The sequence below is a fragment of the Hibiscus syriacus genome, unplaced genomic scaffold (genome assembly GCF_006381635.1).
Source record: "Hibiscus syriacus cultivar Baekdansim isolate YM2019G1 unplaced genomic scaffold, ASM638163v2 tig00110556_pilon, whole genome shotgun sequence".
Classification (NCBI taxonomy): domain Eukaryota; kingdom Viridiplantae; phylum Streptophyta; class Magnoliopsida; order Malvales; family Malvaceae; genus Hibiscus; species Hibiscus syriacus.
The window spans coordinates 3,465,148-3,609,326 of NW_024062779.1; the positions used below are offsets into that span (position 1 = coordinate 3,465,148).

At 33.7% G+C, this 144,179-nt stretch overlaps 9 protein-coding genes, 1 long non-coding RNA gene, 1 other non-coding gene and 4 pseudogenes across 12 annotated transcripts in view; 8 read left to right on the plus strand and 7 right to left on the minus strand.

The window, feature by feature from the left end:
• The window catches only part of LOC120131743 (GDSL esterase/lipase APG-like), a 1,661-nt gene extending 1,056 nt beyond the window's left edge, over positions 1-605 (minus strand). The window contains exons 1-2 of the mRNA XM_039148668.1: positions 372-605; positions 14-269 (exon numbers count right to left, since the gene is read on the minus strand). Coding sequence (XP_039004599.1) covers positions 14-269; positions 372-452 — 337 coding nt within the window. The 5' untranslated portion in view covers positions 453-605. The remainder of the gene's footprint in view (positions 1-13; positions 270-371) is intronic.
• Positions 606-9,033: 8,428 nt separating this feature from the next.
• LOC120131413 (inositol oxygenase 1-like) lies at positions 9,034-11,441 on the minus strand. Its single transcript, XM_039148408.1, has 11 exons — positions 11,411-11,441; positions 10,993-11,095; positions 10,632-10,713; positions 10,323-10,527; positions 10,180-10,239; positions 10,042-10,094; positions 9,787-9,909; positions 9,614-9,683; positions 9,423-9,501; positions 9,244-9,325; positions 9,034-9,145 (listed from the first exon to the last, which is right to left on the minus strand). The coding sequence occupies exons 1-11, from the start codon at positions 11,439-11,441 to the stop codon at positions 9,119-9,121; spliced, it is 915 nt and encodes a 304-aa protein (XP_039004339.1). The 3' UTR covers positions 9,034-9,118.
• Positions 11,442-27,566: 16,125 nt separating this feature from the next.
• On the plus strand, positions 27,567-39,273 carry LOC120131860 (putative leucine-rich repeat receptor-like protein kinase At2g19210). The gene is made up of 8 exons (XM_039148744.1): positions 27,567-27,657; positions 28,747-28,976; positions 29,093-29,283; positions 29,366-29,572; positions 38,340-38,411; positions 38,513-38,584; positions 38,666-38,746; positions 39,045-39,273. Exons 1-8 carry the CDS (start codon positions 27,567-27,569, stop codon positions 39,271-39,273), a joined length of 1,173 nt encoding a protein of 390 aa, XP_039004675.1.
• Positions 39,274-41,604: 2,331 nt separating this feature from the next.
• On the minus strand, positions 41,605-45,284 carry LOC120131861. The gene is made up of 5 exons (XM_039148745.1): positions 45,215-45,284; positions 44,224-45,061; positions 42,607-44,072; positions 42,202-42,515; positions 41,605-42,000 (listed from the first exon to the last, which is right to left on the minus strand). Exons 1-5 carry the CDS (start codon positions 45,282-45,284, stop codon positions 41,605-41,607), a joined length of 3,084 nt encoding a protein of 1,027 aa, XP_039004676.1.
• A 954-nt stretch (positions 45,285-46,238) lies between these two features.
• Positions 46,239-50,027, plus strand: LOC120131456 (annotated as a pseudogene).
• Positions 50,028-58,917: 8,890 nt separating this feature from the next.
• LOC120131862 lies at positions 58,918-60,055 on the plus strand (annotated as a pseudogene).
• Positions 60,056-61,308: 1,253 nt separating this feature from the next.
• LOC120131338 lies at positions 61,309-63,031 on the minus strand (annotated as a pseudogene).
• LOC120131908 lies at positions 61,825-61,913 on the minus strand. The gene has a single exon (XR_005516961.1). It is a non-coding gene; the product is annotated as a small nucleolar RNA R24 (small nucleolar RNA).
• Positions 63,032-63,748: 717 nt separating the features above from the next.
• LOC120131479 (uncharacterized protein At1g51745-like) lies at positions 63,749-68,763 on the minus strand. The gene is made up of 4 exons (XM_039148467.1): positions 68,551-68,763; positions 67,970-68,319; positions 65,906-66,990; positions 63,749-65,108 (listed from the first exon to the last, which is right to left on the minus strand). The coding sequence occupies exons 2-4, from the start codon at positions 68,158-68,160 to the stop codon at positions 64,054-64,056; spliced, it is 2,331 nt and encodes a 776-aa protein (XP_039004398.1). The 5' UTR covers positions 68,161-68,319; positions 68,551-68,763; the 3' UTR covers positions 63,749-64,053.
• Positions 68,764-71,857: 3,094 nt separating this feature from the next.
• LOC120131747 lies at positions 71,858-72,389 on the plus strand. Its single transcript, XR_005516951.1, has 3 exons — positions 71,858-71,912; positions 72,000-72,067; positions 72,362-72,389. It is a non-coding gene; the product is annotated as an uncharacterized LOC120131747 (long non-coding RNA).
• Positions 72,390-76,004: 3,615 nt separating this feature from the next.
• LOC120131863 lies at positions 76,005-77,839 on the plus strand (annotated as a pseudogene).
• Positions 77,840-78,246: 407 nt separating this feature from the next.
• Positions 78,247-94,405, minus strand: LOC120131744. Of its 2 annotated transcripts, XM_039148669.1 has the most exons (12): positions 93,845-94,405; positions 91,953-92,177; positions 90,804-90,871; positions 89,303-89,371; positions 88,747-89,102; positions 88,541-88,609; positions 88,372-88,460; positions 85,765-87,798; positions 85,573-85,650; positions 85,365-85,476; positions 78,751-78,801; positions 78,247-78,664 (listed from the first exon to the last, which is right to left on the minus strand). In XM_039148669.1, the coding sequence occupies exons 2-12, from the start codon at positions 91,991-91,993 to the stop codon at positions 78,614-78,616; spliced, it is 3,018 nt and encodes a 1,005-aa protein (XP_039004600.1). In that variant the 5' UTR covers positions 91,994-92,177; positions 93,845-94,405; the 3' UTR covers positions 78,247-78,613. The 2 variants fall into 2 exon arrangements, with proteins under 2 accessions (XP_039004600.1, XP_039004601.1); XM_039148670.1 differs by lacking the exon at positions 93,845-94,405 and having other exon boundaries at positions 91,953-92,183.
• Positions 94,406-99,091: 4,686 nt separating this feature from the next.
• LOC120131746 (inorganic pyrophosphatase 1-like) lies at positions 99,092-100,237 on the plus strand. Its single transcript, XM_039148672.1, has 4 exons — positions 99,092-99,229; positions 99,332-99,453; positions 99,560-99,767; positions 99,872-100,237. Exons 1-4 carry the CDS (start codon positions 99,092-99,094, stop codon positions 100,211-100,213), a joined length of 810 nt encoding a protein of 269 aa, XP_039004603.1. The 3' UTR covers positions 100,214-100,237.
• An 8,605-nt stretch (positions 100,238-108,842) lies between these two features.
• LOC120131864 (inorganic pyrophosphatase 2-like) lies at positions 108,843-110,056 on the plus strand. Its single transcript, XM_039148746.1, has 4 exons — positions 108,843-108,986; positions 109,105-109,226; positions 109,351-109,558; positions 109,631-110,056. Exons 1-4 carry the CDS (start codon positions 108,843-108,845, stop codon positions 110,054-110,056), a joined length of 900 nt encoding a protein of 299 aa, XP_039004677.1.
• Positions 110,057-119,659: 9,603 nt separating this feature from the next.
• On the plus strand, positions 119,660-136,721 carry LOC120131865 (inactive protein kinase SELMODRAFT_444075-like; the record flags this gene model as incomplete). Its single annotated transcript, XM_039148747.1, has 9 exons — positions 119,660-119,773; positions 119,859-119,953; positions 120,047-121,080; positions 121,478-121,638; positions 121,974-122,050; positions 122,138-122,285; positions 122,497-122,545; positions 136,193-136,293; positions 136,509-136,721. Coding segments are annotated over 9 exons (1,992 nt in total), but the record flags the coding sequence as incomplete, so codon positions are not given.
• Positions 136,722-144,179: the final 7,458 nt, after the last annotated feature.

Sequence of the window (144,179 nt, forward strand, 5' to 3'; positions counted from 1 at the left end):
TTTAGTTCCTTACCATAGTTCGAAGGAGATTTAACGATGTGGAAAAGCGCCTTGAAGATGTCGAGAACCACAATCCTAAGATCAGAATGTTGTTTCTGGAGATTAGCTGCTGCAGAGTTGAGCTTTTTGTTGAACTGCTGAGCGTCGGTATTGAACCTGGAGATGCATCCTTTCTCGTGGTAACCAAACAATGTTCTTGCTAATGGAACGCAACCCAACGGTGGAAGAGACGTGACCCCAATTTTCCTAGCTCCCAGCCCATACATGTTCTGTTTGTCAATCATGGCAACCTAATTTTCTATCAATGGATTCGGCGGTTGAGAGTGAAAGCATTAACTATTATTGTTTTAATAGTTCATATATACTGATACCTTGACGAAGCTTGTGAAGGCATCGATGAGGAATGAGTCGTACTGGTCCGGAGTATGCATGGTTAAGTAAAGGGTTGACATAGTAGTTCTGGAGGAAATCACCACTTCCAGCACTCAATACATACAGTGCATCCTTGATAATGGATGCTGATTTACTACTACCGGCTACTTTTGCTAGCTTTGCTTGGTATTCTTTGAAATACTATACTTGTTGGGTCAATGTGATAGCATGCTGCAAACACACAGGAAATCAGGAACTTCATAGTTATGAGGCAATTTGATGTCAATCTTACGTTCATCATGGCATCTTTGTCATCGTATCCAGATCCGGCTGAAGCGAAGTTCGCTCTAATGAGAAGGTTCTTCCCTGATGCTTCCGGGCTAAGGTATGTGGGTGGATAAGCTGTAAACCCCCGAGTTTCAGCTGCAATAAACCATTTCAGTAAAACTGATCTGCAACATATCAATTCTAAACTCGGACTTTGGTGCATTACTTGTACTTACCAGAGATGTCAGTGGCTAATTTTCCATTGCAAAACCTGCCGGTAGGCTAGTGGTTGGCGAAGTCCCGGCCGTAAGGAGGGTAATTAGCCTTGAAGATGGTGGGGAGATAGTCATTGTTGCCGATATCCACCACGGAATCACCGAATGTCGTGATTGCAGGGACAAGAGTGGTTGATTCCTGTGCATACCCTCTTCTTATCGATGTAAATGCAAACACCAAAAACAAACTTACCTTTCTGCAATAGTAAGCATCCATTTTCCTTTGCCAGGGAGGGGTTACTGCATTGAATCTTTGAGCACTGAGTTGGCCCTTATAAGCTGCCCGCAAATGGCAAGGATGTGGTTTGTCTTGAAAGAGGAGGATGGCGGTTGAGAAGACTCAATAAATGATGGTAACCAATTTTCATGTCGTAGGCCTCAGATTTTATTTTATTTTTCCAGGATTTCCTTCATGTATAGCATATGCAGAAAGATTACATTTATGAAATTTTCTGTCCATCTTAACTCCCCCCAAAAAGGGAGGTAGTTGGATGATAATAAATAGGGGCGTTTTTGGCAAGTAGAAAACTGCAAGTGCAGGAGATCTTGGCCAATCGCTGAAGAAATTTAGTATGTGGTACCTGTTGGTTTTTTGGCAAAGTCTCACATTGGTTGTGTATAAGGAGGAGGATAAATTCTTTTGTTATAAATAGAGCAATCCTCCTCCTTAGTTAAGCATCCCACAAATATAAGCTTTCTTCACTATTAAAGGCTATTTGTACTCTTTCTCTCTTTGTAATATTTCCTCTACTAGTGAAAAATTATTTTAGTAGTGTTCGAGGAGGTAGGCATAATTTTGGCCTAACCTCGTTAAATTTTGGTGTTCTCTTTATGTCTATTTAATAGCTATTGTCGGGTATAGTTGTTGTTAATTATTGTCCTATTAAAATTACTTGTCTTGGTAGTTCTGTCTAAGGAAAGTAGGTTTTAAGAGGGACCATTGTGACCCCTCCTCTTTCCTGGGAATCTATCTTGGTGTGATTTTTAGTACAATCATTTTCACATTAGTCACCTAGATAATAGTTTTCAAGGTGAATTTGTTATTATTGGTGGAAATTAACCCGAATTCCACAATAATTGGTATCAGCGCTCTTGGTTTATTTTAGTATGATCTGTGGTTGCGGCTTAGGCTGATCTTCCACATTAGAAAAAATTTCCTTGGGATAATTGGCATTCCACATTGACAGCTATTAAATAGAATTTGTAGCAGAAATGACAGACGCAACAAAAACATCCACATCGTCGTCAACAACTGTGATAAATGTTAGATTTGCAGTGGAGATTTTTTATGGCGTCGGTCATTTTGGCATGTGGCAAAGTGAGGTTCTAGATGCTCTATTTCAGCAGGGTCTAAACATTGTTATTGAAGGAGAGAAACTAGATGATGTCGAGGAGAAAGAATGGAAGAGGATCAATAGATTGACATGTGGTACTATTCGATCGTGTCTTTCTAGAGAGTAGAAGTATGCATTTTCTAAGGAAACTTCTGCAAGTAAATTGTGGAAGGCACTGGAGGAGAAATTTTTAAAGAAAAGCGGGCAGAACAAGCTCTACATGAAAAAGAGATTGTTCTGCTTCAACTATGTACCAAGTACCACTATGAATGATCACATTACTAGCTTTAATCAGCTGGTAACTGATCTGATGAATATGGTCGTGACTTTTGAAGACGAAGATCTGGCTCTGATGTTGATGGGATCACTTCCTGATGAGTTTGAGTATCTTGAAACTACTCTACTTCATGGGAAAGTTGATGTGTCTCTCAGTGAAGTAACTACTGCCTTGTATAGTTATGAATTGAGAAAGAAAGACAAACAAGAAAACACAAGTGTCGAAGCAGAAACTCTTGTTGTTAGAGGCCGTTCGAAGAGTCAGAATAAACGAAGGAGAGGGAGATCGAAGTCAAAGTCTAGATTGAGCAAAGATGAATGTGTCTTTTGCCGAGAAAAATGGCACTGGAAGAAAGAATGTCTCAGGCTAAAAAACAAAGGCAAACCTGAAAGGGGAAAGGTTGTCTCAGAATCAAATGTGGTCGAGTATGATGATGCAGATTCAGATTTCGCATTCGCTGCTACACCATCAACCAGCTGTTCTAGTTCATGGCTGTTAGATTCAGCTTGTAGCCACCATATGACCCCCAATAGAGAATGGTTCTTTGATTTTAAAGAACTAAAAGGTGGAATTGTCTACACAATAAATAATTCCCCTCTTGACACACTTGGGATTGGTTCAATTCGCTTGAGAAATCAGGATGGATCAATCAGAACCTTAACAGGTGTCCATTATATACCATATTAATGAGAAATCTCATCTTTGTGGGAACCTTAGAGTTAAAAGGTTTAGAAGTGAGGGCAAAAGATGGGATTATGAGGGTTATCTCTGGTGCACTGGTGATAATGAAGGGAATCCGGAAAAGAAACAATGTGTATTACTTTTTGGGTAGTACAATGGTTGGGACGACAGCAGTGACAGCTTCTACTGATGAAAAGGAGTCAGAAGCAACCAGGTTATGGCATATGCGCTTGGAGTATGCTGGTGAAAAATCCTTGAAATTACTGATAGATCAAGGATTATTGAAGGGTGCTCGAGCTTGTAAATTAGCTTGTTGTGAGCATTGCATCAAAGGGAAGAAGACGAGGGTGAAATTTGGAACAACAATCCATGATACTAAAGGTATTTTGGATTATGTTCATTCATATGTATGGGGGCCTTCCAAGACAACTTCATTGGGAGGAACACACTATTATGTCACCTTTGTTGATGATTTTTCCCGGAGAGTTTGGGTGTATACAATGAAGACAAAGGATGAGGTGCTAGGATTTTTCCTTAAATGGAAAAAGATGGTGGAGACTCAAACAGGCAGAAAAATCAAACGTCTCCGTACAGAGAATAGTGGAGAGTACAAAAATGATCCATTTCTAAAAGTCTGTGAAGAAGAAGGTATTGTCACACACTTCACTGTCAGATCTACACCACAACAAAATGGGGTGGTAGAGCGAATGAACCGGACATTAGTGGAGAAGGTTCGGTGTATGTTGTCTAATACTGGGTTAGACAAAGAATTTTGGGCTGAGGCTTTGGTCTATGCTTGTCATCTTGTCAACCGCTTACCATCTACTGCTATTGGTGGTAAAACACCATTAGAGAAATGGTTTAGAGAACCTTCTAGAGATTATGATTCCTTACATGTGTTTGGTTCCACTGCTTACTACCATGTTAAGGAGTCAAAGCTGGATCTAAGAGCAAAGAAGGCGATCTTTATGGGGATCACCTCTGGTGTGAAAGGCTATCGTTTTTGGTGTCCAGAAACAAAGAAAATAATCTTCAGCAGGGATGTTACCTTTGATGAATCTACCATGCTGAGAAAGGTGACTTCAGAAAAATTAGAGCAGACAGATGGAACTCCCAAACAGGTAGAGTTTGAAGGAAGCAGAATTCACCCAGCCAGAAAAGAAACTGATATTGACTCTCCTATGATAGAAGAATAGTCAGATAAAGAAGAGGTTCAGACCCAAGAACCTCTACAGCAACATGAATCAATTGCACTCAGAAAGGGAAATAGAACCATTAGACAACCTACTCGTTATGCTGATATGGTCTCTTTTGCATCACCAATTTCAATGGATGACGTTCCTGCCACTTTTAATGAAGCAGTCCAAAGTTCAGAACATAAAAAGTGGAGGATCGCCATGAATGAAGAAATGCAATCCCTTTAAAAGAATCAGACGTGGAAACTAGCTAGTCTTCCGAAGGGACATAAGGCAATTGGGTGCAAGTGGGTATATGCAAAGAAAGATGGATTTCCTGACAAGAATAACATCCGCTACAAAGCAAGATTGGTGGCTAAAGGCTACGCTCAAACGGAGGGAGTTGATTATAATGAAGTATTTTCTCCAGTTGTAAAAAATTCTTCCATCAGAATTTTGTTGGCTTTGGTAGCACAGTTGGATTTGGAACTAGTTCAGATGGATGTAAAAACTGCATTTTTACATGGAGACTTGGATGAGGAAATCTACATGACTTAGCCAGATGGATTCAAAGTTGCTGAAAAAGAAGAGATGGTGTGCAAATTAGAAAAATCGATATACGGATTGAAGCAATCTCCAAGGCAGTGGTACAAGCGATTTGACAAGTTTATGATAGGGTAGAAGTACACAAGAAGCAAATATGATCATTGTGTGTATTTACGCAAGCTACAAGACGGATCCTATATATATCTTATTCTTTATATTGATGACAAACTGATAGCTTCCAGGAGTCAGACAGAAATTACGAAACTAAAGACTCAATTGAATAGGGAGTTTGAGATGAAGGATCTTGGTGAAGAAAAGAAGATTCTAGGCATGGAGATATCAAGGGATAAGAAATTGGGGAGGCTTTGTTTGTCTCAGAAAGAATATCTGATGAATGTACTAAAACGTTTTGGCATGAATGAGAAGTCAAAACCAGTTAGTACACCTCTTGTTCCTCATTTCAAGCTCGATGCATCCATGCCACCTAAGGATGATGCATAACGGGAATACATGTCAAAGGTTTCGTATGCAAGTGTTGTTGGTAGCTTGATGTATGAAATGGTGTGTACGAGACCCGATATTTCACAGGCAGTTGGGGTTATGAGCAGGTATATGCATGATCCTAGAAAGGAACATTGGCAAGCTGTGAAATGGATTCTGCGGTATATTCTGAACACCGTAAATATTGGTTTGGTCTTTTAGCAGGACAAATAAGATGGTAAGTGTGTAGTTGGGTATTGTGATTCAGACTATGCAGGTGATTTGGACAAGCGTCGATCAACTACTGGTTATGTGTTTACATTTGCAAAGGCACCAGCCAGTTGGAAGTCCACCTTACAGTCAACAGTGGCTTTGTCTACTACAGAGGCAGAGTATATGGCAGTTACAAAGGCTGTGAAGGAGGCAATTTGGCTTCAAGGGTTGTTTGGTGAATTGGGAATGGAACAGAAGCACATCAAAGTGCATTGTGACAGTCAGAGTGCTATTCATTTAGCAAAGAACTAGGTTTACCATGCAAGGACGAAGCACATCGATGTTCGATATCACTTTGTACGAGAGATTCTAGAAGAAGGTGGAGTCATAATCCAGAAGATTCGGACCACTGAGAATCCTGCTGATATGTTGACAAAAGTAGTAACTGCGGTCAAGTTTAAACATTGTTTAGACTTGGTCAATATTGTTACAAATTGAAAGATGAATTTGCAGACACTACTGAAGATCAGATTTTTGAGAGATGTGTGTGGAATTTGCCTGGTGGAGATTTGTTGGTTTTTTGGCAAAGTCCCACATTGGTTGTGTATAAGGAGGAGGGGAAATTCTTTTGTTATAAATAGAGCCATCCTCCTCCTTAGTTAAGCATCCCACAAATATAAGCCTTCTTCACTATTAAAGGCTATTTGTACTCTTTCTCTCTTTGTAATATTTCCTCTACTAGTGAAAAATTATTTTAGTAGTGTTCGAGGAGGTAGGCATAATTTTGGCCTAACCTCGTTAAATTTTGGTGTTCTCTTTATATCTATTTAATAGCTATTGTCGGGTATAGTTGTTGTTAATTATTATCCTATTAAAATTAGTTGTATTGGTAGTTCTGTCTAAGGAAAGTGGGTTTTAAGAGGGACCATTGTGACCCCTCCTCTTTACTGGAAATCTACCTTGGTGTGATTTTTAGTACAATCGTTTTCACACTAGTCACCTAGATAATAGTTTTCAAGGTGAATTTGTTATTATTGGTGGAAATTAACCCGAATTCCACAACAATACCTCTGTCTGTGTTACTAATACTATTACTTTAATATGATACCAAAATTCTCTAAGTTTAAATTAAACTTAGTGGTATGTGAGCTTTTTCAACTTTTGGAAAAAATTATGTGTTCTTCAAAAAAAGATATTAACAAAATAATGTGGTATATTCAATTTATTTTGCATATAACGTGACCTAATTTAGATAACAAAATAAATTATTAAAAACCTAAAAATATACTTAAAATTAAAATATTTACAAACTGATAATGGTAAATTATAGTAAAAATATTTACAAGTATTAAAATGTTCAAAAGCTCCGTAAAAGTGAGTGTGCTTTATATGCTTAATGTGCGATGTATTAGGGCTTGAGAATAGCCTTTGAATTATTTGAAAAATGTGGTTAGTCGAATGCATAATTATTCAAATTACTTAATATATTTCATAACTATGTTCAAATGTAAAATTCTTATTTATCAATTAATTTAGTAAAAATATTGTATAAATATGTATGATATGAATGCATAATGAAAACATGTTTAATATATATATATATATATATATATATATATATATATATATATATATGTATATAAAAGTAAAAGCATGCTACCTTTGCTAGTTTGACTGTATGAATAGATTTAATTTGTCTTTGTGTATATATAATACATACATATATTATATATAACAGGTTGATTATGTTATCATATGATATCCTAGTAAATAACATATTTCAAACATTATTTATGTGAAAGTAATTTATTACAGAGACTATATGTATATTTGTGACATGCTTAAATGTCTAAATGAATTAGATAGATTAAATCATAAATATAAAAGGATTTTAAAATGATTCGGTTACAGAAATGATGGAATATATTTCTCTTATTTTATAGGATAAATAATATAAATTGTACCATTATATGATAAATTATAGTATTATATGCCAAAAAAGTATATATAAAATACTAAAAAGTAACAATATAGAGATAATATTATATTTTTGACTAAAAATATATTAACTAAATAATAATAGATTAAAGTTAATTAGAGACAATAAACTTTTTTTTCAATAAAAAAATTTATGCGGCCAGCTCTATACAAATCGAGAGGTGAACCCTATATTTAGGAGGTTGGATAAATGTTGTAACCAATTACGTAAGTAGTTTGGACATTGATTTGGAATCGGGATCTGAAAAGTTGCAATAGGGTGCGGCATTGTGACGTTGGATTGTCACCCTCCCAACTATATCTTAATAAAAGGTTGCATCATCTGATTCCACTGTTATAAATATGCTAATAGAACTAGTAAATCATCTTCTTCATCATCCTAAATTTTATGTTAAGGTATCTGAACAAAAGGGGTACATTTATATAAATATATAAGTGATATTAATCATTTTTAATAACATCATTACTATATGATAATATTAAAAACATCATAGTTATAACATGTCACAATCTTAAAATGTGACATATCACAAATTAATGATAAAATTATCAACTTAGAAGAATGTGTAAAGGATAGAACTAATTTAGCAAGTAAGACCTTTATCAACTCGGAACAATGGTCAATGTCCTATTACGGAACTTGATATCAAAATCCACAAGTGTGTGATTTCCACAGGGTCTAAAAGAGTGATTTCCTTCTTTTGAAGAAGAAGAAGAAGACTGAAAATTTGTTAAGGAAGGAGATGGTTTTCAGAACATTTAAAAGTAGTTTGAAGTATCCCCCACCCATTCCGTTACAGAACTCCAATTTATTACTGAATTTATGAATGGAACTTGGAATTAATGAAAAAAAGCTACATATATATGAATTGACAGTGTGGTCCTTAGTGATAAGGTAGTTGATTGTAGGCTGGGGAATATAAATGAAAATTGCAGGGAGGGGAGGCCGAATGGTGAATAATTTGGGCTCAAATTAGGCAGTACAAAGATGGATTTAAGACAGCTTCACAGGCAACACATGCAATAACCGGGACTAGCCTGCCCTGGAATCTCAACTCTATTAAAAGCTTTCACCCGCTAACTTAAATGCCTTTCTGCCATCCTCCAAACCTTAACTTCTCTTCGGAAATTCGGGTACCTGTCTTATCGGATCTAAATTGTCGGATTCCCATGCAACCAAAAGCAAGTTTGAGAAATTTGAGTTTTGAAACATACTCATTGTCATGTAAATGAAAGTTTAAAAAGGAATGCTATTACAAGACAATAGCATGGAATAATTCTGAAACAGAAACAGCAAACATAATTTTAATGGTATAGATAAATTCTGAAACCCAGCCGGCAAAACACAATTATTGATACAAGCTCTTTATAACATCTTACAATTGCAAAAATCATATGTGATGACTTCTCTATGAGGAAGTCACCAGGGTGAACTCTACAATCCATATAATAAGCTTGAAGCTGAGGCATTCAACTGGGGGAGACAGACAGAACCCGGATTCACCATCTTAACTTTGCTGGGAAGTACTGCAGAAAAAAAAATTGCAGGATGTTTAAGGTCGAAAACTGTGTTGGACATGACAAGGATTAGTATCTAAAACAAAGCTCTAGTTTGCAGCGCTCACCTTCTCAATGAGAGAGAGATAATATGGCTTGACCTTCCCAACATCCACCCGGACTTTGCTCTTGCTGTAAAGATCATACTTGCTGCAGAATTGTAAGTGGAAAAAGCTTGTTTAGTATTAGATAAGAATCAGGGCAAATATAAGATTCCAAAGTACAGAAGGAAAGCAAAATTCAGTACTTGAATATATGGAGCCACTTCAGATTCTCATCATCCTCCTCATTCATTAGGTGCTTGTATGCTCCTGACTTATGCAATGCTGCAACAACATAACATGCCTCGGTTTGGCATATAAGTTGGAATTGAAATCAAGTCTTTGCAGAGTTGGAATAATAAAAAAAATGAAGCCGGCTTTTATTTCTTTTTCATACCGTAGAACGAATGGTATCGAATGATGAAAAGAGCTGCCGGTGGCAGAGTTGTATTGTTCTCCTTAGCCACCTGAATATAGATAACAAAACCTGTTAGTATCATTGCACTTTCTACATGTCTAAAACGGTATTTTTTAAGGTAAAAAATTCGGACACAAATGTCAGATATATACCAGATACATGTAGTCATCATGCCCCCATGACATCATCACATTGTTGAGTCCACATCCCTCTGAGTACAACCCACACTTAGTGTTGTAATCAGGGTTATGATGGTCGGGATTTTCCTCGAAATACTGTTCCAACAAAGTGCATAACTTCAGAAATCTTTAGATACAATGACTTTATTCAAAAGAAATGCTTTGTTTTTCAAACTTTTTTTTTCTTGTTTGATAGATATAGAGATTCAGAATCTGAAAAGGAATTACCTTGTAGTGAACAACTGACTTGTCGAAAGCACAACCAACAGGAAATGTGTCACCTATAACACCAACGATCACGTTTCAAGTTCAAACATAAGATTGTTCAATTGGAGTTTGACATTATTCTACAATAATGAGACTCACCTACAACAGCCCACTGAGAAAGCTCTCCAAATCCAGGATGAAGAAGCACCTTTCCAAGGTCTATACCCAAAGGAAACAAAGCATATAGTTATTAAAATTCCGAAGAATACGAAACCAAACGAGTCAGGATCACTCAAGCATACCATGGATAAGGCCTGTCAGGTGCAGCCAATCCTCATCAGGATAGTCCTTTCGGATAGCCTCGGCCGTTTGCAGCAAGTGTTCGACCTGAGGTTCATCCAAGTCAGGGTCACTCTCGTCGATTACATCGTTAAGAAGTTCGCAGCATTCCCATATGCCCATCTCCATCTTGTTCAGCTTACCATACTCTTCTCTCATTCTCTTGACCTGCAATTGAATAGATTCATCAGTCCACTAATTTACAATGTATGAATAATATATATAGCAGTGTGCATCAACTAATTGCACATAGAAAAGCACAGGTTGCTTACAAAGTCATAAGTCTGGCTAATATGATTGATTCGGTAGAAGTTCTCGACACCCTGTTGCCTCTCACTTTCGACATCATAATCTCTGTTTTCATATATAAAGCAGATTAATCAATCAACCATTCAGTGTAAAAGTCTATGCAAGATGACATTCGTGGTTTAGATACATATTTATAATCATCTAGTCTTAAGACTCTCCCAGCTCTAAATAAAAACAAGTATACTACTCTACACCTTGTATTGTTTATGCTATTTTGACCATAATTACATACTATTATTAGAATTATTGTCGTATACCCATTGCCCTTTGTTTCACTCTCAAGAAAACAAAAAAGGCATGATATAGCTAGGTAAAAAGAGCTACCTAAAAGTGTGACCAAAAGAGTTGGTCTGTGGTACCAAAAATCCCCCATCCAACACCAGTTCAATCTCAGCATTGTCGACCTTGCTAAACCCTGATTCAACACCTGAGAAAAAAACAAAGGAATTACTAAAATGATCTTGTATACAGGTCATCATTGATTATCGAACTTCAATAAATTATATCTTTGTACAGATCAATGATAATATATAGTATTACTAGTAGATCGACTTATTAACAAAATCACACTACTGCCGAAACAGATTTGTGTTTAAAAAAAATTATGAGCTACAAGACGATGTTATATAATACCCGAAAATATTTTGATTCAAGAACATGTAAATCTATCAGAACAACATTGAAGAATTAACTTTTCTTAGGGGGGGAAAAAGAGGAAGCAACAGAAATCATAAGGAATTACCACCCTCGGGATGATCAATGAGGATAGTCATCTTGATCAAGAGAGAAGCTTAATGTCTCAGAAACTGAGAGGATTTAGTGAAGTTGAATGCAAGGTTTGTTGCGGATTCGGCCATAAAAAGTGGTTGGTATTTATAGCCAGTCGGAAGACATTTATTCTGACAATTCCAACAATCATTTGGCGTTTACCGAAAAATCTAAACTTTCTTTCTTTGCTACAGGTTTAATATGACAAAAATACCTAACTATTTTTGTTTTGTCAAAAAGTTCCTTCGAGCTAATAATATATATTCAACATTACAAACGTGGTTATTATTTTAAGATTAAATTACAAATTTTATAATTGAACTTTCATCCGATTCCTATTGTTTTGTTTACATTACAAATTTTTAATTTGCTCATTCAACTTTAAAGATTGAATTTTTTAATCATTGTACCATTAAAAGTCTGACGTCGTGTTGACGTGGAATATTTTAATGGTTAATATGCCACAGTGGATTTCCACATAATAAAATTAAATTAAAAATAGAAATATTTTTTAATTATTCTTTGGTTATTTTTAAACCTTATAAACAAAATCCTTAACCTTAGAAAATTATCATGAAAAGGGAAAAACTGGGTGAAGAAGAAGATGGAATCAATGGGTGAGTCAGTCAATTTCGATTTGTAGGTGTGGAATTTCGACGGCGTTGAAGACGGCATGGTCGGATGAAAACCCTGGAATGCGATTTTTCGACTGTAGCAACTATGGCAGTAGATGGCGCAAATCGTGCAATTATTTTCAATGGTATGAGCCACCAATGATTCCTCGTGCGAAGATCCTTATGCTTGTTGTTTTAAGAAGAATACGAGCAGTTGAACAAGAAAGAAAAAATGAGAGACTTATTTGGGTTTTTGCTGTGATTTTCACCGTTTTCTCACCTATATTTTGTCAAGGTGATTGGCATTTTGTTATGGGTTTTGAAATGTTGAAGACGATTTGATGGTGTTTAGGTTAAGGATATTTTGTTAAGGGTCATCAAGCTTAGGTTAAGGGACATTGGCATTTTGATGAGGTTTTGTGAATTGGGTAGTGGAAGATGTAAGGGTGTTCAAATGTTAAGGATGCTTTGCTAAGTATTTTAAATTGTGAAGGATATATTGTTAAGTACTTTGAATTGTTAAGACAAGTTTGGATGAAAGTAATGTGTGAAATGTGCGTCACGACCGTCTTTTGGTTGAGTCCGAAATTGAGTTTCGACTTAAAATAATGAGTTAGAGTCGCCACCGATCATTTTAAAAAACATTTAGGTGGATCAGACACCATCTTACATGATCTGCGTTTTACCAGAAATGTGTCGGGTTCGAGAGTCAGTTACAGTCAATGAAGGATTAGCACCCTTGTACTGCCCTTTCGATACCAATTAATTTGTCGGTTGTCTTAACCGCGAAAATTAAAAAAAATTAAATTAAAATTTAAAAACCCGATTCGAATTGCTTACCTTTGATAGATTGGAATTATAACTGAAAAAATATGTTAGAAAAAAAATTAAAAAAAATATGAAAAAGAAGAAAGGAAAAAAAGTTAATATAATAATAATAAAAAAAGAAAATAGATAAATAAAAATAAATAAAATTTAGTAAAAAGAAAAATAATAAAATTGAAAAAATTGAAAAATAAATAAAATAATAAAACAAAATAATAATAATAATAATAATAATAATAAATAAAAAAACAAAAAAAAGTGAGGAAAAAAAAGAAATAATAACAAAAGGTTAAATTCTAAAAAAATGAAAAAAAATGTTAAAGGATCCCCTAGTAATTAAAAAAAATATCAAATGCACAAAATTAGTGATTAAAATGTAATTATTATAAATTAAGAGATCGAAAATAAATAAATAAAAAAATTAAATTTCATTAGTGACCAAAATAAAGCATGCATAAAATTGGAAATCAAAATTAAAAATACTGAAAATAAACTTCAGTGACTAAAATGTAAAAATTATAAATTGTAGGGACTGCAGATGGGGTTTACCACTTTCAAAATTAAGCATAGATCTTTCCCCAAACGACGTAGTTTTGAGAGGATATTTATACCCCTTCAACGGGCCATTAAGGCAAAAAATCCTCATTTGTTCATTTTTTATTCTCTCTCTAGGAGAGAGAAACTCTCACTTCTCTCTAGCTTTCCCTCATCGGAGAGAAATCGGCCAACGACCGGTCGTCACTGTCAGCGGCCGGAAAAACCAAAATCTCCTAAAATGTTCCCTTCAACATCAACCCGAAGCCCAAATCTCCCCTCTTCGGTTTTGGTGCTTGGCTTCTCTTGATATTTTATGTGTGGTTGGGTATTTTGTGTTTGTGTGGTTTTCGTAGTTTATGTCTCTGTACTGATCCTTGTGGTTCGATTGATTTGTGTTATGTTTCTCTGTTTGGTTTCATTGTATTTCGATGTTTTTATGGTCGGTTCTCGATCTTGATTGTTGATCTTGTTGATGGTCCCTTTGTTGCTCTCAGTCGAGGCTTTTATAACCCCCATGGCCGACTGTTTTGAGCCCCGAAATGAGGGGGTTCGTGGTTATTATTTGTTGTTGGTTGACCGAACACCCCAGGATGGTTCAGTCCCGGGGATCTCGGCCGGAGACTGCTGGTCGTTTGGGCGCGTGGTCGCCATGCGCGTAACCTGTTTCACCATGTGGTGCCCTTGCTTTGCATGACTAGGGTTTTGCAAACCCTAAACTACACTGGGCTAGATCAAACACAAACCCGATTGGATTTTTGTTGGACCCGAACCTTGGACCTATTGGACCCTGAAAAAATAAGTAAATAAATAAAATTAAATAAATAATAATTAAAAATATTAATATAATATATAATAATAAAAATAAATTTTTAAAATTATATATCATATATGCGTTTTTAAAATAATTATTTTCAAAACCATATAATATAATATGTTTTCAAAATGTTTTAAAAACTATATATTATATATATTTTTAAAATGTTTTAAAAACTATATATTATATATTTATTTTCAAAATGTTTTAAAAACTATATATTATATATATTTTTTCAAAATGTTTTAAAAACTATATATTATATAAGTTTTTGAAATGTTTTAAAAACTATATATTATATAAGTATTTTCAAAATATTTTAAAAACTATATATTATATAAGTTTTCAAAAGGTTTTAAAAACTATATATTATATAAGTATTTTCAAAATGTTTTAAAAACTATATATTATATAAGTTTCAAAATGTTTTAAAAACTATATATTATATAAGTTTTCAAAATGTTTTAAAAACTATATATATATATATATATATATATATATATATATATATATATATATATATATATATATTTCAAAAACTAGAAAAATTATACGGTGTTAAAAAAAACCCAGACGAAAATGAGTGTCTACAATGTGTAACGTATTTTGTAACAACTAATGAACAAAATCCAAAACAGTTTCATACATAAGCAATAAAATGGAACATTAGTTGAAAAAAAAAAACCAACAATTGAACAAGATCAAAATAGTTAAAATAAAAGAACAAAGTGAAATATTTATAAAATGAATTTAAATACATATAAAACAATAATTGAACAAAATAAACTATTGTTTGTATAGATTAATTTGAGCATTTGTTCATACATATCTAAGTAATCTTTTTTTTAAAAAAAATCTTCACCGGTAATTTGTAGCATTTCTACTAATAACTTTGTGAAATAAAACTCAAAAAGACCAATCATTTTGTTTTACAAAAAGTAATATTCACCAGCATGATATTACCCTAAATCCCAAAAAATTACATCAAATGACAATTGTTTGACATATTGGTTATCACAAATCACAAAAGTTGTTTCACAAAAAAATCTTGGTTCATTTTCATGTCCACCTGGGCCTCTTTGAAGTAGGATCACCTGTTTGAGGTTGGATGATAGAACTTTGTTGAGAAAGCATCATCCATCTAACTGTCATGCCTGAGCCTTGTGTGTTCTGGCTCCCTTGATGAGGTTGGCTTGGACATTCTAGATTGGATCTTATTGGTCTCCTAATCTACAAATTAAAAAAAATGCATACATTATAATACCAAAAAATGACAAACCATAGACATAAATAAATACTTATGTAAACCTTACAAGTAATTTGGCAGTTTTATTCACTTGTGCTTGAGGTTGTGTAGCAGAAGGCATCATCCACCTGACTATGTGATCAAGTCTTGTGTGTTTTAGCTCCTTTGTTGTTGGTGGTTTGGACCTATTGGATTCAACCCTGTTGGTCTCATAACTTACAAACAATTAATTTAGTATATATTTAAATTATTATTCCAACACAATTAAAACAATTTATAGAAATATTTATTAAAAACTTACATGATTGATGACTAGTTGTAAACACTCATTTTCGTCCGAATTTATTTTATTTTATTTTATTATATATATATATATATATATATATATTATAGTTTGCAAATGATTTTTGAAAATATATATAATATATAGTTTTGAAAACAATTTTTGAAAATGTATATATATTATAGAGTTTTTTAAAACATTTTGAAAATTATATAACATATGGTTTTTTAAAAAATATTTTAAAAATATATTAAAAATATATATAATATATAGTTTTTGAAAACCTTTTAAAAACTTATATAATATGTAGTTTTGAAATCATTTTGAAAACTTATATAATATATAGTTTTAAAAAAACATTTTGAAAATATATATAATATATGATTTTTAAAACATTTTGAAAACTATATAATATATAGTTTGAAAACTTTTAAAAAAAGTATATATATATAATATATAGTTTGAAAACTTTTAAAAAAAGTATATATATATATAATATATAGTTTGAACACTTTTTTTAAAAATTTATATATATAATATATAGTTTTATTTTTTTGAAAATATATATTATTATTATTATTGTTATTATTATTATTATTTATTTTTATTTAATTTAATTTAATTTTATTTTTGTCCAAGGTCCAATGCGTTCAAAGTGGGCAAGAGCCCAAGTCAAGGTTCGTGTCTAGAACAAGGCTTGATCCAGCCCAAAAGGAAACTAGGGTTTCCAGTAATATTCAACGGCGCCGCACAGGGGGAGCCATGCAGTCAAAGCAGAACCGGTCGGCCGAGAAAATCAGGATTGCACCATCCTGGGATTCCCGGCCACGTGAACGACGGTAAGCCTGAAACGAGGGGAACGACCCCTTCTAGATCGACAACCGACCCCGAAGGAGTGGTATAAATAACCACAGTGAACACATGTCGAAAAAAATAGACCCATCGAACACAAAGAACATAACCAACAGAGGAATTGAAACCAAAAACCACAATAACAGGGAAGATCAGGGAATCACAAACACAAATCAACCAAACACGAGAAATAAAAAAAACCAACAAGCAAACACATCAAGGAAAGTCAGTCGAAACCCACAAATAAGCAAAAAAATCATTCCGTTTGAAACCGAGAGAACTCACCAAAATCGAAGAGCCATCGGAAGTCGAAAAGCTCGTCGAAAAAGGTAAAAATCGAAGGGGTTTTTGTTAGATCTATGGCGTTTGGGGTTCTTTTAGAGGAATCAAGTTTTGGATTTATGTTTGGGGTTCTTTTATGGTTTAATTATTATTTAGTCCCCCAACCTTTATTTTTTTTCATTTTTCATTTTTTTCACCTTTTTATTTCATTTCTGTTTTTTTTAATTATTATTTGGTTTATATTTTTTTAGTTCTTATTTTCTTCATTACTTTTATAATTTAACATTTTTTATTTTTTCTTTGATTTATTTAATATTTTTTCTATTTTTAAATTTATTTTATTTATTTTATTTTTTCTCTTGATTTATTTATTTATTTATTTTTATGTTTTTATTTTCAACTTTTTAGAGTGATTTCAACTGATCAAAGGTAAGTAATTCGAATCGGGTTTTTTAATTTTTAATTTTTCGCAATTAAGATAACCGACAAATTAATTGGTACCGAAAGGGCAGTACAAGGGTGCTAATCCTTCCTTGACTGTAACCGACTCCCGAACCCGACACATTTCTAGTAAAACGCAGATCAGGTGAGATGGTGTCCGATCAACCTAAAATTTGTTTTTAAATGATCTCCTCTACACCCCAAACATAAATCTAAAGCCAAATTCCTCTAAAGAACCCCAAACACCATAGATCTAACAAAAACCCCTTCGGGTTTTACCTTTTCTAACGAGCTTTTCGACTTCCGATGACTCTTCGGTTTTGGTGACTTCTCTCGGTTTCAAATGGAATGATTTTTTTTGCTTCTTTGTGGGTTTCGACTAACTTTCCTTGATGTGTTTGCTTGTTGGTTTTTTTTATTTCTAGTGTTTGGTTGATTTGTGTTTGTGGTTCCTCAATCTTCCCCGTTATTATGGTTTTTGGTTTCGATTCCTCTATTTGTTCTATTCGTTATGTTCGATGGATATGCTTTTTTCGATATGTGTTCACTGTGGTTATTTATACCACTCCTTCGGGGTTGGTTGCCAATCTTGAAGGGGTCATTCCCCTCGTTTCAGGCTTACCGTCGTTCACGTGGCCGGGAATCCCGGGATGGTGCAGTACTGATTATATCGGTCGGCCGGTTCTGCTTTGACTGCATGGCTCCCCCTGTGCGGCGCCGTTGAATATTACTGGAAACCCTAGTTTCCTTTTGGGCTGGGTCAAGCCCTGTTCTAAACCCGAACCTTGACTTGGGCTCTTTTCCACTTTGGATGCATTAGACCCGGGAAAAAATAAAATAAAATAAATAAAATAAAATAAAATAAAATAAAATAAAATAATAATAATAATAACAATAATATATATTTTCCAAAAAAAATTAAAACTATATATTATATATATAACTTTTTTTAAAAAAAGTTTTCAAACTATATATTATATAGTTTTCAAAATGTTTTAAAAATCATATATTATATATATTTTCAAAATACTTCTTTAAAAACTATATATTCTATAAGTTTTCAAAATGATTTCAAAACTACATATTATATAAATTTTTAAAAGGTTTTCAAAAGCTATATATTATATATATTTTCAAAATGTTTTAAAAAAACCATATATTATATCATTTTCAAAATGTTTTCAAAAAACTATATAATATATATACATTTTCAAAAATCATTTTCAAAACTATATATTATATATATATTCAAAAATCATTTGCATACTAATATATATATATAATAAAATAAATCCGGACGAAAATGAGTATTTACAACATTAAAACTAAATTTAACTATTTTTTTTAAATAATTCGATACACTTGACCCTTATAGAGGCTTAATGCACCAGTTTTGATCACCACCGTTATTCTACATCTGTAGTCGTTGGGTTCGTCAACGATGACAACGAGAGAAAAATAACGACAATGATGACGGGTGGTGCCAGAGTTTTTGGAATTAAAGTTTTTAGTGTTTTGAGATTTTTTAGATTTGAGGAAAATTAAGATTTTTTAAAAGATATAATTTTAAATATTTATTTTAAATAAAAAATTAAAATTTTATAAACACGATATATAATACTTAATAAATTTTTAAATATATATTACAGACAAGATACTTAAAGTAATAACTTAAAAATATTAAACATATAAATTAATAAAAAAGATTTAAACATAAATAGAAAAAATACAATAAAATTTACAATCTTTTTGGTCCCACAAAACATATTTGCAATTTTTTATTAGAGATATAAATCAATAATTATGATAGTATTTGAATCAACTTGACTCTAGTTGGAGTCGGTAAGTGTTCCTCATATGGTAAATTATTTGAATGAACTTTAGACGCTAGAAGTTGGAGTCGGTAAGTGTTCTAATATTATAAATTATTGGATTAATACTAAAATAAGTGTATAAATATATAGTTTTTTTTAAATAGGTGTCTAAATTATTTTTTGACTCATTCATGTATCTAACATTACAAACATTACCCTCGGGCCGTTAACGACGTCAGTTTCTCCCGTTAAGTGACAAGTGTCACAATCTGATAATTTTAAAATGTATTTTTTAAAATATTAAAAATATTATGATATATATATATAAAAGCCCTAATTTTTCTTATATTATAAAACAATCCCAAAATTTTAAATCCTAACCTTAAACCTTCGCCACCACCCTTTTCGACCGTGACCACCGCCACCGATGTAGTCTCCGTCATCCTCTACTCAATTGCTATCATACTTTTCATCGATTGGTTGTCGGAATCGCATGAGATCGTAATTTTAATCCTAGGGTTCATAAGATATAAAACGTTCATTCATCGTATATAGGCCGTCGATCAATCACGATTTTATGGGGCTTTTGGTTGGCGGGGGAGGGGAGGTTGGTTGGAGCTTCGTCGATTGCAAAAGGCGGTGGTCGTCGTGGGTTTAGGGGTTGAAATGAATGTTTTCAAAATTTTGGGTTTATTTCAAAATTTGTGTTTTTTGTTTTTTAAAAATATATACTTTTAATTTTTTTAATTTTAAATAATTTTTTAAAAATGTCCCGATTATGAAACGTGTCTCTTAACGGGAAAATTAATACAATTGACTGCCTGGACACCTAAATGGGTAACGTTTGTAATATTATGCACCAAGATGAGTCAAATAAAAAAATGGACAATATAAATAATACGTAGGGAGTATATATTTTTAAAAATATAATATTTTTCTTAAATGGATTCAACTCTTATTTGAATTAAAAGACCATACTTTCACTTTACGCTCCTAATTCTCTAATAATAAAATGAAAGTTGATTGAATTATGGTTTTAATTTGCACGATTTTCTTGTGATAAAAAAAATCTTCATGTAATGACTGAGTCAGCATGAGGTTTTTGCTGTCATTTGTCCGAGTTGATTCGTACTACTTTACCATACGATATCCTTTTCATTACCACAAAAACAGAGGGAGCTAATTGGCGAAACTGGAACCCCAAAGGATCGTATAAAACGAGGTAAATAAATCAAATTCTGTTTTATTTTTTATTAATATAAAAAATATTTTAAAGTGAAAATTAATTGTTTATGATTACTTCAAATTTTAATTATTTAGGTTTTGATGAGGTGAAAGGAGTGGGAGGAATTAGCCACAAAATCATCTTTGAATCGGAAATAATCTCACTCGTTTATCAACCACGAGTTGACGATGGAGCTTCTTCTTGTCCCCCACTGGCTCACCTCTTGATTACTCTCACGATACGTTAACTTGTTAAGCCACAAAACATTGGAAATAGTTTGTTGGTCATATGTGTATTGTACATATTGTTAGATTTGTCTAGAAATTAAGTTGACAAGTTGGAAATTTCATCTTGGTTGGTGGTCAAACTTTGAACATGTGAATTTCATATTTAGTGGCTAACTTGTACACATTGGAAAATTCTTTAGTAGGTGGCCAAACTTTGAACATATTGTTCTTGAAACTCAACTATAAATAGGTATAAGTATTTCCATTAGAAATCATCCAAAAAACAAGTTATCTCTTCCTCTTGTATTCTTCATTCTCTCACTTTGGGAATTCTAAAGAATTTCATTTGTTGTAATATTGGCGATATAGTGAAGTTATCATCCGGTGTGGTGCCCGAGAAGTAGAAGATATTCTCGTCGAACCTCGTAAATTTGGTGTGTTCTCTCCTTTATTGTTTTTTATTCGGTTATTTTCCATTGTGTTTCAATATTCAATAGTTTGACAGGTTTATCCGCTGTGCAACCTTTGGTGGTTTTAATCTTGACATTTTAGGTCAATTTTAAAACTACGTTCGTGTGGGAAATAACTCGTTTTCCCCAACAATTGGTATCAGAGCTTCGGTTGAGGTTATCCTGGTGGTTTCGTTGCTGAAAAGATACAGTTCGTGATATTGAATATTGTTCGTTAGAATTAAAATGCCAAAATATGGATCAGTTGAGACATCAAGCTCTTCATCTGGACCGGTGAGGAGGGTGATGTCAAATGCAAATTTCTCGGTGGAGTTGTTCGATGGATCCGATCATTTTGGCATGTGGCAAGGCGAGGTGTTAGACGCTTTATTCCAACAAGGTCTAAACATCGCCATTGAGGAAGAAAAGCCCGAATATATGGAGGAGAAAGAATGGGGAACAATTAATCGTTTGGCGTGCAGCACGATTCGATCTTGTCTTTCCAGGGAGCAGAAGTATGGCTACAAGAACGAGACTTCTGCAAGTAAGATGTGGAAAGCTTTGGAGGAAAAATTCCTGAAGAAAAGCTCTCAGAATCGTCTCCACATGAAGAAAAGATTATTCAGATTTGATTATCAACCAGGCACCAGTATGAATGAACACATCACTGCGTTCAATGAGCTAGTGGAAGACTTATTGGGCATGGATGAAACCTTCAAAGATGAAGATTTGACTTTGATGTTGTTGTCATCTCTTTCAGATGAATTTGAGCACCTTGAGACAACGTTACTTCATGGTAAGGATAATGTTACCCTTAAAGATGTAACTGCTGCTTTGTATAGTTATGAACTCAGAAAGAAAATTAAGAAGGAGAGCAAGTACGAAGCAGCAGAGGCCATGGTGGCAAGAGGTCGCTCGAAAAGTCAAAAGCCAAAGTGGAGAGGGAGATCAAAGTCGAAGTCCAGACTGGGAAAAGATGAATGTGCCTTTTGTCATGAGAAAGACCATTGGAAGAAAGATTGTCCGAAGCTGAAGAAGAAAGGAAAAGCTGCTCCATATGCATGTGTTGCAGAGCATGATGCACATGACTCTGACATATCATTGGTTGCTTCATCAACAACATTCCATTCCGATGAGTGGATATTATATTCGGGTTGCACCTATCATATGTCCCCTAATCGGGAGTGATTCTCCGATTTAGTGGAACTAAATGCATGAGTTGTTTATATGGGCAATGACAATGCCTGTAAAACTGTTGGGATAGGTTTAATTCGATTGAAGAATCAAGATGGATCAACCAGAATTCTGATAGATGTCTGATACGTGCCCAGTTTGAAGAAAAATCTCATCTCGTTGGGAGCTTTAGAATCTAAAGGCTCAGTAGTCACTATGAGAGATGGAGTTTTAAAAGTCACATATGGCGCACTTGTGATGATGAAGAGCATCAGAAAAAATAATTTGTATTACTACCAAGGTAGTACAATTATTGGAGCAGTTGCAGCAGCTTCCGGAGGTGATGATTTGGACGCAACCCAGTTGTGGCATATGCGGTTGGGACATGCTGGAGAGAAATCCTTGCAAATTCTGGCAAAGAAAGGATTGTTGAAAGGTGCAAAGGCTTGCAAATTGAACTTTTGCGAGCATTGTGTTCTGGGAAAGCAGAAGAGAGTGAAGTTTGGCACCACTATACATAATACAAAAGGTATTGTAGATTATATTCACTCAGATGTATGTGGTCCTTCAAAGACATCGTCTTTGGGAGGAAACCATTATTTTGTAACTTTTGTAGATGACTTTTCCAGAAGAGTTTGGGTGTATACGATGAAGTCTAAAGATGAAGTGCTTCAAATTTTCCTGAAATGGAAAAATATGATCGAGAACCAGACTGGTAGAAAGATCAAACGTCTTAGGACGGACAATGGAGGGGAATATAAAAGTGACCCATTCTTTGATGTTTGCCATGAGTATGGTATTGTTCGACACTTCACTGTTAGACATACACCACAACAGAATGGGGTGGCAGAGCGTATGAATCGAACACTATTGAAGAAAGTTCGATGTATGTTGTCTAATGTTGGGTTAGGCAAAGCATTTTGGGCTGAGGCTCTGACATATGCTGGCCATCTCATTAATCGTCTGCCGTCATCAGCGATAGGAGGAAAAACCCCATTGGAGGTATGGTCTGGAAAACACCATTGGAGGTATGGTCTGGAAAACCTGCTACTGATTATGATTCCTTACATGTATTTGGATCCACTGCTTATTATCATGTGAATGAATCCAAGCTTGATACGAGAGCAAAGAAGGCTCTCTTTATGGGAATCACCCATGGAGTGAAGGGATTCCGCCTTTGGTGTTTAGACACCAATAAGATAATTTGTAGCAGAGATGTTACCTTTGATGAATCTGCCCTAGTAAAGAAGGTAACAAGTGAAGCTGTCCAGACAAGTAGTACTCCGCAGCAGGTGGAGCATACTCCAAAACAGGTGGAGTTTCAGCAGATGATGATCCCAGAAGTTGATGCAGCTGATTCTTCAACTCCAATAGAAGAATCAGAAGATAAAGAGGTTCAAACCCAAGAACCATTGGAGACACCAGAAACACTTGCAGTTACAAGGCCAAGGAGAGAAATTCGTAGACCTGCTCGATTTGTTGATATGGTGGCCTATGCTCTTCCAGTTGTTGATGATGATATCCCTATCACTTACCAAGAAGCAATACAAAGCTTGGAAAATGATAAGTGGAAAAGTGTCATGGATGAAGAAATGCAATCTCTCCAAAAGAACGACACTTGGAAACTGGCACAATTACCGAAAGGTAAAAGAGCCATTAGATGCAAGTGGGTATTTGAAAAGAAAGATGGATCTTATAACAAGAAAGATGTTCGCTACAAGGCACGGTTGGTAGCTAAAGGCTACGCTCAAAAGGAGGGAATCGACTATAATGAAGTATTTTCCCCTGTTGTGAAGCATTCCTCCATTAGAATATTGTTGGCCTTGGTAGCACAGTTGAATTTGGAGCTAGCTCAACTTGATGTAAAGACGGCTTTCTTGCTCGGTGATTTAGAAGAGGAGATCTATATGACACAGCCAGAAGGATACAAAGATGGTGGTTGTGATAAATGGGTTTGTAAGCTGAACAAATCACTATAGTGATTGAAGCAATCTCTGAGGCAGTGGTACAGGCGATTTGATAGCTTTATGAGGAGGCAAAAGTATACTAGAAGCAAATATGATCATTGTGTGTATTTGTAAAAGCTCAAAGATGGATCTTTCATTTATCTTCTCTTGTACGTTGACGATATGTTGATCGCTTCGAAGAGTCAAAAGGAGATAGACAAATTAAAGGCTCAGTTAAATCAAGAGTTTGAGATGAAAGATCTAGGTGAGGCCAAGAAGATTCTTGGTATGGAGATAAGCAGAGATAGACAGAGAGGGAAGCTTTGTTTAACACAGAAGCAGTATCTGAGAAAGGTATTACAATGTTTTGGCATGAATGAAATTACCAAACATGTAAGTATCCCATTGGCTTCTCATTTGAAACTTAGTTCTCAATTATCTCCTAAAACTAATGAAGAACGAGTGTATATGGCAAAAGTTCCATATGCTAATGCAGTTGGGAGCTTGATGTATGCAATGGTGTGTACGCGTCTTGACATTTCACAAGCAGTTGGAGTTGTGAGCAGGTACATGCATGACCCTGGAGAAGGACATTGGCAAGCTGTGAAATGGATTCTACGCTATCTCCAACAAACTGTGGATGTTGGTTTAGTTTTTGAACAGGATGAAGCACTTGGTCAGTGTATGGTTGGATATGTTGATTCCGATTATGCTGGTGATCTGGATAAGCGTCGATCAACTACTAGGTATTTGTTTACTCTTGCTAAAGCTCCAGTAAGTTGGAAGTCTACATTGCAATCTACGGTGGCCTTGTCTACTACAGAGGCAGAATACATGGCAGTTTCAGAGGCTGTAAAGGAAGAAATTTGGCTTAACAGGTTGATGGAAGACTTGGGAGTTGTTCAAAGTCACATTAGTCTCTATTATGACAGTCATAGCGCTATTCACTTAGCGAAAAATCAAGTCTACCATTCAAGGACTAAGCATATCGACGTGAGGTATTACTTTGTGCGGGAGATCTTTGAAGAAGGAAAGATTCTACTTCAGAAAATTGCGACATCAGAAAATCCTGCAGATATGATGACCAAGGTGGTAACAGTAATCAAGTTCAATCATTGTTTGAACTTGATTAACATCCTGAAAGTATGAACACCTTCGGGTGTATGGCGCTTGTGAGCGCAATTAGAGGCACTACAAATTTGGGGAGTTGAAGAAGTTGAGTAGGCTTGGTAATTTCAAGCCAAGGTGGAGATTTGTTAGATTTGTCTAGAAATTAAGTTGACAAGTTGGAAATTTCATCTTGGTTGGTGGCCAACTTATTGGAAATTTCATCTTGGCTGGTGGCCAAACTTTGAACATGTGAATTTCATATTTGGTGGCTAACTTGTACACATTGGAAAATTCTTTGGTAGGTGGCCAAACTTTGAACATATTGTTCTTGAAACTCAACTATAAATAGGCCTAAGTATTTCCATTAGAAATCATCCCAAAAACAAGTTCTCTCTTCCTCTTGTATTCTTCATTCTCCCACTTTGGGAATTCCAAAGAATTTTATTTGTTGTAATATTGGCGATATAGTGAAGTTATCATCCGGTATGGTGCCCGAGGAGTAGACGATATTCTCGTCGAACCTCGTAAATTTGGTGTGTTCTCTCATTTATTGTTTTTTTATTCGGTTCTTTTCCATTGTGTTTCAATATTCAATAGTTTGACAGGTTTATCCGCTGTGCAACCTTTGGTGGTTTTAATCTTGACATTTTAAGTCAATTTTAAAACTACGTTCGTGTGGGAAATAACTCATTTTCCCCAACACATATTACATGTCATTCATGAAAATATCAATTATTATAGTATTATAGACATTTTATATTTGTTATTATGGTTCAACATTTTAATTATTTTTTAATTAAAATGCACAAATCAACTTATCTCAGTAGTTAAAGGAATCGTCGTTGTTTTTAGAGGTCATGGGTTCGAGCACAAACGATTGCAGCAATGTGATTGAACGTTTATTGTCAAATGGCTAAGAGTATATTTAAGACAAATACTACTTCTAATCACCTTAGCTTAATAAAAAAATAAAAAAAAAATTAATTAATACGATTGTTATTACAATACATGTAAATATAAATTTAAATACATTATTTTATTTATAAATGAAAATTTTATTTAATTTGAACTTTATATAATAAAAATAAAATATATAAATAATTCAATCAAAATAAAATCAATCATGCAATTGAGTGGTTATCTTTGTACTTCACTCTTAGTTTTTTTTGTTATTTATTTATTTCTATTAAATATATTTTTATTCATTTATAGATAAAATCAATGCATCTTCCTTTTCATTTGTGTGCATTTTAAATAACAAATTTAATAATTCATCATATATATTATTCATCTTGCACACATTTAAAATTAAAAACGGAGATACCCAGACCAATACATCTTCCATACTTAAAAGCTGACATTTTCTCCTTTTTTTTAAAAAAAAAAAGGTACATAAACGGAAAAAATAAGAAGAGTTGATCAAGATTTTTTCTTGATAATTGAGAAAAGGGATTAAAATTAGAAAAGAATATCAATATCATCCAATCACAGTGACAATTGTTTTTGTTTTTTTAAATAATAATGATATTTTATTTATCAAAAGCCGTATTAACAAATGTTTTGTCAATTACAGATTGAACAAATACACTTAAGACTATCGACAATAAAATATAACAATGATCGTTTATTGATAGCTGATAAACAAAACCATTAACAAGTGGAGCAACTACGTTCATAAACTGAACACATCAACGGTTTCGAGCAACAAAACAATAGGATAACTTAAAATTTATTCAGTACAATAGGGTAACTTAAAAATTATTTTTAGTTCACATCTACTTTCTTCAGACATGCTCTGGCAAAAACATTAAGTAATCTAGAATTTCATTGCAACAAATTTTAACTTGCCCTAACAGTTTTTTTTTCAATACAAAAGAAGAAATTATAAATGTTGGAATTCAAATTTAAATGGAATAGATATCATTTCTGAAGGATAATAGCATAACCAAATTATATTAAACGAAGGATGTTGGCTTCAGTTACTGATTTTGTTCTTATTGTACTTGTACTTAATTTGATATATTATTTTATCAATAAATAATTTATAATTGGCTTTATACATTACAATAGGGTAACTTAAAAATTATTTGTAAAATTTTAAAAGGGTTGACCGAAAATTTAAGTAACAATTTTTTTTATTTGGCTAATGGGCAATTTGATGGAACTGTTTATTTAATTTATTCGTTATATGATATTACAAAATACGCCACTGTACTCTATCGTTGTACTTAATTAAGATATCGTAGTCGCTTCTTCAATATCCCAACGAGAAATTATACTTGGTAATTAACTATGGAGATCATGTGGAGATATTCCCTCTTTCACTCGCTGCTAATTGTAAGCTTTGCTCTTTCATTTCTAATCCATGCTCAAGACCAATCAGGTAACTTGCCTACAAAAATCTTCCAATGCATAAGTACGTATATATAATATTCAGCAACCTTAATAAGCTCTTTTTTGAAAATCGGACTGGACTGGTCGGTTTAACCGGGAACCGTTGCTTAGTCCGATTTAATCTAAACCGGTTGAACCTCTATTAGTGAACCGGCCAGAACCGTTGAACCGTTCGAATCGGACCGGCTGAAAACCGGAAAAAATCGAGAAAAACCGAGATTTTTTGATTTTTTTTTAAAAAAATTAAACAAAACAACGTCGTTTGTTAAACGAGCCAAGTCAAACTTGAGTATTGCTGAGCTCGACTCGAACTTGAAAACTTTAAAAGTAAGCTCAACTCAACTCAAACTCACAAGCTAAAAATTATCAAGTTCAACTCAAACTCGAAATATAATATTGAAACTTGAACTCAAAAAGGCTTGAACTCAAAAAAAAAATTAGAAGCTCGATTGAAGCCTAAAATTCGAGCTTGATTGAAGTGAAAGAATAGTTCACTCAATGCTCACCAAAATGCTCCATGATTTTGAATGTCAAATTACCTCTATTATTTATAGAAGTTAGTTGTGATGCGCTTCTATGTTTCTTAGCAATGTGAGATTGTTTTGTTCTCATATTTTTACTCTTTAGACTTTTAGGATGCTCTTCTATGTTTCTTAGCCATGTGAGATTGTTTTTAAAAAAAAAATTAAACCAAACAATATCATTTTGTTATAATTTTTTTAACCCCAAATTTATTTTTTAATTATAGTTATATAATTATATTTATTATTTAATATGTTTTACCTTAAATATTATGTTGTAGTTAATTTGAATCATTTTGTTTCATTTGTTTTTATGGTTTTTAACTTATATATGTTATGACATGCTTTGAATATGACTTGTGATATAAAAAATTATTTTTTATTAAATATTTTTTGTATTTTTATTTAATTTTTTAAATAATTATGACGTCGTCCGGTTCTTCCGACCGGTCAGACGGGTTCAACCGGTTGAACCAGTGAACCGATAGTATGACCGGTTCGCTAACCGGTCCGGTTCTGAAAACCATGTTAATAAGGATAAATCTCAATATTTTTAGGTTTGATTAGCTTAGACTGCGGGTTGTCAGAGGATTCAAGCTATACCGATTCCACGACAGGCATCAATTACATTTCGGATGAACCTTATATTCAAACCGGAATAACTAAGCGTATATCATCGAAATATTCGGTGTACCAGCAGAAGTACTGGACAATTCGAAGTTTTCCGCAAGGAGATCAAAACTGTTATAACTTTACCTTGAGAAAAGGAGATAAGTACATAATCAGAGTAAGTTTCTTGTATGGAAACTATGATGGGAAAAACACAGTGCCAGTTTGATATCCGTTTAGGACCTAATTTATGGGCAACGGTTTTATTTAGATAACACTTCTTGTTCCTGGGAGATCATTCATGTTCTTCAATCAAAATATTTGTATGTTTGTTTCGTGAACACTGGGAAAGGGGTGCCTTTCGTATCGGTATTAGAGTTGAGGCTTTTGCCAAATACTACACTTTATACAACCCAGTTTCAAACTGAATCACTTTCACTTTGGAAAAGACATGATGTTGATCTGATATCCAATGGTTTCTTCAGGTTAGTGACACCATTAAATTTCCTTAGCTAAAATGTACCTTTTTTTTTTACATTATGATCATGAGAACTGTCGTCAGTACAGGTTTAAAGAAGATGGTTATGATCGAATGTGGTGGCCTGATCAAAGAGATGATTGGAGGGTTTCATTCAACATGGAAACTGCCGGTACACCAGCAGATGTTGGTCAGCCGATGAATATCAGTATTCCAATTGACCGGTTTTACGGGTACATGCACTTTGCAGAAGTTGAAGTTCTCAATAACAGCATTGAATCCAGAGAGTTCGACGTGTATATAAAATTATAAATGGACATAAATTTTATGAAGCTTTTCGTCCTGCATATTTGCAAGTATTCACCTTATACAGAGACTCAGCCCTAAGTAGTGGGAGATTTTAATCCAATGAACCAGTAATTCAACCCTTCCGCCCATCCTTAACGCCATTGAAATTTATGAAGTGAAAAACTTCTTACAGTCTCAAACAAATGAAACAGATGATAACTTACTCTAAAACTAACATCATACATTTGCACACAAAATTCTCTATTATATCTTATAGCTGATGCTATTGCGAATATAAAATTAATCCGTGTATGAAATAAAGAGAAACTGGAAGGGAGATCCATGTGCGCCTCAAAAATTCTTGTGGGGAGGACTTAATTGCAGCTACGATATTACCAATCCTCCAAGAATCGTATCTTTGAAAATTTTGCATGTGCCTGCCATTTATGTTTTAGGTTAGCAATGTTGGAAGTCAAACTCAACATGTTAAAGAAGAGCGTAGAATCAATCACATGTGGCAAAGATATTTTGGAAATAATTGAAATTTAGGTGGCAGCAACTTTTATTAGTTTTTGGCAGCATGCTAATGAAGCATTTCAACGTGAGAAGCAACTAGAGCTGAAATATGTCGGCTTGGAATTATTTGAAACGTGGAACTTTTGTGAGCAACAAAACAATTGGAAATTGGAAGCTAATCAAAGTACAACAAGCAAATGATGCGGCTAGAAGATTTTAGAAGCAATTTAAGTCGGTTTAAGTCTCCTATAAATATGTGTGTTTTAGGTCCAAGTTATGTGTGTAGTGAGGAAAAGAGTGAATAACGAGTGAGAGGAAAAAATAGAGAGAATTGTGAGAAAGCTTAGCAAAGCTATAAGGTGTTTGTAAACTAGCCGCAGCTAGTGTCCTAGTATTGTAATATTGAGGTAGTGTCATTGTAAAATATTTTGTTTCGTATCAACAAAAAGTTAGAGTGATAAATTATAGTGACCCCATCTACGCTTCCAATAAGTGGCCTCAGAGCTTGGTTCGAGTTCAACGTGGTGGAGAAGATGGCCAACATGATTCAACCACAAATTCCGAGATTGACAAAGACGAATTATGGAAATTGGAGCATTCAAATGAAGGCGTTACTAGGCTCCCAAGATTGTTGGGATATCATCGAGGATGGTTACACCGAGCCTGGAAATGCAGCAGCAGAAGCAGCCCTGGCCAATGAAGAAAAGAAAGTATTGAAGGAATCCCGGAGAAAAGATAAAAGAGCATTGTTCTTTATTTTTCAAGGAGTAGACGAATCTACCTTTGAAAAAATTTCTGATGCGAAGACCGCAAAACAAGCGTGTGAGATTTTGCAAAAATCTCTACAAGGTGCCGAAAAAGCAAAAAAGGTACGCTTACAAACTCTCAGAGCTGAGTTCGAGTTGTTAAAATGAAAAATATAGAATCCATCGATGATTATATTAGCCGTGTGAAAGCGGTCGTGAATGAAATGAAAAGAAATGGTGAATCACTTGACGATGTTAGAGTGATGGAAAAAATTTTGCGGTCATTAACAAGAAAATTTGATTACGTGGTGGTGGAAATCGAAGAATTGAAAGATTTATCTCAGATATCGATTGATGAGCTTGTGGGTTCACTTCAAGCCCATGAGCAGAAAATGAAACAAAATGAAGATTCATAAAATTTGGAGCAAGCTCTACAAAGCAAGATGAGTGTCAACGAAGGAGAAGCTAGCAACAGCTACACACGAGGTCGAGGAAATCGTGGAAGATACAGAGGAGGACAAGGAACTCGTGGATGTGGTGGTCGATCATATAGCACCGATCAAATGAGTGAAAACAATCCAATATCAGGTCGTGGAAGAGGATTCAGAGGTAGAGGTAGAAGCAGATATCAACAAGGAAGTAAATTCCAGGTACAATGTTATAATTGCAATAAGTATGGTCATTATAGTTATGAGTGTAGATCTGCTCCTAAACAAGAAGAAATAAATAATGTAGCAGCAGCTGAAGAAGAAAAAAAATAAAAAATCTCATGTATTCCTCACTTACAAAGGAAATGAAGAATTCAAGAAAAATATTTGGTATCTTGATAATTGTGTCAGTAACCATATGTGTGGTCAAAGGGAATTATTTGTGAAATTAGATGAAACAGTCCATGGGCGAGTAACGTTCGGAGATGACTCGCACACAGAACTAAAAAGAAAAGACGAAGTAATGATTACTCAGAGAAATGGAGAAAAGAAATATATTTCATATGTTTATTATGTACATACCTGCTTTGAAAAGCAATATCATCAGTCTTGGTCAACTCCTGGAAAAAGGATATGAAGTGCAGATGAAGAACCGCTCGTTTTCCATCAAAAATAAAGAAGGAGAATTGTAGCCCAAACTTATATGACTCGAAATCGTCTCTTTACAATTGATATCGAGTCGGGAGAAGTCAAGTGCATGAAGACCGCGATCAAAGATGATTCATAGTTGTGGCATCTAAGATATGGACATCTTGGATTTTCTGGTTTGAAGTTGTTATAAAAAACAAACATGGTGAAATGACTACCAGAGATCAACCCTCCAAATCAATTATGTGAGGCTTGCATCAAAGGAAAGAAACATAGACAAAGCTTTGAAGTTGGTAGATTTTGGCGTGCCCGAAGACCGCTGGAGATACTATACACAGATATAGCTGGTCCTTTTGACATACCATCGCTCGACGGTAACAGGCACTATCTAACTTTTATTGATGATTTTAGTAGAAAATGTTGGATTTACATCTTGAAAGAAAAGTCAGAAGCGTTGGAAAAATTGAAAGAATTTAAAGCAATGGTGGAAAAACAAAGCGGCCAATATTTGAAGATACTCAGATCAGATAGAGGAGGCGAATATACATCAAAGTTATTTGAAGAATTCTATAAAGAGCATGACATCATTCATCAGCTGACAGCCAGATACACGCCACAACAAAATGAAGTTGCAGAAAAAAAGAATCGCACAATTCTTGACATGGCGAGAAACATGATAAAAGGCAATCAACTACTGAGAAATTTCTGGGCTGAAGCAGTTCAATGTGCAGTTTACCTATTAAACAGATGTCCAACAAAAAGTGTGAAGTATATGACGCCAAACGAAGCATGGAGTGGTCAGAAACTAGGAGTTGGACACCTTTAGTGTAACACCCCAATTTAGGGGTTAAATTTAAGAAATTATAAAGTGGTGGATTTAATTTGTATTTTTGAAAGAAACAGTGGATTAAATTGTAAAATTTCAAAGTTGGCAAACCATTTTAAGAAGTACATGAAATTCAGTGGCTAAACTCATAGTTTACCCATTTTTCTTTTGGAATGAATTATAACCCCTCCCGTATGTTTTTCTGCAGATTATCATTTTTCTCTTCTCCAACAACCCTTCTTCCAACTCCGATCTATTCGTCGTCCGACCTCCGATCGACGAGCCGAAACCACCATCGTGTTCGTTGTCGACCGAGGAACAAAACCCCTCAAACCTTTCGTCATGAATCGTCACAGTTCGTCGTTAATTTCAGTCGGAAGTATCATCGCTAATAACTCGATTTCAGTTGGTTTTTCATCGATTCACGAAGATCCAATAATTCGTTTTCGACACCTCTCATACCATAGTGTTCCTTGCATCGTTCCGAGTCCTCCGGTGTTCTCTGTTTCTCCGTCGTCGCCAGCGCGTGGAGGGGTGAGACCGTCAAAGTTTCCGACATTTTGGAATCGAGCTCTCCACCGTTCAAAATTGTGAACCGAGCTTTCTAAGTGCCTCAAAATCACTTAAAATAATTTTTAGGAATTTTTCGATAATTTTCTGACACCGTAACACTGTTCACGCGCCACTCCCGAGAGTGGGCATCGTCTGGGTTATAATTTAATAATTAATTTATGTTTGAGTGTTATTTGTGTAAAATCTGGGTGTTAGATTGGTAAATATTTGTAGAATGTGGCTAATTTGGTAATTAATTTTTCTTAGGGTGATATTTGTGTAAAATGGTCGACTGTTGACCGTTGACCACAGTTGACCAGAACTTTGATTGGCTTTGACCGGGCATTAAACGAGCTTTGACGTTGACCGAGTATACCTAACTTGACATTTTTCGACGTTCCAAATCCAATTCCGCAGTCCGTTTTTCGAAATTCGGACCCAAAGGCCTCAAAATTTCCAGTCAAACCCGTTGAATTTGATTTTGACCGAAAATTCCAAATTTTTGAAAAGTCATATTTTATGCTTTCGACGTCCTGAATCCGAATCCGAAGTCCGTTTCGCCAAATTTGAACCCGGTAAATTGTTTTTGACTGATTTATCACCCGATTCGATTCGTTTATCGCAATTAAGCTCTGTTTTTATGTAATATATGTTGATATGGATCCGAGGAAATATTGGAAGATGATTTCAAGATTGAGGACGTTTTAATGGAATTTAATGGTCGATTAGTATTGCACGGAAATCGAGGTAATACTTTACTACCTCTTTATGTTTTATGGTAAATGCATGAATAAGATAATGTTGATCATATTTGTGGAGTTGATTAATTTATACACTCAATATGAATGTGGTAGAAATTCGATAACTGAATTCGGATCGAACGATTAATATAAGAGATTGAGGGAATGTTAGAATTAAATTACAAGTTGTGTGATTTGTGATAAAGAAATCAGCCATGGATTTGTAACTTATATTTTAAAGGTTAAATGTTAAAGGTACTTGGATGAGAAATTATGAGAATACTTCGGTAGGATAAAATTACGAAAATACCCTTATCTTTGAGGATGACAAGAATTGTCCCTGGAAGTTGGTTAATAACTCTGAAAAAACATATTGATCCGATATAATTACAGATGTGCATAAGAAATGCTAGTTTTGCTTAAAAATTTGGATAATTGGTTTTTAACCCTAAAAGGGTTTGTATAAGATACTATAAGTCTGTTAAGGAATCATTTCGAGATCAAAAAATGTTCGGGAAAGCAATTAACCATTGGATCTCTAAAGTATAATTATTTTCGTTAAGAGTTAATATCGGAATTATCTGATTAAGAAATTACGAAAATGCCCTTGAGAGGTAAAAATAGTCCAAGTTGACTCTGAATGAGGAAGTAACATGAGAATTTGTTTTTAAACCGATAAATTACTGATTTGATTGTTGAGATCCTATTTTTGTATGGAAAATTCTGATAATCCGTTAGTAACATCTGAGAAGGCATTTAACTTGGAAATCTCCGACTTGAGTAAGTATGTGAAGAATAATAATTTATCGATGGTGATATTTTGTCAGAATAGTTCAAAGGGACTGACATAAATGATAAGTTTGAATTAAATAATAAGATCGAACGGAAGGAAATGATTGAAATATTCTAGATTTGTAAAATGACCAAAATACCCATGGAATGGAAATGACTCAAGAATGTCACCAAGCTCAGGCATGAATGGATATACTCAAGCTTTGAAATGAATAGAAAAACGTTGAGCACCAAAATGACCAAAATGCCCTTATGACCTAGAATAAGTAAATGTCTTGGATTAATTAAGAAATATAAATAAACATAGATGTTGTGCTACCAGTAAAAGTTATGGAACACAACTTAAGTGATCAACCAACGTTAGTGCTATATCATTACCTGAATGATATAAGTACCACTTGAATGTTTGTTCATCTTCTTAAATTTGGATCGATGATAATTCTGGAAGTACTTGGCTCAGCTCAACTCTATAGCGCATACAGTACTAATAAATGGGTATTCGTGAGTCAAATCAACCACGAATACCAGAATGACTTTATTATATGAATAAATTGAACTGAAATGAAGTACAACGTGTATTTGAAATTCAAAAACGTCTGAATTATTCTGGAAAACTTTAAAGTAATCGGGATAGACTTGCTTACTAAACAAACTAAGTAACATCAATGACTGAGGATTAAATAGGTGATTGGATGAGTTTGGAAACACTGTTGAACTTACATGATGAATTGTCCTTATGGGTTATGAGCCATGGATCAAGTACGTCCGTATTTCCTGATATTGTTGAAACGTGGAAATAAAATAAAGACCGTTGGAAGATTTATTCAGTGATGATTATGGGGATGATCTATGGATCTGTATTATGGTATTAAAGAGTGAATACACTGGAAGGATAATGAATTGACTTGTTGACATGCATCAGTTTGGGAGTTGTGTAACTCGAGTTGTTTGATAATATGATCGATAGTCATAGATTGTAAATGACTTGAATCTTTGATTCTATAGTTTCATCTAAAATCACTTTAGTCATGTTGGAAAACGCAAGTAACGCAGAAGGAAAAGATTCTGAATACCTCATTTGGTTCAATTAGGCTGAAAACCTATGAATTCAAAGTATATTCCTGAATACCCCTGATTGTTTGGGTAATAGAATCACTCGCAGTAAATCTGAATTTAGAATTATTATGTATAAAGGTTCCTGAACGTTTTCCTGATGCATATAGAAACTTAGTGGAATTCTAAAAGTATCAATCTGAAATGTCTGATTAGATCGGTTAGAAATCAATTCTCTTCAATAAGATCTTATTATTGGAATCCGATCAAATTGCACAAGTTCATGTTATCCATATTGATAACTACAAAATGCATCTGAAAAATAATTTGATTCTCTAGTGTGTTCCTTATATTTTGAAAAATTGTTTTATTGTTTTAACATGTGGTACACTGAAATCTATGGTTACTGTTTTATGGATGCACCGACTTAACGGTGATGTCTTATGGATTTGTATCATTGTATAAACTGTATCTTGGAGATACATATTTGTAAAGTACAGCTCTGATCAAGTTGGAAAATTTTTATGGACCTAATGTGACTCTTAGGTAGGCTCTGCGGCCCTGAGATCATTCTCGGGTAGGCCCTGTGGCCCTAAAATGTGTTCTTAGGTAGGCCCCACAGCCCCGAAATCTATCTTGGGTAGGCTCTCAGGCCCTAAAATGTTCCCTTAGGTTAACTCTTTGTAAGATGGTTTAAAATACAAGTTTAAAATGCTCCACTACAGTATGGTTTATGGGATTTTACTGAACTATCATTTGATTAGTGTACCTATTATGATTTTATCGTACTGATGGGACACACTAGATATCCTATTCGACCTCATGAAAACGTGACTGTATGAAAGGTTTCTTATAAACTGAGATTCATGGATTCTACTCGATGAACTACTAATGGAACCCCAGATTATTCCGCAACTGGTATACGTTTGATTCAATAAGGAAATTATGGCTTCCCATTTATCTGCATGTCATGTAGCATCATCTGGTAGTTCTGTATTACTGAGCTTTCCGAAGCTCACTCTATTACTCATCTTTTTAGGCTAAAAGAATTGTACGAGTACAGCTATCAACATCAGTAAGGGAGTTCTTCCGGCGTTGCTTGCAGAGTATGGTACATGTGACTAGGGGGCATGTGGATTGTATTTTGTTTTATATTTGAGTTTGAAAAACCTATTTTATTTCTGAATAATAATAAATCATTTATGATTTTACATGTTTTAAGAAAAGTTTTAAATTTTTTGCTATTTATACAGTGGGTCACTCCAGTGGCCCTAATGTGACACTCCAGATCGGATCGGGCTATCCACATCGGTTTGAGGGGGTTACATTAAGATTTTTGGATGCATCGCATATGCCCACGTTTCTGAACAGACCAGAAAAAATCTTGATGATAGAGGAGAAAAATGTATTTTCATTGGCTATGATGAAATAAGCAAAGCTTACAGATTATATAATCCTCTTACCAAGAAAGTAATAATTTCAAGAGATGTTGAATTCGATGAAACAGACTATTGGAGATGGAGCAAAGAGGAAAAGAAAGTTGAAGGACTATTTTTTAATGAAGATAAAGATGACGATCTTATCAATCAAGATGAACAAGCTGATGATCAAGGTCCTCAACAAACTGTACCATCGTCGTCAAGCAGCAGCAGCGATGCCAGCAACATAATAGAAGATCCTGAAGCACCTCCCACAGAAGTTCGAAGATCCACAAGAGAAAGAAGAATACCATAAAGGTACAACGATTGTGAATTAAATAATATTTCACTATTCAGTCTTTTTGTAAAGAGTGATCTCATAATAAATGAAGAATCGATTGGAGAAGACAAGTGGAGAAAAACTTGGAATGGAAAGTCGAGTTTGAGGGGGAGTGTTGGAAGTCAAACTCAACATGTTAAAGAAGAGTGTAGAATCAATCACATGTGACAAAGATATTTTGGAAATAATTGAAAGTTAGGTGGCAACAACTTTTATTAGTTTTTGGCAGCATGCTAATGAAGCATTTCAATGTGAGAAGCAACTAGAGCTGAAATATGTCGGCTTGGAATTATTTAAAACGTGGAACTTTTGTGAGCAACAAAACAATTGGAAATTGGAAGCTAATCAAAGTACAACAAGTAAATGACGCGGCTAGAAGATTTGAGAAGCAATTTAAGTCGGTTTAAGTCTCCTATAAATATGTGTGTTTTAGGTCCAAGTTATGTGTGTGTAGTGAGGAAAAGAGTGAATAACGAGTGAGAGGAAAAAATAGAGAGAATTGTGAGAAAGCTTAGCAAAGCTATACGGTGTTTGTAAACTAGCCGCAGCTAGTGTCCTAGTATTGTAATATTGAGGTAGTGTCATTGTAAAATATTTTGTTTCGTATCAATAAAAAGTTAGAGTGATAAATTATAGTGAGCCCATCTACGCTTCCAACAAGCATGGATCTTTTTTGATTGTTGTTAAATTGCAAAACTTTTTGGCCACGAAATCAGGAATTTATCATCTAGCAACTTGAATGGAGAGATACCTAATGTCATACCCAATCTCTCTCAGTTACAGCACTTGTAAGTGTCTCCAATCTCCATGTTCAAGAGTTAATTTCGAGTTCTCGTATTAATGGTGACGAAGGAATATATCGGACTCACTTATTGCTATATATTATCAGGGACTTATCAAACAACCGTTTGACTGGACCCGTGCCTGAATTTCTGGCTAACCTGCAATTCTTGACTGCGCTGTAAGCTATTAGGAAATTTAAGACTCCTTGGAAAATAACGATAACGGATCACGTACACGTTCATCCATTTTGTTGTTGCAGAAATTTGAGTAGAAACACGTTTAATGGTTCGGTTCCTGCAAAACTCAGGCAAAGGGCAAACCAGGATCTGCTAGATTTAATGTATGATTTTCTTCTCCTTTCTTTACATTTTTTAATGTCGATATGCTTATGTGGTAATAGAGACATCAAATATTTAAATTGCGGTAAACACATCAAACAAAGTCGAAGTTCAATTACTTGTTTCTGAAACCATCCGTGTTTAACTTTTTTAGTACCTTTCTTCGCAAACATGGAATCAACAAACTAATCCACAATTATTTAGCAGTAACTAGAATTCTATTCCAATCCTTTCTTTTTCTTACATGATTTTTGTTCCAAACTTTATTCATTTTTGTTGTTCAATTGGAATTGGTTGAAGCATGGATGAAGACATAAGTCCTATTTGTATATCCGACTCATGCAACAACAACAACAATGACGACGATAAGATTGTCCCTATTGTAGCATCAGTTGCATCCGTAGTTTTGGTCCTCATAATTACTTTGGCCGTATTATGGAAGCTTAAAAGAAGAAAACCGCCTGGTATGGCCATTAATAGTACAATTGGTGGATCCAAATTAAGATTCTTCATCTTCATCCTCGTCTAATTGATATCTAATACAGAAACAATAGAAAACTGTGAAATATGTTAACCTGTACAGAACAGGGAAGGCAGACTCTGCTAGACTCCAAGGTGAATTAAAGAGAATGTTGATTTAATGAATGGATAGTTTCTTTAGACAAAATTAGGAGCATATTGTCGATTAAAAAAATTAAGGGAGTGTTGATCAGGGAATATTTGGAGTATATATAGGGACTGATAGTTAACCTTTTTGTTCACGAAATATTCTAAAAATATTTAATGCACGATAATATTTTTTTGTTACCTTAACGGACATCAGATATTCCCTTCACTCTCCCTTTTCACTATTTTCGGATTTGATTCGTTACACTTGATAGATAATAGATTGTTCGAGGTTGATATTCGAACCAATAATAAAAGTGTTGACGCGATTAATATCGAATCACCTGAAGGGCAAGAAAACATAATCAAATGTTAAAAGGAAACAAATCCAAATTAATTAGCTGACCCTATTCCCATATGTAATGGGGTGAGGGGGAGGTAAGGTAGTAGACTGTCCCCAACAGGTTGAGAGCAGCTTCCGTGGAAGACCTCCGGCAGTCAGAATTATGAATTGCCCACCGTGGGACTTGATCCCACGACCACAAAGTTAAGAGTCTTGCGCTCTACCAACTGATATGAAGAACGAAAATCCATTTTGAGTGCCATTAATTTAAAATGAACAATAAACAAAGTCCTTGTAAGAGGATTTATATTACTTACGAATAAAATTATAGAGTTGATTCTGAGCATCATTAAATAAAAAAATTGACACTTTAATTTAAATATGTTTAATTTGTTTAGTACAAATCTATTTTTAAATATATATTTTTATTACTTTTAAAACATTGGATACTTTTCGAAGTATACGAGTAAACGTGTAAATTTGTATCTTAGATAGGAATTTCAATCGCCTGTTCTAATATTTTTTTATTAAGTTAAAATGATTACAAAATAATGTTTGTTTTAAATACTCTCAATCATTTGATAATGAACACTCAATCACCTTGCTACAGCCGTTGGTGCTCCGACTAGTGACCTCTAAGAACAACAACTATTCCTTTAACCACTTAAATAAGTTGGTTCGTGTGCTTATTCTAATATTTGTTGAACTATCGTTTGGTGGGTTAACAAAATTACGAACTTATAATTCTAATAATCAAAATTTAATATTTGATTAAATATAAAAGTAAATGGCTTGTTTTAATTACAAATAAAAATTTTCAACTGTGAATCGCTCAAACTTTTACCTCAGCACTATATATATAAAGGTTTGATTAAGTCCATAATTCATTAACTTAATAAAAACATTATCTCAAATTCTTTGACCTTATACTTAGTTACGACACTATTATATTCATATGTAACAGTCGTTACCTATATGCCATTAAATAATGTATTTTATTGAATTTTTTTTGGATAAATCAATTTTATTATCTAAAGAGCAGTTAACTGCTACAAAAAACAGCAAGTTCTTACAAGAGTAACAAGAACTTACAATCAATGTTTACAACAAAAAAAAACTTCAATAAACTATACCCCATTGATTACAAAGTGAGATATTCACACTATCCATCCTATTAATGCTTCTATCCCGTAATTTTATAGCCACTGTATCTTGAATGGCATGGAACAAAGCTTCAAAAGATCTCGAGCAGCCTGTAAAAACCCTTTTGTTCCTCTCTTCCCATATTGTATAAGTAAAAGAAGTCCAAGCAAGCTTAATGATAGTGACGAGAAGGGGTTTACCTTTCCATGTAGCACAAGCCCAAGATATGTGATCATCCCAAGAGCATGGTCTTTTTCGAATGTCATTTAGATGTAAAATCGAATCCCATAATGAGCTAGACAAAGGACAATGAAGAAATAAGTGATCCCTAGATTCCAAAGAGTCATTGTAAAGCACACATTGATTATCAATCTGAATTCCCATTCCAATCAATCTATCTTTAGTTGGAAGTCTATTTAGCAAAGCCATCCAGATTATAATGCTAAACTTAGGGATATGGAGAGGGAACCAAATTAACTTGTGCCAAATTTTTTTATCCTCCATGTTTCTGATTTGAAGACAACAGTCCTTGATAGTAAGAGCTCCCGTTGAAAAAACATTCAAAGCTTGAGACCTCATTTTAAGCAAACACCGGAGACTCCAGCTCATGTTAAGACCAATTTCCAGATTCCAAAAATCTGAATTTTTAATAATATAACTCCTAATCCAGGCTATCCATAAAGAACCATCACCTGCAAGCAGCTTCCGAATCAAGTGCATCATACATGTCTTGTTCCAGGACTTTATGTCTTTAAGTCCTAAACCCCCTTAAGATTTAAGTAGGCAGAGCTTTCCCCAGCTCACTCTTGCACCCGAAGATGCCTTGTCCGAACCTTTCCAAAAGAACCGTGAACATAGCTGCTCAATTGTGTGAAGGATAGATTGGGGTAGGATTAACTGCCTACACCAAAAATTTGTGATACTAAGCAGGATAGTTTTAATAAGCTCTAAACGACCAGCATAGCTCAAGTGTCTTTGTGGCCATTGATGAAGACGTTCCCTAATATTATTGATGAGAGCAACAAAATCTTTGTCAGAGAGTTTCCTAGAAACTAGAGGAAATCCCAAGTATCTAACTGGTAAATATCCTTGATTGAACCCAATAATACGCTTGATTTCCTCAATTTGCCTAGGGGATATTCCAGCAGTATAGAATTCACATTTCTGAGCATTGATTTAAGGCCAGAAATAACATAAAAGTGTTCCAAAACACTAATAATTTCCACAATATATTCAACATTCCCCTTACAAAAAATAAGCAGATCATCGGCAAAAGTGAGATGAGTTAAACCAATTTTTTTTACATCTAGGGTAAAATCCGAATATACCTCGAAGAGTAGCCTTGTTGAGAATTTTGGATAACACGTTCATAGACAACACGAACAGCAAGGGTGAGATTGGATCACCTTGCCGTAAGCCTTTGGCCCCTTTGAAATATCCTATGAGACTTCCATTGAACGAGATAGAGTACCGAGCTCCTGTAAAACAAGCTTCAACCCACTTTATGAAAGTAGGAGGAAGGTCAATAGCATTAAGAACCGCCAAAACAAATCCCCAATGCAGTGAATCGAATGCCTTATGAATATCAATTTTCAAAGAGCATCTGGGTGAGATAGTCTTCCTACTATAACCTTTGACAAGCTCCTGTGCCAAAAGAGTGTTATTAACAATGTTCCTTCCTTTAACAAAGGCGGATTTATTGAGAGAAATAATATCAGGGAGTAAAAGAGTGAGTCGTTTAACCAAGATTTTTGTAACAACTTTGTAAACCACTGTACAACGGGAAAATAGGCCCGAAATCCTTGACTTTGCAAGGATTTGGGACTTTAGGAACCAAAGTGATTGAAGTCGAGTTGAAAGCAGGAAGCATAATAAAATCCTTGAAGAATTGAGTAATAGCAGCAACCACATCTTCTTCAATAATAGACCATGTGTTCTTAAAGAAATAAGGAGTGTAGCCATCAGGTCCTGGAGCTTTTTCATTACCTTGACAGAAAAATGCTTCCTTAATCTCATCTTTGGTAACATCTTTTATAAGAGCATTGGAAGCATCAGAAGGCAGAGAGTACTGAAATAATTCTTGAAGTAAAGTCTGGTCACATACTTTAACTTCAGGATTTTCAGATCCAATCAAGTTTGTGAAATGCCCTATCAATTCGGAAGTCATTGACTCAAATGATTCAAGTCTGTTTCCATTGTCATCAACAAGAACTCTGATAGTTTCCCTCTTAGTTTTAACAGCAACTGCCGAATGAAAGAACTTTGTACACTTGTCACCATCTTTAAGCCATTGGACTTTAAACTTTTGCCTTAAGAAAATATTTTTAGCCTCTTCTAAGATTTTCAGCTCGTTTTGCACAAGAAGCTCTTTATAGAAGGAATCTTCGGCTCTTAAAGATAACAATTGTTGTGTTTCCAGCTCTAATTTCTTTTGTTTAGCACGTGCTGAAATGTCATTATAAAAGAGTTGATTAAGAGATTTCAAGCAAGTTTTAAGGCGCTTTAACTTGAAAAACAGATTCTGCATGGGGTTGCCTTTTGAAGGAGTTTGCCATGATTGTCTCACTACATTCATGAACTTTGGATGTTGAACCCATAAGTTAAAGAATTTGAAAGGCTTTGGATGATCAACAAGAGTTTCTTTAGTTAGCCAAGTAATAGCCAAACAATGGTCAGAAATTCCCGGAGCTTGAAATTCCATATGGGATTTCGGAAATAATCTATACCGTTTAGGATTGACAATGACTCTGTCAAGCTTCCTTGCAAGGTAAGAGTCTTGTTGTTTGTTGCTCCAAGAAAATGTGGGGCCAAAGAAAGGGTGATCAGAGAGTTCTAAATCAAAGACAGCATCTTGTAATTCCTTCATATCAGAAGAAAGAAAAGGTCCTAAAGTGGAAGAATTAGATCTTTCGTTGGAGTTAATAATGACATTAAGATCTCCTCCCAGAACCCAAGGAAGATTAATATACAACCTGCCTAAATCAGAAAGATGTTGCCAAAGTTGTCTACGAAGAATTCCATCATTACTTCCATAAACAACAGTAATGATCAGTGGGATACTGAGGTAATGACCTTTGATGGAAATACATTGGCTAGAAACATGAATAACAGAAAAATCCAGATTATTTTTCCAAATGATCCAAATCCTTCCATTATCAGCAAAATCATAGTTAGTAATAGAATTCCAGTGTTCGAATTTATTGTCAAGAATAACAGCAACATTACTAACTTTCACTCTAGTTTCCAAAAGGCACAAAACATCAATTTTATTAAGGATAGCTCTCTTAAGAATACCTACTTGCTTTAGAGGACTATTAAGACCTCTAATGTTCCAAAACCCAACAATCATTGAGAGGGAGCAGAGGTGGTAGCCACAGTGCTACTCACATCAACATTCTTAACTTTTTTATTATGTCTTTCTTCTTTGATTTCAGTTCAGTTAAAAGGGTAGCCACTCCAGCAGATGCAACTCTTTTCTTAAGAACAAGATCTGTAGGAGAAACAGAATCCTCAGATGCAGATAAAATTGCAAATATGTTCTTTGAACCATCAAGAATAGTTTTAGTGTTATCTTTTTGAGGCCTACCTCTACCCTTCTTAACTACAGATGGATCAGTAGCAGTAATAGTGTTTTTCAGAGGAGGTACATTAGGATCAGAAGTAATAGCTACATTAGTATCAGTAGTAATAGTGTTTTCATTAGAAGAAGAATTAACAGCAGAGTTAGAAGCAGTAGCATCAATGTGATCAGAAGGGCCATAGGTTATATTATGATTATAACAACTCTCTTTAGGAATATTCTCATCAGCTCCATAATCTTTAATTTGCATTTTCTTCTGAAGAAGTTCAACTCTTCCTTCTAATGGAACTACAGAAGTATTAAGAGTTTTCTTTTTCCATACTTGAGTAGTTATTTGTGCTGCTGGTTTATGTTCTTTATAGTTTCTATCACTATGCCCGAACACTCTATAGTTCTTACAACATGGTGGAAACCAAGGTAACTCAACAAGAATTGAGGTAATAGACCCATCATTCATAAGCACATCCACATACTCATGAATATTATCATTCAGACCAATCTCAATGCATAGTTTAGCATACTCTAACCTCTTCCTAGATGCAATAACAGAGTCCATAGAAAGAGGAACTCCGATGCCACTTGCAATATAGCTTAGTCCAGTTCTAGAGTATAGTTCTAAGGGCACATTGTAAAGATGAATCCACACTGGGATTTTAGTAAGATCAAAGTCTAATTTTTTCAGATTTGGCTCTCATTTCCTAAGTATCAAAGGCTTATTAAAAATATGCCAGGAGCCATTTTCTAACACCCAATTCCTAGCAGCTTCAGAATCAAACGAGAAAACGTAAATGTTGTTACCTGTCAAACTAATTTGAGCACTGTTTCCATTGAGAGCTTTCTTCCACATGGAATCGATAGCTTTCTGCATAGTGGTAAAGTTAGGTGGAGGCCCAAGGAACTGCCTACCAACGAAAGCTTCCAATTAACAATCCCCTCTTCAAAGACCTCCGGAGGCGGTTGGACTAACGGACAACCATCGCGCGATTTTGGGGGGGGGGAATTCCAAATCTTGCCCTATCGAGCTAATGAACAGTTTCTTCCAATCCATGAAAACTATAATAGGCGGGACCGATGGAGGGAGATTGAGAGAGAACGAGCAAACCAGACGAACCCACCGGAGCGACGACGGGGATCTCAGAAAACGTTAGACCTGCTAACGTGCACCCAGAGAAAACCAACTATCGTGCGCCAGAGACTTATATATATTTTTTATTGAACTTGATATCACCAATCAAGTAGTATTTGTTAATTCTTAAAAAGAATCAGACATTATTAATGTTTTAGATTTGGTTCAAGGATGTATGAAAATTTTAAATTTTTGAAAAAGAAGATAAATCTTTTTTTTACTTAAATAAAATTCTAAATAATAATTAAATCAATTATTTGAATGATTAAACTTTTTAATTTTGACTTTTAAGTCTTAATAATTTTTTTGTTAATAGTTACTGTCATTTGACACATTGTGATTATATCACATGAAACTTGTAAAATTTTAAAACAAAAAATATAAGATTGATTAAAAATTTAAATGTATTATATAAAATTATAAAAAAAATAATAAATTTCTATAAATGCCACTTGACAATATATGATGTTGTATGGAACGTAATATACTTATACTCTAAAATAATAAATTCTAAGCCTAACCACTAAATTCTAAATCTAAAACCATAAACCTTAATTAAGTGCATTATATTAAAATAATCTAAAATTTGCATAAATCTGTATCACAGATAATATTTGTTTATTTATTATGTATCTATAAATGAGGTAGTGTAGTTAGCATTGTGCTACTTAATTCTTCGTCCTTGAGCATCTCAACTAGAGAAATGTGTTCCGTTACGAGGATGTCAAGCTCAAGATACTGTTTCCTCTGTAGCTCGTTGCTAATTCTAAGCTTTGCTGTTCTTGCAATTCTAATCCGTGCCCAAGATATATCAGGTTTGTTTTACATGGAACTAATATGACCAATTTTATTTCACAAAGATATTAATGCTATATTATTTTCAGGTTTCATAAGCTTAGACTGTGGGCTGTCAGCGGGTTCAAGCAACACTGATCCCAGAACAGGGATACCATATATTTCAGATGCACCTTATATCCAAACTGGCTTAACTAGGAGGGTGTTGCCTGAGTTTAGAGACGGTTTACCTGTGAGGTATTGGACCGTTAGGAGTTTCCCGGAAGGAGACCGAAACTGTTACAACTTCACTCTTCGAAAGGGAGACGTTTATTTGATCAGAGCAGGTTTCATTTATGGAAACTATGACGGAGAAAACATGGTCCCAAAGTTTGATATTTACGTGGGACCTCATTTCTGGGATACGATTGATTTAAGAACTGCGGATAATTCTTTTTTCTACGACATCTTCCATGTTCTTCAATCCGACTATTTGTATGTCTGTCTAGTGAATACTGGGAATGGAGTGCCTTGCATATCATTTCTCCAGTTGATTCCTATCGATAACACAACTTATCCGACTCTGTCTCAAACAGAATCGCTCGATCATTATGCAAGATACGACGTCGGTTTGTCTTCCAGTGAGGATTCTATCAAGTGAGCCATTACTTGTTAATTTCCGGTTTTATCACGAGCTGAATATTCCCCTCAATATTATTTATTAATTAGCAGCACCTTGACAGGTTTCCCCAAGACGTTTTCAATCGATATTGGTATCCTTATGTAAGAAATGATTGGACACAAATAAATACCTCTTCAACTGTCCTAGGCTACCGAAATGATACTCCATCGGTTGTGATGAGTACTGCCTGTACGCCGGTAAACGGTAGTCAGCCCATGGATATATACATGAGCAGTTCAAGCACCGATGCCAGCTACTACGTGTACATGCACTTTGCAGAAGTTGAAGAACTCCAAGCCAACGAATCCAGGGAGTTCAGTATCTATCATAATGGGGATATATGGTATGGACCTTTTAGTCCTATGTATTTGAACACAACCACAATATACAGCACATCGTCTCTCAAAGATCTCAATTTTACAATCGAAAGAACCAGTGGTTCAACCCTTCCGCCAATACTTAATGCCTTTGAGATTTTTGAGGTAAAAGATTTTTCTCAGCCTCAAACCAATGAAAAAGACGGTAAGTTGTCTAAAGCTACCGACCTGTGTTGTTTATATATACGTGCCTTCCCTCTACCTGTCGATCTAATTTCCAGTTCTCTCGTATACATGATAGTTGACGCTATGGTGAACATACAATCCATGTATGGATTAAAGAGAAACTGGCAGGGAGATCCTTGTCTTCCTAAAAAATTCTTGTGGGAAGGACTTAATTGCAGCTATGATGAAACAAATCCACCAAGAGTCATTTCTCTGTAAGTCTTGCATGTGTCTGCGTTTATGTTTTAAGTAAGCAGGGTTTTTCTGGTTAAATTACTAAAAAAATTGGCCATGAAATCAGGAATTTGTCCTCTAGCAATTTGAATGGAGAGATACCTAATGCTATAGCCAATCTCACTCAATTACAGTACCTGTGAGTGTCTCCAATCTACGTGTTCATGTGTTAATTTCGGAATTTATTAGGCTCACTTATTGCTATTTGTTATCAGGGACTTATCAAACAACCGCTTGACCGGACCTGTGGCTGAATTTCTTGCTAACCTGCAATTCTTGACTCTGCTGTAAGTTATTTGAAAATCTAAGACTACTTCAAAAAGAGAAGTGACAAGTGAGGAAATATGACCGCTGTTCTTTGCAGAAATTTGAGTAGAAACATGCTCAACGGTTCAATTCCAGCAGGACTCACGGAAAGGGTAAACCAGGGTCAACTAGATTTAATGTATGATTTCCTTCTCCTTATTTATATTTCTGAATGTTCACATGCTTATAGCCGTGACTGGAAACTTAAATCCAAGTTCTTTTTTTGGCTAACTGAAATTGATTGCAGTATGGATGAAAACGCAAGTCCTATTTGTATATCCGGTTCATGCAGCAATGACGGCGACGACAACAACAACAACACAGTTGTCCCTGTAGTAGCATCAGTTGCATCAGTGGCTTTGGTCCTCGTAATTGTATGGGCCGCCTTGTGGAATATTAGAAGGAGAGCAAGAAAACATGCTGGTATGATCGTAATTACAGAAAATTTTGGTGGATCTAAATTAATATTTCTTCGCTAACTCATTATCATATTGAATTTGTTTCAGTTTTATCATTGGACCACCAGAAGACTGGTGTCGATTCCAGAAAAACAAATCCGTTACAGGATTCGTCAAAGAACCGACGGTTCACGCATGCACAGGTCAAAAGGCGACCAACAATTTCGGAACAGTTGTTGGTAAAGGAGGATTCGGAACAGTTTATCACGGCTATTTAGATGAAACTCAAGTAGCCGTCAAAATGCTTTCTCCATTTTCAGCCCAAGGTTATCAGCAGTTTCAAGCCGAGGTATAACATCTATTAACAAATCCCTCATCAATTTGGAAGCTAAATGTATACGATTGTTTAAAATATCTGAGTTTTAACCCTTTACAGGTGGAGCTTCTTTTGAGAGTTCATCATAGAAATTTGACCACGCTTATTGGGTACTGCGATGATGGCAACAACATGGGGCTCATCTATGAGTACATGGCCAAAGGAAACTTAGCAGAGCATCTCAAAGGTTAGATTATTTATACCCCGGTGGCTCATATGATTATACATCATCAATGCGTTAAATATTATTTTTAAATTTAAACCAAGTATGATTTAATGTAGATAGCAGCAGAGGTATCCTGAATTGGGAAGCCAGGCTTGGCATAGCCCTGGAAGCTGCACAAGGTCAGAAACTATGCATGCATTCATACATATGAGTCAACTGAATATAGTTGAAAAAGTAACAGAGCAAATTAAAACGAAATGCAGGACTAGAATATTTGCACCACGGTTGCACACCACCTATAATCCACAGAGATGTGAAGTCCACCAACATATTGTTAACTGAAAGCCTGCATGCCAAGCTCTCTGATTTTGGGCTGTCCAAAGCATTCCCACTCGAAGGCGACAGTCATGTCATTACTGTTGTCGCCGGTACCCCGGGATATGTCGACCCTGAGTTAGTAAATCTGGCCTTGGCTCTCAGCTGTCTCTGAAACATCATAATATGTTATGAATCTCCGGAACCCTCCATGTTTTCGATGCAGGTATTCTACGTCGAACAGGTTGACAGAGAAAAGCGATGTATATAGCTTCGGGGTTGTCTTGTTGGAAATCATCACGAACAGACCGGTGACAACAAAAACGTATAATCAGACTACACATATAAGCCAATGGGTTAGTTTGATGTTATCCAGCGACGATATCAATACCATTGCTGATTCAAGATTGCAGGGAGACTTTGACATTTCCTCCATGAAGAAAGCAGTAGAACTGGCAATGGCTTGCGTGTCTCCAACTTCGACAAGAAGGCCAACCATGACTTACGTTGTCACCGAATTGAACGAGTGTTTGTCGGCCGAGATAGACAGGAACCACAACATTCAGTTAGCTCCCACTCAATTGAATATTCCCTCACCTAATGCGAGGTGACTGCAAATTCTATTGGTATAAATAAACCAGGTCAACTTGAAAGGTTTTACTGTCTGTACGTGAAGATGTAAAGGTTTGTATTTGATGCTTTTATCGGTGTGTTAGTTATACAATGTCCATAATATCTTTGTACCATATATATATATATATATATATATATATATATATATACAGGGTTTTGACCCTCTAATTAGGATGTACTCGTAGATTGTCGTTACAGTTTCGGAATTGGTTGCTCTTTTTCAAGCTTCGAAGTTATAGAATTTCTGTTGCGTAAACAAGACTGTTTTGTCTATGGTATTTTATTTTTTACATATAAAATAATTTGACATCATGTTCATCGTATCCTCTAAAATTAATTTACACTCGTAAATTAAATGCTTCTAATAATTTTAACGTGCTATTGCATTTCTAACGCTGCCAACAAAGCCAACGTCCAAAAATTGGAGTAATTGGTTTTCTTTTCCATTTGATATTAATTCAGGGTATTTTAGATTGTATTTTTTTAATAGTTTGGAGTGATTATAATGTAATATAGATTATAATTTTTTTTTGAGTAAGATAAGTTTATTACAAGGTAGTATATGTTCTAAATACACTCAACCATTTGATAATGAATGATCAATCACCCTGCTGCAGTCGCTGGTGCTCGAACCCATGACCTCTAGAATTAAATTTTTTAATGTGTTTGTTAGATTTAATATATTTTTATAATCTAATATATGAGAGAAATTAGTTTCACTTTATAATTTTCAATCTCACATGATTTAATTTCGAATAAAAAATAAGCATATATAACTTATTTTTTACAAAAAAAATAATTGAACTTTTACGTACTTTTTAATTTTAATTTTATATCAATTTACCTTTATTTATAAAAAATCATTTTAAAATCCATGTAATAATTAAAGTTTTCTTTACATTAATACTTATATATGAAAAATAATTTTAAAATTCATTTAATCATTTTCGAATCGAGCGAATTTGGTAGTAAAAGAATTGTTGTTATTCCTTGAGGTCTTGAGTTCATGCATCAGAAATGTTAGGAGTGTGAACGTTTAATATCAAATGATTGAGATTTATCTTTAAATAAATAATGTTTTGTATTTGCCCATAGTAGTTTTATAAAATCATAATTATACAAAATGGGAGAAAAATGGTATTAATTCCTCACTTTGTTGGTGTCATTATCAAGAAGAGGTAAACTTTAGCCGAAAAAAGTTTACTAGTTCAAAGTCTTAAATTCTAAGGGTGCATTTGGTTCACGGAATATAAGATTACCAGTGGGAATAAAAGATTACCAGGGAATAGGATTACTGTGAATGTTGTATTTTGTGTTTGGTTGGTTTGGCAGGAATATAAGATTATCGTGTTTGGTTAAAGGAATAAAAGATTATTGGAATGTATATTTGACCAAATTGTCCTTATTATATATTTGTATAATATTACAAATTGTAAAATATTTATATATTTTCTTTAAAAAAATTAAATTCATGATATTTATATAAATATTTTTACAAAATTAAAAATATAAAAAGGTTTAATGAAAGGGTAATTTTTTTTTAATCCCTAAACTTCATATAAAATTTTAATTATAGAATTTTTTTTGTAAATCTAAAATAATTTAAGGATAAATTTGTAATTTAACATTCGTATAATTTTTATTATTCAATGATATAAGAATGATATTTTTGAAAAAAAAATAAAAATTTAAGGGCATTTTAGTCCAAAACGCCGGTAATGTTACAATACCTAAGGGAATGTCATTTCCGGTAATATACCTAAATATCTACTATTGGTAATAAAATATTACCGGGAATGAGATTCACGGCCAACTAAACATGAGAATGTGGGATTCCCATCCCATGAGAATCCCACAATCCTTGAACCAAACACCCCTAAAGAATTTTTTCAGATGTAAGTATCCAATAAAAGAATAGGGATTAGGGTTACTAAGAATTAGGAAAACAATTATCCAAAGTCAATAAAATCATCATGACAAAATTAAGATTTTGAATTTAAATCTAATAATTCATTATTTATCGTAAATGACATCAAGGATTGACACGTTTCCGTACATCATTAATTAATTATCACATAAGTCTAGGTAACGATGGTAATAGTTATTTTACATTATATAATTATTTTATTATTATTATAATGAAGAAGTAAGAAAAAAAATAAATTTAGTATTTCTTTAGACGGTTTAGAGTTAAAAAGTTCTAGTAGTTTTTGTTTACGTATTCCGTAAAGGAAAATTCTACAAATAAATGTTAATATTTATCATTAATTTTATAAGTTAATTTCACAAATAATTATTAAATTATATTAAAATAATATTTCAGATATACAATTTAAAAAATTTGTATTGTTGAATAAATAGCGTGACATGTTAAAATATTATGAAATATAAATATTTAATCTTTCAATTATAATTAAAATTTCATTTTACTGTTGATTTAATTAAAATAAATTTATTGAATTGAAAACAAAATAAATGTTATTTTTATTGACATATTATAGATTTGAGTTTGTATCATAAAAAATATTTGATATGTTATTAAAAGTTAAGAATTATTTTGATTATTTATTTGAGTTTAGATGTATTTGATGAACTAAAAATTTCACAAAATTATAATTGTTTTTAAAATACTTTTTATTTTAAAAATATTACCATATATTCTTTTAAAAAATTTAAACTTTCTATTTTTGTATTATAACTTAAAAGATAGAAAAAATATATATTAAAATAAAATTTTAGTTATAATTGAGGGGTCAAATAAGATGTTTTTTAAATTAATTTAGCATGCTACGTCACCTCCTTAACAATATTTAATGATCAATATCCATTCTTAACAAAATCTAAAGTTTAAGCATATTTTGTAACTTTTAAAAGTTTAATAATAAAAAAGATACTTTAATAAAATTTAATGATCATTTATGAATTTCATCTTATTAAAATATTAGCAGTGCATATCTGTAGTGTAGGTCATGCATGGTATATTCGGCCTTCATGAAAGTAATTTATAATTAATAGAAGTATAATAATTTTTATTGGACTTAATTTTATGGAGGATATTCGTGTCAATTTTATAAATTTGTGATGTAATAATCCTAGCATGTTCTGCTGCCGATGAAAATAAATTGAGAATAGTTTAAATGATTTTCTCCTATTGGGTATATATGTCAAGGGCTTTTAGATTATTTGAAGTAATCAAAGTGACATTTAATTTTCAAGTAGAATGCCATTGACGATTGAAAGGGAAATCGGAAACAAGATACCATAAGAGTTTAGTCCACCTCGCTTGTCATCAACCACTGTCGATCTGCCTTGACCGGAAAACGGCACTGCAAAACTGCTGGTTCAACCCACCCACTGATCCTTAATGCAATTGAGATTTATATGGTTAAAGAGCTTTTACAATCTGAGACGATCCAAAATGAAGGTATTCTCCTTACAATATCTGTAAGTGTATATCAGGATCATTGTAACTAAAAGTGTAAGCTATTTGTGTGGGACAAACATTTGCTTAACTATTTGCATGTAATGTCAGGGACTTATCAGATAATAGTTTGCTGAACTTAGGATTGAGACCCCCAAAACAACTTCTCTTTATATGTACAGTACCATATAACTGCTAGATTTTGCGGCAACTTGCAAGGAAACAAGTTCAACGGTAAAGAACAAAGAATGGCTTGCTATAGAGGGTATCCCCTCAATTCACAAACTAGACGTATTCTTCCCACAATCTGGCATTATGGGAACCTAAGTCATTGATCCCATTGATTTCTCGTTAACTGAACTAACGCATTGATTCAAGAGGGGTTAAACTCATCTTCTCTTTTCTTTCTCTCGAATATGCAAGTCAAATGGTAACTCACACTCTTTCCTACTCTTATCATCATTTGCATAAAGTGCAATTTTTTCTTGTAAAACCCTTGCCTATGTTCATGCTAATTCCGGTAGCTGTCCCACTAATTACTTTCCTTGCCCCCTCTCTCGGCATCTGTCCTTTTCTACATTACCCCCACCATGCCCTCAACTTTGGGTGGGTCGTGTGCTTTCCCACAGCTAACCCATGGAACAACCCAACCCACTATTTTTGTTTGTTTTTTTTATACACACTCGGTTTATCATTGACGTGTAAAGAGAGGTGTGTGAAGCATTTCCACTTTAATTTAGGGGTGCACTATACGTTTAGTATCTCAATTATTGTTTTAGTTCCATTTTAGTCATCCAATTATTATTTTTTTTAAATAATGTCTAACGTTACGTTTTGGTTTCATTTTGCTCTCTTATAATTAAAAAGGTAATAAACTACTAACATTATAGTTTTAAAAAATTTCAATGATGATGTGACATTATCTTATGGTGACACGTCAATAGCGCCATTAATTTTTTAACGAAGAATGACCAAAATAAAACTAAAATGTAACGTTAAGTATGATTTAAAACAAACAAAAAATAGTTAGATAACCAAAATGAAACAAACATAACAGTTGAAGCATTTAGCGTGTAGTTTCCTGTTAATTTAATTATTTTTATTCCTTTAAATTTTGGCCTCTAAAGAAATTTTTGTTAAAAATACGTATCTAATGTTTTCTTCGTTACACTTATAGGTACCTACCGTTAAAAAATCATTAAGTGACATGCGTCATGTTTAAATTTTTTGATTTTTTAAAATAAAATATTATTTAAAAATAAATTTTTAAAAAATTAAACATGACATGAGTCACTTAAAGATATTTTTAAACAGTAGGCACTTAAAAGTGTAACAGAAAAAACATTTGACACTTATTTTTAACAAAAATTCTTTAGGCGCCAAAAGTCAATGTGAGATATAATTTAGGCATCTAAAAGTGTAATAAACCTTAATAATATATATATATATATATATATATAATATCTAAAATAGAAGAGAATTTGAAAATGTGTTTTTTAGTTCAAGTTTTATTATTGATGTATTTATTTGTATTTAATAATATTTAATTATAGTTATGCATCTATCAAGTGATTTTAGTGGTGAAAGAGAAATTCTCTAGACGGCAGGTTTAAATAACTAAATCTAAAGTGATATTATCTTATAACCCTCCTAAACTATTCGAAAAAAATTATAGTTATAATCATATAAATATATTGATTGAAATTATAATTATGTTTATGTATTATATTAATTGAACATAATGTAATACCCCAAATTTTAAATAGTGACCATAATGTAAATTTTGAAAGTTTAGTGCCCAAAGTATAAAATTGGAAAAGTTTAAGGATCAAAGTGGTAATTTTATCAAAAAGAATTTTTATGTCATAAATGATTTGTTCACCCCAAGAATAATGTTTAGTAATTATATTCTTGATCTGAGATTTGTGTTAAAAATTAGAAAGTGTTAAGGTCCAGTAAAAATTCAGTAAATCGGATTGAATAGAAATTTTGAGAAATTCTAAAGGATATTAAATTAAGCTTATAAATATTATTTCCAAATTTTAAAATGATGGAAAGTGATATAGATCATTGGATTTGAGAATTAATTTCTATGTTCAATTTGGACAGTTGGATGAAAAATGGCAAGATTGAAATTTTTAGAAAAGAGCATGGGTAAAGTTGTAAATGGTAAATTATTTTGTTCATCTTTGACTTTGGGAAGATGATAAGGGTAATGTGGCATGGTATGGATGTAAATATAAGGTTTCATTAAAGGTAAAATTGTCATTTCTCAATTAAATGAATTTAAAATTCATTTAAGCTTAAATAAATAACAAATTAACATGAAATTAAGCTAAAATTTCATGTAAGGTTGTTCATCTTCTCCATACATCGCCGTGAGTCATACCTTAGGTAAGAAAAATTTTTGTTTTTCATTTTCAAACAATTTTCTTTGGTTTCTGGATTAAGACGTGAAATAGATAATTGTTTTATTCGACGAGCTCTATCATTTGGTACTAATATTGCATGCTAATCTTGCTTGAGTTCAAAGATCCCAAATTATAGGATTTTTGTTCATGTTAGGGTTTTAAGATTTGATGATAAATTTTGAGGTTATTGATGTTGTAGATTCATTTCCAAGCTTGATTGATGATTAAAATCACATATATATGCTTATAGTAGGTTCGGCCTAACCCTAAGTTTTGGGGAAAGATGTGATTTGATGAAATTAAGTTAGGGGATTAATTGTAGAGGTTTTGAAATGTTGAATAAAGGTTGATTTTATGCTTGAATCAAGCGAAAACCTTGGAACCCTAACCCCTACCTCTACATGATTCATCCTTGAGGAAATAAGTTGGCTTATCAAGTTAGTTTTATGCTTTTATATATTTTATACATATTAAATCGTATTTTGATCTCTTATGATTACTTATGTTTTTAAATGCCTTACTTTATTATGCCCCACTAAGTGAATATTTAGCGTCTGATTGTTTCACGCGTAGGTGTTAGAGTACGATCATAGTGAGGAGTGCAATTGATATCATCAGTAACAGTATGATATATTTAGATATTCTTTTGATATTACTAGTTGGCATGTATTTTGTTATGTTATGATGCTCTCGTAGGAATGTTCGAAATAGACTTTTGTAGTATTATATTTATCAGTTAACTCAAACTATTATATGATGCATATAAACACTATATTACATATTAGTATTAAACGACTTTTTAAATGTTTTATTATTAGATTGTATTATTTAAAGAAACAAAAATTTACTGTTTTTTAAATACGGTAACTGTTTTAAAAGTATGTGATATAATCGACTCGTATTCGATAACATATACGAGAAAGATATGTTACACGTAATTATAATGAAACGAATTCTAACTTAAAAATCTAAAATTTCGCATCTTTTTAATTATAATCATACTGATTATCAATGTATAAAACAGAATTATAAAATTATAGTTTTATAAAATATAATATTGGAATATGAATTAATCTATATGAAATGATTATATGAGATAGATTATAGGAAAAAGGAAGAAATAAAGAATTGTGATTAAAGAAATTTAGTACTTCCTCTGCCTCATTAGTTTTGTATTTTATTGATCAAACATATAATTTTAGGAAATAAATTCGATTATGTAAAAAAAAGATATATATATATATATATATATATATATTAAGATGAGCACATGTTTAATTTGAAACCTGAATTTTTATGTTTGTTATTTATTTTACTGATGATATTTATCCTGAAATTTTGTTAGTGTTTGTATCACGAATATAGAAAATTTCTATTATTAGTACATATATGTCTATCCTAAAAAACATTGCTCGATCTGTCACTGTAGTTAGGTCATATAATATGAAAAAATGAAAAAATTATATTTTAAACGATGATCGATATATTTAATAGATTTATTTATAAGTGTAAAAAATGAGATATAAATGTAAAAAATAATATTATTTATTAATTTTTTAGTTATGAAATTTTGAATGAGATAATTTTAAAACCTAAATTGACCAAATTTATGAAGAACTGATCAACATGTGGCCGTTCAAAACCCAAACCACTTAATTACTCACGTGCCACTTTTCCATTTTGACCACATTGGGATTTGCTTCCTTTTAAATGTGATAATCTGTTTTTGATTTTCCCTGAAATTTCTGTTGCTTTTTCGTTGTACCCAATACTCAATGAAGGCATGACATATCAGCCACATTATCTAAATAAATTGGACCAAGTTGACGTGGCAGGATCTTCGTTGCTGTCTAGTCATGGAGAAAATGCGATATGTCTTAGAAATAGGATAGACACGGGCGGTCCAATAAGTTTTAATGTTTTGGATGAGATAATAATTTTATGCTTTTATATTTGTATCGTATAATAGATAAAATATAAATAATTTTTTTAAAATAAAAATATAATAGAAAATATAGTCAAACAATATCAATACTAATACAAACCAAAACCTACAAGGCTATAAATATCATCTAAAACGATGTCTTCGTGTATTTTTTTAAAGCAAAAATCTCTATTATTTTACGATAATTAAAACTTTGTAAAATTTAACTTTCGATGTTTAGAATTACTAATTCGTTCAATCTATTTTAAGTCATCGTGCTAATCAAGACTTTGTAAAAATTAACTTTCGATTTTTAAAAAACCTTTATAAATTTTTTGGGTTAAATATATATGCACACACTATAAACACTACTCCACTAGAAAATTGATATCCCTCAAACATACCGCCATGAGATAAGGTGCATCTGAGACATGTATTAGGTCGAGCCAGAGGATAGAGATAAGTGTAGGGTGCCGAAGGGTGAATTATTTATTTTTTTTGTTTTCCATGGCAGTGATGAAGCTTTTTGCTTTTGGGTGATGAAAGGGAGAAAAAGACCCCTCTCTTGTGGAATTCTAAGGCAACTTTTGTTCTCTAGTAGAATCTGTCTTCACTCTTCCCCACTGTTCTTTTTTCCCCCTGCTTTTATTTGGCTTTTACATTACTTTTTATTGGGAAGATTCTCATTTTACTTCTTCGGGGAACTTTAACGAATCGGCTTTGTTGAAAAATGAAAAGGAGCGTTAACTGTTATTGGGGCTAAAAAGTTATTGTTTTTACAGGATCAAGTGAGAGGGTATATATTGGTGAAATTTGTGTTTTTACTATCAGTAGCTAGATTTGTTATAAGTTATCTGGGTTATTGATTTTTGGAGTAAAAGTTCTGGTTTTCATGGATATTAGCAAAGCTTCCTGTTACTTTAAGCAATTTTCACGAGTTCTTGTTTTTTTGTTTAGGGTTTACAGTCAAAAGACCTGTTTTTCTGAGGTGGGTTGAAGTGTTGAACATCTTTGGATGGATACAGTTCTGATTTCTTCTTTAGTCCAAAATCAAAAGACTTGTGTTTTCTGGGTGCTTCAGAAAAATTTCAATTCAATTTCCATCTGGGGAATAAACTTTTATTCATGGTTGAATTTGAGTGTTTTGATGGTGGAAGAACTTGTTTCTTTGAGTTTAAAGTTTGTGGTGAATCGAAGATTTCGAAACGATGATGAAAAGAAGAAAAGAGGAGGCAAAGAAGATGAGTCCTATGTTTCTTAGGCTTCATGTTAATGATACAGAAAAAGGGGGGACAAAGGCACCTCCAAGGAACAAAATGGCCCTCTATGAGCAACTCAGCATCCCTTCCCAAAGGTTCAACGCTGGATCACTTCCACCAAATAATACCAACAACTTGGTTCCTTCAATATCATCAAGCCATGTAAGTTTGCTATTTTTTTAATGATTTTTTCCTTAAATCCTTAGATTCAATTGTTTTCTTCAAATTCACCTTTAGTGCTCCTCTCGAGCAATACGATGCAGTTGTTGTTTCTTCCCATTTTATGTTGTATGACAAGAAATGGTTAGGGTGAATGTAATGAAACTAGTATGCTTATGCCGCTTGAGTACCCCCATGAATCTTCGATTCTGGCTGAGAAGTTTCATTCTTATTCCATCCAAGGGACTAAAATGAGTACCACCGTAGAAAATCAAGATAATAGATTCTCGAAAGCTATAGGTACTTTGGATACGGATCCACCAACTCCAGTTGTTTCTGTAAAAAGTGCATTTCAACCTCCCTATTTCTCCAGCTTTAAGAAAGCTTCTGCGAGAAACCTAGTCAACGATGATGACCTTAGGGTTCCTACCTCTGCTCGGTCCGGAATGGGTCGAAATAGCAGTTGCGGTAAGCAGGGTGAAAACCTGGAACATTTTCCTAAATTGAAGTCAAGTTCTTCAAAGCAACCTCAAAATGCTAATGGAAGTTCTGTAGGTCCGAAGTCTAGTAGATATATGGGGAACCAGGCTGAGGAGAATGGAAGATTATTTCAAAGCAATCAAGACATCATGGAAAGATCTAATTCAACCAGAGAGCTGATACATCATCCGACCTGTCAGCCAAAATCAAGGATTCAAAATCATTGAAACGATCACATGATTCATGTAACAGAGAAACCAAAAGCAGCTCAGTGGATATATTGAACAGTGAAGTTCGAGCAAATGTTTCCAAGATGAGAAATGAGTCATGCCTGAGACAATCCCTTGGAGTTGATAATGGAAGCCCGAATGCGCTTGAAGAAAAGAATCAAGGGGCTATGCAATGTGAGCGTGTGAATAATGAAAAATTCTAATAAAAACAAAATTCCAAAAGCAACCCAAAATTGTCATTATATTATTAGAAAAACTTCTAAAAAAACGAATCAATATTTACTTTTGATAAACTCATATTATGATCTCTAACTCTAATTATGGAATGGGAGGGAAACCTTGATTATGCTATCCACGTGCTTCAACATCTCTATATCATTTAGTGTTTTTGAAAATTGACTTTTAAAATTATTGTTAAAAAATGTAGTTTAAAATTTAATTATTTGGAATTGTAGTTAAAATGTGAGTTCGAAAAGATAAAATGTATATAGCCATTATATTGTAAATTAAAAATATAACATTTAAATTATATTTATACTTATATACGAATCATATCAATTTAAACTATAATAAATTCAAAATATTATTATTATGTATGAATTATATCAATTTAAATATATAAAAATACAAATAAAAAATATAGTTGTAATAAAAATATATTTTACATAACCCACTATTAATATTTTAATATATAAATCATGAAATTTATTTATTCTTAAATAATTAAAATAAATTATTAAAAGTAATAAATTATTTTTTAAGGATATTACTATTAAATTATTAAAATAAAATAAAAATACATAATTGAGCAAAATCCATGATTAATAAGGGTAAAATTATAATTTGCTTCCAAATATAAAGTTAAAACTGAAAAAAAAAAGCTAGAAATCCTAGCTTTTGCGGTTGGTTTAAAACCACCGTTTTCACCTTATTTTCTTTTTCATTTTTTATCCGTTTGACATTGACTTTACGGTCAATGAGTTTTTTTTAACTAAAAGTGCTTCTCGAAAGCATTATCAAACGGACCCTAAATTTATCTGTATAGAAAACTTTCAATCACCTGAAATTTTCAACAATGTTAGACATCATAAAAGGATGTCACGAGTCGATTACCCCAATATTTTCAAACACCTGGCTATGTTTGAGACTGAGAAGGCAAGTATTCTTAAAGAGCTGAATTGCGAATTATGACATTTTCACATTACAATTTACGTTGCCATTGGCAATACCGACTGTTGAGTAATCTGAATAATTCCAAGAAAGAAAAGCCTTGGACATTTGAAATTCCATATTATCTACACACATTATGATTCACCCTTGTTATATACAAACAAAAGATGCAGGATTTCTTTTGGAAAGGATGACAATTGTTGGCTATACAATTGCAATGGCAGAGCCAAATTATATATTTTTCTCAATGTCGGTGAAAATTAGAGGTAAAACAGCAAATTACGAAACAAAGAACCATGCCGATCCATTCTGCTTGAAAATAATGTAGATTTGAATTTCTAAAAACCATCGATGAAAATACGACAATTCTATCGAACAAAAATAAAAGGCAATTTCAAGAAAGGGGTAAAAAATTGTCTGGTGTAAAGAAAATAGCAGAGCACATACAACATGAAAGGTCAAGCTCACTTCCTGCCACGAGCCTTCAATGCTTGCCTGTTCCTCTTCTTGACACCAGACTTGGCCACCTTCAGACTCCTGAGCACAGCACTCAACCTTCCAAGAGCTGCTTTCGTTAAATCCGGCCTGTAGTAGTTGTCTGTCACCTGTAATGTTTGGAACATCCATCAGGAGAAAATAAATATTCGTAAAATAGAAAATTATGGTGAGATGTGACCGGACTTATAAAACCGACCAGAAAAAGCATCTTAAACTAAATTACTAGGATACCTGGATATCACTCAGAAAAAGTCTCAGACTTTTCATGAAAACCTATACCAATAACCACAGCAGTAAGCATTAAAACACATGAAGCCAAGCGTAACAAGTACATTTCACAGAAGAACCCAACAAATAGATCCTTCTTACATGTTATTGCTTCATCACTGCAATATTTCCAGGAAAATTTATATTTGAATGCAAGCAAACAGAACCTTTTGACAGATCACTAGCAATACAACAAATTAACAGCGTAGGTGTAGGACGAAATATTAGATAAGAAATAAAAATGTGGCTTACTGCCTTTAAAAGTGATCTTAGACAAACAGTTTCTTTCGCATGCAAGACTAGCCCAACAATTAGTAAATCATCAACGCCAAACCTAGTAAAAAAGTGAAAAGATGTTTCAGAAAACTATATCCATTTACCTGGTTTTTATTGCTTTGACCATCCTGGAGAACTCCTTTTTCATAACAGATTTGTGAAGCAAGCTGGAAGGCTTGTTCTGCTTCTCAGTCTTGGTGGTTGCTAGCAGCACAGACCGGTCTTTGCCCTCGCTTTGAATGCTGACTGTTTTCTTGTTTGCCAACCCTAGCATTAGGTAGCAAAGGGAAATTCAGGTTAAAACCAGGAACATGTAAAGTATTCAGTGTCCGACGAATGGAAGGGATTAAAGAAAATGTATTGAACAAATGGACATCATAGCTCGTAAAAGTCATAAAGCCATCTTTTGAGATTCAGACCATTCTACATTTGATTTTGTTTTACATCAATCACCATTTTCAATTATATCTTAAGCATTTGTCCTTAAAATTAGCTGCATGTGCAGATAACATCGTTACCATCTCGCGTTTAATGAAATGAAAAAGAAAAGCAAGGGAAATTAACTACGATACCACGCTTCCAATAAACCTAAGATCAAAAACCTCAAATCAAAAACAATAATGGGAAAAAAAGGGTAGAAACTATTGAATCAGAAGAATACCAGAATGTTTGTAGAGTTGAGGTTGTACAGATTGTTCGGCTCTTTGCTGAACTGAAGGCCAGCAGTTCCTCTTCCAAATTGCTTCACCAGAAAACAATTGTTCTTCTAAACTACCTCCCAAATCAACTGTCCGGGAACTGTAGCCATTTTCTCTTTGCCTGAACGTCACTGCACCAGATCCACTCACTAAGATTAAAATCCTCCGAACAATCAAGCGAAATCAGAAACGAACTATTAAATTGAGCTAAAATAAGAAGATAGCATGTTGTTTTTAGGGCTTAATAAGATTGGGGAGAACGCGGCAAACAGAAACTAGCAAGTTCAACAAATATATATTGCTTACAGACTAGGGTTTCTACAGCTCCTTTCAGGATTGTTTTTGGGCTTTTGCATTATTTTATAGAAATATTTTAAAAATATTAAAATTTATCATACTCATTCATTTAGACCATAAAAAATGATAAATGGTTTATATATAAACTTATTAGTCTCATATTTAATTCTTAAATAATAATTTTAAAGTTTTTTATTTACAAATTATATCAAAAATATAAAATGACGAAAATTTTATCATAATATTATTTGTTATCACTTGAGAAACTATTTCATCCTCCTAATGATTTGTAATGTCAACTCAATCACATATTAAATATACGATATAATTTTTTTTTTCAAATATTACTCAAATAATTACAGTCGGTAAAGTTTAATCTTGTGACAAGCGTGAGCAATCAACTAATATACGACGAGTGATGATATATTTTATAAATAAAAAAGGGAAATGAAAAATAACCTCAAAAAGGGTGATGATATCCATGAAGCAGCCTGCAAGTGAAGTCAAATGCAAAATAAAATTTAGCATGTATATTAAAATTTTAAACACAAAATGTCAAAGTTTTATTATTTGTCCGCATTAAAAATAAAGAGAGAAGTCTTTGGAAATTATCATATCAAAGTCTCAAATCCAATGAAAAAGAAAAAGGTACAAATAATTCAAACACAAAAATTTATGTTGGTCGCCTCCTTAAACTCAATCAACCTGAAATTTATGGGGGGGAAACAATATCAGGTCATGGAAATTACTTTCCTTTACAACTCAACCTCATGTTACATGTTTCATATATACAGGCCTTCATCTTTATCATCCTCTTCATTCATACCCGTACCAGCTTTTTTTTCTGCAACAGTCCAATACGGTTTTCAATTGTACAACGGGATTCATTTTAACTGTGGAGAATGAAAGCAATTTCAACTGAAAAATAAAATCCCGGATTTGAGCGCATTCACTGTAGAAGGGATCACCTACTCATGGATTGCCGGATGTTAAGGTCAACATTTGGGCCGTACAGAGCCGTTTACTGCTTCATTTATCCTACTGAATACCAACTTTAGAGGAACACAAGCGATTACCGGATCATTAGGCTTCTCTGCTACCATTTTCCGGTCACCTGCACCTATCTTCTGAGCAGTCAATGAAGACAATTTCCGAGTCTTCTTAGACAATAGTCCAGATTTCTTTGATTTTGCTGGTTTACAGGGTAGGAAATGTGATTGCAATTTCATATGCTTCCTAGAGACTGGTCCACCTTTGGATCTTCGCTTCGCTAAATGACCAACTTCAGACTTTTTTTTGCCCTTAATAGAAGCTTCACGAGTTGGATTGCCATGGTAATCATCACTCGAAACCTCAACAACTGTTAGAGGGTGACCAATTATGGCTTTTCCATCCAGCTTACTCACGAGGGAAACTAATGGAACATGCTGTGGCCGATAGTTAGCTTTCACCTCAATCTTAACATCGTATGATGACAAATCAGCAGAACAAGTTTTTCCAGGAAAATCTGTCATCTGATATCTGGAGTGAACCATAAAACGGGACTGACGGTATGGAAGTGACCTTTGAGGGGTCAGAGAATCATCAGCTAGTGTTTTCGATTCCGCTGTTGGTCCCCCCACAAGAGGCTCCTGAGACACGGGCTTCTCCTGCAAACCGTCAAGCTGCTCTTCAACACCTGACTTGAGCTTGGGTTGCAAGGTGCAATAGTAAGGAGCAACTGACCCACCAACACCATCACAACCAACTTTCTGATCAGAACCCTTAACCAAGCACTCTATACCTGCTAAATAAGAATTTGGTTCATCATCTGCATCAAGATATTTTCTCGAGTCACGTTTCTTGTTTCTACTTATTTGTCGTGATTTCCTCTTTCCTTTTAACTGCCACTCAGCAGTTCCTTTCTCTATCCTCTGGCTAATACTAGTTACATGAACATCTACTGATTTGGTACAACCAGGCTCAGCACGTCCCTCAATTTCAGCTTGCCTTCCCAAATCACCGACTTCAGGAGTCTCAGATGAACAAGATACAAATATTGGAGAAAAATCTGCCAGAATGAAGTGATTTATCAGTAAAAATACTAAAAAAATTAAAATTCTACGGTTGAAGATAACAAGAGAGTAAAGGTAAAGGAACCAAGTTATGGAAGAACATTCTTCCATCTAGTTATCACAAACTCAACTTAATCTACCAGCATATTGTGATTATACAAGAACCACTGGTAGGATCATTCAAGTTATAGGTTCAAATTATGGCCTTATTGTCAATGCAGCTTTGAGTTCAACCCTTTGATAGAGTGGAGGAGCATAAACATCAGTGTTTAACTTTCAATCCTATCATATACAAACTCACAATATTTCCTGCAGTTCATTAGCTATAGCTAGTTAGATGCTCTAAAAAGTCGAACAAAATGTAGTTAAGATAATTGAGTTGATGAACAACTCTGACTAGGCCTGTTGGCAAACAGTTAAACCAATCACCACATAACCAGAAATAAGTACATGTATGTGTCCATGTATTTATAAATATTATTAGACACAATCACGTAAACACAAGACACGACCCAACACAAATATATATAATATATATCTTATCATTTATTAAGACAAAGATAACTCGTAACTAGCCACAAGCCACAGTAAAAGCTAAATACGGGAGAATATCTTAAAGAAGACAAAACCAACATTATGTAGACATATGATGAAAATAGTGAACAATAACAAGAAACAACAATCTACCCATCAGCTGCAACCAAACAAAAACAGAAGAGTATGTTTGTGTGTACAAGAATGATGCAGTTGTAACAAGAAATGCTACAGTTCATAAATGTTTAATCCAGAATACCTGCACATGGCTTATCTTCTCCAACAAACGGCACATCAAATAGCCTGTTAGAAGATTCAGTTTCAGCTAGCTCTGGTAAGCTGGACATTTCATTTTCTTTTGTCTTATTATTAGTTAGAGATGCATCAGCATTGGGAACATGTTCAGAAGCATTTAAGGAGACACCATTCTCGCATGAAACTCCAGTACTATCCGAGTTGTTAGTATCGTTGTTGTGACCATTGTCAATTACTGCAGGTGCACTTTTGCTTGATTCATTAGAATCAATTCCTGAAATCTTGCTGTCAGAAAGTCCTCGAAGAGGTGAACCACTTGAGCTTGTAAGTTCATCACAAACAACTGGAACTGACACAATAGCTGTACTCTCCAAAACCTTGGTTAATGGTCGACGACGATTTTTTCTTTTGAGGAATTCATGAACATTTGCCACCTGAGATCTCTTTCTTTTCACTGATGATGAATGATTTCTGCTACCATTTATGGGACCTCCATTAGAAAGGCAACTTCCAGCATTTGATCCATAGAATGAAGAATTATCTTGCTGAACTAGCTCAAGTGCACCTGCAGCCTGGGCTTTTCTTTTTGATCCTACACCCATACCTAGATCCTCAAGTCCTCTCATGCGCTTGATTCTTTCTGATCCATCATCCTCGGAATCATTTGGGGTTTTTCTTCTCTTTATGATCTTAGAGTGGCCCTTAGTACCGTTAATATGATTTAGCTCTTCAAAGGATATCCCAGACTGTGATAATTCTGGAGCTGAATCTGAAGCATCCTCAGATCCACTCATTTCATCAGACATGTCATTTTCTTTCCCAGAATGTAACATGGTGGGTGATTCTCTGGCCAAAATACCCTTGACACCACCAGAATTATCTTTTCTAGAGAAATAATCTGGATGATCCTTGCCTAGACGTGCACTCTCAATCTCAAGAGCATGAAGAATAGCATCTTCTCTTCTAGCATATTTCACTGCTTTCTTGTTAGAATTTGCTGCCGAAGCCTTTGCTTTCTCAATACATTCATTATATTCTCCACAACGGAAGGCCTTCACCCTCTTAGACTTTTCAAGATTATACCAGTCCCTAAAGCCAAAAATGATGAAGATTTAATCAAGAAAGTTAAGTAACTATAACATACTCTAAGCACAGTAAACTCTTTCCACTTGATGACGATCGTTGAAGCAACATATTTCAGTCTTCAAAGATAAACATTCTAGATAAAAAAATTATTTGATGGAAGTTGAGTCAAGATAATGATGGTATATAAAGGTAACATCTTGAACTTAATTTGTCATTATCTAAAAAGGAAAAAAGCAGTCGTTTATTCAAACATCGGTTAATTAAGTTATTTTTCTAATGGATCGATACATAATCCGAAAGCTAAAAGGTGACAAGTAACGGTTACAACCTTTATAAAGGGCTATTCACTACAACTGTGTGACAGAACAAACACTCAACTACTTAACTGATTTAGAAATTTGTTAATGACTATTCACTACAACATTTTTAAAGGGCTCTTAAAGAGTAAAATGCAGAACAGTCTAGCATAAAATCAACAATGCTATATAAAAAAAATCTCAATTTACCAGTAGTCAAAGCTTCAGTTAGTTCCAAGAGAGCCACAAAAGATTTTATTGCCAAGATAGTATACCTCATGAATTAAATGGTCGTCTAAAAGCACAAATAACAAGCCTAATGCATCAAAGCAAACAAGCAGGCATTTCAATTTGATTCAAATACTCCATTTTCCACCATATGTTACTACAAAAACCATAGATACAAAGACAAGTGCGAGGCCAAAACCACAAGCTAGCAATCTTCTCTCCAAAATGGAACCATAGATGATTTTATATATGTAATACAAGCAAATTCTTCCCCTTTCATATTATATTATTGATCAAGGAATAAAAAGAATAAAAAATTGAAAAAAACTATCAAACTACTAAACAAATACATGTAATACAAGAAAACAACTACAATGAATCGTCAATGGGAATGTAAGCCATTAGACCCTATCCAAATGAAATCTAAAAGGTGATTAAGAGATTAAAAATGGGCTCACACGCTTGCATCTTCGCGACCAAGAAGCTTAACAGGGGTGCCGGATCTTGGAGAAACCAAACAACCCTCGGAGAGCTCATCAAGGCCCATAATCCGACCCGGCCACCAAGAACCATTTCTGCGTCGGACCCAAACCAAGCCACCCACCGACACATCAATGTCCCTTATGTTGGGCTCATCGGTGCTCCCCATCAAAAAACCCCCTCCAACAAAATACTCCAAAGAAAATAAATGGTTAAATAAATCTAATCTTTCAAACTCAGTCCTTAATCTCCGTTTTGAAGCAGACCTAATACTCTAAAATATCCAAAATAATTGATTGCTTGGACAAATGTATACGCCCTCTAAATCCTGAATTTAAAACAAAAGAAATAATAAATAGGAACAGAAAGTTAATCCTGCATGCGACTAAAAATCCAGAAAGGAAACAAAAATAAACCCATAAAAGAAAAGATTGAAACAGGTTGAAGGGGTTCATGAAAGAAAAAGGATCTGGGGTAGTGAAAGAGAAAGCCAGTGTAAACAACCAAAAATAAGGATCTGGGAAAATATTTTTCCTCTTTTTCCTGATACGAAGATTACCTTTTGGCACTTTTGCCACTTTTCTTAAATTAAATTCGGTTTTCTGAGTTTTTCTTGAAAGATTTCTAAGTACATGCTCACTTTTAATCTATTTTTTCTGGTCAAAGATTTTATGTTGTTTTTTTTTTTTTTTTGGCTAAATGTACGAGCGGAGAATAAAAAGAGCTAGGGAAAGCAGAAAAGTGAAAAAACTAAGAATGAAAGGTATTTATTTTCTCGGCTTTTGTGATAGAAGCTTGAAGAAAGAACTGAAAATTATATGTACTTATTAATAAGTAAAAAAATAATGGCATAATATAGCCGGAAGTCATTTACGTGTGCGTTTATTATTATTTTAATAATTAAAGATTAAAAAATAATATTTAGATTATTTATGATCAAGTTATTATATTTTAATTATTTTATCTATTAATGACGTAAGATGTTAATAAAAATAATTAATTTTAAATTTAATCTCTAAATTTTAAATAAATATTAATTTAATTTTAAAAAGTTTATCTCATTCATTTTTAATATTCTCCAAAAAGAAAAAAAAATCTTCCAACTTATTTTAGTCTCTCGATACATTGGTCGTGGTCCAGTATCAATGTTGTTCAACATAGTTTTTAATCAATGAGTGTGTTAGAGAGCTTCCATTCTTCTGTTTTTATCTCTCTAATTAGAATTCTTTTAAAAAATTATATAGATCAAAGGTTTCAACTTTCAAATCATTTCTATGAAACGATCCATAGAATTTATCCTTCCTCCTGGAGGAGGGGCTCCGGTGGAGCTTCGAAAAAATGGCTTCTTCCATCCTCTGCTCGGGCCAGTCTAGTCAAATTATCGGCCACTCGATTACTCTCTCGGTAGATATTATCAATCTTTACTTCTCAGTTTCTGTTTAACAGCCCATCTATGTGCTGGTGCAACTTGTTTTTTGTCTTTGTAAGAGCTTCTTGACTTTCACGTTGTCGGTTTGGAGGATAACCTTTTGCGCTCCCATGTCCCAGGCCCTGTTTAATCCTTGGAAAACTCCCCAGAGCTCCGTTTCCAAAATTGCACAGTTTCCTATGAATTTAGAAAATCCGGTTACCCATCTGCCCTCTTCATCACGGAGGGCTCCTCTGCATATCGCATGGCCATTTGTAGTGTTTCGTACTCCGTCTGTATCGAGTTTCAATCAGCCTCTGATGGTTTACTCCATCGAGCTTCGCTCCTTATATCGTGTCTTGTGTTAGTTCAAGTGTTGTTTGATGGCTGCCTCGCCTGGTTCGTACCTCTTACAAAACATGTACTAATTTCTAGCACTGATCCCCCCTTAATATCGTCTGGTTTCAACATTATCTTGTTTAAATGGATCCTGAGATTCCATATAATTGCTCCAAACAATAAGTCTCAATCTTTTTCATCCTTTGCATAATGTTTTGTCATTGTAAGATTGTTATGCGGCCATTTCTTGGTGTGTTCTGCAAGGAATTCGGTGAGTTTTTAAATGATGCGTGGCAAACCCGTGCTTATTTATCAAAACAAGCACAAAAGTGTAAATGATCAGAGTGTTTGGTGAACTATTCGTTTGTTAAATTAAATAAATGAGTGTAAATATATTTTTTTCATTTAATAAATAAACAATCACGAGCAAAGATGTGTTCGATTCATTTGTGTTCACGAATAAGCTCGTTTATTTATGTTCATAAACAAGCTCGTTTAATGGATCGTTTATAAGTTCATTTACGTCTTATTTTATATATTTTAAATATTAGTGAATGTAAGAATTAAATTGACCACATGATAAAATTTAAAGTTTAAACTATAAAGCTTAAGGAATTTAAGCACTAGAGGCATGGTTTCACCATTCTTAGCTTACAAATGAACATATTCACAACATAGCAAAAACTGAACTGATTTATATATATATATATGAATGAATGTTAAATGAAAATATTCGTAAAAGTGAAAGGAATATGTTTCGTATGGATATATTTGTGAACGTTAATTCGATAAACAAATAAGTTTGTGAATACTAAACAAATGAACGTGAACCAGTGATAAATCTAAAAATTAAAAAATAGTGGTCAAAAATTTTAATATTCTTTTTTTCAACAAAATGAACATGCATGTTTTATTATTTTTTTCCCTTTTCCCCTTGATATATTGAATTATATTTAATAATTTATCTAAAATAATATATATGTACTTGACCCCTTAAATATACTTATGCATCCGCCCGGACACATAAACCTCAATAAATTAATAAACGAACACGATATTAAAATTTTAAACAAATACAAACTAAATATTAATATCTTTAAAAATAAATAAATGAACACAAATATATTTTTATTCGTTTAAGCTCGGATCATTCGCGGTTCTAGATTGCAAAACCATAGTACGTGTTCGTTTCTTGGTAAAAAAGAAAGAAAGACAGAAACAAGGAATGCTGATACGCTGCGTTTAGAAGTGAGTTATTGATGTTTTAACGAGCTGAAAGTGTTCATGGAGAGATACTGACCTTGGATCATCTTTGAGAGGAAGAGCAGTATCAAATCCAAAATAAAGAACTTCCATAAAAAGGAAACCAGAAAACAAAAACAAAAGGCATAAAGGGAATATTGTCCCAAATTCACAACCATCACCGGTAATTTTTTTTTTTGGCTAATAAAATTATACTATTCTGTTGCTAATCAAGTTTTTTGAGAGCGCCCATCCAACGATCTCAAATTGTATGATTGAGTTTTTACCCTCTTTCTTAAAATTCAATTGTTTTTGTTAGGGTGTTCATCTATGCATTCTGTTTTTGTTTCTCCAAAGTTCGATATGAGCGATGAGCTTTTTCTTTTTTTACCCGGCAGAGACAACAATGGCATCTTCGGAGGGGTGAAAAGGAATGAATATATATATATATATATATATATATATAAAATGGTGATCATGGAGGCTTTTGGGTTGGGTTTCGTAACATTTAATGAAGTTTAATTCATAAGTATGGATATCTTAAAATCAAAGCTAGTATTAATGGTGCAACAAAGCTTTAAAATACAGAATTTAGAGAATCTCAAGCATATATTACCTGTTCAACCTGATAAATCACTTATCAACCGTAAAACTGCAAGGGCAGTAATAAATACTGCTACCCTGATCATAAAGATACATGTTAACTACCTTTCTTTCCCAAACAGCTAGCTAAGGACATGAAATATGATTTGCTTAATCTTTTAATACTAAACCTTTTTTCAATCAATTGTTAGAAGAATCTGTGTTGTCTTGAGAGAGGTTTATGATATGCTTCCTTTAACATTGATTGTTTATCTATGTTTACAGACCATGAACAGAGCAGGAGATGGAAATTGAAGCTCTGGAATCAATACTTATGGATGAATTCAAAGGTTCATTCTTTTGTTGAACTCATGCTTTCAGCCTGCTAAAATTTCCCATTCCCTCCTGACCTGTAATGATTGCTTCTTTTATATCAGAAATTCACTCCGCGGAGAGTGGACTAAGCACTTCAAATAGATGCTTCCAAATAACAATATCTCCTCAGGTGTGTTTTACCGGAGACAAAGTTATCTACCACTCTTGTTGCGTCATTGCTTCTTCTTCTTGTGTGTGTGTGTAAGCTTATTTCATTCTAGCATTTTTGGTAACCTTAAAATGCCACAACCTATCAGACGTAGAGCCATTTACTGAGTAGTAACAATGCACCTTTAAATGATTAAGAATGTTTGCAAGCTTAGCTTCTGGTTCAATACCATTATTCCTTCTCCACAATTCTAATTTCTTATGCCCTGATAACTATTTTTCTCCTCGCCAAATTTCCACATTTTGTGTTTGACAGTATGATGACACAGATCAATCAACACCAGGTTATTCTTTTGTTAGAACCCAACAAATTGTAGTGTGTGATATTCATTTTCTGACACATTTATACTCAGACATGGACAAAGTTTACAACATCAAACATGATTAATTTTATCATTTTTTATGAACTTCTATTGCTGCCCTTAGTTCAGGGTTTTCTATTTCCCTGTGAACATAATTTGTTGCCCAAACTTCTGGTGCGGTTCAACTTGCTTTGGTTTTCTCACATACAGAAAATATCCAGATGAGCCTCCACTTCTTAATGTAAAAAGGTCAGTATGTCCTTTCAGTGGAATGTACCCATAGGCTATATGCATGCTGATATTTATAAGCATATTTCTGTTTGTCCCCGTTTTCCCAAATGATCTGTGAGAAATTTTTGTTCCTTTTGTTTGAAGCTCATGTGGGCTTTGCTCCATGGGGACGATGGAAAGTTTTTAATCCAAAGATTGTGCCATAAAAAAGGAAGGTGATTATGAATATTAGCTATTAGGTAGAATAATCCACCATCCTTTTTTCCTTTACATTTCCCATATCTGGCAAAATCTTAATGTTTCCATGATCACAATGGCTGTTCCCGTGTTACCATATAAGATTGTTCCGGAAAACAACCGACTTTTTCTTTACTAACTGTATTTGTGTTTTTAATATTCGTTTAGAGCTACGTTTCATGAATTGCACCAGATCTTGAATTGTGGGATCATACCTCTTTCTTGTCCATGAAATTAACTCTTCAAAAATGTTTTTCCCCTTCAATTTTCGAACTCAATATCACTATTGAAAGCGAAGAAGTTATTAAAAATGAACAACCAAATAGACCCTAATAGTTCTCTTTTACTTTTTGATTTTCATTTTCTGATGTAGTCTTCAAGTGACCTTATGTGAAAGGCTGCAATAACATGTCAATGACCGCTATACGGCTGTATCCTAGTGTTTTATTCTTGCTGACTAGCTTGCGTGGTTTCTTTATTGTAGACTCTAACTGATACAATTACTCAGACTAAAATACATACTCATGTTTTGAATGTTATTAGGTTTGGATAATGATGTTATTTAACATTTTTCGTGGATATCAGAGACTGCGTCAAATTTCTGCTAGTTGCTTGCTGATTAATCCATTTACTGGAAATGAACGGACTTTGTCTTGAGCATTTGGGATATTGTCTAAAAGATGCATTCTTTACTCCTCAGGACCTTGTCCTTTTTATTAACTTCATAAAATAACCTGCATTTTTCATTTTTCTTTTCTAGTATACGTGGAATACAACCCAGTGACCTGAAAGCTTTGAAGGAAAAGCTTGAGCAGGAGGTAACCTTGAAACTTTTAATTTACCTTTTAAGAATATATAAATGTAAAACCTACCGACTGGGAACTGTTAAAGAATCACAAGTGTGCCTATTCTTAACGAATTGAACATTCACCTTGTGATGCAAAAATGGACGTAGAATCCTTTTAATGAATTAATCCTTCTTTCTAATGGTTTGTTGCAAATCAAAGTGTTTTACAGATGATATGCCTATTAGCATCTTCTCCTTATAGTAACACACAGGACAAACGCAATATTTTATGTCAAGGGAGGACGAACTTTTAAAAATTTAGGAATGATGAATTTATAAAATTTTAGGGGTCAAAAATATATTTTTAATAGAAAATACATAAAAAAAATCTAAAATATAAGATAATTTTAAATTTTCAAGGGAAAACCGCTCCATTTCCCATTTCATCCATGGTAATACAACTTACTTTGTTCAAGTTGGGCTGCTCTCACTCCATTTCGTGCTCTCACTCCAAGATGTTGATGCTAACAATGCTGAAGAGGAAGATGGAAGAAAAGACTAGGTGTGACTATTTATTTTTGTTTTCAAGGGAAAATATAACTTCTACTTTTGAGCATTAAATTAGCTATGTCTATCGTATAGGTCTTGGCGTCATGTGTGCACATATGTCTGTAGATAGAACTCTCAATGCCAAACGGTCAATTCCTGTAATAATGCCAACTCGAATTCACTGGTATCATACTCCACGTGACTTTTGCAATTTAAATACTCCCATTACTATAAGGGTAAAGAATAAGAATAGTGTCTGAACTTTTAAGGAATTTGTATTTTAGTCATCAAAGTTTTAGTAACTGCCGTTACCCACAACTTGGTAGAACCATCCCCATCGCCCATGATTTTATTATTATTTCATATAAAAGACTAGAAAAGACTAGAAAGGGTACTCACAAGCTTTTTAGCGCGCTTAGCGCGTCGTCTGATGGACCAGAACAGGAAGACGGCGATGGCACCGGAGAGCAAAACTCTGGTGGCCGTTTCGAGCGGAGAAGAAGAAGATAAAGATGAATAAGATGGTGGCAACTCAATAGGATCATTTCCTTCTTCAGCTTTTGATGTGGTGGTACTTAAGTGTCCTTGAGCTGCTAACAATGGCCGAAAATGGACACTGCAATAGGGGAAAAAGGGTTTTCGAAGAAGGAAAATTGGGGAAGAAGATGGTGGGTTATGGAAGAGAGTGAAAGGAGAAAGATACATTGAAGCATATGTAGGAGAAGAATGGTAAAGGGTGAATCTTTTCTTTTGGTGGAATTTATTTTTTCTTCTTCTTTTTTTGTTTATTTTCATACATAAAAATAATAAAAATAGATATATTGAGCTGCTAACAATGACCGAAAATGGACAATGCAATGGGGGGAAATGGGTTTTTGAAGAAGGAAAGTTGGGGAAGAAGATGGTGGGTTATGGAGGAGAGTGGAAGGAGAAGGGAGGAGAAAGAGAGATTGAAGCATTTGCAGGAGAAAAAGGGTAAAGGATGAATCTTTTCTTTTGTTGGATTTTTTTTCTTTTTTTTCCCATCAAAAATCTTTTATGAATCTGAATTATTTGAAGTGTGCAACGTATATGTTAGATATGATGTTGTTGTTTGGTCCGAACAGTTTAAGAAGAGGAAGAAGAATGGGAGAGTTAACGGGGGAGTTAGTTCCGCCTCAGCAAAAATTAACAGAGATAACGATAGGGGACTTACTGAAAATAATCTAAAACTTTGATGATTGTATTATAAATTTCAAAAATTAAATGACTAAAATATAAATATCCTAAAAATTCGAGAAATATTTATATACTTTACCCTTCCTATAATTGAGATCGAGTTGATCTATTATACCATCTAAATTCACTGAAAATGATAGTGCTAGCAAACTGAATTGATTGGATTACAGATAAGATGATGGTAAGGCCTTAGGTATATAGGTAGATAGCCTATATAACAAGTATTATATTCTATTCTCTTTGTCTAAGACAGACAGTTTTGAATACAGTTCTTTGGTATGGAAAAAACAAACATTGCTAATTTCTCTCTACTTTCCAACTGTAGAAGCTGTAGAATCTAATGAAACTATAATTCAGGTATGAGTTTCAAATAACTCAAAACGAGAAATATACAGCAAAATTTTGTTCCCGTGATTCATAGATAACAAAGTTCAGTTTATGAAATATTTAATCAAAATTGAATGAATACGGAATTTTAGTTCTCAAACACAAATTTAAATACCATTCCCTTCCAACACTAGATAGCTAAGAAATTAATCCGAATTAAGTTATAACATTTGCAATTGTAAGAGAATATGGCTTCAGAAAAGACTATAGAGAAAGGGACATTCATATTATTGGTACTAAAAGGAGGCTTCATCACCATGCCTTTCATTATTGGTACATTAATATTCAAATGCATATGCATATTATTGATTTTTCCTTTTATGATGGAACTTTTTTTTAACATTTGCATAAAATCTAAATTCATGGACTTGGGTGCTAATGGCTTTAAAGTAATGATTTCTTGCATGTTCGTACTACATCAAATGAGGCGCTTGAGAAAGTGCATAGCTATGCCTTTGTGCCAACAATGACGCCTTACTTTAAGAGTAACTATCATATGAGCATTGCCGGGGGCCAAAATCTTATCAACCTTTGGCAAGCTTCAGCAATTTTGCACCTATTTTGGGTGATTTCTTCGCTTATTCTAGTTTGGGTTGTTTCGCTACCATTGGCTTGGGTTCGATTGTCAGTTTCCTGGTAATTAGTTACCCCTTATGTTTTATACAATAGTTGTTAAATATAATGTTATGCTTAACTGACCTTACACTTGTTTCAGGGAGTTTCAATTTTATGGTAAACAACCGTTATACAACAGGCAAGACCTCCTCCTTGTAACCCTTTAACTCACGACTACAAATCCACCACAGCAAGCCACATTGCTACCCTGATCTCTGCCTTGTTTTTCAAGTCCATCGGAGCCGGCGGCTTTAAGCCTTGTTCCATGCCATTCGGTGCCGATCAATTGACCAACAAGAATGAAAGATCCTGGAGAGCTATTTCAGCTGCAGCATCCCTCGGTGGCTCCTTTGGTTTGACTCTTGTTGTTCATATTATACGAGTCTATGGATGGAATATCGGATATGGTACTTGTGCATTCCTAATGTTGTTGTCCACTCCGGCGTTTTACATTGCTGCACCCTTCTATATTGAGTAGAAAGGAGCACCAGCCTCTTTACGGTTTCGCATAAGTTCTTTGGGTTTCATATAAGAAAAGAAGCCTCCTTCCTATCTGACTAGAGTTTATGAATAAAGCTTGCATTATTGTAAACACTGAAGTGTAGATAGGCCCCAATGGATTGGACTTAAACTCGAGGAGAGTTTGCACGGTCCAGAAAGTCGAAGAGCTTAATGATCTTTAAAAAGTGATCCCAGTATGGTGTATGGGGATCGTAATCACAATCGCTTGAAACAAATACTCTTTCCCAGTGCTCCAAGCTAGTTACATGAACCAACACTATTCGGCCGCTTCCATTGACCGTCATTGTTTACATCACTTCTGTGCAATGGGTTGTTGTTTAAGAGCATGTGATAATCCCAATAGCATCAAAGATCAAGAGAAAACAGGTGTATATCAGTGTCAACACTAGGATGGGAGTCGGTTTAGTCCTCTGTAATAGCCATGGGACTCACAGCAGTTGTTGAGAACATCAGATTAAGCAAAGTATTCATCGTGGGGCATGCCAAGATGCCTAAAGCTCCGGTGAATATGTCAATGTTGAGGCTTCTCCCACAGTTTTATCGTGATGGGTATAGCTTTGGTGTTGAAACACTCGGACAATTTGGGTTTTATCATCGAGAGTTCCCAAAAACCATGTCAAGCATCGGTAACTCCTCATTCTTCCTGTCAATGGCGGTGGCAAATTTACTGAGCACTGCTCTGTTTAACATTGTAAACGAGACTACTTCGAGAAATGAGGAACCCAGTTGGGTGGCTGACAACCTTAGCAAGGCTCGTTTCGACTATTATTGTTTGCCTCTTGGAGGGTTTAGTCTTGTCAATGTGTTATATTACATCGTTTGCATAAGGTCCTAAGGATCTACCACAGAGGTTGCCGATGAGGGGTATATTTCAGAGGAGGAATGAACTTGAAAGAAACTAACTAGAATTGGAGATGAAGGAGCTTCAAAAGCTTGAAGGATCAAGAAAATTTAAGGGTTTTCTTGCATCTCAATTCATCTTCAATAATGTTATTGTAATCGTTTTCTTTTCCAGAATGATTACAAAATTTTTTGGTGAAAAATGTTGCAGGTTGAATCAGTGAATTGAATCCACACGACTCAGCACCTCATTTTCTTGTGTATGAGTAGCGAGGAACGATGGAAAAACAAAATTAAAGGACAGTTAAATTATAAATTGTTGAGTAAAAATCTTTAAAAACGATATACACAGCCAATTTAAACATTGCAAATTTACTTTTGAAGTTTAAAAACAAAAGTTAATCACTGTACTTTCAAAAGTCTAAGCAATAATTAAGAATCCTTTTCTTTTCTTTTTCAATAATTTGTACACACATCGAAAGAAATTGTTGGTGGCAAGCAAAAGATTAAACGAAGCTGTCAAAAAAATCTAGAACAAAATTGGTGGCCAAAAGCCAAAATTGTACACATTATACACACCCAATTTGGGTTCAACCTACACCTTCAATCCTTCAAGGACCATGGGCCCCATTCCAATCACCTTGAACGACCAACCATAATCATTTACAAGTGCTCCGTTCTTCAAGAGGCAAAGCAACACATCACTGTTTGTATGAATGTCTACCTGAAAGGTGATGGAGAAAGGTCTAAGCCGATTGCAGCTCAGGTATGAAAATAGAGGACACAATCTGTTACATGACAGGCTTCTAATAATTCAATATCAATCCGTTGACTGTGGCTCGGCATACTCTCTGAGCCTCTGCTTAAGGTTCTGGAATTAGGAAGAAACACTCGAGTTAACAATCATAAAGGAAAGAGAAGAAAGAAAAGAGATGAAATAAAAGCACTTGCAATGACCTTCAGTTCTTGATGAAGCACAACAAATATTTTCTTCAGTCTCTTATGTCTCTGCTAATCAAAACAGCACTTGATCAGAACATAAACCCTACTGAAAATATTTCAATTTTTAAAGTAAAATATGGACACCAGGGACATTTCGGAACAAATACAGATCTCCAACATCCTTGCATTTTTTTTATAGGAATGGAAGGCCTCGTTAAAACCCTCTTTTTGATTAATGAAGCTAAGAAGTAAGCTCCTTAATCAACGGAAGGAGGAAAAAAGTGCCTTAGAAATTTTATTAATAATAAAGAATTACATAAGATTTAACCACTTCATCACATTACATCACATAAAACTTAAGGATTTATTCCCAATAAACCTTCTCGCTAGACCAGAAATTCCACTGATAAAACCTTACATTCAACCTATCCATTTCTTTGCAAAGTTGTCTGCCTCCCCATTACACGCCCTAGGAATCCACCTCACTGAATGTACCTTACCAAAGAGAAGAGTCAAAATCTGATAAACAATAGGCGAGTAAAAATCAGGAGCCAAAGCCGGGGATTGAACCCATTCCACTGCCGACTTACAATCACTCTCAACAATCAACCTCCTAACAGATTCCCATCGTGATGACAAAAAAAATTTCAATGCCTCTTTTTATAGCCTTTAATTCAACTAATGGAGGAGTTCCTTGCCCTACCTTCTCTGAAAAAGTCAAAAGGGTGCAACAATCCCAATCTCTCAAAATACCTCCAATACCTCCACCCGAGCCATCAAGCCTAGCAGCTCCATCAACATTCATCTTTAGAAAATCAACTTGGGGGGGAATCCACCGAAAGACAGGACAATCTTTAGCTTTGGATAGAGAAAACCCATCTGCGAGGGAATGATTACCAATCAGCAGATCCTCCTGTATATAAACCATAGGAAACTTTGCTAAAAACCATTTTGAAAGCCTGAATCTAACAGTAAAGATCAAAGACAGACTGTCAAGAGTAGATCCTTCAAACACCATTGCATTCCTAGCTTTCCAAATTGACCAGAAGATAACTCCCGGAATAAACTTCCAAATCGTCGATTTCCCCCTCAACTCACCCCAGGAACCAAGCAGAGCAAGAGGGTCTTGAGGAAGAACTAACGAAAGATCCCAAAAACTAGCTATTTTATTCCATAATTCCCAAACAACATAGCAAGAGATAAATAAGTGCTGAACAATTTCCTCCTGATTCTTGCAAAAAGGACACTTAATATCTTCCCCTAATGATACACCTCTCTTAACCAACTCTGCCTTAACTGCCAGTTTCTGGTGAGCTAACTACCAAAGGAAAGCTTCCACTCTAGGTGGAGCAAAACCCATCCAGACTCCTTTAAGCCACAAATCACAACTCCCAACCACATTACCAAAAGAATTTCTGCAGGATTTAACCGAAAACATTCCATCTCCACTAGCAGACCAAAATAAGAAGTCTTTCACCAAGTCTGACAGTTTGAAATCCTTAAGTTTTGTCATCAAAGCCAACCACTGATCCAATTCCCAGTCACTCAGGTTCCTTCTAGTTTGTACATTCCACTCTCAACCACTCGATCCATAACTGCCAAACTCTACAGCCATCCCCCCTTTATTAATGGAAAGCACATATATTCTAGGAAAAATGATTTTTAAAGGAACCTCATTCCAAAAGGAAATTGATTTCCCATTTCCTACTTGCAACTTCGCATTTGATCTAAGATATTCCCCTACCGAATCATTTTTTGTGAAATTATTTGCAATGCCTCTCAAGATCCAAGAAGATTGAGTGGAAGTAACCTTTCCAATAGACATGGTATTACAACTAACCCTTTGCTTGCTACACAACACAGATTTCCAAAGAGAATTTTTATAATTGAAAAATTTCCACACCCACTTACCTAATAAAGCCCGATTAGTGAGATTCAAATCTAGGACAGCAAGTCCACCACAATTCAAAGGCCTGCAGACCATATTCAAATTCACCCAATGAATCCTCCGCTTATCCTCCTTATCACCCCAAAAAAAGTTAGCCAATAAAGAATTTAGCTTCTTGCCAATTTTGCAAGGCATTTTAAAAAGAGAAAAAGAAAATGGGTAGAGATGTTAGCACCGATTTCAAAAGTACTGTCCTACCAGCCAATGACAAATAAGAAGCTTTCCACCCAGCAAGTTTGGCACTAAAATTCTTGAAGACAGGATCCCATAGAGCCTCTGAGTTTTTCTTAGCTCCCAGTGGAAGACCCAAGTATTCTGTCGGTAAAGAACCAACCGAACAACCTACTTGTTCTGCCCAATCTGATAAAATTTGATCTTCCAAATTGATTCCAAACAGCTTACTCTTCACTAAATTAAGATGCAAACCTGCCATAATGCTAAAAATCCTCAACACCCTTTTAACATTCTTGATCTGATTAATAGAGGCTTGGCAAAAGATGATTAGGTCATCAGCGAACTGTAGATGAGACAACCTAGTAGAATTTTCAGAATTCCCAATAACAAAACCATGAAATAAACCCCTTTCAACTGCTTTAGACAACATCAAGTGTAGCATCTCGCATACAATGTTAAACAGTAAAGGAGATAGACTGCAGCCTTGTCTTAGACCTTTGTCCATAGGAAACTCCTCAGAAGGAGACCCATTGACAAGTATCGAAATTGAGGCTGTAAACAGACATTGAGTAATCCACAAGGACCATCTATATCCAAAACCCATCTCTGACATTGCTCTAAATAAAATAGGCCATTCCACAGAGTCGTATGCTCTACGAAAGTCAACTTTTAGAACAACCCCTTGCAACCCCTGTTTTCTCCAATAATCAATTCCTTCGTTCGCAATGAAGGAGCAATCCAATAACTGTCTCCCCGAAATAAAAGCAAATTGGGATTGACTAATGATATCCCCAACACCCTTTTAGCATTCTTGATCTGATTAATAGAGGCTTGGCAAAAGATGATTAAGTCATCAGCGAACTGTAGATGAGACAACCTAGTAGAATTTTTCAGAATTCCCAATAACAAAACCATGAAATAAACCCCTTTCAACTACTTTAGACAACATCAAGTGTAGCATCTCGCCTACAATGTTAAACAGTAAAGGAGAAGACTGCAGCCTTGTCTTAGACCTTTGTGCATAGGAAACTCCTCAGAAGGAGACCCATTGACAAGTATCGAAATTGAGGCTGTAAACAGACATTGAGTAATCCACGAGGACCATCTATATCCAAAAATCATCTCTGACATTGCTCTAAATAAAATAGGCCATTCCACAAAGTCGTATGCTCTACGAAAGTCAACTTTTAGAACAACCCCTTACAACCCCTGTTTTCTCCAATAATCAATTCCTTCGTTCGCAATGAAGGAGCAATCCAATAACTGTCTCCCCGGAATAAAAGCAAATTGGGATTGACTGATGATATCCCCAACACCCTTTTAACATTCTTGATCTGATTAATAGAGGCTTGGCAAAAGATGATTAGGTCATCAGCGAACTGTAGACGAGACAACCTAGTAGAATTTTCAGAATTCCCAATAACAAAACCATGAAATAAACCCCTTTCAAATGCTTTAGACAACATCAAGTGTAGCATCTCGCCTACAATGTTAAACAGTAAAGGAGTTAGACTGCAGCCTTGTCTTAGACCTTTGTGCATAGGAAACTCCTCAGAAGGAGACCCATTAACAAGTATCGAAATTGAGGCTGTAAACAGACATTGAGTAATCCACGAGGACCATCTATATCCCAAACCCATCTCTGACATTGCTCTAAATAAAATAGGCCATTCCACAGAGTCGTATGCTCTACGAAAGTCAACTTTTAGAACAACCCCTTACAACCCATGTTTTCTCAAATAATCAATTCCTTCGTTCGCAATGAAGGAGCAATCCAATAACTGTCTCCCCGGAATAAAAGCAAATTGGGATTGACTGATGATATCCCCAACACAACAACTCAACCTCTTAGATAACACTTTTGATAGAATCTTGTATAAGCTACTTACAAGGCTGATTGGTCTGAAATCCTCCACACTTTCCAGATTAATCTTCTTCGGTATAAGCGTAATAAACACATGATTAACCCAATGTTCCCATTTTCTACCAAAGAAAAAATCCTGGAAAAACTTCATTACATGGTCCTTTAAACTAGGCCAACATTTCTTGAAAAAACCCATGGTGAAGCCATCCGGGCCTGGTGCTTTAGAACTATCCGATGAAGCTATCGCTTGCCATATTTCTTGTTCTGAAAACTGCTCCTCAAGATTTGAGGATTGAACCCCTGATAACTTAGCAAAATTCATAGATAAGTCCTCGACTTCCAATGTTGTCTTAAAACTATAGGATTCCTTAAAATAATCCGCAATATGCATCTTAATTAATTGCGGATCTGAGACTTCTGAACCGTTAATCTTCAAGCTAGAAATCTCGTTTCTTCTACTTCTGTTTAGTGCAGAAAGATGAAAAAATCGTGTATTTCTGTCCCCATCTTTCATCCATCTCACCCTTGATTTCTGAAACCATATGCTTTCTTCAATCCTATAAAGCTTCCAAAGATTCGATCTGAACTGCAGCAACTGCTCCCAGTCCTGTTGAGAAAGATCATCAGCTTGAGCCTTGAATTCAAGATCATTAATCTTCAATTCCAGATCTGCAATAGACCCAGAAATCCCATTGAACTTTCTGCCCGACCAGCTTCTGATCGATCTTTTTGTTCCTTGCAGAAAACTGAATATACCCCTTCTCTTTCTACTCCCCCTCAAATTACCCAAGGACGATTTAACCAATTCCTCAAAACCTTCTTCCTCTAAAAGATAATTGAAAAATCTGAATGGTTTGGGCCCCCAGTCTACAGTTTTTTCCTCCAACGAAACGGGATTGTGGTCAGATAGAGACCTGGGTAATAGGCTTTGCACAACATTAGGAAAACTAATCAGAAAATTCCCAGAAATTAAAAACCTATCCAATCTGACCCAAGTAGAGGCTTCTCTATTATTACACCAGGTAAACCTTCCCCCGACTATAGGTAGATCGATTAAGTTTGTTTGACTCAGGAAATTTCTAAGTATATCTATATAGAACCAGTTCTGAGACTTTCCCAACTTCTCTGCCGGATCAAGGTACACATTAAAATCACCCCCAATGCAAACTGATACGGTTTGAGCAGCTACAAAATTCAGCAGCTCCCTGAAGAGATCCTCCTTTTCAGAGTCAATACAAGGACCATAAACATTAATAATCACACATTCATCATTTGAATTCTTAAATTTTCCAAATATGGCTATAAATCTTCCACTTAAATGTTTGTTTGTAACTTCAAAATCCTTCTCATTCCACAACACCATTAATCCACCTGCAGACCCCACTGCTGGAACGAAAATCCAACCATTAAGAAGACTACCACCTATCTTTCTCCTAAGAGCCTGAGAACAATTTTCTAGCTTTGTTTCTTGAATTAGTAGAATGCCTGGTTTATACTGCTTGACCATATTAGCTATGGCTCTTGATTTTTCCTTTTTATGAATACCCCTAATGTTCCATGAAATAATCTTAATCTGTACCATGAAGACAAGTATGAAACCAAAACCTTAAAGCAAAGCTTCCAAAAGATCCCTATTCCCCCGGATCCACCCCTTCCCTACATTCAGCCAATCCCTCTTCCAGATTAATTATTTTTCCAGGAAGGCCTTCTTCCCCTCTTTGAATGAGATACCCAGCATTTTACTAACTTCCCATGTAGCTAGAGCCTCTTCCAAAAATAGTGAGAATTTTGAAGAATACACAGTAGGGAGACTAGCCACATCCAGTGCTTCCCTAATCAAAAGCCTTCTCGTTCTTCTATTGTCATTCCTTGCCACTGATCCAGATTTATTACTTGTTACAACTCCTTCAATACCCCGAGAATGCTGTGACTGGTCTACTTCCGAATTGTGACTAGAACCACCTTCATCCTGATTCCCATTTGGTCTTCTCTCCGAGGTATTAGGAATAGGTAGATTACTCATAATAGGATTGATTCTAGTCCTGTTGTGGTCATTCGACTCCGTAAGTTGCAATGTCCCATTTTCTCTGCTCGGATTAAACCACACCTTTCTTTCTCTAGATCTTCTATACACTCTAGAAATGGAACCTCTATTCCACCTTCCTATATACAAACTTCTAGACAAGTGATTGAAAGGACTCCTTGCATTTTCTAAATAAAAGAAAGCACTGTGATTCTTACAAGACACAAAGCACCAGTTACTGTAATGAGACCTACCACAATAGTTTATTATTACCAAATTATCATCACGTGCAAACCTCTAAACAGATCACATTGTGAAGTAATTTTGCAGCTAGCAAATGATCTTATCCCTCTATCTGTTCTTTTCAACTCTAAACACCTCCTTAAAATAAGAAAAGACTGTTTCCTGCTTTTTACTAATTAAATGGCAAAAGGAGATTAGAGTCATATTGCAGGACCTTAATTTTACATCCGCATCAGTAAGTAACTTGATAATAATCTGAAGTTCAATATATCAGGCAGTAGTGAAACAAAATCTTTCAAGAGGATTCCACGTCTTAAAACATACCATCATCAATAGCAAAAAAGATATACCATAGAACATAGAGAGAAAATATCTACCATTCCACATTGGTGATAAGACTCCATCAATTGGTCCAAGGTCTTGTAATATTTCTCGTTGTCCCTACATTTCGAATATTCGAGGTCCTTACCCAGCTTTTCAAATTCATTCCTATATTAAGAGGTTAGTTCAACGAACAAGTCAACACAGTAAAAAGTCCACCAAACATCATAAATGAATGAAAAAACTGTGAAGTTTGAACAATACCTGTAGGTTTGTAGGACCCTGTCCAAGTCCTTATAAGATTCATATTTTTCACAAAATTCATTCACATACTCTTCATCCCTAGCATAAAAATAGTTTGAATTAGATGGCACAGTCCTCTTAATATTCAACACAAGTACACAACCACCACATTCTAAATTTAACAGATACATCTACTCAACCAAAACTACTTACTGAGATGAATCCTTAACCGGTCCTTTGTGCTCTGGCTCATCTTTTTCATACTTAAAATAAAGTAAATAGTCTTCATCTGAACAACCTCTTTTCTTTAGACCATTTACATTACCCTCTTTCAGAACCACATCCTTTCGCGTATCAGTCGTATCCAGTATTTTATTTGTTGCTGATATTTTACTTTCCTTCATGAGCTGGGACGCTGGTACTCGTTTAGATTCCTTCTGTTGCGGGGCACTAGCTGGTGCTTTCTTATGGCTTTCACCGTAATCCTCCAGGCCAACTCCCAGTTTTGCATCAGTGTCTGTTTTCTTGGTTTTACCAGTATCAGCCAATCTGTTAAACTGGGACCCAACTTCAACAAGATGTTCTGGTGTTCTTTTAAGCCCACTTAGATTAGGCGAAGATGATTTCCCTGAATCCCAATTTGCCTTCCCAAAAGGTTTTCCCATGCTTAGATCGGGATTAGAGTTCTCTGAGGTGCTTGGTCTACCACCTGACTGTTTAACAGAAGCTTTACTTTCAATTTGCTTCTGTGTAGGAGTTTCCTCAATCAGCGGCTCACGAATCTCACCCAACTCCAATTGCGAAAGCTCTCGTTGGAGAACGTTGCTTTTACCATTAGCTAGATATTTATCTTCACTAACCCTGCTGTTATCCTTCGGAGAAGAATTAATATATGAGCCAGAAATTTGTCCAGAGTTCTTGGACTTTCCAACAGTTTCACCATGTTTTCTGTGCTGGAAATCAGAAGGCCCGGCATCTTTACCTCGAGCACCACCTTTAGGATTTGTCAGTGAACTTTTTTCATTCACTAAACCATCCTCAATTTGGGTGTCCCTAGAAGGGTCATCTTTTTGAATGACATAACCTCCATGCACATTTTTCTCAGTGAACTTACTAGCAGGTCCTGAACTCTCAGTATGTTTCAAAGGCCTTTCAGCTGTATTAACAGCTTTAGTCCGAACACCTGGATAAGATGACTTACGACCTGATTGATGAAAATCTGTACTATATTTCCTGGGAAACACCTGATTGTATCCCTTTTGAGAGTCGGCATATTCCATGTAACCTTTATTTGAGCTTTGGTAAGGCTCATCTATGGGTCTACTACTGCTAAAGAACTCTGCATCTCTACTCCCTGAAACAGGTTGCTGAGACATGCTTTCAGACTTCAATCTTTTAGAACGCTCAGACTTCTCATAAATGTGCTTCGAATCAGATCCCCTTTTACATTTACCTTTGCTCTTCACCGAGTAATCAGATTGTTCATTTCTGATGCTATCCGTAACCATGTTTTCTGTATCATCAAACAAATTCCCTATGAAGTTTTGGGGCTCCTGGAATTCATCATGATCAGATGACGAGGGTTTTGTCCCTTCCTCATGTTTATCACATTCTTTGTTTGTGTTGGTAGCCCTTCCAGTTTCCTGTTCATCTTCAGGCAAGTCTTGTTCAATGTCAACAGCATCCGATCCATTGTCTTCAATATTAATTGCATCAGATCCATCATCTTGATTTTCATCCATTCCGTTCTGCAGGGACCTGTCAAGTTCTGCCTGACATTGTACAGGTGAAGACAAAAGTCCTGGTTCACATGTTGGTATATCCTGCTTAGTCTCTTTCTCATCGTCGCTTGTCATTATATCTACATCCTCATCAGACCCTTGCTTGCTGTTGGAAGAAGCATCACTTTCACTACTACCGCTCCCACTTGCTGCCGGGCTTGCACTCCTGCTGTGGCTTCCACTGTCACTGCTGTCACTGTCACTATCACTGCCACTGTCAGTAGCACTATTTGCTGGCCCCTCACTATTTTCAGAAACATTTCTCTCACCACCCAAATCAGGTGAATGTTGTTGGATGTCAATTTGTTCCAATGCATTCGATTCTTCGGTAAGTTTTGGGTATAAATGGGTCTGTTTCTCCATTTCATCATGACTAACTTTCTCCACTGATAATGATGCTGGACCTGATGTCTGATCTTGGTTTTCTTCAGGAGCTGTAGTCTCGTTAGGATTATATTCAGGCGAACTGCAAAATAGAGACAAACAAGATGAAGGCTGCGTATAATTAGAAAATAAATTAAAGAATGACCAGGGTTTTACATAATATGTAGATAAGCTTTTATATAAGAAACTAAAAACAAAGAATGACCAGGGATTTTGATAATTAGAAGAGACACCAAGCAATTTTTGATGTACTCATCTTTACTTATAATTATGCAATATGATCATTAAGTAGAAACTAAAAAGAAATTTTAGTTTCAAATTATCAAGCAAAAGATTTATGGAATGATATTCCAAAAATTGTTTATGGCATGATGAGATCCTCAAAAAGGAAAATAAATTGGTTAATATTGGATATTATGAAAACATGCGATTCTCCAAGTCACCTAAATGATAACTTCTCTTAATGGTCATACCTTCCTAGTAGATTACATCTATCTATATATAGAGAGTAACTTTCCTATTGAAATCTTGCGCTGAGTCATATGATGAGAACATCAAATCATGAAATATAGAGATGAAAAAAATGACAAGAATTCAATTCAATTCAATTACAACTGTTCAAATGAACCCCGCTGGAAATGAAAATGACGGGTACCTTCCACTTTCAAGCAATGCTTTCTTCAAGCTTTCCAACCCCACTCCTGGTTTCAAGAAATATCTTCCTGGAGCATGGAAAGTTGCAATCTAATGCACAAAATTAAAGGGAGACTTAAGCTTACATGTCATTTTTAAAAAATACTTTGCATCAAGGATCCATCACTTACTTTTTTTAAAATGGGTTCAATCTTTAGTGCAGAGTTTGGAATTGTATGACCAACAGCTTTCTCCAAGGCCTGTCACCATTTCAGAGAGACAGAGAGGCTAAGAGATAAAATGACCCAAAAATAAAGTAACAGCCAACCCAACCGCATGCCATAATAGCAAAAGAAGGGCAGTTAATTTAAAACATTTAGTCAACCCTAGCTCTTGCCTTTAAGCTCATCCCCTTGGGGTTTTCCTTCAGTAGACTGATAAGAAGACTCTGCAATTCTGTTGGCTTAGGTCCTCCCTTGCGCTCTTGCATTTCACGTACTACACTAGTAGCCCTGGTTAGTATTTCTTTCTCAGAGCTGGAAGAAATATTTTCTTTGCTTTTCACCTGGGGAGGAATAACATCCTCACTGCTTGCAAGAATCTTGGTAGCACTTCCAATTGCAACTGGAGATGCTGCAGCACCAGAGCGCTCAGGTGGAGATGGTAAAGGTGAAGATGAATGTCTTCCCTTTGCAGCAGCGGCCGAAATTAAACCAGGTTTGTAGCCAGATTTTGAAGGGCTTCCAACTGCAGCTGGTGCATACATACATTGCCATAACACTTGTAAACAAATGTAAACAGAAGAAAAAGAATGTCAAACTGCAACTAATCAAAGTATAATCTCAATACCTCCCACATATTATTAATTTTTGGAGAGACTATGCAAAAGAAACAAAAAATAGAAAAAGGTAATTTTCATATTTAATTATTTAAATGAAATCCAAATTATTTACCTCGAGGTGTCTCAACTCTACCCTTCTTAGAAGAAATCTCCTTTTTAAAATGGGACTTCCATGGACTAGCTGCAAACACGAGATGAAAGACAAAGAACATTCATGCTTTAATAATTGACATCTTTTAACCTTAAATGTTCTCCGCCAACAATTACTTTTAGAAAAAAAATTTATGGAAATTTTGATCTATTATCTATTAGTAGGTATTGTGCAAGCAAGTCCTGTTTCACTAAAGTGAGTGAGGCCCAAGGGCTAAAATTACACGTAAGAGTAATCTTCTTTACTTAAGGATTTCATGATTGAAAAGGCAACATTAAGATATCATCTTGATAAAACGGGCATCATAAGAGTAAGACCACAAAAAGAAACTGGTAAAAGTATATTTTGGTTCCTGAATTTGGTAATTGAACTTTTTTCTGCTCCAATTAGGTACTTGGATTCTGTTATACAAGTTACCCAAAATATAGCATCATTAAAATTTTTAAGGGTTAAGGTTCAAACTGGCACCTAAACTTGGCTTCTTGGATCAAAACCACAAAACCAAGTTCATGTACCAAATGGTTTTATTAAACTTAATGTGGATGCTGCTACTACTAGTGATTGGAAGAGGAGTGGTTTAGGTGGTGTTCTTAAAGACGTATCTGGTTTGATCCTAGCATCTTTCAAAGAGCCTGCTGGTCCAGGGCCTCCTACATTGATGGAATTGAAAGCTATCCTAAAGGGTCTGGTTTTCTTTGAATCTATTCGACAGAGATATAAGGAACGTTTGATTATCGAGAGTGATAGTAGGGTGGCTGTTGACTGGGTTAAGGACGCTGTTCTTTGTCCTACTGTTTATGTTCATATTGTTAAAGATATTATTCAAAAACTCAGAGATTGTGAAGGCGTTATTAGATGGGTTAATAGGACTGCCAACCTAGAGGCAGATGTCCTAGCTAAGGCTGACATTGGTTAATCCTCATGTTATTTTCAAAGGATGTTCCTTTTGGTTTTTTTATCTCCTTAAGGGAGTTAGGTGTTGTATTCCTATGTTGATATTGTTGTTAATGAAATCCTAGGGCACTCTTTTCCTCCTTCCGCTGATTAAGGAACTATTTTTCAAGTTCCTTATCATGAAGGGGGTTTTTAATAAGGCCTAATATTCTTATCAAAAAATGTACCAAATTGAACCTTAACCCTTAAAAATTTTAATGGAGAATTTGGGATAACTTGTATAACACAATCCAAGTTCAAATACCTAATTGGACAAAATCAGGTGCCAAATTGAACTTTGAAGCCAAGTTCATGTACCAAAATGTATATTTACCCCAAAGAAAATCATGTGAATATATATACATTATAAGATATGAAAGGGAAGAGATCTGAAATAGACCCAAGTCCAGGCATACCATTATTGTGATGCTTATTACATTGCTGGATGTTAGAAAAGACAAAAATAGACAGTGTATGGAGGAAGAGAGGGGGATGGGGTGCAAACACAATATCACGAAGAAAAACTTACCCTCAGCAGCAACTAATTGCTTGATTTGATTCTTCATAGATGGGTTTCCAGGGTCTAATATAATGGCTCTATATCAACACCAAAAAGGAAAAGATGAAAACAATAAAATTAGCCCTATTAGAAAAGTGGTAGCATCATAAAATCTTAACAGCAAAATCAATAAAAGAACCACACAAAAGATAAATTCGAAAGGCCATCATTTCTTCATTTCATGAAACATAATTGAAAAGAATCCAAATTTCTACTACAAACTAGGAAATGGCAAAATTCAATATAACAAAGAACTTCTTATTAGAAGGGTTTCTAATGTTGTTTGACTTTTCTCTGTAATATGGAGCGATATGCACATCTTTCTGACTGTTCTTTTTCAGCTAGTGTCCATTCTGAATCTTAAAGAAGTACCTAAACATCAGAAATATAGTAAAAGAAAGAAATGTGTAACTTTGGCAATTCTGATTTCAAAGTAAGCAACGTGAGAAGAATTATATATGCAACTATTATGAAAATAACCTGGTATGACAGAAACAATAGTTTACAACGTGATTTCAGAGATTCAATGGCTGTTTGTACCAAACTTAATGATATAGATTTGAAACTGATATTTGGATAAAGGTTTATTATTTGTATAAGTGAAACATGGAAGGCCAGCTTCAATGTGAGAAACATCGAACGTAATGGAAGGTCTCAAAGATTAAGAGGATAGAGGAGTTCTGAAGAATTCTCAAGATAATGCGGTGCCTGCTTCTCCGGGAATTGGCTTAACTACATCACTTCACTGCATTCATTATAAAACATAAAAGAAGGGCCCCGTGGATTAAATTTATGCATACCAATAACCTCATTATTGTTTCTTCAGTAGATTATTAAATTTCAGCCAAATTTCATTAATAAAAATGGGATGCAGAGAAATTAATGTGCAGAATCATCTACCACTATCATATCAAGAGGTGTCATTTTATATTGGGTAATACTAACATCATGTTATATGCTAAGAGAACATCTGCTTTTATAACCAATCATGCTGGAATAAGTATCTGGATCTGAATCATCTTAAGTGTACATAAACAAACAAGTAAATTAGAGAATCGGGAAACAAATATGCATGCTTAGGCAGACAATGAATATGAGAAAGCCATCCGAATAACATACTTGCCTGATTTATGCATGCGTTCAGCTTCCTCTGACCGCATCTTAACTTGATTTGTGGTTGATTCATCCAAGACACGTTGAACATTCAATTTGCGCCATGCACCCCCAGATTCAACAAGCAAATCATTTCATCTTCTCCCATTTGACGTTCTTCGTATATCACACAGATCACCTAAGTTCTCGTGACCACGTAAACCTAAACTTCTTACCGCCAACATCAATGACCTACCATCAATTAAACCCACATATTTTAATAATTAGGAGGCCATACAAAAATGTATTTTAACGAAAAAAGAGCTGAGCACCGAAAAGAAACTTGTAACTTCTCTCCCCAAAAATGTCAACAAATAATGGGAATAATCATTAATTCAGAATAAGAATAGAACATCAAATCAAGATTTTAGTGTAGCAACATCTCAGGGGGGAAAGAACAAAACTTTCAGGCACTTAACCAGTTTTCTGTAGTCCAAGTCATTAACTATCATACCAAGGATAGAACATCAAATCAATATTACTAGCATAACATCTCAAAGAAAATTAACAAAATTCTGAGGCTTTAACCAATTTTCTATAGTCCAATTAATTAACCATCTATCATCCCATAAAGGTCATTAATCAATCATGAGAATTTTCCGCATAATTTTAAAAGCACCCAAAACAAGTAGAAACCACTGATGCAGTCCATAAAAATAGAGTGGCAAAGGTACTGCAGAAAACATAATGCATCAAAATCAAATTTAATCCATCCCGCACTAAACCCTTGTACCAATGATATGCAGGATTTATTTACCATCAAACTGACCATATAAATAATACAACCTTCTTTATATACACAAGAAACACCAAAATTGGCAGATAGAGATAGTCCCATCATTTTAAACAAGTTGGCCAGGTTAGCTTGCTTTTTCTGCAAATGCATATTTTTAGAGGTTTTGGTCCATGAACAATTCTGCATTGAACTTCCATGTTTTATAACTGCTCCTATCTAAAGTGAACCCTATTACATCTTGTGGAAAAATACTTGAAAATCAATATCGTATTCCAAGTAAGAACCACCAATTTCGAAAATAAAAGCTAAATAGACATACACTAAAAGTTAACCAACAATGAAAGTATATTGAGATTGAATATATACACATTTAAAGAAAAAATATCATGGCACACTGGACTCAAGACATTGTAGGGATTACGCAAACGAAATAGATCCAACTCCCCATTAGCCTACCAGAAGTCCAGAATCAAGAGAGAAAAAATACTACATACTCAGTGATAAAAGAACAAGCAAACTCAGCAGAATCATGCAATCTACCTAAAAATATTCCAACAAACCACCAAAATGAATCTAAATAAAATAACAGAATGTGACTTACAATCACCATAACAGAACTCGCAACTTAACCCATTAAGTCGCCCAATTTGAAGCCAAAAAAGGTTGAAAACCCTATCAAGCAACTAAAATTTCCATAAACAGTAGGAAACCAATTAAAAGTATGACCACACAAAGTTGACATAGTTACACCCAAAGCAAAATTCAGAGGACCAAAAGATAGCTAGTAAAAGATAACCCTAAAATAAAAATAAAAACATAAACTGAAAATCCAAAATATTAAAATGAACATTGTAAACATTTCAAAAATAAGAATATTTAGGATAAACTGAGTCAAATTTTGATTTTTATCCCCCTAAATCATCGAAATTAAAAGTACAGTCTAAGAAAATAAAAATTAGGCTTAACCCAAATGAACTTTAATCGAACAGCATAAGTATCCCACTAGTTTTCATCTCTAAAAAAATTCCAACTCCGAGGAAAAAACACAATTCGAAATAAATAGCAATAATTTTTTTTAAAAGAGAATGTGCAAGCACAACTTAATTCTTGTTTAGGAACTCACATTCCCAGTAGGATGAGTCGTAATTGAATCAAATTTAATACTGGCCGTCTCTCCTTGAGCCTCGAGCCTCCTGATCTCCTCCAGCAAATCTGGCGCCAACCTTATAATCATCGCGAAAGCTAACGGATTGTTCCCAGAAACAAGCGAAAAGCTCTCTTCGACAGACGGTGTGGGTCCTGAACCGCCCCCATTACCGGGGCGGTTACGAGGGGCGGAGCCAAGGGGAAGCCTGCCTGATTGGGTGGCAGAAGAAGAGCGGTGTCGCGGCGGAGGAAATGAAGAGCGATTCCGAGGGCCTCCGCTCCCACGTCCGTCGCCCCCACCGCGGCCGAGCTTCGAGGGACCTCCGTACATTATTTTTGAGGGAGGGCTTTACTAGATTTGTTGTGTTCAAGTTATTGTGACATGAAAATTTTGTGTGCATACGTAAATTTTCAAGTATGTTTGTACGAATATAAATAGAAAGAATGGCGGTGCGTGGCCGTTTCTAGCGGCGGAAGGGAAAGAACGATGAAGAGGAATACAGTAGCCGAAAATAGTACTGCGACTGCGAGAGACGACCTTATGTATTCTACTTTTGTTCCAATTTTGTGCGCGTCCTTTTCCTTTTAACTGCGACTGTCTCTAATGGAAAATTACACGGCAAGCTCTATGGAGTTTCAATTATTATTATTATAATAATTAGGGTTAACTACACGGATGATCATTTATGTTTGTATTTTATTCACTTTTGGTCACTGATTTCAAAATACATAAGATATGATCACCTTCGTTTTTATTTAATTAAAATATGGTCACTTTTGTTTTTATTTGTTTAAGATGCGATCACCACATGTTAAATTTTGTTAACACTTAATAGATTAAGTGATGTGATATTTTGGTATAATCACACATATGGTCTCTATTATTTACATATTCTCTCAATTTAGTCACACTTTTAATAAATTAAAATAAATATAATTCTCCAATTGAATGATGTCATGTGTCACTGATGCCACGTGTCATCATTCAGTTGGAGGATTAACTTTATTTTAATTAAATATATTTATTTTCCACCAATTTGCTTTGCTTTGTTAAATTAAAATAAAATAAAGTTAGTCTTCCAACTGAATGACGAAACACGACACGTGATATCAATGACATGTGACATCATTCAATTAGAGGATTAAATTTATTTTAATTTATTAAAAGTATGACTACATTGAGAGAATATGTAAATAACTGATACCAAATGTGTAATTATACCAAAATATTTAGCGGCAGTTAACTCGTGGTGACCACATCTTAATTAAATAAGAACGAATGTGATCATATTTTAATTAAATAAAAAATTAAGATGATCATATCTTGTGTATTTTGAAGTCAATAATCAAAATTGGACAAAACACAAACATAAATAATTATCTATGTAGTTAACTCTAATAACTATTGTTATTATTACTGTTGTTATTGTTATTAAATAATTTAAAATAATTATAATTTAATAATTATTTAAACAAAAAATACTTAAATTGTGTTATTTTTTTCTTTAAGTACCTAAGCTATTTTTTTTTTATCAAACTAGATACTTAAATTATTAAATTATTATATGTAAACAATTTTAAGCACCTCAATTATTAATAAGTCCTTTAACTATACTTTTTTCTTTAAGACCCTAAAATATTTTTTTGATAAAAAAGTACATAATTTTAAATAATGTCAACATCTTATTGGTCAAAAAATAATTTTCTAATTGAAAAATATTAGGACTTACAATCATTAAATGTGATAGTTTAAGTACCTAATTTGATAAAAAAATAATTGAAGTACCTAAAGCAAAAAAGAAACATAGTTCAAGTACTTATTTTTAGTTAAGCGTTTAATAATTTAAATAATAAACTCAATGATAAACAAAAATGTTCTTACTTAAAGTTTTAGATTCAAAAAGTTAAATATGTAGTTGTGTAAGTTATCAAATTAGTTAAGAAAATTTTAAATAGATATTACCTTATAATTATTTTGACTATTCAATAATATATAGTATCTAGATTCAAATTCAAGTGTGTGGATGAACTCGAAAATTACCTAGACAATAACATATTCAAAAATATTTTTGAGGGTGAACACACATACACTAGTAACACAGTTTTGAATAGGTGACCACAATTAAAATTTTAAGATGAGCACAAATAATATTTCAGGATTTATATTTTTAGTAAAATAAAGAACTAACTAAAAAAATTAAGATTTGAGTATCGCCACTTAAAATATATATTGCCCGCCAGTGTGCCTAGGGGATCCTCTACTCCACAAGAGAGTTACACATGCATGACACGTACCAATTCCTTATCCAAAATATTCGGGATCGTCTCTCCGGTTGGAAAGCCAAACTGGCTGGTAGAGCGACACTGGTCAAAACGGTACTCAATGCATTACCTAAATACGCAATGCAAACCTGCCATTTACCCAAGGGAATTTGCTAGGAAATGGAACGATTAACCCGTAACTTTCTATATATGATAAAAGTATATGACACATATAAAAATTTTGACCCAATTTGATATGAGCACATATATAATCATTTTTATTAGGTAAAAGGAGACATAATTGAAAAAATTAAAAAAAATGTGTATTGTAAATTGTACCTAAATTTATAATAAATTATTATAAAATTATTTCATATCAAATAAAAATCAATTATTTTAAATTCAAACGTGATCTAACCAGACTTCACTCTTTCAAAAACTCACCCGATTCAAATAAAAAAATGTTTAGTATAAAAATAAGTGTCCAAACTATAATATATTTTTTATTTAGGTGTCTAATTTTTTCGGTCAATAAGGGTGTCTAACAATATATACGTTACCATTTTTAAGTGTGTCGGGCGTAATGATGTTAAAAATACTCCATTAAGTAACACGTGTCGCGTTCACAAATTTTTAAAAATTTTATTTTTAAAAAAAGCTTAAAATTTTATTTTTTTTTAAAAACTTATTTTTCTCAAATCTTAAAAAAAACCAAAACTTTGATGGGAAAAACTAATTCTAATCACAATACTCATGTTGTCCGATGTAGTTTTCATCGGTCGAACCTCCACTTGAATAAACCTCCACCAAATGACAAGACCTCAATGAGCTAAACCCCAAACATCGACAGAAAAATCGCGAGCTGACATTTAAAAAAAAAACTTGAAAATTTACGACCTTGACAATCCACCAGACTCGGTGGCACGACTTACAGTAAAGGAGATAACAACTAACCATGAAGATGGCAAGGGAGGTAATGGCGACGATGGTCGTGATCAACAAGGGAATTGCAAGGATAATGTTAGGGATTTTATGGTTGATTTTAGGATTTTTAAAGATTTTTTTTGAATAAATTAGGATTTTTTAAATATAATAAAAATTTTAAGTTTTTTAAAATGAATTTTTTTAAATTATTTGAATACGAAATGTGTCACTTAACAAAAAATTTTAATTACAGTTACGACTGAGACACTTAAAATGGTAACATTTGTAACGTTAGCCACTTGGATTGATCGAAAAATAGTTTAAACACTTAAATGAGAAAAAAGAATATGATTTGGACATTTATTTTTATACTAAACTTTAAAAACACAATCCCGTAAGATCTGAAGAATTGAAACCAATAAATTTAGTTCAAATGTCCATGGTTTAAGTGTACAAGATCTGTAACGAATTTATATGCTCTCCTTTCATTAATGGTTTCTTGAATTTTATTCTTTGTTGGAATGTTGTTTCTTACAAGTAGACTTGTTAAAGGGTTGATTCATACATGTAATTCAAAAGTTCATTTAAAATGTGGGATAAAAACCCAAACAAAAACTGAAACTTGAAAAATAAGCCCATTTTTAATTCGAACCAGGCCTCGAGTAACATTATTTTGACCCGCCCCGATCTGGTTGTTCAATATAGCCTATACAATATTTATTAGTCATATTTTTAAAATAATTACATTTTAAAAAAGTTTAACCCACACCCAAATTCCTTATCACCCAAACTAAAGTGTATTTGTATATTCTATTTTGTAAAATTATTTAATTAAATATTATAACTTTCTGCTCTACAAAAATAAAACTATTTAATGAACCAGTTTTATTGGCATCTAAAACTTGAAGCCCACAACTTACTTTGGGTAATGTACACTACATCTATCTAAATTACTTAATTATGTGTTTCCGTAATAAATAATTTATTTTCTAAAAAATATAATTTAATTAAAAACTATTGTAAATAAATTATTTATCGTTAAAATTAAAATAAATGTTTAATACAAAATTAGTATAATAAAAAATTTAATTTAAAACTTTATATATTATATCATTTTGAATTTAATTTAAAATAATTCAACAAATCTAACTTCTCAAATTTAAAAATTCTATTAGTTTAATATTTTTATAATATTATCAAATTAATCGAGTCTATCAAACCAAAGCAATAATTAGTTAAATTTATTGAATTATTTGAATTAAAATATTAAATTAATAGAACATATAAATTATATAAACTAAAATTATTATTATGTCATGCATCATCACTATTTCTAATCAATGATACGTTTCAATTAACGACTAAAATATAATCTATAAAAACAATGATTCATTTATTAATCAAATAACCTTAATTTATTTTATGCATTTACTTTGTTGTGCTACGGTATTTAAGTAAGGTATTAAATTTACCATTGCGTTATAGTTTTGTTATTTTCATATGGTTAGGTATTTTTCACACGAAAAGAAAAAGGTTGTAAAGCTTAGCAGCCACATGAAGTAAAACTCAAGAATCACACACCCACAGAAAATACCCCGAATATTCTACGCGGATCGTGATTCGTGGGCATGCATGCGCGTCGTCAATGGTGGCCTAATGAATTCCTTTCCCATAGGAATATTCGCTTATTCCTCCTCATTTCAGGTTTCCAAGACGAAAGTCATCAAATGGACCACATAATTTTGCTCCTACGGTAAATAAATAAATGTACATTGGAAGATGGATTAATGAAGCTGCTTCTGGATTACCATAAGAACACATTCCTGTAATATTCCCTTGGCATAAAATAATATCCATTGTTTATTACAGCTGCAGGTCATTTTTTCCCCTTTTATTACTTGTTTTTCTGTGTTTATAAATACCCTTGCCATCTTACGTGACCTTACAATATACAGAATCCTCTTCCAATAAAAGGGTTATTGAGCTTTTCTCTTCTCTGTCTATTTCCAATCTTGTTTCTGCAACTTCGAAACAAAAAATGGCTGGGATTGTTGTGGTTTTTGATTTTGACAAAACCGTCATTGATTGCGATAGTGATAATTGGGTTGTTGATGAGTTGGGTTTTACCGATTTGTTTAACCAGCTTCTTCCTGCCATGCCCTGGAATTCTCTCATGGTAAACCTCAAGATCTCCCCTTGTTTTTTTCCCCTTGTATTTTCCATTTGAACATAACATATTGATTTAGACATTTACGTTTTTGGTGGCGTGAACTTACAGGACACGATGATGGGGGAGATTCATGCGCAGGGAAAAACCATTGATGACATTGTTGAGGTTCTGAAACGGACCCCTATCCATCCTAGGATTGTAGCAGCTGTTAAATCAGCTCATGCTTTGGGGTATGTTTCTCTTCTTACTTCTTACTGTTTTATCTGTAACAAAAAAAAAGATAACACATCTTGGACTGTAAAGTAATCGATTTGGTTTGGGATTTTCTTTTCCCAGGTGCGAACTGAGGATCGTAAGTGATGCAAACATGTTCTTCATCGAGACAATCCTGGAGCATCTTGAACTGAAGGAATATTTCTCAGAGATCAACACAAACCCAGGCTTTGTGAATGAAGAAGGCAGGCTTAGGATCTTCCCTTACAATGATTTCACCAAGTGTCCCCACGGCTGCAACCTCAACCTCTGCCCCCCAAATATGTGCAAGGTATCATATCCAACTCCAACTAGCTTGGAGTTGTCATATATTTATATTATATAATATAAAGTTTGACAATTTTAATCTTTAGGTTTTGCTGTGGTTTGCAACAGGGGATGATCATAGAAAGGATTCAAGCTTCTTTAGAGGGAAGGAAAAGGATAATATACCTTGGAGATGGTGTTGGTGATTATTGCCCCACCCTAAGGCTAGGAAAGAGTGATTACATGATGCCAAGGAAGAATTTTCCAGTTTGGGATTTAATTTGCAGCAACCCTATGCTCATCAAGGCTGAGATTCACGAATGGAGTGACGGTGAAGACTTGGAGCGAGTTCTTTTGCAACTAATCAACATGGTCGCTGTTGATGCTCAATTGTTCTCTATTGACTGCAAACTGCAAACCTTATCAGCATCTAACCTTTCCTTGCCCAAACCCCTGCCTGTACCTCAGTAGAAATGTGATTCTCCGTCGAAGTGATTTTTATGTCTTATTTTCCTCTAATGGAAGCGTGGTTGAAATAATTGTAAATAAAGAAATTGTTGGGGTGAGCATTTGATTAAGTCGAGTAAAAAAAATCGAGTTATTTAAGTTTATAACTCATATTTTACAATTTGAACTTAACTTGAATTTTTTTTTAGTAGAGTCGAGTTTAAGAAATTGGAATGGAGTTATTCGAGTTTCTATAAAAAAAATTATTATAATTATATATAGTATAATGGTGAGGATTGTTTCCAATTTTTCGGCTTTCTCTGACCATATAAAATATATATTTAGCCTTCTTTTCACATCATAATGTTACTAAAATACAATCTAAAATCATAAAATATATTCACAACATTATATTTTTCTTTATTTTAAGAGTAAAATATTGATGAGAGTATAAAAGAGTCAAAGAATTGATGGGAAGAAAAAATTACAAATAATTGCAGTGAAAAGATAAAATTGAGTAAAATGTAATCTTAAGAGTTTAAATAAAAAAGAGAGGACAATTTTAGTAAAAGAAAAAGAATTGAAGTTGTTATCGAAATAAAGGAGAATTGAAGAAATAAGGAAATTATGAAAAATTGAGGGGTTAAATTTAAAAATAGAAAAACTTGTTATCGAAAAGAGGAATTAAAAGTACATATGTAGTCTAAGATGGCTTGTGAGCATGTGATTCAAATTTGGTTGAAAATAAACTCAAAATGAATGAGTATTTGAAAGAATAATTAAATCAGTGACTAAATAATAAAAATATCAAAATATATAGCTAATTTATTTATTTTTCGAGTAACTCGAAGTTTCTAAATTTCAACTCGATTCGAACTCGAAAACTGAATTGATAATTTGAGTCGAGTCAAATTTTATTCACCCTAATTGTTGTTATGATCTTAACTTATACTTTTGAAATTGAGATTCGGTATAAAGTTTAATTGATTTAATTACCTGCCCAGAGCCCCCCCCCCCCCAAAAAAAAAACTAAGACCAAGGGATGAAATATTTTGACCACAGGGACACACATTACTTGTAATAATTATGTTTTAAAAATATATAAAATTTTATAATTAATTTTTTGATTAAACTAAAATAATTATAAAGTAATATATATTCTAAATACTCTCAACTATATGACAATTAACGATCAACCACATTTATTTGAACCTAAAACCCCTAAGAATAATATTTAAGAAATCTTTTATATCATAAAATTTTAATTTACATTATTACACTTTCTCTAGCCTACAATAACTATTTTTATTTAAAAATTTTAATTTCATAAATTTTATAGAGAATCCTTTTATTACTCACGCTTTTATCAAAAAATTTAAATCATAAATTTTAATTCTACTGGGTTGAATCATTTCAGTTTTTTCACTTTTCTATACAAATTGACATAAAATAAACAAAAGCTTATTTATTCCTTCAAACATCCATGGAAAAACAGGTTTTTATTGTGTTTTTTAGACCTATAGTGACGTTTTTAAGTGTCGCTACAAATTCTCCCAACGCTAGCAAAAAAGTCATAAAAAGTGTCGCTAAATCAAACGCCACTATAGTTAGTGACGTTTGTGAACATTAAATGCCACAAAAAGTCGAGGTATATAACAGTGTTTTAGAAACTAGCGCGACTAATTTTTGTGATCTATAGCAACGTTTGTTGTCTAACGTCACTAATTAACTTGCATTTAGTGGCATTTATTCCCCAAACGCCGCTATATGTTGTGATATTTAGTGATATTTTTTACCACAAATGTTGCATAAGAACTTGCAACACACAAATATCTTTTTCTGCTTTGTATTACCCAAATTTAATATCCTATATTATTATCCAATAACAACAAATCTAAAACTAAATTAACAAGAATTAAGGAAAAATACTTAACAACAAAATAAATAAAAATTAAACAGTGAAATCTAATATATTTATTCTCGATGAATATGATAATATGATATGTTTTGACCTTTTTGGGATGTTTCATAGCTATTTTACTAGAAACATCATGTTCTAAAATCAACAAGATGGACATTAAAATGAGAATTCATATGCTTAAAAAGCCTTTCTTCTTCAACCTTTCAATGGTTTCCCTCATAATCACATCCCAAAAAATGAATCTTAGACTCAACCTCTTTGCTTTCTCTTAGGATATTTGGAAAATGTGCTTAATCGACTTGTCTTGATCTCTACATCTGTAATAAATTGAAGAAGATATAACTTTTATTAGCAGTTCCATCATCAAACATTTTGATCAAAACTAATCTAGGGATAAATATACATGCTAGTTATAAAAATAATTTATAAACTGAAGCTCTGTGACACATTGTTTAAAACCAAAATAATAAAAACTCAAAGTTTGATAGAAATACTACAAATTTTGGTCAGTGGTTAAACATAAATTTTGAAAGTTGGTGGCTAAAATCTAAACTTTGTGAAAGTTCAGGGATCAAAAATATAATTTTAAAAAGTTATATATTTTAGCATGTAAATGAACAGTTTGACTTAAAACAAGAATTTTCGTGGATTTTTAGTACGGGATTTGTATTAAAAACTATAATGCGATAAAGTTCGATATAGAAATCGGGTAATTAAATCGAATCGAAATTTCACGAAAATTTGAAAGATGCTAGATAAAGTTTGGAAATAGTATTTCTATACTTTAGGTAAGTGAAATTTAGCAGGGATCAATGGAATTGAAGTTAACTTGTTAGATTTGGTCGAACAATGGAAATTTAGTGACTAAAATATAATTTTCAAAAATTGCATGGCTAAAGTAGAAAGTCAACTTCAAGTTGATTCATCTTTAGAATTTCTCATTAATTGAATTTTAATGGCGATTGTGGAATTTCTCATTAACTGAATTTTAAACTCAATTATATTATAAAAGTGCCAAGTGTTTTAAGTGATAATTACATGGGAAAAAAAAGGAATTTTCAACGATCTTCCCAAGCATTTGCCGTGAACTCCATAGCTCAAGAGGTGACAATTTTCAAATTTATTTTTAGGCTTATTCGATTGATTTTTGGGTTAATCTATTAGATAGAGAATTAATCCTCTTGAAATTCTCTATCATTTGGTATAAAAATTACATGGAAATCATGCTTAGATGTTGAGATTTATGAATTGGTTGGTTGAAGAACATGTTTGATTTTGAATATTTGATGGAAGTTTTTTATGTTATTGAAGTTGTTGAATAATTCTAAAGCATGGTGATGATTAAAATCAAGTGTAGAAGCTTAATTCATGTTAGGCCATGGTTAATTGAATTTTGATTTAATTTGATGTTGTGATGATTGAAATAACATGAATTTGGTGTAAGAAAGTTGAATTCATGCTTGAAATTGAATGGAAATCAAGCCCTAGATGACTTGGGACATTCGTATATAAGGGGAAATATACTGGAAAATATTGAAAAATTTTCTATGATTTAGAATTGATATTAGATGTGTCCTACAAGCTTTGGAGATCAATTTGGATCAATTTGGAAGCTTGAAATAGAAAAGGGCTATTTTACAAGTTTTGAAAATTATGGGACATTATCAGATAATTGTGTTACTTGTGGGTGTTAAATGTTGAATTTTGATATTGAAATGCTGGAATTGTAAGTTAAATTAATGTTTGAGGGTCAAAGTAAAAATTTGGATAAGTATGGTGATGGAATTTGAATAGTCTCAATAGTTGGGACTTAATGGTGAGTTTTTAAAAGTGATGGTATTGTTTTGTTGAGAAAATTACAAAGCTGGAAAATTTATTAGCATGATGATTTTTAGAGTTTAAATATTAGTTTGGAATCAAATTGCAAGTTTATTAAAGTAGGTAGTTGAATTCAAAAAGTCTAAGGAAATAGAGGATGAAATTGCAAAATTTTGAATGTTGGGGTATTGAACTAAGTATATTATCAAGATGCTGTAAATTTTAGTAAATGATGTGAAATGATCATAATGGTGAAGAATATTATGAATTAAATGGAAAGGTTGATATGCATTCTAAAAAAAGAATTCATAACTAGTAACTTGAATGCAAAGTTGGTAAAAGTGGAAGGGTTGATGATGAAAATAAATATTTGTGGAATCGAATGAGTATTTTGAGAAGTTTGAAATTTATGTTGGAAATATGATTTAGTTTTATATATTGATTAAGTATCGACTTTATTTCTAGAGACTTTTATATTATTAAGTTTGGATTATATTAGTACGATACTAACATATAGTTCGAATATTTTATGTTATTATATGACGTTGTAAGATCACGATAAATCTAGTGATCCAAGTGACTCGAAAGGGAAGGAAAAAGTGTGGGATTGAGAAGATTATCGTAGAACATGTTCGATAGTGAGACAAAGGTGAGTGCATATTTAATTTGTATTTATGTTATCGAATAAACATTGACTTGCGATGAACTAGTGACGGAGTTACTATGCTAAGAAGTTATTCCTAAATACTATGAGATTTTTAATTCATGCATAAATGTTCATTTGGTAAGCTAATAGAATTATGGAATAAGCTAAGGATGTTAATTAAGGAAAGTTGCTTAGAAATTATGATTTGAATAGTAAGTTTATAAAATCACAATAACCTATACAGAAGTGATTAGAGGATGATTTCTATACCGTTGGATTTTTATATTAGTATAGTTTCATTTAAAACAAACGGATACTGATTTCGAGGTGTATAAAAAAGATATAAATTTTTAATCGATGATAGATCAGAAAACAAGTCAGCAGATTCTGCCTAAAATAGTTTCTGTAAGTCAACTTTGAAAATTCGTTATAAATTGTACAAGTTGAACTAGAAGAAGTTCCTTATATGGTTAGATTAATATTCGAGTCTAGTTTTCAGCGGTATAAACTGAATAATTTTTAAGTATGTAGATTAATAAAAATAATACTTTTTTGAAGGTAGTGCAAACTGCCAGAGTATGAAATTTCGATAAATTATGTAGTTGAAGCAATTGAAAGCAAATGATTAGATCTAAAGCTTAGTGAGACTTATATTTTGACTTATAAATAAAGTATCAAAGTGAGTGCAATTTATTTATTTAATTATTATGATTGAAGACGGCTTGTGATAAGTCAGCCTTGTATTATTTAAAGTATAATTTTTATTTTAAATATGGATTATCTCCATAATGTTTGTATAAGGTTTTATGGATGATTTAGGGTATGAACTGCCCACGTTCTATTTTGATGATGATGAAGTAAAAATGATTCTGAATTTGAAATATTGATTATGAAACGAATAAGATATGATCTGAAAGGCTATTGTATTTTGCATTGAGAGTCGTAGGTACAATTGACATGTCATGAGGTGGAGTGATTATGATTATGATATGGTATATTTGTGTACATTATGAGTAGCACTGTTGGTGCAAATGATATGAATGCACTTGGAGTGCATATTCTGATGATAGCACTGCGAAGTGATTATTGCGCACACTCGTCTGATCACGTACCTTGCATTATCTCATATATACATTGGGCTATAAAAGTAAATGTGAACGTTATGACAATATGAAAGAAAAGAATATGGAAATAAAATGAAAGTTCTGAAATATGTACGAATGAAAATAATATGAAATGTTTGTTATATTTTATGTTGATTTACATGATTTTTGATAAAATCATGAGATGATGATTTTTAGGTTTTTAAGAGGAAAGCAACTTGAATAGCTCGATTTGAAAGTTTTAATGTTTTTGTTTAAATTGCATATTTATGTTTATAATACTTTATGAAATTTATTTTTTATCTCGCTTTAGTTATTTTACTGCCTCACTAAGTTTTACTTAGCGCGTGATGATTTTCATGCGTATGTTTGGATATAGAAAGGAACGTGTGAAGTAAGTAGCCTCTTGAGCATCTTTCCAGAAAATCTTACCTAATATCAGTATCAATAAGACATCTTATATTTGACTTATTTGTGGCATGTATATTATATATGTATGTTGCTCTATCAAATTTGTTTTTAAATGGTCTGTAATAGTAAATTAGGACCATTTATTTTGGTTAGTCTAGTCATATCCGTATCTATGAATATATAAATAATATATATGTTTTAAATGATTTCATAATTAAGCATTATTTAGGCAGTTTTAAATAGTTTATAATACTAAACTATTCCGATTACTGTCTAAAACTATATTTTTTTAGAAAGATTAAATATTTTTTATAATTGTACCCGATTAATGAGATAGTTTTAAAGTTGATAAATGAATGTAAATAAAGGAAAAAAATGAAAAAAAAAATTTTAAGCATTAGTGATCAACAGATGTTTGTAGTGTTGATGCAACATCTTTAACTCATATCTCGAGACATATATGGGTTATGAGTGTTACATTGATAAACCGAATACAAGAGTAAGGTTATATGGGCACACATGCCCACTAAAGCTACAATACAATACTTATGAAGAGATACTGGAATTCTTGTTGCGACGGTGTTCTTCGAACAGTCAAGCTAATAATATGCGAATATAAAATATCCAAACGTTGAGCTTGCAACACCCATCAGTATAATTGCTAATCTAGAGCAACATTATGAGTCTCATGAATACAAGCATGCTAAAGACATGATACTATGCAGCAGGTACATGCATGATCATAATCAAGTGCTACCTACTTAAGGTTCAACTTTTCTACTGTTGAGGTAGGAGTCTCATGCTTCCCTTAATCCTCTATTAAGGGCCTCGCCATAAGTACATCTTTTTCGGTCTCTAACCATAACGACTGACCGTTAGGCATACTCTATATACAACACATGACACATTGTTGTGTATTATATGAATGTGACACATGACACAATGTTATCACGTAGCATCAAATACTAGACTGTTAGGGAAAAATCCTGATATCACATAGCATTGATGAAATTCTCACTAAGCTGATGAATGATCTCCTGCTATCGCATAGCATCAGGTAAATCATTGAGGGGAAACCCAGTATCACATAACATCGATAAAATTTCCACTTTGCTGAAGCATTAGCTCAGTATCACAGAGCATCGAGCCAAGCTGTAAAGATATATGTCCCACTAGGGTAACTAAGGTAGCCTAGCTATAACTAGCATAGTTACACGCACTAAAGTGGGGTTATCCCCTCACTAGCTGATATCTCTCTCGTCCTCACATCTAGAACGTTATGCAAGAGTTTATTAGTCTGTTACATCTATGAGTTTATTAAGTTGCTCTATTCTGGTCATTAACACTAAAGATCATTTTGGTCTTCTTTGTCTCTAAGGTTTCTAGGCGTTTCATGATTTTATGACAATAATGTTTCTATAGTTCACATCTATAACGTTATGCAAGAGTTTATTAGTCTGTTACATCTATTAGTTTATTAAGTTGTTCTATTTTGGTCATTTAACACTAAAGAGCATTTTGGTCATCATTGTCTATAAGGTCTCTAGGCGTTTCATGATTTTATGACAATAATGTTTCTGTAGTTCACATTTAGTATGTTATGCAAGGGTTTATTAGTCTGTTACATCTGTTAGTTTATTAAATTGTTCTATTCTGGTCATTTAACAATAAATAGCATTTTGGTCATCTTTGTCTTTAAGATCTCTAGACGTTTCATGATTTTATGACAATAATGTTAATTGCTTGCATTATATAGTAGACATCACATATGGGTAAAGTACACAAACTTGATTGTAGGCCAGAAGAGAGGAGAATATAAGTAAAAAGAAATATAAATGATTTTATTAAAATTTTATTGCTTGTAAAAGTTTTATTTTTTTAAAAATAATTTAAAATTTTTTATTTTATTTTTTTATTTAAAAAATTAAAATAAAATTTAAATTATAATTGAAGTGTTAAATGAAAAATCATTCACTAAGTTAACGTGTCATGATTAAAAAAATTAACAATAATAATAAAATTTAATTTTTTTTAAAAAAAAATTTATCGTTTAAAAATATTTTTATAGTATTTTAATGACCTTTGTAAACTGTACCCAATATTTATATATAGAGAGAGGCCCATCATCGACGACTGGACTGCCTGACAATACAACTTTTTACAGCTTTCAAGTCATATAAATGCACCTCTTTTATTCGTATTACCGCGTATGTTGGGGAGCTCTAAATGACCCTCAACTTCTTTTTAACAACTAGATATAAGTAAAAAAAAAAATTAACTTATTATATGTATAAATTACGGTATTGATTTAAATTTGACTTTTTTTTAGCTAATACTGTACGTACAAAAATTCTCTTGGCATAGATTCTAGAACAATAAGGAAATTTAATTTGTAATGAAATTTCATAGAAGAGTAAAAATCTTATTATAGGTCATGTTTTCCACACGTTACAAACATTCTTTTCCTTTTTCTGTTTTAAAGGAATTTGACTTAGCATATTCCTAATTCCCAACCCCACAGAAAGTGTTTCCTCGCATGGCATATTCCCAATATTCCCACCCCACAGAAAATCTTTCCTCGCATCCGCTTACACCGACATGGTATTTGACTAAACACGCCGCCAGATCACAACCCTTTTAGCCATCTATAAACACCACATCATTCCGTGTATTGATATCACGTAATTTGAAAGCATACTTCGATTTGTAATTTACCCATCTGAGTTTTATTGGTTTACATATCGTCGACCACAAATGGCGGGTGCAGGCATAGTGGTGATTTTCGATTTCGATAAAACCATCATCGATTGCGACAGCGATAACTGGGTTGTGGATGCGTTAGGTGCCACTGAGTTGTTCGATCAGCTGCTTCCTACCATGCCATGGAACTCCCTCATGGTTAGTCTTTTGCTTTCTGATCTTTCCCTTTGCATGCATGTTCTTGGTTTGTAAATGCTTTTCTTTATGTCCAAAAAAAGGAGGAGATTTATTGTTAATCATTGAGAAATGGTTACAGGATCGAATGATGAAAGAAGTTCATTCGCAAGGAACAACAATTGAGGATATTGTAGCTGTTCTGAAAAGAACTCCCATACACCCTCGAATCATCGAAGCCATTAAGTCGGCTCAAACTTTAGGGTAGGAATACACTATTTTTCTCTCTTCGTTTATATGCATTTTTTCCTGCATGTCTGGTTTCATCGCTAATGGAAAAAGAAAAAAACTGAATGTTGTGGTGGTACGGAATGACATTATTTTTCAGATGTGAGTTGAAGATTGTGAGCGACGCAAACACTTTCTTCATCGAAACAATATTGGAGCATCACGGCCTGAGGGAATGCTTCTCGGAGATCCATACGAACCCTGGTTTTGTAGATGAACAAGGCAGGCTAAGAATCTTCCCTTACCATGATTTCACCAAATCTTCTCATGGGTGTGTTCATCCCAGCTGCCCTCCAAATATGTGCAAGGTATAATAATACTAGTAAATAACAATGACACCATATGTATTGTATATGCTTATATTTAATTCCCGTCTACAGGGTATTGTGATTGAAAAGATACAGGCTTCTATATCCATGGAGGAGCAGAAGAAAACAATAATCTACCTTGGAGATGGGCTGGGTGATTTCTGCCCAAGTTTGAAGCTGGGCGATGGAGACTATGTAATGCCAAGGAAGGGTTTCCCAGTTTGGGACTTGATTTGCAAAAACAGGAGTCTAGTAAAGGCACATATATGCGAGTGGAGCAATGGGGAGGACTTGGAACATGTGCTGCTCCACCTTATTCCCAGGATTTCCATCCAAGGAAACAACACTAGCGCCAGTTTTGGTCATCTCTATTCACTTGATTTCAAATCAGGAACGATGCCGTTGCCACCCACCACTGCTCATGAAGCCTTCCCTCAGGCCCTTCATGTTTTCATTAACAAGTTAATTAGTTTAAATCAATATGGATTTAGAATTTAATGTATTTTAGTTTAGCTGAACTAATCTAGTTTTGATAGGAGTGGAGCGTCTTGAATAATTTAGTGGGAGTGTATTCTTGTATTCATTAAAATAACATTCTATTTATTTTTAATATTTTGTTGATAACTTTTTTCCTATTTTATTAATTTAAAAATGTTATTTAAATTTTCTCTTTTTTTCTATTTTTGAATATCGTGTTTGTAATTTAGTCGATTTTCCTCTTGAAACAAAGGGATGTCATCGTTGTTTTCGAAATTGATGAACCCAGCATGCTTATTCGATTTCCCCCCAAATAAAGTATCAAACATGGGACATTAATTTCCTAAAGCTTGTCCACAACAAAGCAACACAAATGGTAAGAATGTGAAGTTATAAAATTTTAGGGGTAAATTACTCTAATATTGTCATTGTAATTTTTATTTTTCAAAATATAGTAACTCATATTTTATTTTTCAATCTATTACATTTTGAATAGTAAATTGAAAGAGGTGGGATTGCAACCCGTCTTCACTGTTCATATATATTTTTTGAATAAAGAATGAGAGACAGTTGGTATACAACCCTTCTTATTCACCAAAAAAAAATAGCTATAGTAAACACGGTGTGATTACAAACCATCTTCACTATTCACAAAAAAAAATAACTACAGTGAAGACGTTGGGATTACAACCAGTCTTCCTATTCACAAAAAAAAAAATTAATCCACGATACACTGTTAACCGGAAAAAAAAGGTTGACACGAGTCAGTGTGCATGCAACAATAAACTAAGGGGGCAAGTAAAGGTAAGGTTAAGTGGTATTTACTATTCAACGAAAATAAAAAAATACTTTCAATTAAACCGTTAAAAAAAGGCTGGCAGCCGTAGCAGGCAGCAGCAAGCGCTAAGTAATCATTGGAAATTTAAAAAGCTGGTGTAAAATGATTGTGGATTGATGGATAGATAAATACGTGGTTGAAATTTAAATTTTTTGCATTAAATAGGAGAGATTGTTGAAGTTAATTTAGAAAAAAAAAATTGTAGAAAAAGAAGAAGAAGAAATAGTAAGTAGAAATTAAGTAATATTAAATTGTTAATTTTGTTTTTAATTTTTAAATTATATATTATAGTTAATTTGATTGTTGATGATGAATGTTACTAAAATTTTAATATTATGCATGTAATTTGAGAAGAAGGAAAAAATTGTAAAAGAAGAAGAAGAAGAAAGAGAAGAAAGAATTTTTAAATGATATATTATATAGTTAGTTTGATTGTTGAGAAATTTTAATATAATTTTAATATTATGCATGTAATTTGAGAAGAATGAAAAAATTGTAAAAGAAGAAGAAAGAGAATAAGGAAGAAGAAGGAGAAAATATTAGTAAGTAAATGTATATTTTAATTTTTAATTAAGTAATATTATATCATTAATTTTGTTTTTAATTTTTTAAATTATCTATTATAGTTAATTTGATTGTTGGTGAATATTAATATTCATGTAGAAAAAATTTTCATGTTATAGTTTATTTTTTAGTTATATATATATATATATACATATATGATGTAGTAGTGTATTTTTTTAATTTATTTTTAAAGTAATTTATTGTTTTTATTCTAATAAAATACAAGTAATTTTGAGAAGATATAAAGAAAAAGGAGAAGTAAGATTTAAAACAAATTTTGTCTAATATAAAAAAATTAATTTATATAATTTGAATTTAAATTTAAAATTTCTTAACAAGATGGAGCAACAAAATTAAATTTAACTTAAAAATTATCCAATTTTTCTTAATTTCAACTTACTTATAATTAGATTGTTAGACTGGGTTACCACCAAGGTAATCACCGATAAAATCGGGATCCTCTTCTTCATCATCGCTAGAATCAACAAGTATTTTCCCCTCATCGACCTCAAAGATTTTCAACATCAACATCAACATTCGGATCAACAACTACATATGTCGAAGGCCAACCATATCGAAGAAATGCTCTTGATGTCCCACTTTCTAGCATCGCGACAAAGATGTTTCTACACTGATATGTTTGCTCCTCAATCTCACATTCTCACTACTGTAACCCATTTGAGATGAATTTCCAAATACGTTTATGGATGAGCCAGGAACATCATATTTGCCATATACCTCAACATATAACTCAATAGTCGAGTATTTTTTGATTCATGTATTGCAATCATGCTTCCAATATACTATCATCTCGAAGAGATATTGCATAATATCTAATTGGAGTGTGACATGTTTTTTCACCTATACTGTAAACCACCAATCTCATCTCCAATTTTCATTTTTATCATTTCTCTCATTTCTTGAAGCTTGATATCCCTTTTAAACATCATGTTCATAGAGCTTTTAGATTCAAATACAACCCCAACATTAGTTTTCACTATTTGTCCATTGTAATGGACAATCATCATAAATTTGTTGCTCATTTTCTCTGCATGTTTAAAAAGTAATTATATTTAAAACAAAACAATATAATACTATATTTAAAACAAAACAATATACTACTATCGTAATTAATTTCAACTAATAAATAACAAAATATTTAAGAACATACTACTTGAAAACCACTAAAATTCTAAACTAAAATAAGACATAAAATTTAAATTAATAATGGATGAATGTGTAAATATAATAAAAATATTTAATTAAAAACTAAATCAGCTTACTTGTTGGGTCCAAAATATTCTACCAAAGTTCCAAATCTTTTTCTCTTTTTCTTTTATGTTCCAAATCTATTAAAGTTACATATGTAAAATTAAAACTACATCAATAATATACATTCTAAAAATTTAAAATAAAACTAGAAATATAATATTATTTCAATAAAAATTAAAGTATCAAATCCAACTTACTACTAAATTTTCTTCCCCTTTCTTCTTCTATACTCCAATTTTTTCACACGATATCTTCAACCTCACCTATTTAACACACAAAAAATCAACTCTCTCAACAGAACAATTTATTTTCCCGTTATCTAACCCTAAACAATAAAATTTAATTTTTAATAGATAATTAATGTCCTTACCCTATATATTAATACTACCCTATTACCGTTTATTTCCAAACCCTATGCACTTAGTCTAAGCGTTTACACCTGCACCTGCCGGCTCCTGCTACTCCATTTGAATGAATTTTTTTAAATGAATAGTGAAGATGGGTTGTATTCCAACCATATATATTGATTTTTTTAATTATTTTTTGGTGAATAGTGAAGACGGGTTGTATTCCCACCGTCTACACTTTTTTTTGTGAATAGTGAAGGCGGTTTGTAATCACACTGTTTTCTCTGTAGCTATTTTTTTTGTGAATAGTGAAGACAGGTTGTCTACCAACCGTCTCTTATTTTTTATTCAAAAAATTATATGAACAGTGAAGACGGGTTGCAATCTCACCGTCTTTCAATTTACTGTTTAAAATGCAATAGATTGACAAATAAAATATGAGTTACTATATTTTGAAAAATAAAAATTACAATTACAATAATGGAGTAATTTACCCAAAAACTAACAAATGGCTGTCCCTTGTTCCCATATGTAATAGGGTAAGGGGGAGGTAAGATAGTAGACTATCCCCAACACTAGGTTGAGAGCAACTTCCGTAGGAGACCTCCAAATTATGAAATACCTTCTATGGGACTCGATCCCACGACCTCAAGGTAAAGAACGTTTTGTGCTCTACCAACTGAGCTAGATGGTCATTTCTTACCCAAAAACTAACACTATATATTAAATACCTAAACGACGTTGCTCCGTTACTAACCTGAATCCACCAATCCCCAACCTCAGAAATGCCACCTAAGTCCAACTGAATTCTCGTAATCTTCATCATAGTTTTCATCGTTGTTCCTTACCCAATACTTACATTTAAAATGGCAATGGATCAGGTTAGGGACAGATTTTTAATCAACCTAATCTAACTTGAAAATATATATATCTTTCATCCGAACTTGATTCATCCGAGTTTTTAGAGTATAAATCTAACCCGAATCGAAATAAAAAAAGATTTAATTAAAAAATAATAATTTTTTTAAGAAAACTATATTATTATTCTCGGGCTGAAGTTTTTCACCCTCCACCCGAACCATATCCAACCCAACTATACCCCATAAAAAAATTGACTCAACCCAAACTAAAATCAATATTTAAAAAAAAATCTCTAGGTCAGATCAAATTCATATTAAATTATCATCTTTACCTACCTTTGTGCTCCTATTACTACAAGTATACAACCGTACAACTTCCCCCCCCCCCCACAATATTTTTATCTTCGAAACGTGAGTTTTTAATATCAATTAATGCATTTTTATTTTTTATTTTCATTTTATAAGGAGAAAAAGGAAAAATATTAATTTAGATTTAGAATTGATATTAATTTAAATTTTTATATAAAATTAGTCATAGTTTCATTATTGGGTTAATTATACAGATAATCACTTGTGTTTATATTTTGTCTACTTTTAGTCACTGATTTCAAAATATATAAGATATGATCACATTCATTCTTATTTAATTAAGATATGGTCACCAGAGGTTAATTGTCGTTAAATATTTTGATATAATTATATATTTGATCCCTATTATTTACATATTATGGCAATATAGTCATACTCTTAATAAATTAAAATAAATTTAATCATCTAACCACTGTCATTCATACCACGTGCCGTGTCCTATGTCACCATTCAATTGAAAAAATAACTTTATTTTATTTTAATTTAACAAAGCAAAACAAATTGGTGGAAAACATAAAACATTATTCAACATTAGGGTCTGTTTGTTTAACGTAAAACTATGTTTGGAAACCATTTTCCTCATTTCCGGTGTTTGGTTGGAGGAAAATTGGTTGGTCAACGTAAAACATTTTATTGATCAACAAAATTTTCTTTGTGTTTTCTGAAAAATGACTTACGATCTGATTTTTCGTAAGTCATTTTCTAAACTTTTCGCGTTAAATAATAAATACTCAAAATAATTTTATTTTATCAATTTAATATTAATAAAATATTTAATAACATTTTAATTAAAATATTAATTATTAAAATATTTAAAATATATTTATTAATATAATAATATAATATAATATTTTTAATAATATAATAAATATTCAATTGTATTTTTATTTTTAATAATATTTAATAAATTATTAATAATGAATAATATTATTTATGTATTTAATATTAGTATAATAATATAATAATATTTTAATAAAGATATTTAAAATACATTAATTAATATTTTTTAAAATATAATATAATACTATTACTTGAATAATTAATTAATATAATTTAAAATGTTTATTTCAATAAAATATTTAATCTTAATATTTTTATTAATAGAATTATAGAAATAATATTATAATAAATAAATTATTCTAATATTTAAATATAATAATATTGAGTTTTATGATAAATAATATTATTTATTGTATTTAAAATTTTGAAATAAATAACTTTTTAAAAATTCATCAACTAGTTAAAAATGATTTACACAACTTCTTCCAAACACCGTAAAACATTTTCTAGAAAATGTTATCCATGAAATATAATTCATTTTACGAAAAATATTTTTCAGAAAATATTTTCAGTGAAACAAGCTTATCTCAATTCAATTAATCATTTTTATATATTTTAAACGACAACTGAAATATATATAAAATCACAATCATTATTATCAAAATATATATTCAAATAATTATTAGAATAATTTACTATTAAAAAATTTAAACATACTATTAATCATAATATATATGAAAATAATATCACATAGAATTTTATCATTTCAACCATTGTTTTAAAGATTACCTCTGTGTAATAATGTATTATTTTCACTTATGAGATATTAATTTAATTAATATTTTCATATTTAAAAAATGTGATTTTAAATTTATTTTAAAATTTTAAATAATTTGTATTATATAAAAATAAATAAGTATTTTAAATATAAATTACATTGTAACACGTTTACAAATAAAAAAAATTACAGTTTATAGTTACAGGCAAAAATTTATTATCGTTGTCAGCATAGATATTCGTTACACAGCGTTCAGATGCCAAAGGTATTTTTTTTTTCAAATCTTTCTATTAAAAAGTTCTTTCCATTTCTCTCACCCCATCTTTATTTCCTTGTTGTTTAAGTGGAAGTTTAGTATAGATAAGTATTTATCCATACTTGTTTGAGCTTGCTTATTTTTTTTTTTGGATAATTAAAATTTTTTATTACCCAAAATCAACCGGTACAACATTAAGATACAAAGAAACGGAGCGAAATAACAGTGATCATTCAACACAAAAACAAATATCACCCTATATTCCAATTCCTAGAAAGAGTAATATTAACATTGTCATTACAATTGAATTTCCTATTGCTTAAGTGCAGTTCAATTATATATCTGATTGTATGGAATAATTCTTGAGCATTCTTGGATCTACCTTGGAACATTCGCTTGTTTCTTTCATCCCATAGTAAGTAAATAGTAGCATTAAAAGATAACTTCAGAATAAGAGTGAGCATTGATTTGCCTTTCCAAGCATTGGAAGCCCTTGCACAAAAAGCGTCCCACGGGCAAGGGATGAAGTGAAGTCCCGAGAGAGAAAAAATATTTTTCCAGATTGAATTAGCCATAGGACATAGCATAAAAATATGATCCCTAGTTTCCAAAGGCTATACATTTGCAGTCAGTGATTAGTCCCATATGGTTTAGTCTTTCTCTTGTAGGAAGCCTATCAAGCAAAGCCATCCAAGAGATTAAACTATGCTTAGGAATGTGCATAGGAAACCATACAATTTTCTGCCAAGGAACAATAGCTTTCTTGACTCCAATGGCATCTCAAACTGCTGTAATTGTTGTATTTCCAGCGTCCAGAACAGGACGAGCTTCCTGTCTTAATTTTAGGAGTTTCCTTTAAGGCCCAACTTTGCGATGAACGGATGTCAACATTCCAAAAGTCTTTGTCCTTAAAAATATTTTGATACATGCTACCCAAAGAGAACCCTCACCTGCAAGAATTTTTTTAATGAGAGGGAGCATACAAGCTTTGTTCCAAGTCTTTAAATCTTTGATTCTAAGTCCTCCATCTGATTTGAGGTAACAAATATTATTCCAGCTCACACGAGCACCATAAGCTTTTTGATCAGCTCATTTCCAGAAGAACTTAGAGCATAATTGCTCGATTTTTTTAATCATTGATTGAGGCAGAAAAATTTGTCTAGACCAGAAATTGGAAAGACTGGATAAAACAGTTTTAGTAAGTTCCATTCTCCCTGTATAGCTAAGGAATTTAGAAGACCATTGATAAAGCTTAACTTTGATTTTTTCAATGAGGGGAAAGCAGTCCTTATCAGAAATTTTTCTAGTGACTAGAGAAATACTCAAATATCTTACAGGCAGGCTGCCATTTTTAAAACCAGTAGACAGATTGATCTCTTCTAGTTTCGTAGCAATCATACCAGCAGCAAATAGCTCACATTTGGATGCATTGAGTTTCAGACCAGACATTTTATAAAACATGTCCAGGACACTATTAACACCAATAATAGATTCAGTGTTCCCCTTGCAAAAAATAAGAATATCATCAACAAATGAGAGATGAGTGAGTCCCATTTTAGCTTGCTTATTTTTAGTGTTGCTAATATGGCCTGAAAAAGAAGACGATGGAGAAGAAGAAGAACAGTGCTAGTTAAACTAAATTAAAATGATTGTAACGGAAACATATAGGTAACTATTTCGACTGGGCACGAAGCCATTTTGTTTCTCATTTTTTCACTCTCAACATGTTCTTTTTGTTATATATATATATATAAGCCTTTTTAAAAAAAAAAAAATTGGGTGAAAGTTTGATTCCTTTATGACAGAGTATATGGGTTTTGTTTTAAAAACAATTTTTTGGAGGTTTGATTATTAATTAGCGAGGTAGCTGATATTGTTTGGTTTTGTATATCATATTTTAAAATGTTTCTACGAACACAGATATTTTCTCTTTTTGATTTTCTAATATGTGTAAGTTTTGACGTACTAATCTCTATTTTATTATGTACAGATTTCGCAGGATTTGAACTAGTTTTGTTGCTTGAATTCGAGGGTTGAAAAGAGTGCCGAGTGTTTTCTATTTACAACTGAGGCCTTTAGCTAGATGTGAACATTTCAAGAGTCAAATCCTTCTACAAGAACGCTGCTGCCTTACAACGCATGCTTTTCTTCTGTCATTCATTGTGATTTGATTTGATCTTCTTTGTATGGAAACCTATACAAGAGAATCATTGTGCAGAAAATTTTGTTCCGTTTCTGCGAAGAACTGAACGAGAGAAAAAGGAGGGAAACTGATTCTCGGATCCAGAAAGACACAACCTACCCTTTCTTCTTTTGTAGCTGTTACTTTCATTGTGTTGACACCATGATTTGAACCCCATTCAGAAAAGAAATGGGAAAGCAGGTTCATTGTATTGATTCACCTTTTGGGGGCAGCTGTCGCTTTGCAGTTTCATGACAAACAGTATGATACTCAATCCGTGCCTCTAATTTAAGCCAAAAGACTTAACTTTCATGTTTTAGTGATAAAAGGGTAGTCAGATCTTCATCAAATGTGCAATGAATAGACATACTACTAACATTTAACAGGAAGGTGAAACTAAGAGAACTTTGAAAAGTTGGTTTTTTTAGAGTGACTGAGTGAGTAGTCCGTCGTTCACCTGAATCAGTGAAAAGGAGGTTGTCATAGATGCATATCTCTCTGTTTCTCAGCAGATTATCTGGAATGGAATAGTTAGCCATTTTGGTGGCACATGTACTCAGAATCCAATATGTTGGGGGCAGATCAATAATGCAAAATTTTTTTTGTTAGTTCCTCTTAAGAATGGTTTTTTGGGGCCTCTACAATGGTAGTTGTTATTAAGATAGTTTTTAAGTTGTGAAGTGAGGAAATTCGATCGGAATTCTCCGTGGCAAATGAGTCGAGAATAGAAGGGAAAGCAAGGGAAAACTGGGTTGGGCATGGCCAAGAAAGTAGTGGTTGCTGTTAAAGCATCGAAAGAAATTTCCAAGACTGCTCTGGTGTGGGCATTAACTCATGTTGTTCAACCTGGAGACTGCATTACGTTGCTTGTTGTTCCTTCACACTGTTCAGGTTGTTCTGTTATTGCTTTCGCATTTATCTATGACGTTTTAGGATTGAACTCCTGCCGATGGTATAGATGTGCTTTTCTATTTTGGGATTTTAGAAATTTTATTACATGAATCAATGGTCTATGAATACTGTCAAAGGGTTTTTGTTAGCCGGTGCGCATCGCAGTTACTTGGATGCAGGCATATTATCATCTGCCTGGAAAAAAATTACTGTATATGATAATGGATTATCTTCCAGATTTTGCATTCCAGTTTATAACATATCTCATATTTCTTTTTTTAAAATTATTTAGTTTCCTGAGTGTGTTAAGTTCTTTCTGGCATAGGAAGTGCTCGAGGCTCAGAAGAGTCGCCGTTAGAATTGATTATGATGTCAACTCTTTACAAATCCTCTAACTTAATTTTCAACCATTATTCCTGCCTGATGATTAAATGCCGCAATCCCTCCAGGTAGAAAATGGGGTTTTCCAAGATTCTCTGGTGATTGTGCCTGCAGTAGCCGCAAGTCCCAAACCGGATCAAGTTCGGAGCAAAATTCTGGTATCAGTGATTCCTTCTCCCAAATGATCCTCCAGCTCCACGATGTTTATGATCCAAACAAGGTAAATACTGGGTGCTTGATTATATTATTGTTTTATGTAAATGTCATTGCCTGCTAATGATTTGTTTCGGAGCTTCATTGCACAGATTAATGTCAAGATAAAAAGTGTATCCGAATCATCATGTGGAGCTGTAGCTGAAGAAGCTAAACAAGCTCAATCTAGTTGGGTTGTATTGGATAAGTAACATCCTCTTTGCTTTGTTTCTTCTTCCTTTCTTTTCTTTTTGTGTTGTATCCTAAAAGTTATATCCCCATTTGTTTATTTTTTTTTCAGGCAGCTCAAACATGAGGAAAAGCGATGTATGGAGGAGTTGCAATGCAACATAGTGATCATGAAGCGTTCTCAATCAAAAGTGCTCCGCTTAAATTTGGTTGGGTCATCTGAGAAGGAAGCTGAAGCTTGTCAATTAAATCCTGAGGCAGATGAAACATCTGAAAAGCATCCCCAAAACAAAAATGGATCATCCGATATAGGGCCTGTTTTCACTCCAACTAGCAGTCCAGTGCTTGGGACGACATTCAGTGCTATTGAAGCAGGAACTTCTTCAGTGTCTAGCTCTGATCCAGGCACTTCACCTTTTTGCTCCTCAGAAAGAAATTCAGACTCGAAGAAAGAGGAATCACTAGTCATCAAGGAAAACCAGGATCTTGATGAATCCATTTCAGACCCAGAGAGCGAAAACTTATCCTTATCTTCAGCGAGTTTAAGTTATCAGCCATGGATAACAGAATATCTTACTTCTCATCATCAGTCCTCACAATACCTCGAAGAGCCTTCAGGTCGAATTAATGTTAGGGCTCAAGCTTCAACAACAAAAGCCTCACTGGAGAAATTTTCAAAATCTGATAGAGAAGCTGGAATTGGAATATCAAGCTTTAGGAGTGATATTGAATTTAGTGGAAATGTGAGAGAAGCAGTTACATTATCGAGAAACTCCCCTCCTGGCCCTCCTCCGTTGTGTTCAATATGTCAGCATAGGGCACCTGTATTTGGAAAACCGCCAAGGTGGTTTACCTATGCTGAATTGGAGCTTGCAACTGGTGGATTTTCTCAAGCTAATTTCTTGGCCAAGGGCGGGTTTGGATCCGTTTATAGAGGAGTACTGCCAGATGGACAGGCAATTGCAGTCAAGCAACACAAATTGGCTAGTTCTCAAGGAGATCATGAATTTTACTCGGAAGTGGAAGCCCTCAGCTGTGCTCAGCACAAGAATGTTGTTATGCTGATTGGATTCTGCATTGAGGATAGAAGGCGGCTTTTGGTTTATGAATACATATGCAATGGATCTCTAGATTCTCATCTATATGGTATTTCACCGATCTTTAATTCACTTCACTATGTATGTACTGATCTTTGGTGTGCTCCTGTGGTAGACATAGTCATCATCTTATGGGCCCCTAGAGACTTTTCTATAAAACTATGAGACATAGAGGCTTGATATCTCGTTTTTATTGACAATCTATTTTCCTAACTATTTGGATTTGATGATCGGACTGGAAAAAGGTGTTTCCCCCCTAACATAGATGGTAAAATGCAAGAAGTGCAAAAAGAAACCATAGATAGTGAACTTGGATGGAGCTGTTACTGTTGATTTAGCATGATCACACTCTAGTTTTTAGATGAAAATATTTATTTTTCTTGAATATGCTTATTTCTATCTAGCAACAATAGTTTTGAATGTACCACAAATTTGATGTGTTCCAGGGCATCATGGGGAGGTGTTAGAATGGTCTGCGCGGCAAAAGATTGCTATAGGATGTGCTAGAGGTCTGAGATACCTTCTTGAAGAATGCAGAGTTGGATGCATCGTGCACCGTGATATGCGGCCAAACAACATTCTGATTACCCATGATTTTGAATCTTTGGTAGGCAAACTTTTAACCCTTCTGCATGCGTAAATTTCAAATTTACACAATGAAGGATCTTATTCTTCATTTCTAGTGTTGACATTAGGCAGAATCCTTTCCTTTCGTTGGTGTTAGTAAAACTTTATAAAGAAACTACTAAAACATTGTGTTTTGGTGTTCAAATTTTAAGAGGATTTTGGTGCATTGACATTAAACGTCCAATATCCTCCTTTTTAGTTGCAATCCAATCACCTTAAATATTTTAAGATGGATACGAGGAGAATCAGTTCCTATAACTGAAGCTTTGTTAAATGGTTGTCCATGCAAGTATTGATTCAGATTTGTTTTGCTAGGTTGGTGATTTTGGCCTTGCCAGATGGCAGCCTGATGGTGATGCTGGAGTCGAAACAAGAGTGATTGGAACATTTGGGTAAACTAGAACGACGTCTTTGTTTTTCACAATTTACCTAACTTAATGCAAATAAAGAAATTAGTTATGGTTTATGGTGTGGCATAGGCATCTGGCACCAGAATACACTGAAACCGGCCAAATAACCGAAAAAGCCGATGTTTATTCCTTGGGAGTGGTGTTAGTTGAACTTGTTACTGGGCGGAAAGCTGTGGACCTTAATAGGCCAAAAGGCCAACAATGTCTAATTGAATGGGTAAAGTTTTAAACCTCTGCTTCTATGTCTTTCTGCACATTGCTAGTTCGAGCATTTATTCTTTTCCCCTCCATAGTGTAACTTTAAGAACAATTTATGAAAGAGATCTCACTAACATCTGCCATATATGTGAAGGACAAAGACATTCTTTCTGCCTGTTTCAATGTCCTGGTTTATTTTCGCTTATTTTTTATTTCATGGTCTTGAATAGGCCCGTCCCCTTCTGGAAGAATATGCTATAGATGAATTGGTTGATCCAGGTGTAGACACCCGGTTTTGTCCGGGTCTTTCCTATCTAATTTAATTTAATTTTATTATTATTATTATTATTATTTATTATTATTATTATATTAATTACATATTACAATATTTTGATGCAGGCCACATCAAGCCCAACTACATCAACTGAGGCCCAAAAAAAAAAACCGTAAGCCCAAGACCCCAATCAATTACCAACTACATCAACGGCCAACCCAACAACCCATTGGAGCCCGACCCGCTTGAAGCCGAACCAGCCCAACTCCAGACCCGATCAACGACCCATCTACCTAGGGTTTCATCATAACCCTAGGTAGATGCTGATGCTGCCGCCGCCGGCACTGTTTCTCCTGCCAGATTTGTCTCAACCGGCCGCCTGCAAACAATGACTACAACAGTGACCCCAAATCATATCAAACAGCAGAGATAATTAAAAAGATCAACCAAGCCAAAGTCAGAAATCTTGTCCTAGAAATCTAGGATATTATTACCCTATCCAAAAGAAATGTATCACCAATATCCCATGCAGGAGCCATTCGGTGGAGGGGGATTGGGGGAGACCATTCGGGGTCTGAGAGAGAGAACTCTAGAAAACAAAAACACATACCCAGAGCAAAAGAGGAACCGAGAACTACCAAGCAAAAATAGAGAGAACAGGGGAGGAGAGAATCTCACCGTGGGTTCGATACCAGTGGGGAACGTCAAAGGTCGCTAGAGTCGTTTTGCCGAGAGGTAAATCTCGAAGATCTGGGGTCCTAGAGTTCTTTTTTTGGGTAAAGGAGTTGAGATCAGGGTTGAGAGTTGGGAGAGGAACGCTTTGGGGTCTTTTTAGCTTCCTCCGGCCGCCGACGCCGCCGCTCGCCACCGCGAGCTCCGCCGTGGCTCCCTCTCCTTGACGAGGGGAGGTTGAGAGATTTCTAAATCTCTCTTTCCTCTCTGGTTTCGCTGAAGTGAACAAATGAGGGGGTGAGTGATTTTAGCCCGTGTTTTGGGCTTATATTATCTGACCGAAACGGCGCCGTTTCGACCCCATACCTCTCCGTGTTTTCATATTAGGGGTTTATATCCATTTAGGTCCCAGGTACTTTGTAATCTCAGTATAATGCCATTTAATGAATTTTTATTTTATTTTATTTTGAGTATTCATGTTTCCTTATTTATATTTCAGTCATCAGATTACATGTTATTCCATTTTTGTTAATGTTTGACTATGGTAACCATATTTGTAATTATTATATTTTAATCACCGATTTAATGTTTTGTATATTTTCCTCGCTATTCGAATTTGGTTATGATATTTATAAATCTTTTATTTTAGTCATTGTTTAACATTTTCGTTTAATTATTGTTTAGTCCTCCATGTTTATATTAATTTAATTTAGTCACTTTTTCTGTTATTACATTTTGGCCACTGATTTTTTATTCTTGTTCATTATAGTCACTGATTGATTCTGTTTTTTTATTTTACGAATCTGATAATGTAGTTTCAATTTATGCATTTTAGTCACTAATCCTGTATTATGTTTTTTATGTTCGAATTTGGCAGCAATATTTGTAAATCAATCACTTTAGTCACTAATTTACATTCTGTTTATTTATGATTCAGCCTTCATGTTTTTGTTTTACTGTTTAGACCTTCAAATTTCTGTTAATTTTATTTTAGTCCTTTAAATAATATCTGTTGGTATTTTAGTTGGTTTGCAATGTTTGTTGGGTTTATTTTAGTCCTTTATGTTATCAAGTATGGTTAAGTTATATCTTGAACGTATCATATTTGTACATATCTATTTCAGTCTAATTTTGTAATCTTGTTATGCAGGTACATTTATTTATATATGTTAATTTATGTTTTTATTTTAGTTCTTACATATTTTAATATATATTTATTTCAATCTATTAATTTTACTCCCCTTTTTGTCATTATTCGAATGTTTTTTAAGAATACCGATTTGTAGAACGGGCGTAGAAAGTATCACTTGATCGAAGTGGTACAATCTAATACGACGTTCGAATTAAATGGAACTTGAAATAAATTTTTAGTTTGTTAATTATTAATTCATTCTTATTTTACACTTAACAATGCAAGATATGTATTTATTTTATTTTCGCAACTGTCAAATTGCAATTTATATTCGACATGCATCTTTTACGTATTTGATGATAGAATTTTTTAACAATGAAAAATAGTTGAAATAGCTTTCCCGATGGAGGATTGCTAATTTCAAGATTTTTTATTGATTTTAAGGATTTTCTTTAAATAATTAATTCGAAGCAAATTAAACTATGCTCAATAAACGGATCATAGTTTAACTTTATATTCGATTTATCATTTCCACCATTTACGATAACGTATAAGCGACACAGTACCAATTTTGGGCGATGTGGGGGGTGCTTACCCTTCTCCACACGTAACCGACTCCCGAACCCGTTAAATTTGATTTCTGGTAAGCACAGACCATTTTTGTCTTAAAAAATGATTTTACTTAAAATTGTTTAAAAGACGTTTTTAGGTATTCGACCTACCTAACCCAAAGGTCGATGGCGACTCTATTCAATTTAGTCCAAATCAATCCAAATTCCCCAATTTTTCCAAATTAAAGTCATAATCGTTTTTTAAACAATATTTAATTGTTTTATAAAAAAATGGTTATGACAGCTTGGCGACTCCGCTGGGGACTTTTTTTTGAGAGTCAGGCTGTATGTCGTTTACATATTGTCATCTTGGTGGAAATTATGATTTCTAGTTTTTAGTTAATTTATGATCCGTTTATTGAAATTTTTAATTGCTTCGTTTTTTGTCGTACTAACATTTTATTTTTTGGCTTTCAGCTTTGTCAGGATTTTATCATTTTTCCTTGTTTTGTTTTCCTTTTGGGTCGAAGGTAGGTATGTTCCTCCTCACACACATCACTCGCATTAGCATAACACAAGCTCTAGACACGAGCTTCGATCCAAATTAGTTGGGGTGAATGCTTTACTCTCGTAAGAATTTATTCTTCGTATGAGTTTTAGCAAATAACCCATGGGATACATACCTTATACCTTCGTAGGAATTTATTCCTCGTATGGGTATAAGGCAGTGAATCCCCTCGAATTGAACTCGGTCCGTTTGAAACCTGTAATGGGTAAGGATTGAGGGTCTGGCAGCCCAAGGGAGCACCGACATCAAGGACAATTCGAGTCCCTTTTTTTCGTTAGAGCCGAAACCAAGCATGTAGTGAACCGTCGAACGATCACCCTAGGTATAGTTATATCGAACCTCTGTCCGTCAGTAGGTACCTAAAATAGGTGTACACAAAGGAGGAATGTTTCTAAACCCTTACCTTTTGTTTAAAGTTTGTAGAATATATTTATTCTTTTAGAATAAAAGCATGCGAACTAGATATCATGCGGTTAGGATTATTTTCTTGAAATTAAATCAATTTTTGGGTAGATAGCATGTCCGGGTAGGATTGTTATCTATTGAAAGCATGCTCGGGTAGATATCATGATGGGTAGGTGTTATATTCATCTTTTAATAACACTTTTATCTATATCGATTGTCTTACCTGTACTAACTAATTTCTTTTATTTTCTTTGTGTGCACTAACTTATTTATTTTCTCTTGTTTTTGTTTTTTTCATTCTTCTTTACATTGCATCATCATAATATAATGCGAAAATGTTGATCAGCAAGGGGATATTCGAGAGAAAATTTTCACAAGAAGAGATAAAAGTTTTCAACCAAGCAGTCGCGTACACAGACATGCACCGAAGGCTAAAAAGAAATGCACAGAGTACGAGAAGGAGACTTGCTCAAGACGATCGTGCAACGTTCGAGAATAAAATGATGAGCCACTGATCCGATGAGTGATCCAGCAGTCGATTTTTATCTACGATCGTTTCATCGCTACTTATCAAGGAGCGGCACACTGACTTCCGCACCACTGGGGTATTAACAGAGTTAGGTTACAGAATGTTTTAGGGGCATCAGTTCCAAATACAAAGATCCGAGACAAAGCAGTGAGCTCGAAGATCGTGCAACATTTAAGACTGAAGTCTGGGGATTAATCCAGCAGCAGATTATTATTTACGATCGTTCCGACGTTATTCATCGAAGAGTGATGCACTGACTTCAGCATCGCCGGGGCATTAAAAGAGTCTGTTTACAAAACGCTTGAGGGGCATCATTTTCAAGGATGAAGATCCAAGATGAAGCAGCGACCCATTTCCGATTCAACATCTAAGAGAAGTCAAGTCTGTAAAGTGGACTGTCTTGTAATGTGAAAACTTTTATTTCTGGTGAAAATTGTTCTAAAATATTCATTGTTGGGATCCACATTACTGCATTTGCATTTGCATCGTTGCATTTTGCATAACATTCATTTAAGCATGTTTACATGCATTAATCATACCTTGCTGGAAACTTTGAGGAAGCACTTCTAACTGTGCAATTGCATTCACACAGTACTGAGAATGGATGCAAAGTTTGAGGAATTAAAGAAAGAGCTGAACGAGAGTTTGCAAAAGATGCAAGTTGAGTGGGAGGTTAAAATGGAGCAGATGCAAAAGACCACCGTGGATCGTATCTTGCAAAACCAAAAAGATCTAGTTGACCAAATGGTAGCAAAGATGGCTGAGCTCAACCAAGAAAAAGGATTCCTAGTCACCAAGCGACGAGAAGAGCCAAGAACGAGATCCCAGAGAATCTGAAACAGTGGTGCAGAGAGACATTTCAGGGAATGAGAGGACAAACCTCTCGCAACGGGATGGATGCAACAGAACTAGTACTAGTTCCCGACTTGGTGCTCCCGCCCAAATTCAAGGTGCCCGAGTTTGAAAAGTACAGGGGAACCAGTTGCCCCAATGCCCACCTCACGATGTTTATTCGAAGAATGACTGGATACACTAACAATGATCAGATGTTGATCCACTGCTTTCAAGACAGTTTGATTGGACCCGCTTCAAGGTGGTCCCACCAACTGAGTCGTTCTCAAGTCCGCTCCTGGAGGGATTTGGCTAGTGCTTTTCTAGGCCAATACAAGCACATGATTGATATGGCCCCCGATCGAACAATGCTTCAGAATATGGGGAAGAAGAATTAGGAGAGTTTTCGACAGTACGCACAACGATGGAGGGATATTGCATCTCAAGTGCATCCACCAATGACCGAAAGAGAGTTCATCACTATATTCATAGATACATTACAGTCTGCTTATATCGACTACATGATAGGGGTTGCCACTAAGAGTTTTTCTGACATTGTCATGTGTGGAGAAATGATCGAAAGAGCAGTCAAGAATGGCCAGATAGGAGGCACTAGTCATTCCGACAATGAGGAAAGAGATGATATTAACATTGAAGGATCTTATCTAGCTAATCTGGGGATCAAACCTCATAAGGCTTTCTGTCGCATCAATCCAATCCCAATGACATATGAAGAATTGCTCCCAATGCTAGTTGAGAGGAACATTGTGACTCCAGTTCAATCCAAACCAAGAGAGACCCCATATCCTGAAGGCCATGATATTAACGCCATATGCAACTATCACATTGGGATCTCAGGGCATACTACTGAAAATTGTAAGGCACTGAAGTGCAAGATCCAGAACATAATGGATTCAGAGGCATGTACAATCAAAGAAAAATAGAGTCATTGCATCAACTACTTGCATCCATAGAGATTGTTTTGTTTGAACTCGTTTTTGTTCTTTCTTCAATATTTGCTTAAATATTTTTAATCTTTGATGACTGAAATGATGATACATTCTAAGGTTAAATAATTGAACGAATTTTAATCTTTAGTTCTTTGAATATCGAATGAATTGCATATTCTTTTAATTCTTCAAGAATTATAGATTTTCAACATATGGCAAGATTAGACCTATTTTATTCTGTCTAAACCCAAAATAAAATCTCTCAATTTTTACCCGAAATAATTCCTGGTCACTACCAAATAACCAATTTTTGACATTCTATCTCTTTGAGACCTTGAAACATTCTTTCCACCTTGAAACACTGCATTTATTTTTTGAGACACAAAAGTCATACCTTTCTTTGAGTCAATAAAGTCACAATCGTCTTCTTAGATGTAAAACCAACTTTTTTCTACCAATAAAACCTACAGACATTGAGTACAAGATGTTCAATTGAACATAAACCTTCCTACAAAGAAGACACAGTGTGGGGCATCTCGCATTAATTTTCTGAAGACGAGCATGAGCAATTGAGACATGTTGAGAGCAAGAAGCGAAGAGAAAAAATAGAATTCATTCAAAATAATTCTATCATGCATTAATTACTGTTTTCATTTAAATAAAAATTAATCCTGAAACTTTATCCCCTGGGGATACCTCTTCTGCAAGGACTTCTGTGTATGAGATGATGAACGGCTTTCTTTCTTTATCCCTTCACAAAAGGAGAAAATATATCCCTTGTGTCCCCATTTGAGCCTGAATGATATTTTCTTCTGATTCAACCCTAATCAAGGATCACCCTCCATATTGGGGGGGCAAGTTGGAGGAAATCTGCTCGTATGAGTGAAGATCATTGATCCAGATAAGATACCAAAAGGTGAACCAAATATACAGTGCGAAGATCATATTAAAGCAAAGAGAAAGAAACAAAGTGAAAAGAAAAAAAGAAGAGAAAGTGGACAAATAGCACATACAAAGAGTCTCTCGACTCAAATGGCACATCAAGTTTCAAACTATGAGATTGATCCAGAATTAGTTCACCAGAAGATCATAGAACATCAAGAGAAGACAAAGGACTCATACGAGCATATTCAAATGGAGCAAAACAAGATCGAAGGCATCAGAGTTAATTGATCCTTGGTTCAAATACCCTTCAAACACATGTTTGGGCCTTTTATCCCTTTCTTTCATAACCCTGAACCATGACCTACATTACGTGCCTTACAAGTCCCTTCTAATCATACATGGATTTCTAAGCGGAAGAGACTATCCTCATATTTCATCCCGCCTATCAGGATTAATATTTTACTCAAAAGGTTTTCTAAAATCTTTAATGCATGATAGAGAAAAATAACAAAGGGGGGTTAAAGACGTAAAATTCTGAGTAACGTCTTGAAACCAAAGGAGGATTTGAGTTGAAAACCTGAAAGGGCGGCTCGAATATGAAGATTATTACATAGGAGACGATTGCTCAAATCCCTTGATGAGGCATCAAACAACATGAATGAGAACATGAGAGTTGGGAGTCAGAGAACACTTCCAATAACTGAGTACAGAAGCTACTCCATCAGATCAGAGAACATCAAATAAATGAGAACACTATACTTTTGACCAAAAATAACCACTTGAGACTTTTTTATCCTTCCTTACTTAACCATCTCTCAAAGATAGCATTGATCTTGACACTTGTCAAATAGCTATAATTTATTGAAGGATTAAAAGAGTAATTAATTCTTTGATATCCAATGAACTCTTGTTTTATGATTTGTCAATTGTGAAACCTTGAAAAGAGCAATATTTTCAAAACTTTTGATTAAACATTTTTCAAAACTATTGATATTTTCAGACTTTTGAAAATAAAAGAAGAAGAAAAACATTTTCAAACAAGATAATCTCTCTGGAGGCATATCTTGGAATTCAAAAAAAAAAAAAAAAAAAAATCTATCTGAAGCTCAAGATCGAAGCTGGGGCAAGAGAAGCTAAATTTTTGGACAATATTTGATGGGACAAACAAATGGTCTCAGGTCAAGGTTTGCAAGAGTACACCATGGTGAAAATACGGACAAGTTGAATCAATGATAGACTGCTCTCGCGATCATTCTCCTTCTAGATCGAGAAAAGTATATACATACATACACACACACATACATACATACATACATCCATGATACATAAAATTTGCATCAAACATTTATCATCATGTGTATTAAAGACATTTTTCTCCTCACTTGAGGACAAATTCAATAAAAGAAGATCAAATAAATTTCATCTTGACATCTATCATAACTTCCAAGATAGTTAGTCAAAATTGCATCATTCTGATCTTTTCAGGAAATTAGAGCTCGGAAATAACCAGGTGTTGACAACCTGAAAGAACAATGCAATCCACATATTTGGCTTCCTGAAGTCAACAATCAGATCTTCTGAAGACGTTTCCTCAACATGCAGGAATCAATAGACAAACTTTGAGCTATTGAGATTATTTTCTTTTAAAAAATATATATATATATATATAAAAAAATAAAGTGTCGTCTCACTTGAGATAGTTTTCTTAAAAACAAATTTTATTTTGTCTCGCTTGAGACAACATTCTCTTTAAAACAAATTACGTCTCGCTTGAGACATTTTTCCACAAATTTTGAGAATTTTAAAACAAATTGCGTCTCGCTTGAGACATTTTTCCTTTGAGATACAAATTTTGAATTTGATTCACTTAAAACAAAATTAATCTCACCTTAGATTGTTGTTTCTTTCAAAACAAATTTTGTCTCGCTTGAGACCTTTTCCCTTTGAGATCCAAATTTCGAATTTGTTTCACATTAAACAAAGTTGATCTCACTTGAGATCGTTTTCTCAAAAACAAACTTTGTCTCGCTTGAGAAAATTTCTCTAAAAACAAATTTTGTCTCATTTGAGACTATATCTTAAAGCAAATTTCATCTCGCTTGAGACATCATTTTCTCTCATAATACAAATTTCAAGGTTGTTGTACTTAAAGCAAAATTAATATCACTTGAGATTTTCAAAGCTGATTTGTCTCACACGAGACAGTTTTCCCTTTTAACAAATCCTGAAATTGCTTCATTTGAAACAAAATAAACACTTTTGAAAACACCCTTGAGATTATTTCCATATAAACAAAATCGACAATATTTGATTCTTTTAAAACGATTTTTGTCTCTTGAGACAGGTTCTCTTGAAAAAAATCTTTGAGTTTGTTCCCTTTGAATAAAAATCTTGGAGTTTGTTCCTTTTGAATAAATATCTTTGAGTTGTTTCTTTTGAAAAAATCTTTGAATCTATTTATTTTAAAACAAAGTTTTGTCTCTCTTGAGACAGTTTCTCTTGAAAAAAATCTTTGAGTTTGTTCCTTTTGAATAAAAATCTTGGAGTTTGTTCCTTTTGAATAAATATCTTTGAGTCGTTTCTTTTGAAAAATCTTTGAGTCTATTTATTTTGAAACAAAGTTTTGTCTCTCTTGAGACAATTTCGTGAAAAATCTTTGAGTTTGAAACAAAGTTTTGTCTCTCTTGAGACAATTTTGTGAAAAAATCTTTGAGATTGTTTCTTTTGAAAAAAATCTTTGAGTTTGTTTCTTTGGAAACAAAATTTTTTCTCTCTTAAGATAGTTTCTTTTGAAACAAAAATCTTTGAGTCTGTTTCTTTTGAAACAAAATTTTGTCTCTCTTAAGATAATTTCTTTTGAAACAAAAATCTTTGAATATGTTTCTCTTAAAATGAATTTTGTATCTCTTGAGACCGTTTCTTTTGAAGTAAATCTTTGAATATGTTCATTTTGAAAATCTTTGAGTTTGTTTCTCTTAACAAAATCATCTTTGAGTCAATTTCTTTAAAAACAAATGTTGTCTCTCTTGAGACGGTTTCTAATGAAAAAACTAATTTTTGAGAGTGTTTCATTTGAAACAAATTTGGTCTCACTTAAGATGAGATCCATCTTTGAGTCTGTTTCTTTTGAAACAAAATTTTATCTCTTAAAGACAATTTCTTTTGGAAAAAATCTTTGAGTTTGTTTCCTTTGAAACAAAATTTTGTCTCTCGAGACAACTTCTTTTGAAAATACCCACCTTTGAGATCGTTTCTATTAAAACCAATTTTGTCTCGCATGAGACAGTTTCCTTTCAATGACATCTTTGAGTTGTTTCCCTTCAAACGAATTTTGTCTCTTGAAACATTTTCTCTTAAAATAAGATCATCTTTGAGTTTGTTTCTCTGGAAACAAGGTTTTATCCCTTGAAACAGTTTCTTTTGAAGAAAAATCTGAGTCTGTTTCTTTGGAAACAAAATTTTGTCTCACTAAGATACAATTTTCTGAAAAACAAAGTTTTGTCTCTTATGACAATGTTTAAAAAAAAAAAAAAAAAAAAAAAAAATCATTGAATCTCTTTCTTTGGAAACAAAATTTTGTTCCTCTCGAGACAGTTTATTTGAGAAAAATCTTGGAGTTTGTTTCTTTGGAAACAAAATTTACCATCTTTGAATCTGTTTCCCTTGAAACAAAATAAACATCTTTGAGATCGTTTACCTTGAAATGAATTTCGTCTCATTTGAGACAATTTCCCATGAAACGCCGATCTTTGAGAACGTTTCCCTTAAAAACAAATTTTGTCTCGCTTGAGACAATTCCCTTTAAATGCCGTCTTTGGGTTGTTTCCTTTGAAACGAATCTTGTCTCTTTCGAGACAGTTGCTTTGGAAAAACTTATCTTTGAGTTTATTTCACTTGAAACAAAGCAAATATCTTTGAGAACGTTTCTCTTGAAACGAATTTTGTCTCCCTTGAGACAATTTTTATCAAAATTCAATCTTTGAGTTTGTTTCTATTGAAGCACATCTTTGAGTTGGTTTCTCTTGAAACCATAGCTTCTAAAGATGGCCAACCGTCCTCATCATGTAGGAACCGTGTCATCCCCAGACCAGATCTCCTTATCACGTAGGAGCCGTGTCAACCATAGATAACCAGCCGTCCTCATCACGTAGGAACCGTGTTATCACCTTAAGATGGCCAGAACTCTTCATCACGTATGAGCCGTGTCATTCCCAGGCCAGATCTCCTTATCACGTAGGAGCCGTGTCAACCATAGATAACCAGCCGTCCTCATCACGTAGGAACCGTGTTATCACCTTTAGACGACCAGAACTCTTCATCATGTATGAGCAGTGTCGTCCCCAACAACCAACATTATCCAATTTCTAAGTTTAAAAGGGAGAGAACCAGACAAAAACGTGATGTCTTGTCGTCTTTGCCCTATTCTTGTTAACACAAGAATGTGCAAAGAGGGGCAGCTGTAGACACCCGTTTTTGTCCGGGTCTTTCCTATCTAATTTAATTTTAATTTTATTATTATTATTATTATTATTTATTATTATTATTATATTAATTACATATTACAATATTTTGATGCAGGCCACATCAAGCCCAACTACATCAACTGAGGCCCAAAAAAAAAAAACCGTAAGCCCAAGACCCCAATCAATTACCAACTACATCAACGGCCAACCCAACAACCCATTGGAGCCCGACCCGCTTGAAGCCGAACCAGCCCAACTCCAGACCCGATCAACGACCCATCTACCTAGGGTTTCATCATAACCCTAGGTAGATGCTGATGCTGCCGCCGCCGGCACTGTTTCTCCTGCCAGATTTGTCTCAACCGGCCGCCTGCAAACAATGACTACAACAGTGACCCCAAATCATATCAAACAGCAGAGATAATTAAAAAGATCAACCAAGCCAAAGTCAGAAATCTTGTCCTAGAAATCTAGGATATTATTACCCTATCCAAAAAGAAATCTATCACCAATATATCCCATGCAGGAGCCATTCGGTGGAGGGGGATTGGGGGAGACCATTCGGGGTCTGAGAGAGAGAACTCTAGAAAACAAAAACACATACCCAGAGCAAAAGAGGAACCGAGAACTACCAAGCAAAAATAGAGAGAACAGGGGAGGAGAGAATCTCACCGTGGGTTCGATACCAGTGGGGAACGTCAAAGGTCGCTAGAGTCGTTTTGCCGAGAGGTAAATCTCGAAGATCTGGGGTCCTAGAGTTCTTTTTTTGGGTAAAGGAGTTGAGATCAGGGTTGAGAGTTGGGAGAGGAACGCTTTGGGGTCTTTTTAGCTTCCTCCGGCCGCCGACGCCGCCGCTCGCCACCGCGAGCTCCGCCGTGGCTCCCTCTCCTTGACGAGGGGAGGTTGAGAGATTTCTAAATCTCTCTTTCCTCTCTGGTTTCGCTGAAGTGAACAAATGAGGGGGTGAGTGATTTTAGCCCGTGTTTTGGGCTTATATTATCTGACCGAAACGGCGCCGTTTCGACCCCATACCTCTCCGTGTTTTCATATTAGGGGTTTATATCCATTTAGGTCCCAGGTACTTTGTAATCTCAGTATAATGCCATTTAATGAATTTTTATTTTATTTTATTTTGAGTATTCATGTTTCCTTATTTATATTTCAGTCATCAGATTACATGTTATTCCATTTTTGTTAATGTTTGACTATGGTAACCATATTTGTAATTATTATATTTTAATCACCGATTTAATGTTTTGTATATTTTCCTCGCTATTCGAATTTGGTTATGATATTTATAAATCTTTTATTTTAGTCATTGTTTAACATTTTCGTTTAATTATTGTTTAGTCCTCCATGTTTATATTAATTTATTTTAGTCACTTTTTCTGTTATTACATTTTGGCCACTGATTTTTTATTCTTGTTCATTATAGTCACTGATTGATTCTGTTTTTTTATTTTACGAATCTGATAATGTAGTTTCAATTTATGCATTTTAGTCACTAATCCTGTATTATGTTTTTTATGTTCGAATTTGGCAGCAATATTTGTAAATCAATCACTTTAGTCACTAATTTACATTCTGTTTATTTATGATTCAGCCTTCATGTTTTTGTTTATTACTGTTTAGACCTTCAAATTTCTGTTAATTTTATTTTAGTCCTTTAAATAATATCTGTTGGTATTTTAGTTGGTTTGCAATGTTTGTTGGGTTTTATTTTAGTCCTTTATGTTATCAAGTATGGTTAAGTTATATCTTGAACGTATCATATTTGTACATATCTATTTCAGTCTAATTTTGTAATCTTGTTATGCAGGTACATTTATTTATATATGTTAATTTATGTTTTTATTTTAGTTCTTACATATTTTAATATATATATTTATTTCAATCTATTAATTTTTACTCCCCTTTTTGTCATTATTCGAATGTTTTTTAAGAATACCGATTTGTAGAACGGGCGTAGAAAGTATCACTTGATCGAAGTGGTACAATCTAATACGACGTTCGAATTAAATGGAACTTGAAATAAATTTTTAGTTTGTTAATTATTAATTCATTCTTATTTTACACTTAACAATGCAAGATATGTATTTTATTTTATTTTTCGCAACTGTCAAATTGCAATTTATATTCGACATGCATCTTTTACGTATTTGATGATAGAATATTTTTTAACAATGAAAAATAGTTGAAATAGCTTTCCCGATGGAGGATTGCTAATTTCAAGATTTTTTATTGATTTTAAGGATTTTCTTTAAATAATTAATTCGAAGCAAATTAAACTATGCTCAATAAACGGATCATAGTTTAACTTTATATTCGATTTATCATTTCCACCATTTACGATAACGTATAAGCGACACAGTACCAATTTTGGGCGATGTGGGGGGTGCTTACCCTTCTCCACACGTAACCGACTCCCGAACCCGTTAAATTTGATTTCTGGTAAGCACAGACCATTTTTGTCTTAAAAAATGATTTTACTTAAAATTGTTTAAAAGACGTTTTTAGGTATTCGACCTACCTAACCCAAAGGTCGATGGCGACTCTATTCAATTTAGTCCAAATCAATCCAAATTCCCCAATTTTTCCAAATTAAAGTCATAATCGTTTTTTAAACAATATTTAATTGTTTTATAAAAAAATGGTTATGACACCAGGATTGAGGGATCGCTACTCCGAGCATGAGGTCTATTGCATGCTTCATGCTGCATCATTATGCGTAAGGCGGGATCCTCATTCTAGGCCTCGCATGTCACAGGTAATGAGAAACGTTCTAGACAGGATTTTAATTTGTTTTACCCTTCATATCAGTATGGCTCTTTCTATTGTTATTTTTACGTACACCTTTGTAGCCTTAATATCATTGGGAACTCAACGCAATTTTATTTTACCACAACATTGTTTTACTTTTAGAGTTATATTCAAAATGTTTATTCAAATAGATAGGTTTAGCTCTAATTTTTAGGTTTCCAGGTGCTCCGTATATTGGAAGGCGACGTGCTTATAGATGCAAATTATGCATCGCCAGGATCTGACATTGGCAACCTGAGTGGCCGGATAAGTGCAGACCAACAACATCACAGTGGATCCCTGGTAAATGAGGCATTAGAATATTTCAGTGAGAAGCTCTCCTTTGATGGGCTAAGGTCTGGAGTCAGGCGGACTTCATCTACAGATCATTTGTAAAAAGCTCACTCTCCTGTGGTGCGCATATCTATCTATCTCTATATCATTTTGTACAATAGTAGTAGTATTGGAAGCAAGGGGTAAGAGGGTTTCTGTAATTCTTTTTGGAACGCTGGTTTTCAAAGCTGTGGTGAAATACTATACGCTTTCTAATTAAATCAATGAGGCAGAGTTGAAATGTAGTTGTTTTCTTCCTTCTCTCTCTTTCACATGTATGTTGATATGGGATTTTGTTTGATAGTTGCGTTGCATGGTAGGACAGTTAATCTGAATCTGAATTCGTGAGTCAAGGTAAAACAAAATCATCGTCTTTGACAGTTTATGGGGAGAAGGCAGTGGTTTTCCCCTACTGATCTTTGTTAATCCAGAAACTGTTTTATCTGACAAGAAATGGTCTGAGTTTTTGTCTTGAATTAAGAAACAAATAACCAGACAGTGAAATGTCCTTGTCTTACCTGTAAAATTTCAAACTTTTGAGAAGCAATTTTTCGAAACATTAAACTTTTCCTGGCATTACATTTTTGGGTCATGATGACAAGTCTGAGAATTGCAGAAAACAGGCCATCAAGAAGTATACAGTTAATTAAATTTCTGCCTTCGTTTTCAGGATTTTGGATGCTCTTCCAGTAATGGTCGAGTCATTTTTAATACGTGTAATAACAAGTTCGCAAAAGACAAGCTGGTTTCTTGTCCTGATGTTACATCTATAACAACTGAACATTGATGATGATTAGCATATATTTTTCTTTCTCCTCTAAAATTGAATGAAACATTCCACGTTTTTACTTAAAAATCATTCAAATATTACTTGTCATGTATCATTTTTTTTTTTGTTGATCTAATATCTTTTCTGACAAAGAGTATATTTACTTTTAAGGAGAAATATTGATAACGTGAGAAGATACATTTCAAGAGATGCACATTCTAAAGTTTTCTTGCCAAATCAAATTATATAAAGACATTTTATAAAAATATGCTTCAAAAAAATTGAAAAATAAAACTGTAGGAACTAACAACGTAATTTAGGGTGTGTTTGGTTCACTGAAAATATTTTACGGAAAATGAAATCTGAATGTAAAACATTTTCTAGTGTTTGGATGTTACATTGTAAAATGTTTTACACTGTTTGGATAATTTTTCTGAAAACTATTTTCCGAATATGTTTTTAATGAAGAAGTTTTATATATTGAATATGTTTTATTATTTATTATTTTTTAAAGGTTCATTTTTATATATAATTATATTTTATAAAAATATGTATTTTAGATAATAGTAATAATTGATTAAAAATATATTATAAAAGTTTATAAATCCTTAGAATGCTTAATTAATAGTACACTAAATTAAAACAACAGTAGTACATAACATTGTACTAATAATAATATTGTCAAAATATATAATTAAAGGGTTTATCACATTAAAACAACAATAACATCCAACCTTAATAATACATAGTCTAATTCATAATTAGTGTTACAACACATCAATCCAACAATACAAATACTGAAGTCTATACTACATCCCATTAGAGCTAAAATATTGTCTAAGCCATAAGTAATAATACACCACATTTAAAGCTCACATAAATAATGTGAAGAGTTGCTTGTCCTACGCTAAGTTTCCTCCTTACACCAGAGTTTCTCAGAAGTTCAAACTGTATTCCATCATCAGAAAAGGCATACCATCTTGAGTATTTGTTCACCAGTGTAAACCTCAGCCGATATACTGATTAAATCTTTCACCTGTGAAGGATTACAATTAAATGAGCAATTGGTTTTGCAAGTTTAGAAAATTAAAAAAGAATTATACAAGATATTTTACAGATATAACACAGAAACATGTCAAAATCTGGGACCAAAGCAAAACTATAACATGAGAAAAGGATAAAAATACCTAAAAAGGGACATTAAAGCAATGGAGTTTCCCTGATCTGTATGGATGGACTTGGACCTGAAGGCAAACTGAACAAGAAACTTTATCCCCAGAAGCATCAACAATGTTATTTTGAGTGATTATGATCTTTGGGATTTTTTCAACCAAATCTCCTGTCAATCCCTTAACATCGTCGGTGTCGAAGATGTTCTGGACCTCCTAAAAAGTTGTTTCAGCAGCTCCCATCTGATAACAGAAAATGAATATCATAAGCAAAATGCCATTTGATATAGAAACCAGCAACCAAATTAAACCAGTGAAATCAGGATAACAAACAAAACTGCTCACCAAATAGAGCAAACATCCGATCCTGAATTCATCAGACTGCCAAAGAACAAGAGAAGATTCAAAAACTTTGATAGAAAAAACCGCTCCATAAATAGCCCCAACCGCAGACCCTCTGAGGAATCCGCAGCCCCTAACAGGGTGCCCACTGCACACATAAAATGTCAATCTCTTCACCAATATTTGACTACATCAAGCTTAATCTCAGTCTCAAGCATTAATTGTAGGAAACTAAACAACATTGTCATTAACTCTACGTGTATTTTGGAGCTAAATGTAATAACAAATTCATCCAAAAATTGATTTGTCTGCTAGCAAAATTCTTTCACAATATTGTGATCCAAAAAAAGTAGAACATCAACAAAATTTGGTTTATCTCGAATCCACATAATATCATACTTGGAACAAAACACTAATATGAGAAATCTAATTTAACAAGAAATCAAATTCAATTTTTTGCAATATGGATGCTTTGAAAGAAAACAAAATTATATAAAAATAGATCTGCAACGAGAAATCTAAAAAGCTTTAATAGAAATAATGAAGCAAAATAGAGAAGAAGAGAGAAAGAAGGCGAAACTACAAAAATCTTTAAGCTTTTCAATGGAATCTCCAAGCAAAGAAGGTGAGGACCGAGGTAAACGAGATGGGTATTCGTGAAATTTCATCCTTTATCACTTTCTTTCAATGAAATCCCCAAATAGAGGTTATGATGATGTACACCTCGGGGGATTTGTGAAGTAGAAGAAGATGAAAGCTTATAGAAAGATGAAAAGAGCGATACCTGAGAAGATGACCGCCTGCCTCACGTGTGAGAAGGAGGCCAGATTTTTCTGTGTGGAGCAAGGGACGGGAGAACGAAGTTTAGAATTGGTGTGGAGCAAGGGATGGGAGAACGATGGAAAATGACTTACTGATTTCCAAATGGTAAGTCATTTTACCGTGTTTTCCTTTAAGTTTTCCGTTGATTGGAAAACAAAATGCATTGACCTCATTGTTTTACGGGAACCAAACACAGACCCTTAATATTTACTAGTTTCATGACTTGAAAAACTCAATGATATTAGTTTATATAGACATATTGGAGTGTTTTTGTTAAATTATATTAGGTTAATAGTTATTATTAAGGTAATATATTTAAAAGGTGTATTCCTTGTTAACAGTTTTTCCTTCTAACATATTAAAATGAATGCTTACGCTTGTTTTTATGGTTCTTTACTTGCTTGAGACATCAGTTTCCTATTGGGATAGACTCGGAACGGTTCATTCGTGCACTTGGGCTTCCTCAAGTCCAAGAACACATCAAAGACTTGAAAGGCCGAAAGGTAGATGCTTTATTTACCTTTTGGCATTAAAATGTGATATGTATGCATAGTTTATAGTATTTTAACGTTATATCAGAATGTATACTTACAAGTGGAAAGGCCCGACTTTATAAGACCACAGGAAACTCCATATTTAACAAATGTAGGATAACACCACTTAACAACTCGCTCGATTGCACCTGTATTTTCCTTTTAGATTGATTTTTTCCTTTCAGTTTTATTTCTATTTCACCTTTCAAAGCAGCAGCATTTAGAAATGTTTTCCAATTTATTATTACATATTTGCAATTTCATGTAGAAAGAAAATTTTCTCTCTTCTATACCTTCTTTTTTGTTTTTTGTACAAGTCTCTTGTGGCCTTATATTGTTGTGATTGTATAGGCGGGGCTAGACATGATCAACGTGCGCGATTGAACATGGCCCCAGAATAGCAAGGGCCCAAAAAAAATTAAATTTATTACTATTGTTACGATAAAAAAACAAACAATATTATGGATCAGTGGTAAAATTTTTGGGCAAAAACCACATAACTTGCGGTCTAATTTTGTAAAGGTTTTCTAGTTAATAAAGTAATCTTTAAAAAAATTGAGATTTAAGGGACTCTTTTTTAAGAATTTGCACAGGGCCTCCAATGTCCTAGCCTCGGCCCTGATTGTATTATTTTATTTGTTGCCTGTGTGCTTATTGTTAACTGTCTAAACTTGACAGGTAATGCTTGCTGTTGATCGTCTTGATATGATTAAAGGAATTCCCCATAAGTTATTGGCATTTGATATTATTAATGCATTTGATATTATTAATGTAACACCCTAATCCAACTCGACCCAAAGATCATTGAATTATGATGTCACATAGAACCACGTAATTGGCTAACCATTTTTTTTTGAAAACGTTTCATGAAAGTACCATTCATAAAATTCCAATACCGGCAAGCACAAAATATAAGTATTTAATACGGGGTGCTCCCAACATAACTCTCCAAAATATATCAATAATTTAAAATACATAGTTTATGACTCAAGATACAAATAAGGGTCTATGAAAGTACATGCCCTCTAAAACTCTCGAAACGTAGTCTGAAGAAGTCGAGTATGGAATCCAAGTCTGGCGAAGAGCTCCTCAACTGGAGCCTACTGACTTGCGCTCGGAAACACATTCCATACGTTGAGCTCACAAGCTCAGTGCCACCAAAGATAACCAAGTTATACTACATGCATCCAATATATAAGCATGATACAATATAGTCATGAGCAATGCAACACTCAAGGAAACGATAAGTATCATAGTGTAGTTCGGGGTCACATAGCATCACGAAACTCACACCACTCTTTACTTATAACATTTAATGAAGACCTGGGTCACACAACATCAGTGTTTCTTTAACACTCGAGTCAAGTCCGGGTCACGAAGCATCGACACTTGCCCGGCTAGCCTACTCCTCAAGAGTACTCAGGATGTGCTCAGGTTACGTAGCATCGACACGACATCCAACTAGCATTTTAAGTGCCCAAGCACTAGGTTGGATATATATGGATATTTTATACACATAAATGCTCACGTTGTTAAGTAACTCGAGTGCCCTAGTGGTTTCCTCAAGAATCAAACAAGGGTAGTTTTATGTCACAATTATTTTGTAGCATTATTAGTCGAGCTTGATCATTATCATTAGTTTTTGGATTTAGGTTTAAGTAATTGGGTATATCAATCAATGGACCACACTGAACTCATTCAAACATGCTGAGGCCAAGACAACATTTCATAACACTTTAGACCTCTATTGAATGAAATTCCACCTTTTTTCATCGGCAAAACAACGAAGGGATCGATCCTTTATCTAGAGGGATTGATTATTTTCCCTAAGGGATTGATCCTTTTGAAAAAGAATCGATCCTTTCTCTCGAGGGATCGATTCTTTTGAAAAGGGATCGATCCATTGCATAACAGAGGGTTTGGGATCGATCCCTTTTGGTAAGGGATCAATCCTTCCCCTAAGGGATCGATCCTTTCTGGAAAAATCACTAGTTCGTCGGGACATGCCTATTTGAATCACCAACTTCCATACAATTATCTCTAGGGACAAGATGGACGTTTGGGTGTTATGATATCACTACCATCTTTAAAATACACAACAAAACCCCTTTCATGCCTTAAACCCATTCCAAGTGCAAATAAATGCTTATACACACAACATGCATCAAAGCTTAACATTTTGATCTACAACCAGTACGGGAAGGTTAGAAATGTGTTATCTCACTCCTAAGAGTTATAAAAACAACCTCAAAATCACCCAAGCACTTCATTCTCCTTGCCTTTGCCCTTGTAGCTTTCACCTTTTCTCTCTCTAGAACACATCAAATAAGTGAGTTATAAACTCATTTAAGGATCTAAGAAGGTTGGAAATGGGGTCTTTTAGATTCCAAAATGGATTTGGAGTCCTAAGGTTCTAGAACTCAAAACCCCAGTCAACTCTCACTTAAGCTTCCATGGCCAAACTACCAAGCTAAAAGCTCAAAATGAAGCTATTGGAGAGGTAATTTCGGATCTTACCTTCACTATTTCAGAGTGGAGATGTTAAAGTACCTACCTTTAACTTGGGCTCAAGGAGAAGAATGAGAAAGTTTGAAAAGGAGGAAAAAGAAAAGGTTGGAAGATGAGGACAAAGGGAAGTGAAAAAGAGGAATGAGAGAGTCTGCCCGATTGCATCACCAACCTTAATTGATATTCAACATTTGAAATAGTTTTGGGGTTATTTGCACTCCTAGTCCCTCTCTTATTTTACTCAACTTAAAAAACCCTTTTTAAGCCTTGTTGGGCTCAAGCCCACACCAAAACTTAACCATTTACTAACCTAACACTCTTGAATGATTCTTTAGCCCATTTACAACTCATTCGGGTTTTACCCAAAATTACTAACCCGAAAATCGGAGTGTTACAATTAAAGGAATTCATTTTAAATATATTAACATATAAAAAATATCTAATCTTAATTAATATAAACCTTAATAATAAATATTAACCTAATGTAATTTAATAATATTGTATAAGTGGATTCATTAGTTATAGGAATAAAAAAGTTAAGGAATACATATTTTAGCTTTTATCTCGGATTGTTAAGAAACACAACCAAAACACTCTAATATGCCTATATAAACTAACACGGTTAAACTCTTCAACTCATGGAACTAATATATATTAAATTATACTGTTAGTCCCTATAGTTTTATTTTTCAAATATTTTTGAAGCATATTTTTTAAAAATGTTTTTAAGGAATCTGACGTGACAAGAAAACCTTGGAAAGGTGCGCCCCTTAAAATTCTTCTTCCCACGTAGTGACATGTCAACATTTCCCCTAAAAGATGTGCCTAAAAAAATGCGCCTTCGGTCCACTTAAGAAAAATCACGTTTCATGATCTACGCTTTATTGTCATTTTTCATAGAGATTTTATGAAAATTTGAAAGTATTATCTTGGATACTTCTGCTTTGTCATAAATTTCAGTGTACGTCTGCAATATTTGTTTCAATTCAAATTTTAACATTGGTAACCAAAAAAGAAAAAAGAAATCAGTGAAGGTTTATCAAAGAAATCCTTCCTGAGATCTGTGCTATCCATTCCGGATGATATCAGAAAATTCTAGTTTTGCAATGAACACTTTCGTCAACCTACAATCTAAAGCCCCTCAAATCCATCAAGATTAACAAACATATACGAATATACATTAGTTTTTCAAAATATAATGTAAAAATGTAAAATAATAATCTATAAACTAGAACTTTATAATATCCAACACATTTACATTTAATAATCATGTGCACTAATTAATCGACTTTGGTAATAAATAAATTATTGTCATTATTTAAGGTTTCGAGTTTGAGCACCAGAAATATCAAGACTGTAAACATTCCATATGAGTAGT

Excerpts from the sequence above, each read along its gene's own strand:
- LOC120131413 (XM_039148408.1), bottom strand. The coding sequence starts at position 11,441 with ATGACTATCCTCATTGATCATCCCGAGGGTG. Across the intron at positions 10,240-10,322 it reads CCTGACAGGCCTTATCCATG|ACCTTGGAAAGGTGCTTCTT; the intron begins GTATGCTTGAGT and ends CTTTGGGTATAG. Across the intron at positions 10,095-10,179 it reads TTCTCAGTGGGCTGTTGTAG|GTGACACATTTCCTGTTGGT; the intron begins GTGAGTCTCATT and ends TTGGTGTTATAG.
- LOC120131860 (XM_039148744.1), top strand. The coding sequence starts at position 27,567 with ATGGAGATCATGTGGAGATATTCCCTCTTTCACTCGCTGCTAATTGTA. Across the intron at positions 28,977-29,092 it reads GAGATAAGTACATAATCAGA|ATCATTCATGTTCTTCAATC; the intron begins GTAAGTTTCTTG and ends TGTTCCTGGGAG. Across the intron at positions 38,412-38,512 it reads CTCTCTCAGTTACAGCACTT|GGACTTATCAAACAACCGTT; the intron begins GTAAGTGTCTCC and ends ATATATTATCAG.
- LOC120131861 (XM_039148745.1), bottom strand. The coding sequence starts at position 45,284 with ATGCAGAAAGCTATCGATTCCATGTGGAAGAAAGCTCTCAATGGAAAC. Across the intron at positions 45,062-45,214 it reads TGCTCAAATTAGTTTGACAG|TGTGGATTCATCTTTACAAT; the intron begins GTAACAACATTT and ends CTAAAATCCCAG. Across the intron at positions 42,001-42,201 it reads TGTTCGTGTTGTCTATGAAC|AAATGTGAATTCTATACTGC; the intron begins GTGTTATCCAAA and ends ATCAATGCTCAG.
- LOC120131479 (XM_039148467.1), bottom strand. The coding sequence starts at position 68,160 with ATGGGGAGCACCGATGAGCCCAACATAAGGGACATTGATGTGTCGGTG. Across the intron at positions 66,991-67,969 it reads GGTCGCGAAGATGCAAGCGT|GGACTGGTATAATCTTGAAA; the intron begins GTGAGCCCATTT and ends TTTTGGCTTTAG. Across the intron at positions 65,109-65,905 it reads AGAAGATAAGCCATGTGCAG|ATTTTTCTCCAATATTTGTA; the intron begins GTATTCTGGATT and ends TCATTCTGGCAG.
- LOC120131744 (XM_039148669.1), bottom strand. The coding sequence starts at position 91,993 with ATGCGGTCAGAGGAAGCTGAACGCATGCATAAATCAGGCAA. Across the intron at positions 88,610-88,746 it reads CCAAGGGGATGAGCTTAAAG|GCCTTGGAGAAAGCTGTTGG; the intron begins GCAAGAGCTAGG and ends AAATGGTGACAG. Across the intron at positions 85,477-85,572 it reads AGGGTCCTACAAACCTACAG|GAATGAATTTGAAAAGCTGG; the intron begins GTATTGTTCAAA and ends CTCTTAATATAG.
- LOC120131746 (XM_039148672.1), top strand. The coding sequence starts at position 99,092 with ATGGCTGGGATTGTTGTGGTTTTTGATTTTGACAAAACCGTCATTGAT. Across the intron at positions 99,230-99,331 it reads TGCCCTGGAATTCTCTCATG|GACACGATGATGGGGGAGAT; the intron begins GTAAACCTCAAG and ends GTGAACTTACAG. Across the intron at positions 99,768-99,871 it reads GCCCCCCAAATATGTGCAAG|GGGATGATCATAGAAAGGAT; the intron begins GTATCATATCCA and ends GGTTTGCAACAG.
- LOC120131864 (XM_039148746.1), top strand. The coding sequence starts at position 108,843 with ATGGCGGGTGCAGGCATAGTGGTGATTTTCGATTTCGATAAAACCATC. Across the intron at positions 108,987-109,104 it reads TGCCATGGAACTCCCTCATG|GATCGAATGATGAAAGAAGT; the intron begins GTTAGTCTTTTG and ends AAATGGTTACAG. Across the intron at positions 109,559-109,630 it reads GCCCTCCAAATATGTGCAAG|GGTATTGTGATTGAAAAGAT; the intron begins GTATAATAATAC and ends TCCCGTCTACAG.